This window comes from Lepus europaeus, chromosome 11, assembly GCF_033115175.1.
Source record: "Lepus europaeus isolate LE1 chromosome 11, mLepTim1.pri, whole genome shotgun sequence".
In the NCBI taxonomy this organism is placed as follows: Eukaryota; Metazoa; Chordata; class Mammalia; order Lagomorpha; family Leporidae; genus Lepus; species Lepus europaeus.
The window spans coordinates 72,524,807-72,668,411 of NC_084837.1; the positions used below are offsets into that span (position 1 = coordinate 72,524,807).

General features: G+C 42.0%; 1 protein-coding gene across 1 annotated transcript; it reads left to right on the forward strand.

The window, feature by feature from the left end:
- The first annotated feature begins 27,110 nt into the window (after nucleotides 1–27,110).
- AP4E1 (adaptor related protein complex 4 subunit epsilon 1) lies at nucleotides 27,111–108,270 on the forward strand. Its single transcript, XM_062205911.1, has 21 exons — nucleotides 27,111–27,293; nucleotides 30,171–30,242; nucleotides 34,085–34,208; nucleotides 45,554–45,627; nucleotides 46,665–46,786; nucleotides 52,853–53,012; nucleotides 55,190–55,356; nucleotides 60,128–60,201; nucleotides 68,160–68,282; nucleotides 68,384–68,493; nucleotides 68,761–68,900; nucleotides 70,549–70,661; nucleotides 70,770–70,888; nucleotides 77,178–77,480; nucleotides 79,477–79,591; nucleotides 90,359–90,482; nucleotides 95,311–95,566; nucleotides 98,817–99,371; nucleotides 101,660–101,850; nucleotides 104,112–104,269; nucleotides 105,195–108,270. Exons 1-21 carry the CDS (start codon nucleotides 27,144–27,146, stop codon nucleotides 105,353–105,355), a joined length of 3,411 nt encoding a protein of 1,136 aa, XP_062061895.1. The 5' UTR covers nucleotides 27,111–27,143; the 3' UTR covers nucleotides 105,356–108,270.
- The last annotated feature ends 35,335 nt before the right edge of the window (nucleotides 108,271–143,605 follow it).

Below are 143,605 nucleotides of genomic sequence, written 5' to 3' on the forward strand. Positions count from 1 at the left end.
AAGTTTCATTTTTCTGTTGGCCTGGATAATTGCAATAATTTATCTCCTGTAGTTATGTGGCTCCCCCACCCCCAGGATTTACTGAATATTATAACCCAGAGGAGGCCTTTAAGACAGAGGTCAGGTCCTACCAACCTTCTGCTCAGTATCACTGACCAGATTTTCATAGCACTCAAAATCCAAAGTCCTTCAAAGGGCTTCTAACGCCATATATCATCTGACCCCTCCCTCCCTTTAGAACTTTTTCCTACCTCTCTGTAGGTAATCTTACCCTAGTCACACTGGTCTTGTTTTCCTCAAACATACTCTGACTACTTCTGCCTCAGGACTTTGAACTTGCTGTTCATTCTGCTTGAGATCTCTTCTGGATACTCATAAAACTTACTCCTTCACTTCCCTTAGAACTCCGCTCAGATATGACTCTATCGGTGAGTCCATTCCATTAATAACTATGGTAGCTAGCATCCAAATATGGCTCCCTAATGAGCTGCATCTTCCAGTATTTACAGCCTTGTACACTCTTCTTCCTCTAAATCTAGTGTGTTCTATAACTTGTTTTGACCAAGAGAATGTGGTAGAGGCAACACTTAGATGACTTCCAAGGAGAGGTCATAAAAAGTGTTTGCAGTTTCCACCTGGATTTCTTGGAACACCTGCATCATAGGAAGCCACCAACTATTAGAAGCCTGTCTACCTATTCCCACTATCCTGTGAGAAAGCCTGGGACAGCCCATGGAAAGGCCATGTGGTCACAGCCCAGTTATTCCAATCTTCCCAGCTGAGGTGCCATGATGCGAATTAAGAAGCCAGCCTACTCAGTTCTTCAGGTAACTCCAGCCTCAGGCACAGGCAGTGTAAAGTCCCCCAAGAGAAAATCACTCAGTCAACGTACAAAATCATAATAAATTGTTTTATTTTTAGTTTTTCTTTTAAAGATTTATTTTATTTATTTGAAAAGCAGAGTGAGAGAGAGAGAGAGAGAAAGAGGATCTTCCATTAGCTGGTTCACTCTCCAGATGGCTGCAACAGGTCTGGGTCTCCCTGAATTTTGTTTTAAATCAACGGTGTTTAGGGTGTTTTATTGTGCAGCAATGGCTATCTGGAACATAAGTCAATGTTAGCTGCACCCCTATGTCCACACATAACATACTCCACACCCTCCTTAACTTGCTTTACTTATCTCCATTGCTCTCTGCCACCACATGGCTTATTGTGTATTCGCCTATTTGTTATTGTCTCTCAGTCCCCACAGAATGTCAAATCTGGGAAGCTGGAGACTGTCTCATTCATTACTGTATTTCTAGTATTTATTTTAAGACATGCCCTCAGGGGTCAGTGTTGTAGTGCAATGGATAAAGGTGCTGCCTTTGACACCCGCATCCCACATGGGTGCTGGTTTGGGTCCTGGCTGCTGCACTTCCAATCCATCTCCCTGCTAATGAATCTAGGACAGCAGCACAAGATGACCCAAATGTTTGCACCCCTACAAACACGTGGGAGACCAGGAAGAAACTACTAGCTCCTGGCTTTGGCCTGGCCTAGCCCCAGCTGTTGAGGCCATTTGGGGAGTAAACCAGTGGACAGAAGATCTCTCTCTTTCTCTCTGTAACTGCCTTTCAAATGAAATGAAATGAAATAAGTGAGTTTTAAAAAATAAGATGGACCTTTAATTAAATATTTCTTGAATGAAGGCACAAGTTTATTTTGCTAAGTTTTCTTTCTCTAAACATAATAAGCCTATAAAAAGAAAGGACTGAAATTATTTTAAATGGTCTACACCTATAGGCTTCCCTGTTATAAACATATCTGATGCTGTCTAAAATACTTCAGTCTTTGTCTTGCCATTGAAACATATCTTCTAAGGGGGAGGGAGTAAGCTTCTGTTCCTTTAATAAATATTGACCCTGGGAGAAGGGGACTAGAAGTATCATAGACTAAGTCTGTGACCCCTCAGCCCCCAACAATCTACATGTTGAAATTTTTATTTATTTATTTATTGACAGGCAGAGTGGACAGTAAGAGAGAGAGAGACAGAGAAAAAGGTCTTCCTTTTCCGTTGGTCCCCCCCACCCCCCCCAGTGGCTGCTGCGGCCGGTGCACCGCACTGATCTGAAGCCAGGAGCCAGGTGCCTCTCCTGGTCTCCACATGGGTGCAGGGCCCAAGGACTTGGGCCATCCTCCACTGCACTCCTGGGTCACAGCAGAGAGCTGGCCTGGAAGAGGAGCGACTGGGACAGAATCCGGCGCCCTGACCGGGACTGGAATCCGGGGTGCTGGCGCCAGCCAAAATTTTTATTTGTAAATATTAAAATATTTACTATTAAATAAAAATATTAATTAAAAATTGTTTCAAAGGCAGAGTGGCAGAAAAACGGGGACGGGGGAGAAATAGAAAAATACACCGAGAGAAATAGAAATCTTCCATCTACAGGTTCACTCCTGAAATGCCCAAATCAGCCAGGGCTGAGCCAGCCCGAACCCAAGTGTTAGAAATTCCATCCAGATCTCCCATGTGGGTGCCTGGAGTCCAAGCACTTGGGCAGTCTTCTGCTGCTTTCCCAAGTGCATTAGCAGAGAGCTGGACCAGAGGCAGAGCAGCTAGGTCTCCAACTGGCACTCCAATATGGGATGCCAGTGTTGCAAGTGTGTGCTACTGTGCCACACAACATTGGCCTTACATGTTGAAATCTTACTCCTCAATGAGGGCACTTCAAAGGTAAAATGGAATTGAAAGCTGTTTATTTTGGTACAAAAAGTCTTGAAACCCACGTGTAGTTTTTAATAATATATATATTTCCATGAGCTTTTTAAAGATTCCTTTATCAGGATGTGGGAGTCTTTTGATGTGATTAGGATATGAAGGCAGCATGCACGTGAATGGAACTGGTGCCCTTATGGAGGAGACTGGAGAATTCTGTAGCCCTCTCTGTCATGGAGGGAAATAGTGAGATGGGCATCTGCGTACCAGGAAACAGGTACTCACTGACGCTGAACCTGGGACTTCCCAGCTTCAGAACTGTGAGGAATCCGTGTCTGTTGTTTAAGCCTCCCAGTCTATGGCAAGCTGTTACAGCAGTCCAAACTGAGGCAAGAAGTAAAACAGGAGTCAGGCAGTGTCCACGAGAGCCTCCCCTAGACACAGCCCGCGTGCAGATGGCCATCCGAAGCAAGGCAGACGCAGCCGAGCCGTTCTTGTCGGTCCACTGCACTGCAAACACCACCCCTCCCTTCCCTCAGGTCCGCAAGGGCCTGAGGATTCTCTCTCGTTCCACATGCACTTGTTCGATGTCTCTTTCCTCTCTTACAGTGAAAATACTTATTCCCTACTTTCGCAGAGTTAGTGAGAATGAAGGAAGGTCACTGAGCAGAAAAGCTTAGACATAACATGTCTAAAACGATTCCAAGTTTTGGAAACAAGAATCTTCTTGTGGTGTTAAAATATAGTTCAAGATCTCATTTCAACCACTTTGTGGGAAAATTGTTAGCATTAAGATCTCTTGGCTATTGGCTTTGTTTATCTTTTTAGGCTCTGCTACTTCTGGAGGGAGAAGGGAAGGACTGAAGGTTGTATATTCCTAAAGAAATAAGTGCTGGTACAGCACACAGCACAGCCTAGGGGTGTGGGTTAGGGGTGGGCTGTCGTTCGGTGTCCACGGAGGATCGGGTTTGGACACTCTGCCGTCTTCTGAGCCTCAGATTTCTGGACAGCACCTTTTCAGGCAAAAACAAACCACAGGGCTGTCCAGTTTGTTTTGACGCCTAAGGAAAGAAGAGACACAGCAGGAGGTACGGACGGTCTCCGAGCCCACAGTCCTTGCTTCACCAGTGAGAAGTCCTGGCTAGCTTCTCCACTGAGATTATGCGCGTTGAGGTTTTTCTCAAAGTACTCTCCAGTTCCCAAATTGTACTTTCTGTATACAGTCCCGTTGGATCATTTCCCCAGAACAAACACGACTACCGTGAATTCTCTCTGGCTTTGAAACAATAGCTTTCCTAGATTCTTTTCAGTTCCCTGCCCCGTACCCTTCCCCTTTATTTTATAGGTTCAGTCTGGGCACTTTGTTGAAACAGCCCTATTTAAAAGATTAGAACACTGAGATTCAGGGGCTGGCATTGTGGCAGAGCAGGTAAAGCCGCTGCCTGCACCACTGTCTTCCCATATGGGTGCCGGTTCGTGTTCCAGCTGCTCCGTCTCCAATCCAGCTCCCTGCTAATCACCTGGGAAAAGCAGTGGAAGATGGCCCAAGGGCTTGGGGCCCTGCACCTTTGTGGGAGATCCGGAAAAAGCTCCTGGCTCCTGGCTTTGGATTGGCTCAGCTCTAGTGGTTGCGGCACCTGGGGAGTGAACCAGTGGGTGGAAGACCTCTCTCTCTCTCTGTCACTTTGCCTTTCAAATAAATAAAACAAATCTTTTTTTAAAGATTTATTTAAAATAAAAGTGTTTTTAGAAAAATAACATTTTTCACAAACACTTTTTAGAAATAAACCCATTAAGATAAATAATGTTAAAATAAGATTTCTTTGAGGCCACAGCTGGTCCTTTTTATGTAAAATTACAAGTTTAAAATACATGTTGGATGGGACCAGTGCTGTGGCACAGTGAGTTAAAGCTCCAGTCTGCAGCGCTGACATCCCACATGGGTGCCGGTTCAAGTCCCGGCTGCTCCACTTCAGATCCAGCTCTCTACTATGGCCTGGGAAAGCAGTAGAAGATGGCCCAAGCCCTTGGGCCCCTGCACTCATGTGGGAGACCCGGAAGAAGCTCCTGGCTCCTGGCTTCGGATCAGCTCAGCTCTGGCCATTGCGGTCATTTGGGGAGTGAACCAGCGGAATGGAAGATCTCTCTTTGGCTCTACCTCTCTCTGTAACTCTTTCAAATAAATAAAATAATTCTTTAAAATAAAATAAAATACATGTTGGGGTCAAGGTGAAAAAAGTCATTTTAAGAAGACCGTAAGGGGCCAATAACCCAGATTCCAAGGATCACGGAACATAAATTAAAACAAAGTCTTAGGGCCAGCACTGTGGCACAGAGGGTTAGGCTGACGTCTGCAGTGCCAGCATCCCATCTGAGTCCCGGCTGCTCTACTTCCAATCCAGCTCTCTGCTATGGCCTGGGAAAGCAGTGGAAGATGGCCCAGGTCCTTGGGCCCCTGCAGCCATGTGGGAGCCCTGGAAGAAGATCTGGCTTTGAATTGGCCCAGCTCCGGCTGTTGCAGCCATTTGGGAAGTAAATCAGTGAATGGAAAACCTTTCTCTCCCTTTCTCTCTTTCTGCCTCTGCCTCTCTGTAACTCTGCCTTTCAAATAAATAAATAAGTCATTTAAAAAAATGAACATGGGAGTGCAGGTATCTTTTTCAAAAACACTGATTAGAAAAAAAAAAAAAAAGACTGTAGAGTACAGTGGAGATTTTGGCTTCCATACAAGGTTTGATTTGGTTTCGTAGATTCTTCCCAGTAATTAGATTTAGGGTTTGGATTATCTCATGTGACTCTTATAAAAATGGAAGTTTTAGCCAAGCACTGACATGTAAAATAAAAACAAGAAACTTTTTCCTTCAGGGACTAGCTGAGCCATAGTTGAAAGTTCACTAATGCACCTACATATCCATGGTAATTAAACCTAGCTTCTAACAAACTTAAAGTTAAATTTTAATGGCTTTTTATGTCTGGGTAATAAATTACATGTAAATGACTCTTGGATGGAGAACCTTAGTTTACATAAAATGTCAAAAAAAAACTGTACTGATTGATAAACTCAGAAGAGGCCTTGGCGATCTGTGTTCTAGATGGCCCCGTAGCCAAATCAGTCAGCTTCCCTGAACCTTCGTTTCCCCTTCTATGAAATAGTTATGTTTGGAAGTGTAACTAATGCTTATGCAGTGTTTATTTCTTCAAAATTCTTTCCTATGTATGATCTGACTTAATTCTTCTGATTCTGTGAAGTAAGGACAGATCCTGTCGCCCTCACAACACAGGTGCAGAGACTGCAGCTCCTAAAGGCTGAACTATGTGTCTAAAGTCACAGTTTGAATACGGCAGAGCGAGGCATTCAGACTCGGCTGTTCAGACACAGTTCTGGGTAGGGAGACAGCAGCCTGCTACCTCTGAAAGTCTGACACGGTAAAGTTGTGTTTAGCCATTGTTTAATTACAAGCAGACTTTTAAAGTACCTTAAACACTGTGCAACAGGTACAATATGTTCCCTAGCCTGCAGGACTGAATGCGGTTATGGTTCCACTGCAGGAGGAAACAATTAGGTACTAAGTTAATAGCCAACTTTATAGCTAAGCTAATAGAAAAGCCACATCACACTGGCTCCGTCTTGTCAAACCAGCCGCTTTTTTTTTTTCTTTTAAAGATGTATTATTTATTTATTTGAAAAGCAGAGCAGCAGAAAGAGAGGGAGAGACAGCGAGAGAGATCTTCTGTTGGTTCACTCCTCAAATGGCTACAACAGCCAGGGCTAGGCCAGGCTGAGGGAGCCAGGAGCCAGGAGTTCCATCCTGGTCCCCCACATGGAGCCATTCTCTACTGCTTTCCCAGGCTCACTAGCAGGGAGCTGGATGTACGTGGAGCAGCCAGGACTCAGATGGGATGCTGGCACTGCAGATGTCGGCTTAACCCTCTGTGCCACAGTGCTGGCCCTACACTTTGTTTTAATTTATGTTCCCTGATCCTTGCAGTCTGGGTTACTGTAAAATGCATTCTCTCATTGCTCACCCACCAGGATGTGTTAAGAATCACAGTATTAGCCAGAACAGCTGTAAGTGCACAATGTAAATAGCATTCAACTAGTTTAAGGAATGATGCTAGTATGGGTCTCCCGTGCTCTTTCCTCAGATATTTAACCCCAGGTGTTTGGTAAATCCTAACTCATTTCTGCAGTTTTTGGTTTCGACCTGCAGTCAAACCAAATATTAACATTCATTTATATTTGCATGGCATGCTTTCAAATTTTTCAAAGTGATTCTGCATTTATTAATCACTTTATCAGTATATAATGCCAAGGAAGAGTTGAAATTGTTCTCTGTAGTTCCCAAGACAGCTATTTATTTATTTACTTACTTATATATTCTCTGATTTTATCCTATCAGGGTATTATAAATGCTAAACAGTGAACACAATGGGATATCACAGAACTACCATAATGATCCTGGAAACAAAAACAAGAAGGGACTGGTGGGTTAAGCCGCCACCTGTGAGGCCAGAGTCCCAAAGCAGAGTGCTGGTACAAGTCCTGACTGCTCTGCTTCCAATCCAGCTTCCTGCCAATGTGTCTGGGGAAGCAAGAAAGATGTCCCAGGTACCTGGGCCTGTGCCACCCACGTGGGAGACCCAGATGGAATTCCAGGCCCCTGGCTCAACCCTAGCCGTTGAGGACATTTGAGGAATGAATGAACGGAAGGAAGTTCTCTCTCTTTCTCCCTCTCTTTCTCTGTCACTTTGCCTTTCAAGCAGATAAAATCTTAAAAAAACAAAGTGGGGGAGAGCAGTGCAATGGTGTAGTGGGCTAAGCTTCCACCTGCAATCCCAAGCATCCGACATGGGTGCTGGTTCTAGTCCTGGCTGCTCCTCTTCCAATCCAGCTCTCTGCTATAGCCTGGGAAAGCAGTAAAAGATGGTCCCAGTGCTTTGGCCCTTGCACTCATGTAGGAGACCCAGAGGAAGCTTCTGGCTCCTGGCTTTGGATTGGCCCAGCTCCAGCTGTTGTGGCCATTTGGGGTGTGCACCAGAGGATAGAAGACCTTTCTCTCTGTCCCTCCTTCTCTGTCTGCAGCTCTATTTCTCAAATAAAGAAATAAAAATCTTTTTTAAAAAATGAAGACATGAAGATAATAGAATGAAGAACAGTAAAGTGTGCCAATCAGGTCTGAAGTTAGTAGGGTCTGAAATAACTACAAACACTGAAAATAAAATAAAGTAACATGTTCTAAAAGTAACAAATCAATCAAAAAAGATATAATCTAGGTTCAATCATCAAATGTACAATTCCAAAGCATAAGATTAAGTTAGTAGCAATTGGTGAGAATATCTTTCTCACAGAAGTACCAATATCACTTAAAGATTCAGAAGGAAGCCTAAGTAAATGAATACTCAGTTCTTTTTAAATATAAAATGAGAAATAAATGAACATAGCTCTACTAAAATTTATAAATATTCAAAGAAAGAGAAGATGTAGAGTGAGGTTAATAATTAGGTGTCAATCAATTGTCTTTTTATAATAAAATTTAAGGATTATTATTTTTTTTGACAGGCAGAGTGGACAGTGAGAGAGAGAGACAGAGAGAAAGGTCTTCCTTTTCTATTGGTTCACCCTTCAATGGCCGCCGTGGCCAGCGCACCGCGCTGATCCGAAGCCAGGAGCCAGGTGCTTCCTCCTGGTCTCCCATGCGGGTGCAGGGCCCAAGGACTTAGGCCATCCTCCACTGCACTCCTGGGCCATAGCAGAGAGCTGGACTGGAAGAAGGACAACCGGGACAGAATCTGGCACCCCGACCGGGACTAGAACCCGGTGTGCCGGCACCGCAGGCGAAGGATTAGCCTATTGAGCCGCGGTGCCGGCCATAAAGATTATTTTTTAAATGTTAATTTTTGTTTTTATTAAGTAATATGCTCATAGATATTTAGGAAAAACTCTCTGGAGGCAATATATACTGCTACGATGTAAGAGCAGTGAATTAGCAAGGACAGAATACATATTTGTACAGATTTTGAAGCAATCTGATACAGAAATTTCCAAGTGTTCTTGAAAAATATGTGAGTGTTCATCTCCATAAGGCATTAAGCTCAGTTTCCTTTAAAAATTCCAGCTGGAGGGGCTGGCGCTATGGCGTAGCGGATAAAGCCTCCACCTGCAATGCCAGCATCCCCTATGGGCACTGGTTAGAGTCCCAGCTGCTCCACTTCCAGTCCAGCTCTCTGCTATGGCCTGGGAGGGCAGCAGAAGATGGCCCAAGTCCTTGGGCCCCTGCACCTGTGTGGGAGACCCAGAAGAAGTTCCTGGCTCCTGGCTTGGGGAGTGAATCAGCAGATGGAAGACTTATCTCTCTGCTTCTCTGTAACTCTGCCTTTCAAATAAATGAATAAATCTTAAAAAAAAAAAAATTCCAGCTGGAAAGCCACTGATATGCCTGTACACTTAACTGTCCCTTGAGACATTTTAAGTCAGTGTGTTTCAATCGCGGGCCCATCAGAATTTTGGCTTGGAGCCTGATGGGTGACCGAGAAGCAAGAGAGGACAGGATATCAAGAAGTCACAGGATGGAAGACAAAATACTACAGAATGAGCAACAGTGTATTTTTAAGTCCAAGGCCAGTCACAGTGTGTTTCGGAATACTTAGGAGCTCCTTACTATTTGGCATCTGGAAAGCTACTAGAAAAAGCCCAATTTGGATTAGTGTCACTTAGGGACAATCCTGGTTCTGGGACCCAGTTGCTTTCCTCTTCCAGCTGCTCAGGATGCAGTTATGTTGCCATCTAGTGGCTGTATTGAGAATTGCAGTTTCCCTACACCCTAGGGGAAGCCTTGATTCATCATCTTGTGTCAATTCACAACCTAAGTCAATTCAGATCAGGAATGACATAAATTAGCTTGGCAAAACTCCCTCTAACAGAGATCACTCTAGCAACTCACTTAGCACATAAATGTGTCTTCTGTCTCCTTGTGCAAAGAGCTTTAATTTCTTGCACAGTCTTAAATTCTCATGGTTTCCAAAAGATTAAAGTGGACATATATAAACCAGAACACATACATGTGTTTTTAAAAAATTATCATTTTTTTTAGTTTGTCAAACAAATTCTTTATTTCAAGAAGGAAGAAACTGAAGCCTAGAGAGGTAACAAGGAGGTGCTTCAAGAGTTGATTTTTCATTCATTTATTAACGAGTATTGTTCATTGGGTTTCTTCTCAGAGCCATGTGCTGAGGAAGCAAAGATGGATAACACAGCAGGACCGCTCTGTCTAAAGGGGAGCCAGGGTCAGAATCAATTAAGAAAGAGTATGAGGGCCGGCACCGCGGCTCACTTGGCTAATCCTCCACCTTGCGGTGACAGCACCCCGGGTTCTAGTCCCGGTTGGGGCTCCGGATTCTGTCCCAGTTGCTCCTCTTCCAGTCCAGCTCTCTGCTGTGGCCCGGGAGGGCAGTGGAGGATGGCCCAAGTCCTTGGGCTCTGCACCCGCATGGGAGACCAGGAGAAGCACCTGGCTCCTGGATTCTTTGGATCGGCGCAGTGCACTGGCCGCAGCGGCCATTTTGGGGGTGAACCAAGGGAAGGAAGACCTTTCTCTCTGTCTCTCTCTCTCTCTCACTGTCCACTCTGCCTGTAAAAAAAAGAAAAGAAAAGGAAAGAAAGAGTATGAGAGAACAGTGGTGGGCTGTGCAAATGGCTTGCTGAGACCAGGCCTGGGAGTACTGAGTCATATTTACGGCAACCAACCCTAAAAAGGGCACGCAATAAACAAAATGTGGCAAATCTATACACCAGTCTATCTATTCAGCTCTGTAAAGGACGAGCAGCCTGACGTGTGCAATAACATGGGTGAATCTTGAGGACATTCTGCTAAGTGAAATAAGCCGGTACACTAAAGGGCAAATACCACAAGGTTCCACTAACATGAGGCATCTGCAACAAGTCAAATTCATAGAGACAGAAAGTAGAATGTGGCTTGCAGGTGCTGGGGGAAAGATAAATGAGAAGTTACCATCCAGAGCACTGACTTTCAGTTTGAGAAGATGAAGAATCCTGGAGAGGACGGTGGAGATGGTAACACAATATGATTATGCGTAACACCTCTGAATGGCACATTCAAAAATGGCTAAGACAGTGAACGTTTGCTATGTGTATTTTACCACAAGTTTTAAAAAGAAGTACACAGAAAGCAATGGGAACAGCCACACAACAATATACTTCTTGTAACGTTGAGCAAAAGAAGCTAGACAGAAAAGGGTGCATTCTGTGGGCTTCTATTTACGTAATCCACATGCTAAAAGAGAGGCAGGGCTGGCGCTGTGGCATAGCAGGTAAAGCCGCTGCCTGTGGTGCCGGCATCCCATATGGGCACTGGTTCGAGTCCCGGCTGCTCCTCTTCTGATCCAGTTCCCTGCTATGGCCTGGAAAAGCAGTGGAAGATGGCCCAAGTTCTTGGATCCCTACCTCCGTGTGGGAAACCCAGAAGCTCCTGGCTCCTGGCTTCAGATTGGTGCAGCTCCAGATGTTGTGGCCATCTAGGGAGTGAACCAGTGGATAGAAGACCTCTCTCTGCTCCTGCCATTGTATAACTCTGCCTTTCAAATAAAATAAATAAATCCTTAAAAAAAAAAAAGTCAGAGAGGCAGAGATGGAAAGGTAGCCTGGGCTTCTAGGGTTCTGGTAATGTCCCTTTCTTAATCAAAGAGCGCTCACTTTGTAAAAATTAATTTTGCTGTGATAATTTTTGCAGTCTTCTGTACGTATAGTAAGCTTCAAGGTTCTTTTTCTTTTCATGAGACACAGACAAGCTGAAGGGGAATCACCAGAATAGTCAAGGAACTTTAAGCCTTTGTAGATGGAAGGGTTGAAAACTTTCAGGATGGTCAAAGTAGTTAGAGTCTTCAAATATGTCGGAAGCAGTGGCATGTGGAAGGGGGAGCAGACTGCGCACTATGCCAAAGTAGATCTTGGAAATGGTGGCGGGTGGCAGTGAGAGGAAGACGGAATTCAGTTCCTTATAAAGGATGTTTCAGTTGTTGAGTGAGAATGGGATCGCTTATGCAGCATATGAACCAAGCACTGACTTTGGGGCAAATGTAACTGGGTGGGGAGGGGCATCCTGCCTCTGCCACTAATTTGGATGAATTATGTCAAATAGGGAGTCTCAGATCCCACACTTGTAAAATGGGGCTTGCACTATCTACTGGTTTACTTTCAGAATTAGTGATAATACATACAACATGCCCAGCCCAGGCTTGGCTCAGTAAGTAGCAGAGATTATTTTCAGTAGAAGATGAATCACCCGTAGGTGAGGTGTTAAATGTATTGCAGCATTTGTTTCTTTCAACAACAGTAACGTCCGCTGCTCTGCATCTGTCTAACCTTCCAGGGTCACACAGCGGGTAAGTGGCAAGGCCTTCCGTTCCTGAGATAGCTCCACTCCAGTGGGCCGCCTCACACAAGGACGTTCCCAGCAGCAGCCAGTGCCCATCAGGGCTGCCTGACAGTGATACAGCAGCGCGACAGGCAGAGTGGACAGTGAGAGAGAGAGACAGAGAGAAAGGTCTTCCTTTTTTGCCGTTGGTTCACCCTCCAATGGCCGCCACGGCTGGCGGGCTGCAGCTGGCGCACTGCCCTGATCCGAAGGCAGGAGCCAGGTGCTTCTCCTGGTCTCCCATGGGGTGCAGGGCCCAAGCACTTGGGCCATCCTCCACTGCACTCCTGGGCCATAGCAGAGAGACCTGGCCTGGAACAACCAGGACAGAATCCGGTGCCCCGACTGGGACTAGAACCCGGTGTGCCAGAGCCGCAAGGCGGAGGATTAGCCTGTTGAGCCACGGCACCAGCTCAGTCCTGATCCTTTCAATTCTGAGTGTGCTCTGGAGAAATCCAGACGGAAAAACCAAGTCATGGGCAATGGAGAAGCTTGAGGCTAACAGGTGTGTGTGGCGGGGAGGAGAGGAGAGTTTTTAAACAGAGGAGTAAGGGAGGGGTGGTGTTATGGCACGTCTGGTTAAACTGTCACCTGTCAGGCTGGTATCCTACAGGAGTGCCAGTTTGCATCCCAGCTGCTCTGCTCCCTGCTAATGTGCCTGGAAAAGCAGTGGAAGATGACCCAAGTGCTCGGGCCCCACTACCCATGGGGCAGACCCAGATGCAGCTCTGAGATCCAGGCTTTGGCCTAGCCCAATGCCCGCCAATGCAGCCATTTTGGGGGAGAGAAGCAGTGGATGAAAGATCTCTCTCTCCCTCTCTGCCTCTCTCTCTCTCTCTCTCTCTGTCTCTACCTTTCAAATATGATTTTTTTTTTTTTAAAAAAGAGCAGATTAAGGAAAAATTTGAAGACAAGGTTAGCCCACATCACCATTTTTTTTTTTTTTAGCACCCATCTCTTACTGGTTACATTAATAAGTAATAGGTCTAAACACAGGATGTTCCTTTGAAAATTCAGTTTCTTCATTTTAGGGAAACACAATGCACTTAATTCACAAAGGTGAGAGAAACCTGAATTAGTGCTTTGGCCTAAGCTTCCCCAAAGCTTCCTTCATATCCTGGCTGCAGACTTCTTAACTCTCGCAGTTCCAAAGGAACTGACTTCCTGGAGCAGAGCCTCTCCTTTCCACTCCAGGCTCCCTTCTCGCCTTCTGTTGCACATCTGCCTTGGACGGATGCAAGGAACAAGGAGCAAGAGGAGAGTCCCTAGGACAAGGGAGCGAGGAAACAAACTCCTGGAATGGTCTCCTTTAACTTGGGCATTACACACTCAGATCAGACTGACCCTCTGAACTTGCTTCTTCTCCAAGCTGCTCGAATGCTCGACAACTTTTATACTGGCTGAAAAATAAAGGGGTGGCAATTTAACTCGCTACAGCTTAGGCCTTAGCCAGAGGAGAAAAATATCAGCAGCTTCCTTTTATAACAGCTTATTTTAGTTGTTTCCTTCTTCACATGAAAGCCCTTGGTAGAAACCAACTAACAGTCCAAACCCACACGAAAACCTCAGCTTTTAGTCACAGGCCTCACAGGGATGTGACATCATTTCTCAGTTTACCAAATGGAGACATTTCCTGGAACACCCGCTCTGAGCTTTTGCCTAAAGGAGTTGGGGAGTTTGCAGCCCACGATGGTGTCTAACTATCTATCTCCTAGGTTGGTATCCCATAGGCAGGCTTCCTTCAGTGGGGCCTGTTTTTTCATAGGTAGAAGACAAAGTAGTGACTCGTCCTCCTTTTGGGATGGAGAGCAGCCCCAGTATACGCATCAGAGCCCTGCAGGAAGCGATGGCACATTCACAATGAGTAATTTGTGGAGTAGATAAAAAAAGACCACACACAGGTAGATGGAGTTTGGGAGGGAGTTTAGGGGAGCAACACTGGATTGGGTGGTACCCCAGGGTTAGTTACTGTGAGCAAGAGAAAGGGATTCTTGCTGAAGTGGTTCTCAAATTTCAGGAAGCATCTGCATCACCTAAATGACTTATTATTAAGCTGGCGCTACGGCTCACTAGGCTAATCCTCCGCCTTGCGGCGCTGGCACACCGGGTTCTAGTCCCGGTCAGGGCACTGGATTCTGTCCTGGTTGCCCCTCTTCCAGGCCAGCTCTCTGCTGTGACCAGGGAGTGCAGTGCAGGATGACCCAAGTCCTTGGGCCCTGCACCCCATGGGAGACCAGGATAAGCACCTGGCTCCTGGCTTCGGATCAGCGCGGTGCGCCGGCCGCAGCGGCCATTGGAGGGTGAACCAACGGCAAAAAGGAAGACCTTTCTCTCTGTCTCTCTCTCTCACTGTCCACTCTGCCTGTCAAAAACAACAACAACAACAACAAAACACACAGACTGCTGGGCCCTACCTCGGAATTTCTGCTTCAGCTGGTCTAGGGTAGGACTGGAGTGCTTGTATTTTCCACAAATTCCCTGATGATGACAATGATGTCGTTATGGGGAGATAACTGTGTGGAGAAGATGTGCAGACATGCAGCCAACACAGGGATACTCAGCAGGGAAGAGATCAGCGGAACCTAATCCAATCAGCCCAATCTCCCCTTAGCCAATTCCTTCTGTTGCTTCTCATTGATTAAAGTCAACCAGCAATCAAGAGGTAAGAGAGCCCCAAGACACAATTCAGACAGTCCAGTCTCTGACACACATCAAAGAGGAGAGTGGATTTGGGGAACCAAGTGGAAAATACTCAGCACATTCACCCCAAAATCTCTGCAAGTACTTTCTTCTCATTTTTTTTCCACGTTACCTTGTATTTCTATCATGGTTTCTAGTGTGCACAAACATTCACTTCCATTATACAATATCCTTGTCATTCTCACTGTATAAGGTAGGTGGGGGCCGGCGCTGTGGCTTAACAGGCTAATCCTCCGCCTTGCGGCGCCAGCACACCGGGTTCTAGTCCTGGTTGGGGCGCCGGATTCTATCCCGGTTGCCCCTCTTCCAGGCCAGCTCTCTGCTATGGCCCGGGAAGGCAGTGGAGGATGGCCCAAGTGCTTGGGCCCTGCACCCGCGTGGGAGACCAGGAGAAGCACCTGGCTCCTGCCTTCGGATCAGCGAGATGCACCGGCTGCAGCGGCTATTGGAGAGTGAACCAACGGCAAAAGGAAGACCTTTCTCTCTGTCTCTCTCTCTCACTATCCACTCTGCCTGTAAAAAAAAAAAAAAAAAAAAAAGGTAGGTGGGAATGATACATGCTCATATACAAGCAAGGAAATTGAGGTTCAAAATGGTAGAGGCTGTGCATCTGATAAGAGCTGGGACATTAACACAAGTTTTCATGGGTTCCAATGTGGGTCTCTCCCTGCCACTTCACACTTCAGACATCAGGGAATCTGGAAGTGATCCTGGTCCCCCTAGACCTGGCTTATGGTGAACTATCTCCCCCTCAGTGCCCCATACGCATTCTCTTCCTGGAATGAAAAGATCAACCCTTGCTCAAGGGCTTACAGTGAATTTAGCCTCTTGCTAGAATTGTTTCTTTGCATCGGTCACTGTTCGGTCACTGTTTTTTTAATTTTTTTTTTTTTTTTAAGATTTATTGGGCTATGGCGCAGAGGGTAAGCCACCATCTGTAGCGCTAGCATCCCATATGGGCACCAGTTCTAGTTCTGGCTGTTCCACTTCTGATCCAGCTCCCTGCTAACGTGCCTGGGAAAGCAGTGAAGAATGGTCCAAATGCTTGGGTCCCTGCATCCAAGAAGGAGACTTGGATGAAGCTCCTGGCTTCTGGCTTTGTCCTGCCCAGCCCTGGCCATTGTGGCCATTTGGGGAGTGAACCAGTAGATGAATGGAAGAGCTCTCTTTTTCTGTCTCTTCCCCTCTTTCTGTAATTCTGACTTTCAAATAATAAATAAATAAATAAATTAAAAAATATGTTTAATTGGATCTCCCAGGCTGGTATACCATAGACAGACATGAACCAGCACCCATATGGGAAGCCAATGACACAGGTGGTTGCTTTACCTGCTGCACCACAACACTGGCCCCTTGCTTTTAAACTTTTCAGTGGCAGGTGTACTTAAAGTCTTGATTGGGGGCTTCTAAGAGACCAATAAATCACAGATCTTATCCCTCTGAATTTAGGTACCTTTTGAGAAATATATACAAGAATCAGACAGATGGAAACAAAAGTGTCAGCTTTAATGAGGTTGAGACCAAAGTACAGAAGCCACAGCTATGAGCTCACAATCAGAGACTTCCACATACCCGCCTCCAGACTTCTGAGGAGGCAGGAGTGGGTGCCTGTGTGGGCACAGGTACATGTGTATCCTTGGGGTGGGTGGGTGGATGGGGTGCAACTGCTTAGTGTACAAGTTGGTCCCTGGAGAAGGACGTCAATGGGGGGAAGCAGGGCTGCCGGGCTAGTTCTTTCCTTAGCGGCCCAGTCAGGTGAGTCACTCCTTCCTCAGCAAGAATGGTGAAGGGAAATGGCAGGGAGGTAAATTATCTTTTCACGATTTGGCCGAAGTGGAAGTTTCTATTTTTGGACTTTGGAATGGGTGAAAATGGTATCCCCCAATACTTCTCAGCAGCATATCTTGCTTTCGGCAGCATAAAAAAATCTATTGATGTAATTAATCCTGTCATATGATCTAGCTACTATAGCTTTTGTGTGTCTGTGTGTGTGTGTGTGCTATCATTTGCTGAGTCACCTCCCAAATGTCTGTAACTGCTGGGGCTGGGCCAGGCTGAAGCAGAGCGCTGGGAATACAATATAATTGTCTCTCATGGGTGGCAGGAACCCAATTACTACAGCCACTGCTGTTGCTTCCCAGGGTCCGCATTAGCGGAAAGCTGGAGTCAGCAGGTGCAGCTGGGAATTGAACCCAGTGCTAGAACAAATGCTTGTTTCAGTACTAATGCTTTAAAGATTTGTATTCTCATTAGTACATTAACCCGTTAAGGCTCAAGTTTTCAATAAATGATATTTATTTCAAAGTTACCACAAGTGATGTATTTACTGTTCAGACTAAGGCTTTATAGGTGTCTTATATGTAGAGCAATGGGACAAAACTGATTAATACAGCCTCTGGCCTCACAGCACTATCATCTCTTTGGAACTTTTATTTCTCATAATTGGATCAATTTCTGATGCCTTGATTACTTCTTAAAATCCTCTGGGGGCCAGCACCGTGGCTCAACAGGCTAATTCTCCGCCTAGCGGCGCTGGCACCCCGGGTTCTAGTCCTGGTTGGGGTGCTGGATTCTGTCCCGGTTGCCCCTCTTCCAGGCCAGCTCTCTGCTGTGGCCAGGGAGTGCAGTGCAGGATGACCCAAGTGGTTGGGCCCTGCACCCCATGGGAGACCAGGAGAAGCACCTGGCTCCTGGCTTCGGATCAGCGCGGTGCGACAGCCACGGCGGCCATTGGAGGGTGAACCAACGGCAAAAAGGAAGACCTTTCTCTCTGTCTCTCTCTCTCTCACTGTCCACTCTGCCTGTCAAAAAAAAAAAAAAAAAATCCTCTGGGGCACAGCCTGCTTGAGTATTCAGTTCCCACCGTTTCCTTCTTACCCAAATCTGGAGTCCATCTCCTTTTCTTGTCCTGGACTTCTGGGAAAAGTACTTATAAAGATTTCCTGAGAAGTAGATTTTTAAAATGAGTGCATGTGGGAAAACACACTCCATGTATGGAGAGGGCTCTGTTTTTGCCTCTCCTTAGTTCTCAGGCTTCTTGGGGAAAAGAAAGGATTACTGGTCAGATCGCTTCTCAAGTAGCTCTACGGGGACTGTGTTCATGGTATGGGTTAGAATTCTGCTTTATGGACTATTGCTTGAACTAGGTTAGTCATAAGCTGGACCATGCAGGGCTTTTGGCTAAATACAGATAGTCATTGCAAAGGGATTTGTTATAGAGGAATTTACCCAGTAAACAGTTCTTTTCCGGCTAATGTTTTTACCAGGCTGATTCAGTCCGGGGAGCAGGAGTGGGAAAATACTGTGGATACAGTCTGCTGGCTAGTAGTCAAGGCAGAGGAAAGGAAACACAGGCAAAGGTCTATGTGAAATGCGAATCTGAGTCACAGAGGGACAGGAAGAAAATAGCATGTGTCATTCTGACAAAGTTCCTCTTTGGGACAGTTTCTTTTGGCTCTGTCTGTCTCTCCCCTGGAGAGAGCTACAGGACCTCACTTGGTTCTTCCTGCTGCATTTTCAGACTTAAAAGGAAGCCACCTACAGGCTAGTTTCCCTCCCCTCTTGAGAAAGAAAATAAAAGGAAATGGAGAGCCTTGGCTTCTAAAGAACCTGGGTCAGGTTTTGAATGAACCCAAGACAGTGCCCTCTGTCAGGGACTGGGAAAGTCTGCAACCACAGCCAGGGCTTGCTCCCTGGCGCCACTTTGGGGATGAGAGTGGAACTGCGCTCTTTAAAGTCGCCTGAATCCCCACCACGGCAGACCTCAGAAATCCCTCCAGAACGTCCCCTTTCCTGGGCCTTGCTTCTTTCTTTGCCTGGAGAGTGTTCCGATCACCTTCTTGCCATTCCTAAGGCTTTTTTTTCTGGCCATGCCCTTTCAGACCCTTCTATTTCTGCACACGTCTCTGATCGCTTAGTCCCAGAGAGGTCTGTGGCAAACTGGCCATCAATAATGCACAAGTATTTCTGCAAGTCATAAAGCATTTTTCACAGTTTCATTAAAAACTATTTCCCATAGCATAAAACTTCACTCATGGTTAAGTGTAAGGTGAATAATTGTCAGTAAATTCACAGCGCTGTGCAGCTACCATCACAATTCGGTTTCAGAACACTTCTCACACACTAGACAGTTTCCTCAGGAGTATCTGCACTCAGTCCTTACTGTGACCTTCAGTCTCAGACAAGTAAAGCAACCACGCACCCACAGATTTGCCTTTGCTGATCATGTTTCTACAAACAAAATCCTACACAGATGGCGTGGTGGTGCAGATTAGGCTGCCGCCTGTGACACCGGCATCCCATATGGGCTCTGGTTCGAGTCCCAGCTGCTCCACTGCCCACCCAGCTCCCTGCTAATGTGTCTGAGAAAAGTGCAGATGGTCCAAGTGCTTGGGTCCCTGCACCCATGTGGGAGACCTGGATGAAGTTCCAGGCCCCTGGCTTCACCATTGCCCAGCCCCAGCGGTTGCAGCCATTTGGGGAGTGAACCAGCAACTGGAAAATCTCTAACTCTGCCTTGCAAATAAACAAATAAATCTTAAAAGAAAAAAAAAAAAAACCTCAAATGGCATCATACAATATATGATCTTTTGTGTGTGTTTTCTTTCACTTGACGTGTTTTCAAGGTTAACCCATGTTGTAGCATTTATCACTACTTCATTTCTTTTTATGGCTGAATCCATTGTATGGATATACTACATTTCATTTATCCATTCTTCAATTGATGGGCATCCGGGTTGTATGTAGCTCTTGGCTATGATGAATAATCCTGCTCTGAACATTTGTGTGCCGTGTAAAGAATCTGAGTTCACTTTCTTTGCACATGGATATTACAACTGTCTCAACACTAATAGCTGAGAAGACTGTCTTTTCTCCACGGAATTCTCTTGGCTACTTCATCAAAAGTCAATTGGCCAGGAGAGATGTTTAGTCTAGTAGTTACGACACCTGTCTCCTGCATCAGAGTCCCTGGACTCAGTTTCTGGCTCTAACTTCGTGCCAACGCAGATCCTGGGAGACAGCAGTGATGTCTCAGTTTGGTTTCTTCTTCCCACACAGGGGGCGGGATTACATTCCCAGTTTCTGTCTCTGTCTCTGGCCTAGACCTGGTTGTTATGGGCACTTGCAGTATGAATCTATGTTTGGTTGTTTCTCTTTCTTTTTTTTTAAAAAAAATTAATTAGCCATAATTAATTTTAAGAGTTTTTTTTCTAGTTTTCAATGCTATTTCATTAATATACCAATATGCCTATCTTTATACCAATACCATATTGTTTTGGTTAGTGAGCTACTGCATTTTTGAAAATTAGCACTGCCATGATTTCTTTACTAATTTTTCATATAGCAGGCACTTGTCCAGGAAATGTACAAGGGATTATTAGCTTTTCAGCTATTGCATGTCCTTCTCCAGGTAAAGCAATATGGTACTTTAACTAACTTATAATATGCTTCAGTGGGTTTTTCATTTCTAACACTTTTCTGAAAAGTGTTAACAAAAAGCTTTGGCTTTAAAGAGATGATCAAGTTTATGTTTAAGATATTAAATTCTCTTTCCTTTAAACTTTGGTCTCAAAATGTGTAGAGGAAATGCGGTTACAACCAGAGACCAAGAAAGAAAAGCAGACCCCCTCCTCCCAAAACAGACCTTGAAAAGTGGCTGCTCACAATTAACCAGTGAAGCAACTGCCCATGGCTATCTTGTCCACAGAGGGAAGAAGTCCTAAGTTCTGCACCTGTAAACTCCAGTCATAAATCTGTCCTAATTAATCTGCCCCTGGTATCCTACAAACATACCAGGCCCGCCGACCATTGGAAGTGTGGTCCTAAGTCATGTAGGCTGCAATTTAAACCCACCAATGCTGTAACAGCATGTATGATGCTGATGAACCTATAAATATTGTAAGAAACTTGGGATTGTCGCTCAGTTCTCAGGAAATGATTCCAGCTGAGCACATTGGCATGATAAACTGCTTCGATCCTCCACTGTCTCTGGTGCCTGTTTGAACGAAGGGAGTCTTCCCACCTCAGATTTCTGTAACAAATGATGTCTCAATTTAACTGGCACTATAACGGTATTTGAAAATGTTCTGTTGAATAAGACACAATAAGGTAAGCGATTAACATCTCTAAAGCCAAGGGAAAGAAAGAAGCTTTTGTCACACTTCCTTTCTTGCTTACAGTTCCACACAGATTTCTCCTTTTCCCTGAGACAGCAAATTATCTGATCCTGATGTTACCATCTTTCTTAGCATTTTAAGATGTGAGATGTGGGAAGTTAGAAGGAAAAAAATTTTTTTTTGTTTTTATATTTAATTATTTGAGAGGTAGAATGACAGAGACAGAGTGATTGATCATTCATCCACAGGTTCACTCCTCAAATGCCTGCAACGACTAGGGCTGGGCCAGGCTGAAGCCTGGAGCCAGGAACTCCATCCAGGTCTCCAACTTGGGTAGCAGGCACCCAATTAGGTGGGTCATCGTCTGCTGCCTCTAAGGGGACACATTAGCAGGCAGCTGGATGCAAAGTGTGAAGTAGCCTGGACTCTGGCTCTCCAATACGAAATGGGGCCCCAAATGGCAGTTAAACCTGCTCTGCCATAACACCTGCCACTAGGAAGCAAATCTTTTATTCTCCCCCCTTTAAGCCAAGGAAAGATTCTAAAATTAAGAATGAATGAAATTTTAACATAAAACACTAGATTATTTTTATAAAAGATTTGTTTTGCTTATTTAAGAGGTGCAGTTACCAAGAGAGAGGCAGAGATCTTGTGTCTGCTGCTTCACTGCCCAAATGGTTGCAACAGCTGGGGCTGGGCCAGGCCAAAGCCAGGAGCCTAGAATTCCATCTCGGTCTCCCATGAGGGTGGCAGGGACCCAAGGACCTGGGCAGTCTTCTGCTTTCTCAGGCACATTAGCAGGAAGCTGGATGGGAAGTGGAGCAGCCAGAACTCCAACCTGTGCTCACATGGGATGCCAGCATCACAGGAGGAAGCTTAACCCACACCACAATGCAGGTCCCCTAACAATAGTTTTCAATAAAACTTAAATATTTGAAAAAGTCTTCAGTAAATTGAAAAAAATTCTCGAAAAACAACTCAACAAAGTGGACTTTTTTTCTTGTGTTCCTGCATAATTATGTGGACAACTCTGGGATTTAAAACAAACAAACAGGCCCGCGCTGTGGCTTAACAGGCTAATTCTCCGCCTTGCGGCACCAGCACACCGGGTTCTAGTCCCGGTTGGGGCGCCGGATTCTATCCCGGTTGCCCCTCTTCCAGGCCAGCTTTCTGCTATGGCCCGGGAAGGCAGTAGAGGATGGCCCAAGTCCTTGGGCCCTGCACCTGCATGGGAGATCAGGAGAAGCACCTGGCTCCTGGCTTCGGATCAGCGAGATGCGCTGGCCGCAGCGGCCATTGGAGGGTAAACCAACGGCAAAAGGAAGACCTTTCTCTCTGTCTCTCTCTCTCTCACTATCCACTCTGCCTGTCAAGAAAACAAACAAACAAACAAACAAACAAAGAACATTTACTGGGTAATAATGAGGTTACAGAGATTACAGCAATTTTAACTGAAGATTGTTTGTAGGAACACACTAGAAGTACAGAGGACAAACTGAGTGAATCTCTTAAAATGCAAATACTTATGCACTAAAGCTGACAAAATTTTAGAAAACACCTAGCCAAAGCAATTAGGCAAGAGAAAGAAATATGGGGTTGGAAAGAAACAAGTCAAATTATCACTGTAATGACATGATCTAATACATAAAAACCCCAACGATTCCACCAAAAACTGTCAAAACTAATATTTGAATTCAGCAAAGTTGCAGGATAGAAAGTCAACATATAAAAATCAGTTGCATTGTTATACATTAATTGTAAATTTTCTGAAAAAGTAAACAACCTCATTTCCAACAACTATAAAATTTGTCAAGATTAAATTTAATCATAAAGGTAAAAAGATCTCTACAATAAAAACTACAAAACATTGATGAAGAAATGGAACAACATCCATCAGGTAGGAAGTTAGAAATTAGCCTGTGTGTGAGAGAGGGGCCTAAGGAAAACAAGGCATCCATGGAAAGAGCATAGCAGCCTCTCGCAGCCCCAGAAGCATTCCATAGAAGCAGCCCAGTATTCTGCACGACAAAGTCCTGCCCATACCCCAACAACATTAGAAAGGGTCCCAGCCTTCCCCTGAAAGACACCTCTCTGCCCAGTGTGAAGTGGGCTACCCAGTCTGAGGACACCGGGAAATAAAACCTTGGGAGGGATTTTAGCTGTTTCACAACCAGCAAACCTTTAGTCCAGGAAAAGAGAGTGCAGGGAAGGACAAATGGTAGGAGGAGCTGAGTTCTTCTTTATAAGCCCCAGTCTGATACAGGTGGTGCCCTCAGCTCTTTCCTGAGTTCTCCGCATGGTCTATCAGGTGTATTTCAGCCCTCAGCGCTTAGCTCTCAGTCCTTTGCTGCTGTGCCTGCCTGGCCATTTAGTTATGTAATCTTGCTTACTCCAGTCTGAATGGAGATTCTGTCTGAAGATGTGCCAATCGTTCGGACAGAGGTTCTCCCCCAGGAAATCTTGCTGCTTTGCTTATTACCACTCTCTGTCTCACGCCTGGATTCCTTTTCTTTTCTTTTCTTCTTTCTTTTCTTTTCTTTTCTTTTCTTTCCTCTCTCTCTCAAAGATTTATTATTTGAGAGGTAGAGTTACAGACAGAGAGAGGGAGAGACAGAGAGAATGGTCTTCCTTCCAGCTGGTTCACTCCCCAAATGGCTGCAGTGGCTAGAGCTGGGCCGATCCGAAGTCAGGAGCCAGAAGCTTCTTCTGGGTCTCCCATGTGTGTAGAAGGCATCTTCTACTGCTTTTACAGGCCATAGAGAGCTGGATTGGAAGAGGAGGAGCCGGGACTCGAACCAGCGCCCCATGGGATGCCTGCACCTGAAAGTGGCGGCTTCTACTTGCTATACCACAGCGCTGGCCCTGCTCCTGCTCCTGAATTCTTCTTTGCTGTGCAGAGAAGCATCTCTACTCCACTCATCCCTGGCAACCTATTTGGCAAACCATCCGGGAGCCACTACCCTCTGTCTCATGCCTGAATTATTTCTTGCATAAAGACAACAGCATCTATCCTACCCATCTTTGGTAACAACCCCATGTTCATGGATTGGAAAAAATAACATCACTAAAATTCCCACACTATCCAAAATAATATGCAGATTCAATGCAGTATTTGTGACAAAATAATGATTTTTTTTTTCACAGAATTAGAAAAAAACACTACTAAAATCTGTACGGTACCAAGAAAGATTCTCAGTAGCTAAAGCAATCTTTTTTTAAAGTTTTTTTTTTTTTAAGATTTATTTATTTGAAAGGCAGAGAGAGAGAGAGAGAGAGAGAGAGGAGGGAGACCTGCCTCGCAGCAAGGAGTTGGATTGGAAGTGGGACAGCTTCCAGAGCTGGCACTGATAAGGGATGCTGGTGTTGGAGGCAGCAGCTTAACCTGCTGTGCCACAATGCCAGCCCTGCTAAAGCAATTTTGAGCAAAATGAGTATCTGACTTTAAAATATAGTACAAAGCTATAGCAATTTAAACAGCATGGTATTGGCAAAAATAGACACAATGACTAGTGGAGCAGAATAGAGAACTCAGAGGTAAGCCAATAGCCAACTGATCTTTGACAATGTTCTTTGGCAATGGAGAAAGGACAGTCTTTCAGTAAACGGGGCTGGAAAACAGGATATTCACATGGAGAAGAATGAAACTAGGCCCTTATCACTCACCTTGCAAAAAAAATCCACTCAAAATGGATAAAGACTTTAGTATAAAACATGAAACTGCTAGAAAAAAAAGATACAGTAAACGCTTCAGGACATTAGAATGGCAAGAGTGTTTTTGGATCAGACCCAAAAAGCACTAGAAACAAACCCAAAAAACAGACAAATGGGATTCTACCAAAATCAAATTTTTCTCCACAGCGAAGGAAACAACCATGAGAGTAAAGAGTTAGTCTATAGAACGGGAGAAAATATTTGCAAGTGATATATCTGACAGTGGGTCAGTAACCAAAATATATAAGAAAGTCAAACAACTCAATGGCAGAAATCTTCAAATAATCCACTTTTAATGTGGGCAATGGGTTTAAACAGCCATTTTTCAAAGGAAGATGTTAAAATGATCGACAGGTACCTGGAAAAATGCTCATCATCACTAATGATCTGCCAATGCAAATCAAAACCACAGTGAGACATCACCTCATTCCACTTGGCTTGGCTATCATCAAAGAAAGACAAGTGATGCCAAGTGCTGGCGAGGACGTGCAGAAAAGGGAACGCCTGCATACTCTGAGTGGAAATGTTAGTTCAACCACTGGAAAACAATACCGAGGTTCCTGGAGAAATTAAAAGCAGAACTACCATATGATCCAGCAATCCCACTACAGGGTATCTATCCAAAGGAAGCTAAATTAGTCTGTTGAGGAAACATCAGCACTCCCACGTTTACTGCAGCATTATTCACAATAGCCAAGAAACTGAAACAACCTAAATGTCCATCAATGGTTGGATAAAGAAAATGTGGTAGAAATACACAATGGCATGCTACTCATGAATGGAACTGGAGGTTATTATGTTAAATGAAATAATCCAGGCACCAAATGACAAGCACTACGTGATCTCACTCCTATGTGGAATCTAATAAAAGCAGATCTCATAGAAGTTGGGGTATAATGTTGATTCCTAGAAGCTGGGGAGAGCAGGCTGGAGGGAGGGACAGGGAAAGACTGGTTAACAGGTACTAAGTCATAAGTAGGAGAAAGAAGTTCTGGTGTCCTATTGCACAGTAGGGAGACTACAGATAATGATGATGTGCTGTTTACATATATATTTTTAAAAGGCCACAAGAAAGGATTTTGAAGTGTTTTCATCATACAGAAATGATAGATGTTTGAAGACATAGCTGTTTACTCTGATTTGAACATTATACATTATATCAAAACATGGCACTTCATAAATGCAATTTTTACATGCCAATGAAAAATAAAATAAGTTGATTGTTGATGCTTGAACTGATTATTGAAAGGCCCAAGGTCACAGGTGGCGGAAACAGTGAAGACCTGAGAACAAACAGCCAGGAAGCTTGTGAAGTTTGAAGAAGGAGAAGCTCAGCAAAACCTAACTCTTTCATTCTTTCTTCTATGCACCGTTTCTCTCCCCTCTTACATGTGTAGGGGAAGCTCTGTTAGGGAGGGCTTTCATTATTTTATCTATACTTCAAGCAGGCCTTCAAGTGACTTGATAGCACACCATCCATCCGTCTTAATTTTAATTAAAAAAGATTCTACAAGATACGAGACTCCTCAAGCACATATTTCACCGGCTAGCAGCGTAATCACATCTAGCCTCTTGAAAACGCTGCACACTACTGAGAAGATGAGAGCGGAAACAGCAAATACGATGCAAGTCATTTACGAACAGCATTTTAACTTGCTGGATCCCTGGGGTTTCAGGGAGCCCCCGAGGTCAGTACTACCTTCCGATCTAGGTAGGAGGGAAGAGGTAGCCTCTCTCCACATGGCCAAGTGGAAAAGAACCGAGTGCTGTGAGACACGCAGCGGGTGGCACACGCAGCTCGTTCCGTGCCTGCCCGGCCCGGCGACGCAACTCCAGGGGAGAGAACTTGAACCTGCACCAGCTGGACAGGGGTCGGAATGAGTGGCACTGTCCACTTCTCCCAGAGGAGCCGCGGGCTGGAAGCGATCACGGGTGGGGGCACTGACCGCGGCCGCTGGACTGGGCACCACGAGAGGGCCCGCAACAGGGCCCCGGGGGAAGCCGCAGCTCCGGTGCAGCAGCGGGAGGTGGGCGGGCCGGTCGCCCGGGGCCCGCGGCCAGGGGGGCTGAGTGCGGGGAGTCCCTGAGAAGACGAGGCCACGAAGGCGCGCTTCTCGACGCGTTCCCGGCGGCGCGGGAAAGGGAGACCTTGAGGGTACGAAGTAGAGGGACGAACCCGAGCGGTTTCCTCAGAACTCACAGTTGCTGGGGGAACCCGGTCCCCGGGTTGCTATGGAAACCGGCCGCGTGGACGCCGCCACCGGATGTGCGCCGCGGCGCGTTCTTACGAGCCAGCGGCTTCTAGCGCCTCCCGCGGCCACTCTGGAGAACGACACTGTGTCTGTTCGCGCCGGACGCGAATAAAGATTTCTCCTTCAAAAAGCAGGAAGTAACTACGGAGGCCGGGGCGGCGGCGGCAGCGGCGCCTGCGGAGGCCCTCGGGCATGAAGTCGGGCGGCGACGCGAACGCTGGCGGCGGCGGCGGCGATGAGCGACATTGTGGAGAAGACGCTGACGGCGCTGCCGGGTCTCTTTCTGCAGAACCAGGCGGGTGGCGGGCCCGCGGCTGCCAAGGCGCCCTTCTCCTCGCGGCTGGGCGGCCTGGTCCGCAGCATCACTGCCCTCACTTCCAAACACGTAGGTGCCGGCGGGCGGGGAGGTTGGGGGCGCGGGGATGAAGGCCCCTGCGCCGGGAGGCCCTGGCTGGACAGCGAGACTCCGGGACCCCGCGGGCAGGCCTTCTGGAGGGGCTTGGGGGCTGCCTGTGTGCGTGTCTGTCCGGAATCTTCATTTTCTTGCCCGGACTGACAGCTGGAAGTCTTGAGTTTCCACAGTTGGCTTCGACACTGACTCAGGGGGATCTGGGACGGATGTCTCTAACCTTTGACCCTCCGCGCGTTTTCCCAAGGATGAAGGGGGAAAGTACCGATGCGTCTTCCATAGTTGGCTTTCAGGATTGCAGGAGGTGTCCGGAGTGTGAGAATACCCAGTGCGGTGGGACTGCCGGCCACTGATTCACCTCCTACGAAGTTTCTTTCTCTACTCAAGTTCTTCCCCTTCCCCAGGCCTTTCAGCTGCTTCTGTCACTCATGTTCGTGGACAGATCCTGCCATCTGAGCCTGCTGTCGAGTATATTTGGGGAGCTCGAAGTTCTTAAGTCAGACCAAGGGGTTGGGCAAAGAAAAAACGTAATTCTTCCCCAAACGTAAAATTTGCTGAGTAAGTCTCTGCTTCAGATGGACTTTGGAAGTGAGCGGTGTATAGTAGAAGTTTGTGTGTGTGTGTGTGTGTGTGTTTAAAGATTTATTTCAAAGGCAGAGTTATAGAGAGAGGGGGAGAGACAGAGATCTTTCATCTGCTGGTTCACTCCCCAAATGGCTGTAACAGCCCGGGTTGGACCAGGCTGAAGCCAAGAGCCAAGAGCTTCATCTGGTCTCCCACTTAGGTGCAGGGGCCCAGGCACTTGGACCATCTTCCACTGCTTTCCCAGACCATTAGCAGGGAGCTGGATCGGAAGTGGAGCTACTGAAACTTACACTGGCACCCATATGGGATGCTGACATTGCAGGCCGCAGCCTACCCGTCCTTCCACAACTCTGGTCCCTATAGTTGTTGTGTGAGATACTGACCCAAAGTTTCAAGGAGTTGCAATCCTAAAAATGTATTTTATGTCATAAATTGCCTAACAGATGTTTATGGAGCAACTATTTAACTAGAAATTTTTGAAGAAAATAGAGTAAAAGACATTTTACTCTAAGGATTTGGTCATCCATTTTGGGCATAAGACTAGTGACAGCATAATTATGATGCAGTGTCAGGAGAGGAGAAATGAGAAGAGAAACAAAGTACCCTCAAAGTTACAAGAAGTTTTTTCTTTTGGAAGCTGAAATAAGATGATGTTATACTCCAAAGATCTGCTTCATATACCAGAATCATTATTTGTGGATTCAGTATTGTTTAATGTTTTTGTTCCTTACTAATTTTTATGAGATGTGGAATGAAATTTTTTTTTAATGATTTATTTACTTATTTGTAAGGTAGAGTGAGAGATGAGTACTTCCACCTGCTGATTCGCTCCCCAAATGGCTGCAGTGACCATGGCAAGGTCAGGCCGAAGCCAGGAACCTGAAATTCCATCTGGGTCTCTATGTGGGAGACCAGGGCCCATTGCTTTCCCTGGCCCGTTAGCAGGGAGCTGGATTGGAAGTGGAGCAACTGGGACTCAAATCAGTGCTTATATGGGATGCTGGTGTCAAAGGTGGCACCTTAACCTGCTATGCCACAATGCCGATCCTGAAATCTTAAAAAATAATTGATTTTGACTTTCAAATTGCAGTTTGAAACTGTACATGGGTGTCCAAATGTAGTACTTCGCTAGTAGTTCTTCCTTATCTACCTAGTGCACACTTACTAATTCAGTGTGTGATTTATTATTATTTTTTAAAGTTTCTAATTTTCATTTTTGTTTGAAAGGCAAGGAGACAGATGAAGAGAGATCTTCTGTCTGCTGGTTCAGTCCGCGAATGACTACAACAGCCAGGGCTGGGCCAGGCTGAAGCTGGGAGCCTAGAACTCAATCCAGGTCTGCCCCGTGGGTAGCTGGAACCCATTCATTACCTGCTGCCCTTCAGGGTGCACATTACAAGAATCTGTATGGAAGGCCAGGCTTTCTGAGAGGGCATACAGGCATCCCAAGCGGTGGCTTAACTGCTGTGCCACACACCTGTCCTCAGTGTGCAATTTAAAGATAGCTTGTATACTTATATAGCTTTATACTGACCAAAAATGAGGCCAATTTAAAGCGCTTAAGGAGGTAAAGTTACAAAGTGAATAGTGTCAATGCCCTCATAGTGGGAGGGTGTGAGAGACTGGGAAAAGCATAGGGGGAAATGAAGAAGAAACTGCAACAGTACGTGGAGAATTTCTCTCTACTCTTTCCCTCTCTCCAGTTTTAAAAATAAAGATTTGTTTATTTGATAGAGGTAGGAAGATAGAAATATCTTTCATCCCCTGGTTTACCCCCCAGACATTTGCAGCTGCCAGGGCTGAGCCAGGTGGAAGCCAAGAGCCAGGAGCTGCATCTCGGGTTCCCCCCTTGTGATAGCAGGGGCCCAAGCTCTTGGGCCATCTGCTGCTGCTGGATCAAAGTGGAGCAGCCAAGACAGCACCCATAAGGGACGCTGAAGTCTTAGACAGCGGCTTTACCCTCTATGCCACAACGCCAGCCCGTCTCTTCAATTTTTTAAAACCATTTTCTGTCAAGCGGTCCCTTAAAAGTTCAGTAACTGAGTGAAGAGGAATGGCAGGTTAGTTTGGAAATAATTATTCTCTCCAGGGATGATTCTGAGGGTGAAAAAAATGCCTTTGGGCATACTTCAAGCATGGAATATTTGTATCTCTTCTTTAATGTTTCTTTTTAGTTGAAAGTATTATAGATTTTAATTTTTCTCCTTAAAAATAGTTACTGTTGAAAATAGTAGTTATTCAAATATTTAAATATTTTTACTTTTTCAGGAAGAAGAGAAATTAATCCAGCAGGAATTAAGTAGTTTGAAAGCAACTGTTTCTGCTCCTACTACAACACTGGTAAGTTTGCATAGTTGTGTCTACACACATGAGTTTGAAATCTGATCCACTGTGGACTTGATAGTGACATCTGACTTCCCAGTTGTTAAAATTTAATTTATCGTAGGCGAAGTCAGTTGTGGATGCTAGCAAATCAAGTATTAAATTTTTTTTTTTTCTTGACTGATTGCACTGGAAAAAAACTTGCCTAACTGTGTCAAGTCAGGACCAGTATGATGATAATTATGTAACTGTGTGAAACTCCTAGGACCCCAGTGCTGATATCATTGTTTCAATATTGTACACTTGGAAAAGTTTGGGATAGGTAATTTCAAATAATATTTTCTGACCTTGGTTGATAGCTCTCTTAATTTTGCTATTATACATTTTGGAGTTGGCTGACAGGTTGGCTGACAAAGTAGTATAATTGTTTTCTTACTGTGAAACTGAGTATATTGCACAACAGCTAAATCAAGACCCAGTTTTTAGACTTGGTTCTATATTATTTGATTTTTTTGAACAGCATTCATTCAGCAACTTTTTTAAAAAGTTATTTTTTTTTGAGAGGGAGAAAGACAGTTCTCATTCTCTGATTCACTTCTTAAATGCCTTTAGTGGCTGATGCTGGACCAAGCAAAAGCTGGGAGCCAGGAATTCAATCCACTTCTCCTATGTGGATGGCAAGAACCCATCTACTTGAACCATCACTGCTGGCTCCCAGGGTTTGCATTAGCAGGAAGCTGGAGTCAGGAGTTGGAGCTGGGATACAAGTCCAATCCCTCTGATGTGGGCATGGGCCTACTAACCAGAGACTTCACTGTTTGGCCAAAAGCCTGCCCCCGGAAGTTTTAACGAGTGGTTTCAAGATACAGACCACTGTGGGACTGCCCCAATACAAATTAAGATCTAGTTTTCCTTTTTTTTTTTTTTTTAGATTTATTTATATATTTATTTATTTAAAAGTCAGAGAGAGAGAGGGAGAGACAGAAATATTTGAGAGAGATCTTACGTCTGCTGGTTCACTCGCCAGATGGCTGAAATGACTAGGGCTGGATCAGGCTGAAGCCAGGAGCCAAGAGCTTCTTCCACATCTCCCACATGGGTGGCAGAGAGCCAAACACTTGGGCCATCTTCCGCTGCTTTACCCAGGCTGTTAGCAGAGAGCTGGATTGGGAAGTGTAGAAGCTAGGACTTGAACCAGAGGGATGCTGGCATCTCAGGCGGCAGATTAATCTGATGTGCCATAGTGCCAGAGAGAGAAGGAGAGAGGGAGAGAGAGATATCTTCATTTGCCGTTTCACTCCTCAAATGGCTGCAGTGGCCAGGCTGGGCCAGACCAAAGCCTGGAGCCAGGAGCTTCTTCTGGGTCTCCCATGTGGGTGGGGCTAATTTTTAAGTTGATAATTTTGTATGGCCTGTGAATGATGTTATAAATATACAATGACCTTTGGCAGATAAAAGGCTCCCCACCCCTGATGTAGAGGTTGAATGATAATTTGACAGCGAAATTGTAAAGAATTCCTGCATTTAGGAAAGAGAATAATAGTATACACAATATAATTTTGCTTAAATGAAGTCCAAAATGATTTTTGAAAAACGCTGAGGTAAAATGCTACAAATCCAGAGGTGATACTAAATGGCTTAAATTAACATTTTCAGTTTTAATTGATGCAAGACTTCAGTATCTTTTATTTTCTCAGTATTTAGTCATCTTAATTAATGTTTAATGGGTTAATTTTATTGCTTTAAGCACAAGTGACTTGAATTAAATCTCATTCCCTAAAATTTTCTTATGATTTACTTTATGCCCTTCTTATTTATACAAACACACACACATACACACACACACTTCCACACATAAAGTAATAAGTTATTTTCTTTAAAGTATTTTATTTTACGGTTTCCTTTTTTTAAATTTCTTTATTTTTTTTTTTAATTTTTAGATTTATTTATTTATTTGAAAGGCAGAGTTAGAGGCAGAGACAGAGAGAGGTCTGGAGCTGGGCTGATTGGAAGCCAGGAGCCAGGAGCTTCTTCTGGATCTCCCACGTGGGTGGAGGGGCCCAAGGACTTGGGCAATCTTCTGCTGCTTTTCCAGGTTATAGCAGAGAGCCGGATCTGAAGTGGAGCAGCCATGACTTGAACCAGCGCCCATAGGGGATGCTGGGAGTGCACGCAGCAGCTTAACCAGCTACGCCACAGCTCCGATCCCTATTTTACTGTTTTCTAAGCATTTTATGGTTTAATAATCTTGTAATATGCTAGCCATAATTATATTTCATTTTTTTAAAAGATTTATTTATCTATTTGAAAGTCAGAGTTATACAGAGAGAGAGAGAGAGGTCTTCCAGCTGCTGGTTCACTCCCCAATTGGCCGCAACGGCCAGAGCTGCACCAATCTGAAGCCAGGAGCCAGGAGCTTCTTCCAGGTCTCCCACGTGGGTGCAGGGGCCCAAGGACTTGGGCCATCTTCTAATGCTTTCCCAGGACATAGCAGAGAGCTGGATCAGAAATACAGCAGCTGGGACTCGAACTGGCAACCATATGGGATGCCGGCACTGCAGGCAGTGGCTTTACCCACTATGCCACAACACCGGCCCCAGCCCTATTAGATTTCAAGGTTAAAATAGCTTATGAACTTTTTGGGAAACATTTATATTTTTATTTCTGATTAAAATTTGCTATAAATATTGATGCAAATATTATATTGAAAAATATATTATATTATATTATATATTATATTATATATAATATATATATTATATATATTATATATTATATTGAAAAGAAACTTCTAGGCTCTCTGAAAAATTTTTAACTGGCACTGCAAATATTGGAAGATCCCATTAAAAAACTGAATCTTTAAATGGCTATACTATTAATGGAGTCACACCCTTTAGTTAATAATAATTGTGAATTATTAAGAAAAATAGTACCTGTAAAGCAGACTATTACATTTAGTAGGGTATTCTACATTTGGTCTTAGCCAAAAGGCTGAGAAATGATTAGTAGAGTATTTTTTTTTTTTTTTTTTTTGACAGGCAGAGTAGACAGTAAAGGGAGATAGAGAGAAAGGTCTTCCTTTTTGCCACTGGTTCACCCTCCAATGGCCGCCGCGGTAGGCGCGCTGCGGCTGGCGCACCGCGCTGATCCGATGGCAGGAGCCAGGTGCTTCTCCTGGTCTCCCATGGGGTGCAGGGCCCAAGGACTTGGGCCATCCTCCACTGCACTCCCTGGCCACAGCAGAGAGCTGGCCTGGAAGAGGGGCAACCGGGACAGGATCGGTGCCCCGACCGGGACTAGAACCCGGTGTGCCGGCGCCTCAGGGCGGAGGATTAGCCTGTTAAGCCACGGCGCCGGCTCGATTAGTAGAGTATTTTAAAAAATGTCTAGGTACATTTTGATTTTTAGATGTGAAAAAATATTTTTTAAAGAAATTATTACCATCTGTGGGAATTTTACAAATGTTTTCATTTGACAAAGTGTGTTAAATTGATGTCCTGCATTTTGGAAGCCAAGTCAGATTACCATGCATGGAATTTTGTCTGAGCTCCACATGTATCATATTATAACCAAATTTTACACTAAGGGCCCATAGAATTAGAAGTCACTAGAATTGGCTTATTTTATAGCATGGCCATTAATAAAATATTTGAAATAATTTTACTAAAATTAGTACTTTTGGTAATTAACACTGGGACCACATTATATTCATACAGTATGATATCAGGTGATTAATTTATAATATGTATGTATGTTATCTTAATATCAGTGTCAGGATTGAGATATTCCCCTGTTAAATGATTATAACATAAGATATTCTATTTATTTATGTAGTTACTGGATTTTTTTTTTCTTTTCAGAAAATGATGAAGGAATGTATGGTGAGACTTATATATTGTGAAATGCTTGGATATGATGCTTCCTTTGGCTATATACACGCAATCAAGTTGGCCCAACAAGGAAACTTACTAGAAAAAAGAGTAGGTGTGTGTGTTTAAGTCTTTCATACTATAATATTGTCCTTAAAGTTCTAACTGCTGTATAGAATAAATGATGGCAGGTAAATGGTATGTTATATATGGCATTATAATTTCTGTTAAAAGATCAAGCACTTCAGAGGCTCAGAGCCTATACATGAATCAGTTTCATGACCCATAGCATTTTGGAGTTGTAAGAAAGAGTAAAATCTGCGTGGGATTGTGATGGTAGTTAGAAGACTATATAGGGGTTTTTTTTTTTTTTTTTTAAGATTTATTTATTTATCTGAAAGAGTTAAACAGAGAGAGAAGGAGAGGCAGAGAGAGAGAGAGGGAGGTCTTCCATATGCTGGTTCACTCTCCAAATGGCGGCAATGGTTAGAGCTGCGCCGATCTGAAACCGGGAGCCAGGAGCTTCTTCCTGGTCTCTCACGTGTGTGCAGGGCCCCAAGGACTTTGGTCATCTTCTAATGCTTTCCCTGGCCACAGCAGAGAGCCAGATTGGAAGTGGATTCAAACTGGAGCCTATATGGGATGCTGGCACTGGAGGCGGTGGCTTTACCCACTACGCCACACCGCCGGCCCTGACTATATAGTTTTGTTAAAACTCATTGAACTGTACTCATAAAATGGGAACATTTTCTTGCATGTGAATTGTACCTCAGTAAATCTTTTTTTTTTTTAATTTAATTTTATTTTTTTATATCATTCTTCTTTTTTTTTTTTTTCTTTTAAACTTGTATTTAATGAATATAAATTTCCAAAGTACAGCTTATGGGTTACAATGGCTTCCCCCTCCCAAAATTTCCCTCCCACCCACAATCCTCCCCTTTCCCGCTCCCTCTCCCCTTCCAATCACATCATGATTCATTTTCAATTCTCTTTATATACAGAAGATCAGTTTAGTATATATTAGGTAACGATTTCAACAGTTTGCCCCCATATAGTAACACAAAGTGAAAAAAAAATACTGTTGGAGTACTAGTTATAGCATTAAATAAGAGTGTATAGTACATTAAAGACAGAGATCTTACATAATATATTTTTTTTAAAAAAAATTAATTAATTTTCTATGCCATTTCCAATTTAACACCAGGTTTTTCCTTTTTTCATTTCCAATTATCTTTATATACAGAAGATCGATTCAGTATATAATTAATAAAGATCTCATCAGTTTGTACCCACGCAGAAACACAAAGTGTAAAAATACTGTTTCAGTACTAGTTATAGCATCACTGCACATTAGACAACACATTAAGGACAGATCCCACATGGGATGTAAGTACACAGTGACTCCTGTTGCTGACTTAACAATTTGACACTCCTGTTCATGGCGTCAGTAATCTACCTAGGCTCTAGTCATGAGTTGCCAGGGCTATGGAAGCCTTTAGAGTTCGCTGACTTTGCTCAAACTATTCAGAGCAATCGAAAAAGAGGGAATCCTCCCAAATTCTTTCTATGAAGCCACCATCACCTTAATTCCTAAGCCAGAAAAAGATGCAACATTGAAAGAGAATTACAGACCAATATCCCTGATGAACATAGATGCAAAAATACTCAATAAAATTCTGGCCAATAGAATGCAACAACACATCAGAAAGATCATCCACCCAGACCAAGTGGGATTTATCCCTGGTATGCAGGGATGGTTCAACATTCGCAAAACAATCAACGTAATACACCACATTAACAGACTGCAGAAGAAAAATCATATGATTCTCTCAATAGATGCAGAGAAAGCATTTGATAAAATACAACACCCTTTCATGATGAAAACTCTAAGCAAACTGGGTATGGAAGGAACATTCCTCAATACAATCAAAGCAATATATGAAAAACCCACGGCCAACATCCCATTGAATGGGGAAAAGTTGGAAGCATTTCTGCTGAGATCTGGTACCAGACAGGGATGCCCACTCTCACCACTGCTATTCAATATAGTTCTGGAAGTTTTGGCCAGAGGTATCAGGCAAGAAAAAGAAATTAAAGGGATACAAATCGGGAAGGAAGAACTCAAACTATCCCTCTTTGCAGATGATATGATTCTTTATTTAGGGGACCCAAAGAACTCTACTAAGAGACTGCTGGAACTCATCGAAGAGTTTTTTTTTTTTTTTTTAATATTTATTTTATTTATTGGAAGGGCAGAGTTACAGAGAGAGGTAGAACCAGAGAGAGAGAGGTCTTCCATCCTCTGGCTCACTCCCCAAGTGACCGCAACGGCTAGAGCTGAGCTGATCCGAAACCAGGAACCAGGAGCTTCTTCTGGGTCTCCCACATGGATACAGGGGCCCAAAGACTTGGGCCATCTTTCACTGCTTTCCTAGGCCATAGCAGAGAGCTGGAACGGAAGTGGAGCTGCTGGGATGTAAACCGGCGCCCACGTGAGATGCTGGCACTGCAAGCCGGAGCTTTAACCCACTGCACCACAGTGCCGGCCCCAGTAAAGCTGGTTTTAAGTAGTCTGTTTAACCTCATCGGTTTAAATGGTTAGAAATATTTTCTATAGGAAAAAGCAAATTGACTAGAATAAATTTGAACCTATTCTCACAAATTTTAGCTATGAAGATTAGAATTATTTTTAAAAATTATCATCTCTAGTTAACCTTTAGGGGCATTAGGCAAATTTCTTTCAAAGACTTAGTCTTCCTAAACATTCAGCTTTAAGTGAGGGTCCAAAAAGGAAGCACTTTAGAATAGTTCTTCATTCAGAGGGGTTGATGACATGATGTTGTCAAGGATTAGCATTCTAAGTGGATTTTTTTTTTTTTTTTTTTTTTTGACAGGCAGAGTGGATAGTGAGAGAGAGAGAGAGACAGAGAGAAAGGTCTTCCTTTTTGCCGTTGGTTCACCCTCCAGTGGCCACCACGGCCAGCGCACCGCGCTGATCCGAAGCCAGGAGCCAGGTGCTTCTCCTGGTCTCCCATGCGGGTTCAGGGCCCAAGGACTTGGGCCATCCTCCACTGCCTTCCTGGGCCATAGCAGAGAGCTGGCCTGGAAGAGGGGCAACCGGGATAGAATCCGGCGCCCCAACCGGGACTAGAACCCGGTGTGCTGGCGCCGCAAGGTGGAGGATTAGCCTGTTGAGCCGCGGCGCCGGCCCTAAGTAGATTTTATGGATCAGAACTGTCAGATGGTAGGGTAAGGGTGGGAGATGTCTTGGTAAAGATTTTGAAACAGTATGTATACAATATTCCACTTATTGGACACCCACTCTACTCAAAATGCTCTTCTATCATACAGATTTGTTGTGTTTTTTCCTCTAAGTTCAGTGTCTTCTGGCTTCTTTTTTTTTCCCTTTCCATATCGCAAATAAAGTCTTAATTCTGTGATCACTTAGGTGGCTCCTAACATCTGTTACTATATGGTATTATTTTTTTCATATCTTAATACTTTAGATCCTAAACTCATTCTAAAATCCCTTCAGGCAAGAAATATTTTTTTCTGAGTTATTAAAGTAGTCTGTTTTAATAATTTGCTTTTCTTAAAACTTTGATTTCTCTTAAATACTACCCCAAAGTACAGTTTTATTCTATTAATGTTTTCAGATCAGCTTGCAAAGCTCTTCCCATTGTAGTCACTGTTGTTAGTAGTCACCCCAAACTTTCTCATTGGAAAGATTATATTTTTCTAAGCAAGATCATGAATTTCAATAAAATGACTCTGAGGTCTTCTTTGAGATAAGCTCCCACAACTGTGAACTAAGACATGTACAAGGTTATTTATTGCAGTATTATTTATAGGAGTAAAATTCAAAAATAATCTGTATGTCCACTGGTAGGGAACTAGTTGAAAAAGTTATGGTGCATCTACTCAATGAAAACTATGTAACTGTGTAATAGTATCAAGATATCAAAACAAAGTGTAGAGTAATCTATGTAGTATTTTTTGTGTAAACATAAATGCCTTTTCTGTAAGACAGAGTGTGTGCACAGAGTTTGGTTTCTTTTTTCAAAAGGAAGCAATGGAAAGATGAATCAGAAACTAATGAAAATAGTAATAGCAGGGAGATGGGAGGGAGGTTATGGGGGGTAGAGAGGAACCCACTGTAATCCAAAAGCTGTACCTTGGAAATTTAAATTTATTAAATAAAAGTTAAAAAAGAAAATAGTAATAGTTACTTATGAGGGCAAAGGGCAAAATGAATATCAAGACAAGAGATGAGAGTGAACCTTTTCTGATTGTATTATTTAATAAAGTCTTAAACTTTTGAATTTTTTAATGTTTTACATATTTAAAAAATACAATTAAATTTAAAGTGAAAAATGTCAAAATGTAGGTCTAAGAAGCAAAAGGAAGCAACAGTTATAAAAAAAATTGTACTACACACTCTTCAATTTTGATTGACTATCATTTTTAAAATTTCCTGCCTACACTTATAAGGAAGTCAGTCAAGTAATAGGAGAGCAGGACGCAGGCCCTTCTTCATGCTCATGTGGCCGAAACGAAAATGACAGGCCCAAAGTTAAGACTAACTAAACTCTAGCCATGCCTTTTTTTTTTTTTCTTTTTTTTTTCTTTTTAAGATTTATTTATTTGAAAGGCAGAGGGAGAGACAGAGAGAGAAAGATCTTCCATCCACTGGTTCACTCCCCAGATGGCCAGGAGCCTAGAACCCCATCCAAGCACTTGGTCCATCTTCTGCTGCTTTCCCAGGTTGATTAGCAGGAAGCTAGATCAGAAGTGGAGCAGCTGGACTCAAACCTGTGCTCATCTGGCATGCCAGCATTGCAGGTGATGGCTTGACCCACCATGCCACAATGTGGACCCCTAGCCATGCAATTTTCAAACAAGTTCCAAAGTGGTTTTGCTTCAGAACTATCATATGAAATCTAATATGCATATTCTCTAAATCTCAGAGACAAGAGAAATAAGGTTTCTGTGTCTTATGTCTGACTGTATGAGCACAGCACATGATTCAAGCCTCCATGAAGCCCATTACAACATTATAACTACTATTTTCTGTGTTTGTGTCTGTCTCCTCCACTGTTATTGCAGCAGTTCTCAAACTGGGAGCATTGTAAATTCTCCACCTGTATATGTGCCTGCAGCACCTGGCATATAATAGGCTCCCACCATATCTGTCTCATGAATAATGAATACCTTTTATGTTTTTAAGATTTATTTATTTGGCCGGCGCCGCGGCTCACTAGGCTAATCCTCCGCCTTGCGGCGCCGGCACACCAGGTTCTAGTCCTGGTCGGGGCACCGATCCTGTCCCGGTTGCCCCTCTTCCAGGCCAGCTCTCTGCTGTGGCCAGGGAGTGCAGTGGAGGATGGCCCAAGTCCTTGGGCCCTGCACCCCATGGGAGACCAGGAGAAGCACCTGGCTCCTGCTATCGGATCGGTGCGGTGCGCCGGCCGCAGCGCGCCTACCGCGGCGGCCATTGGAGGGTGAACCAACGGCAAAGGAAGACCTTTCTCTCTCTCTCTCTCTCACTGTCCACTCTGCCTGTCAAAAATAAAAAATTAAAAAAAAAAAGATTTATTTATTTGAAAGGCAAAGTGACAGAAATAGGAGAGAGAAAGAAAGAGCGAGATACCCATTCATCTTTCAACTGCTGGTTCACTCTCCTGCAACAGTTGAGGCTGGGACAAGCCTAAATTGAGCGCCAAGAAATCCATTCCAGTCTCTAAGCACATTAGCAGGAAGCTGGATCAAAAGTAGAAGCGGGACTTGATTTCAGGTACTCTTAATAGGGGTTACAGGCGTTCCAAGTGGCAGCTAATTCACCATACCACAACACAGATACCCAGATAAATTTTATAGCTTCAACTCACAAATGTCTTTCCTACTTGAGCTGAAATTTCACTAAAGGAGGTTAGTTTCTTTGAGTATATCTTCCAGAGTTCTTAAATAGATACCTCTAAGAGGAATGCCACTGTTTTCTTGACTTATGAGCTAATATGTAAGAGAATAAAAAAGTGGCTCAAGATTGGAGGGAAATGGAAAGGAAGGAAATAGTGAAGGCATGGAAGTGGAGAAGTAAAAGAAATGAAAAAAAAAAAAAAAAAAAAAGTTGGGTAGGAGCAAAGAAATACCAGACTTTTGCCTTGTATCTGTCATCACTGTCTCTTCTTATGGCTAATTTTTGGATATTTCCAAATGGATTCATGTCTGTATTCTTTTTTTTTTTTTTTTTGACAGGAAGAGTTAGTGAGAGAGAGAGAGAGACAGAGAGAAAGGTCTTTCTTTTTCCGTTGGTTTACCCCCCAAGTGGGCACTACAGCCGGCGCGTAGTGGCCGGCGCACTGGACCGATCCGAAGCCAAGAGCCAGGTGGTTCCTCCTGGTCTCCCATGCGGGTGCAGGGCTCAAGGACCTGGGCCATCCTCCACTGCCCTCCCGGGCCACAGCAGAGAGCTGGACTGGAAGAGGAGCAACTAGGACAGAGTCTGGCACCCCAACTGGGACTAGAACCTGGTGTGCCTGCGCCGCAGGTGGAGGATTAGCCTAGTGAGCCACGGCGCCAGCCACCAAATGAATTCGTGTCTAGCATGCTTCTGTTTAAAACTGAAAAGGTTTTCACTGTTTCCAAAATGCTCAACAATGATTGAAAATTTCTTTTTGATCTTTTCGGAAAAAGAGAACAAAACAAAAGAGCATTCCAAATACAACCTTTCAGGCATCAGATATTCTTAATATGTGTTATTGACTGAAAGTCATTTTTTTTTTTTTTTAAGATTTATTTATTAGAAAGACAGTGTTAGAGCCAGAGAGAGGTCTTCTATTCCGTTGGTTCACTCCTCAAACGACTGCAACAGCCAGAGTTGAGCAGATCCGAAGCCAGGAGCATCTTCCGGGTCTCCCACGCAGATGCAGGGGCCCAAGAACCTGGGCCATCTACTGTTTTTCCAGGCCATAGCAGAGAGCTGGATTGGAAGTGGAGCAGCAGGGACTAGAACTGGTGCCCATATGGGATACTGGTGCCACAGGCTGGGACCTTAACCCGCTGAGCCACAGTGCTGGCCCTGAAAGTCATTTTTTTTTTTTTTAACAACTTATTTATTTTATTTGAGAGGTAGAGATACAGACAGAGAAAGGTCTTCCATCTGTCTGTTCACACCTCAGATGACTACAATGGCTGTAGCTGGACCAATTCGAAGCCAGGAGCTTCTTATGGGTCTCCATCCTAGGTGCAGGGGACCAAGCCACTTGTGCCATCTTCTACTGCTTTCCCAGGCCTTAGCAGGGAGCTGGATTGGAAGAGGGACACGAACTGGTGCCTATATGGGGATGCCAGCTCCGCAGGTGGAGCTATTGCCCACTGCACCATAACTCTGGCCCTGAAAGTCATTTCTTTTAATTTTTAAATTTTTTTCCATGTCTATAATTTTATTTATTTTTATTTTTCCCCCAAAGAAAAGTTTTATTTAAGGAATGCAAAATTCATACATTTCATAAGTACAGCTTTAACCCCTCCTCCTCCTCCCTTTCCCATCACCAGTCCCATTCTCCACTAAGATCCATTTTCAATTAACTTTATACACAGAAGACCAACTCTATACTAAGTAAAGAGTTCAACAATTTGCAGGAAAAAAAAACAAACAAAAAACCAGAAAAACTGTTCCTCAACAGTTGAGACAAGGGCTATTCAAAGTCATTGCATCTTGAAGTTAATTTCACTTTTTTTTTAGAAAATTAACTTTAAAGAAGTACCCAAGAATGATGCATCTTTTGCAAGCACTTAGACATAATTACAATACAACTTTTTGAAGACAGAGGTCCTGCATGGGCAATTAGTGCACATTGACTCTTGTTAATTTAACAACACTTTTTTTTTTTTTTTGACAGGCAGAGTGGACAGTGAGAGAGAGAGACAGAGAGAAAGATCTTCCTTTGCCGTTGGTTCACCCCCCAATGGCCGCTGTGGCTAGTGTGCTGCGGCCAGCACACCGCGCTGATCCAAAGACAGGAGCCAGGTGCTTCTCCTGGTCTCCCATGGGGTGCAGGGCCCAAGCACCTGGGCCATCCTCCACTGCACTCCTGGGCCACAGCAGAGAGCTGGCCTGGAAGAGGGGCAACTGGGACAGAACCCAGTGTGCCGGTGCTGCAGGCGGACCATTAGCCTATTGAGCCGCAGCACCGGCCAATTTAACAACACTCTTAACAACACTTTAATGATTACCCGAGGCTCTTGACATGAGCTGCCTAGGCTATGGAAGCCTTTTGGATCCACAAACTCTGTTAGTATTTAGAGAAGGCCATAAGCAATGTGGAAATTCTCTCCTCCCTTCAGAGAAAAGTACCTCCTTCTTTGATGACCTCTTCTTTCCACTGGGGTCTCACCCATTGGGGTCCTTCATGTAGGACACTTTTTGCCACAGTGTCTTGGCTTTCCATGCCTGAAATGCTCTTGTGGGCTTTTCAGCCAGACCAGAATGCCTTAAGGGCTGATTCTGAGATTAGAGTGCTATTTAAAGTGATTCTATGAGTCTGCTGTGTGCATTGCTTTCCATGTTTCAGCATTGATTCCTTTTTAAAATTATCTATTACCAGACACTCAGTCCTATCCATATAATCACTTTAACACTTAAGATGGTGTTTCAAAAAGTCGTTTTTTAAAGATAATGTTTAAACCTTCTCGTGTCTTTGATCTGCTCCCATTGCCACCTTCTCTGCTGTGGTTTCTAAGGCCAGTTTGGGTGCCTTCCCTGATGGAGAATGTCTTCTTATTTTTTTGTGTGACTATTGGTAATTAAGTTTCTTTTGTTTTTTTTTTTTTTTTTTTTTTGACAGGCAGATTAGACAGAGAGAGACAGAGAGAAAGGTCTTCCTTTTCTGTTGGTTCACCCCCTAAATGCCGCTATGGCCAGCGTGCTGTGCCAATCCAAAGCCAGGAGCCAGATGCTTCCTCCTGGTCTCCCATGCACTTGGGCCATCCTCCACTGCACTCCTGGGCCACAGCAGAGAGCTGGCCTGGAAGAGGAGCAACCCAGACAGAATCCAGAGCCCCAACTGGAACTAGAACCCGGGGTGCCGGTGCCGCAGGCGGAGGATTAGCCAAGTGAGCCACGGCGCCGGCCAATAAATAAATTTCAATGCCCAATGAGTGAAACATTTTAAGTGCCTTATTTTGTGAGGTTGTTTTGGCTTCACTTTAAAGGTGAGAAAACAGAAAGGTCTTGTCATTTGTCTGAGATCATAGAGCTAATAAATGATGGAGTTAGAATGTGAACTCAAATTTCTGTTAGTCTAAGCTTTTATCCTATGTTTCACTTAGTCATTTCAAATTCTATGATCATAGTTTTGTTTACCTGAGAAGATTTTTTTTTTAAGATTTTATTTATTTATTTGAGAGGTAGAATTATAGGGAGATAAGAGACAGAAAGATATTCCATCTGCTGGTTCACTCCCCAAATGGCTACAATGTCCGGAGCTGGGTTTATCAGAAACCCAGAGCCAGGAGCTTCTTTCAGGTCTCCCACGTGGGTGCAGGGGCCCAAGCACTTGGATCATCTTCCTCTGCTTTCCCAGGCCATATCAGAGAGCTGGATTGGAAGAGGAGCAGGTGGGACTAGAACCTCTTTCCATATGGGATACCTGCAATGCAGGTGGAGGCTTAGCCCACTACACCACTGCACTAGCCCCTGAGGAATTTTTTGAGTCACAGAATATCTTTTTCTCTATTGTCTGATTGTCAAAGTAGGTTAGCTTAATAGATAAAATTAAGATTTCACTGAGATGATCTTTGGATTAATTTGTTGGTGTAGATGTTGGTGACTTGGGTATAGGTATTATTGCTGAACAGTTGATTTGTCAGCAATCTGCTAAAACTGAATCACCACCTTAAATGTTCTCTGGGGTTTTCCTCATCCCTTTCTTGGTCCTGGTAATTTTTTTTTTTTTTTTTACCCCTTTCATGACTGTTGGAGTAGCAGCTCTGCTTCTCAGACTTTCAGTGAAAATGTTGCTGTCCGACATGGCTGCTACTTCTCAGTTGTGAGAACCAGGAGTTTCTGTTTTCTCTCATTGCATGATAAGCACACACAGAATGGATGCTAGGTAACAATGAAGACAGTTAATATTAGAATTGCTAGTGAAAGGGTTGGAAGAATTGAGAATTAAAAAAAAAAGAGCATGAAAATCAGGCAACTTCATTACTCATGGAAGACTATCTAGAGAAGCCATACCACATAGGGGTTTAAGATGTGGACTGACCGCAAATGCCTGGGTTTAGTTCTGGCTCCACCAAGTCATAGCTGTAGCCCTCGGACCTCAGTATTATATTACGAAAATAATAGTATCTACTTCATAGGGTTGTTGTGAGTTTTAAATGAAGTAAGGCTTGTAAAGTACTTGACCTATAGTAACTGGCTAATAAATATTAGTTGAATAGTATGAGAGGTCTCAGAAATTGACATGGAACATCTAGATTCCAAGTACATGGCAGTCGTATATTAATGTATTTCTTCAATCCTATGTACTTTTCAAATGTGTAAATATTATTGAAACAAAAATGCTTATTCAAACCAATGAGTACATTTAATGTGGTAGAGTGCTTTATTTCCTCAGTAGCTGTTACTCATTCAGTAGTGCCTTCAGATTGAGAAGATAAGATTGTGGATGACTTACTATAGGATCTGAATCTTATGGGTTGGTGTACGGTAGCTTACGCAATAATACAAACAGCCATAACCGACTATGAACTCTAATAACAGTTTTTGAATAATTTTGTTTGGCTATTAGAAAATATAGGCCTAATTATGTAGAGATTTGCACAAGAGGTAGAAGGCATATCTTAATGTTATTTATAGGACTGTCAGTTGGTACACATAGCTAGCCCCTTTTCCTTTACAAGTGTATCCTTGAGAAATCTGTAATTCCCAAACATTTCAGGATGAAGAAGACTTGAAATCTTCCTTACCTAAGTTTTTATCTGTTTTTTTATTTGAGAGGTAGAGAGAGAGAGAGAGAGGCAGAGGCATATAGGTAGACACACAGAATGGGAGAGAGAGAGAGAGAGAGAGCTCTCCAATATGATTTAGTCCCTGCATGCCTGCAGTGGCTGGCTGGGAATGGCAGGGGCTGGGCTGGTCTAGACCAAGGCTAGGAACAGGGAATATAATTCAAGTCTTCCTACATGAGTGCCAGGGAGCCAATTACTTGAGCTGTCACCATTGCCTCTTAGGGTCTGGAGTTGGACCCAGGTATTCTCATATGGGATGTGTGCACCTTAACTGCTAGGCTAAGCTTTTTTAACCTCATATTTTAATAGCAATGTGTTTTTATTTTGGTCTGTAACTGGTATCTTTGAATTTAAAATTATGAATATATTATTGCTTTATTAAATCTATTGGGAAAGATTTGTTTTTGGTGGGTAGTAATCAGACTTTATGCCCTCAATGTTTAGGTTACTTGGCTGTTTCTTTATTTCTGCATGAAAGTCATGAACTGTTGCTGCTTCTTGTGAATACAGTTGTAAAGGTATGGTCGGTCTTTCAATTAATATAAAGTCTTGAATTATTCATGTTGGCATCTGCCATTCTCCTCAATCATATTGTTAGGTAATCTTGGAAGGAGCTGGATTTATAGCATGGGCTTAGAAAGATCTTTTAGATCAGTTTCTGCAGTTGTAAAATGGGGATATGTAATAGAGCTTAGAGTTTTGAGGGCTAACTGAAATAGTGTGAAGTAGTGGCTGCTACTGCTGTTACTATTTCATTTTGAAATTAATAATTAGATTATAATCCAGATCTCCAAACTCTTCATCAGGGATACTTTTCATGCTGTGTCTTTCTCTTTAGAATCTATTCTAAAGGGATATAGATATAAACCAAATAATTGAAATCTTAAAAAGTCTAAAATGACATTTTAAAGGAAAATATAATACAGTTGGGTAACTGAAGTTAATAAAACCACAGTCCACATTCATGAAATTTTTAAAATTAAGAATGAGATACAATAATTGGATTGTTGAGCTTTTCCATTTATCATGTATGAATCTTTTTGATAGGTGAAAGTGTATGTGTATAATAGTTTGTAAATTTTAAGTCATTAACTGTATTAAAGTTACTGGTAACTTAAATGTTTTCCAGACTTTCAAAAACATGTTTTAAAATTCTGTTAGAATAATTTATATGCATTTGTAAATGTATATAAAGTATGCATTTTATTGTATACAACTATTTTCTTTTAAACTTCTGTTATTGTTAATTAATAAGCAAAAATCCTTAGATTGTTTTGTTATTTGTTTAGAAAATAAAGGAGACTACTTTGGCCAGTAGCAGGATAGAAATACAATTTGCTTCTATATTTGTTGCTTTGTGGCTGTATTGTTTATTGACTCTGTTAAGGCTAATGAAACAAATAGTGATATTCCTTTAAAATTAAGTCTGGATGTACAAGTTAACTATAAGGTTAAGAGAAAATTACTAGTATATTGGGCCAATACAGTGTTGGGTTTGCTGTTCCTCCTGTCACATTTTACACTATATGTTTTCTTTGCTTAATGATTATGCCAGGACTTGCAGAGCACTAACCTGATAGAAGTATGTATGGCGCTTACTATTGTCAGCCAGATTTTCCCTCGAGAAATGATTCCAGCTGTTCTTCCATTAATCGAAGATAAACTCCAACATTCAAAGTAAGTAAATTATTTTGGGATAGGTATCTATATGGTATATTTCAAAACAAAGTTTTAGGGGCCGGCACCGTGGCTCACTAGGTTAATCCTCCTGCTGCGCTGGCATCCCGTATGGATGCTGGTTCTAGTCCCGGCTGCTCCTCTTCCAATCCAGCTCTCTGCTGTGGCCCGGGAGGGCAGTGGAGGATGGCCTAAGTGCTTGGGCCCCTGCATCCGCATGGGAGACCAGGAAGAAGCACCTGGATCCTGGCTTTGGATCGGCGTAGCTCTGGAGGTTGTGGCCATTTGGGGGGTGAACCAACGGAAGGAAGACCTTTCTCTGTCTCTCTCTCACTGTCTGTAACTCTACCTGTCAAATAAATAAATAAAAATCTAAAAAAACAAAATTTAAATTTGTCATAACTTTAACTTAATGCTGCTAGGTCTGAGAATATTCTTTGACTGTCAGATATAATGTAAAAATCCCCAATATGATCATCCTATTTTTATGTGGGTTTAGGAGAATTTTAGGCAACTTTCTAATGTTATAGTGAGAGACAGTGAAGCTTAGAATCAGGAATCCTTGGCTTTCTTCCCAATTCCACCACTAATGAGCAATGGTTCTGTTTTTCCCTTGGATACGTGGGCTTGGTTGAAGATTCTTAGTTCTCACAAAGTTATTTTGAGGGTAAAGTGAAATAATGGAAAACATATGGAAATAGTTAAAGTGCTCTGAATGCAAAGCTTCTGTGTATTGGAAAGATTCTTCTTTTTATATTAAAGTCATAGCATTCAAATTCTAATTTACAGCAGAATATAGTCAAATAAACAATAACTTGTAGTATTTTACAAACTTTCTTTTCTAAGATTCCTTAACATTGTCTTACTAGCTTGATTTACTTTTTCACCCTGCTGGAAATAATTTTGTTTTGGCTAAACTCCTTAGCTTCAGAATCTTTAAAGTTAGGAAAAAGTTTGCATCATTTTCTTTTCTTTGTGATTTCAATATTTTTGAATATACAGATAATCTTGGTAAAGATTTTTTTGTTACTCATATAACACTTTATGTCATGCTTCCCTAGTCAATACATTTTTTTAAATATTTATTTTGTTTATTTGAAAGGCTGATTTAGAGAGACAGGGAAAGAAAGAGAGTGAGAGATCTTCCATCTGCTGTTTCACTCTCCAGATAGATACAATAACCGGCTCTGGACCATGCTGAACCTAGGAGCTGCGAACTTCATCCTGGTCTCCCACATGGGTGTGGGGCCCAAGGACTCGGGCCATCTTCCACTGCTTTTCCTAGCCACATTAGCAGGGAGCTGGATGGGAAGTGGAGCAGCCAGGACTTGAACCAATGTCCGTATAGGATCCTGGCATTGCGAGTGGTGGCTTAACCTGCTACACCACAGTGCTAGCCCCACAGTCAGTATTTTTAATGGGCTGAGATTGTACTATTGTTAACATTTGGAGAGTGAATGAGCAGATGAGAGATCCCTGTCTGTTTCTCTGCCTTTTTTATAAATTAATTACTTTTACAAAAGATTGTAAAATGTTATCTTATGGTTTGTATTCTTTAACAAATCTTGGGCCGTGAATCTTCCAGCAAAAATAATAGCTTTTACTGAGAATTCTAGAATAGCTTCATAGGCTTTTCAGAGTTTTTATGTTTTATATGTCAAATCTGTGTTTAGAACAAAGAGTGATTGTAAATAATTATTAGAAAATACTAGCTTTTCTTAGGTATTTATATTTTGATCTGATTATATCAGCAGCATATTTTTACACATTTTCCTAGCCATACTCTTTTGTAGTGACTATACTTACTAACCCTCGAAAGGACCCCTTTCCCTTTTTTTTTTTTTTTTTAGGTTTCCACAGAGTCTAATTTCAAATCCTGGCTAGAGTTTAGACTTTTTGCAACTCTGCTAGTGTAGTTAATGTCCATCCACAATTCCAGCCTATGGAGTGAAGAACTAAGTAAAATGGAATGGAGCTCCAGATATGCCTGTAGTTGTCATTCAGAAGATATTAGATGAAGTTTAGACTCATCTTTTGAATCCCTGGCTGTATTTCTGCATACTAACTCCCGAGCCTGAATCCAGGTCCTTTGATGTCCTGTGTTAGTATTACTGCTTATGAATAGGCCTAGAGATTCCTTTGATTGTTCAGAGCTTATTTTTCCTCACTTCATTTACCTACTCTCCCTCAGAATTACCATTGGTTAACACCCAGTGGCAATATATTGGGATGTAGTTTGCAGTTACTATGTTATTTTTCCTGATAACAAATATGTTATTAATCAGCTTTTCTCTTTTTAAATGCTTATTTTATACATGTTTTTAAAGGTTTATTTTTATGTATTTGAAATTCAGAGTTACACACACACACACACACACAGAGATCGATCGCTTCCATCCACTGGTTCACTCCCCAAATGGCACAATGGCTGGGGCCAGACCAGGGTGAAGTCAGGAGCCTTGAGCTTCTTCTGGGTCTCCCACATGGGTGCAGGGACCCAAGGACTTGAGTCATTTTTCCATTGCTTTTCCCAGATGCCTTAGCAGGGAGTTGGATCAGAAGTGAAACATCTGAGTCTAGAACTCGTGCCCCTATGGGATGCTGGCATCTCAGGCGGCAGCTTAACCCACTACATCACAATGCCGGCCCCACTCCTTTTTTGGGTGAGAATAGTTTTCTGTCATGCCATAGTTTGCTTAGAAAGATATTGAACTGTTAACTAATGGAATTAGCAGGAGCTGGATGATCATTTGTTGGGAGTATTAAAAAAGAATTCTTGAATAGAACACAGAGGACTACATTAAACCTCAGTTTTGAGATTCTATGACGTTGGGTGACAGAAATACATTTTTTTATGTTATCAGTTATTTAGATCCTTCCTATGAAATTTAAAACACTAGTTTGTTAGGATAAATTCTGTTTGTTAGAGCAAAAATAGATTGTAGGTAGCCCTGGGGCTGAGGAAGAGCTTGTTTTTTGGTAATGTTTGCAAATCTACAGCTTTCTGATCAACCTTGCACTGCTCTGTTATCTTGTATTTGACAGAAATAAATATTACAGAGCTTAAAATATTTCATTTTTGAATAGAAGTAGCACATATTTTTCCTAATCATCATTCTTTTGTAGTGCAAGTAAATATTTCACTTATAGTCTACAAATTTGAGATACATGGAACTGTGAATTACAGAGAGTAACAAGAAATATACTTCTTGGAAACTACATTATAAACATAAGATAGCGTCTCCTTTTTTGCTTCAGTTATCTGCTACAAATGAAGTGCAAGACGAACATATGTATTTCTCTTTGTTATTATGAGTCCTTTGAAACAGATGAACTAGGTAGGGAGAGGAATAGCATCTTTTTATTATGTGTATTTCCCTGATCTCAAGTATTTGGAGTATGTTTGCCCATGATATAAAAATATATATATATATATATATATATATATATATGGCACTACTGAAACTGTTAAAGAGATTTTTTAAAAATGTTAATAGAGACTTTTTTTTAAAGATTTTTTATTTATTTATTTGAGTGGTAGAGTTACAGAGAGACAGATCTTCCATCCATTGGTTCAGTCCCCAAATGGCCACAACAGCCAGAACTGCATCGATCTGAGCCAGGAGCCAGGAGTTTCCTCCAGGTCTCCCATGTGGGTGCAGGGGCCCAAGGACTTGAGCCATCTCCTACTGCTTTGCCAGAGCAAAGAGCTGGATTGGAAGAGAAGCAGCCAGGACTAGAACCGACACCCATATGAGATGCCAACACTGCAGGCAGAGGATTAGCCTGCTGTGTCACTGTGCTGGCCCCAAGCATTCTGTCCCCCCCCCTTTTTTTTTTTTTTTTGGACAGGCAGAGTGGACAGTGAGAGAGAGAGAGAGAGGAGAGCGAAAGGTCTTCCTTTGCCGTTGGTTCAACCTCCAACGGCTGCCGCGGCCGGCGCGCTGCAGCCGGCACACCGCGCTGATCCGAAGGCAGGAGCCAGGTGCTTCTCCTGGTCTCCCATGCGGGTGCAGGGCCCAAGCACTTGGGCCATCCTCCACTGCCTTCCCGGGCCATAGCAGAGAGCTGGCCTGGAAGAGGGGCAACTGGGATAGAATCCGGCACCCCGACTGGGACTAGAACCTGGTGTGCCGGCGCCGCAAGGTGGAGGATTAGCCTGTTGAGCCACGGCGCCGGCCGTAATAGAGACTTTTATATTACTAGCTAAAATTGTATATTAATGATTTAACCTCTGTTGACATCCTAACTTCTAGAGATAGCTTTTAAAAGTAGAATTAGGGGTGCCTGCATTGTTACATCCGATAATGGAGTGCCGGTTCAAGTCCCAGCTGCTGTGCTTCTAATCAGCTCCCTGTTAATGTGCCTGTGAAAGCAGTGGAAGGTGGCCCAAGTGTTTGGGCCCCTGTCATCCATGTGGGAGACCCAGAGTCTACTGGCTTCTGCCTGGCCCAGTCCTGGCTGTTGTGTCCATTTAGGGAGTGAGCCAGCAAACGGAAGATCTTTCTCTCCCTCTGTTTTTCCCTCTTCTCTTTCATTCTGCCTTTTAAAAAAAATATTTATTTATTTATTTGAAAGGTAGAGTTACAGAGTTAATGGCAGAGAGAGAGAGAGAGGTCTTCCAACCACTGGTTCACTCCCCAAATGGCTGCAGTGACCGGAGCTGGGCCGATCTGAAGCCAGGAGCCAGGAGCTTCTTCCAGGTTTCCCATGTGCGTTCAGGGGCCCAACTTGAACCATTTTCCTCTGCTTTTCCAGACCATAGCAGAAAGCTGGATTGGAAGTAGAGCAGCCAGGACTTGAACTGGCGCACATATGGGATGCTGGCACGCAGGCAGTGGCTTTACCTGCTATGCCACAGTGCTGATCCCAATTAAGTTTTTTAAAAGAATTATTTATTTATTTGAAAGGCAGAGTTACACAGAGAGAGAATCTTCCATCTAGCTAGTTCATTCCCAATGACCGCAATGGCTGGAGCTGGTCTGAAACCAGGAGCCACGGAATTTGGGCCATCTTCCACTGCTTTTCCAGGCACATTAGCAGGGAGCTGGATCAGAAGTGGAGCAGCCAGGATTTGAACTGGTACCCATCTGGAATTCTGCCACTGCAGGTGGTGGCTTTACCTGCTATGCCACAATGCTGGCCCCATAAGTTTTAAAAAAGTGGAATTAGGGAATTAATAATTTATCTCTTTTTTCTGATTTCAAAAGTAGTATATTCTCATTATAAACATTTTAGTAGCTAGAGAATTATATAACATGGGCAGTTAAAGTCTGTGGAGGGGCCGGCGCTGTGGTGTAGTGGGTTAAGCTGCTGCCTGCAGTGCCAGCATTCTATATGGACGCCAGTTCGAGTCCTGGCTGCTCCACATCCGATCCAGCTCTCTGTTATGGCTTGGGAAAGCAGTAGAAGATGACCGAAGTCCTTGGGCCCCTGCACCATGTGGGAGACCCGCAAGAAGCTCCTGGCTCCTGGTTTCGGATTAGAGCAGCTCTGGCTGTTGCGACCAACTGGGGAGTGAACCAGTGGATGGAAGACCTCTCTCTCTCTCTCTCTCTTTTCCTCTCCTTCTCTCTCTGTGTAACTCTGACTTTCAAATAAATAAATATTTTTAAAAAAAAGTTTGTGGATGTTTATCTTCTAGAGATAACCACTTCTTATAGTTTGGTGTATTATAATAAAATTAATAATAAGTATATAAATCTTTAGATTATGGAAAGAGCTGATATTTTGAAGTCATCTGGCCCATAATCATTTCAAATTAAATGCCTGGTAATTCACATTTTCTTGTTTAGATTTTTAAAAAAATTTTTTTAAAGATTTATTTATTTATTTGAAAGTCAGAGTTACACACACAGAGAGAGAGAGAGAGAGAGAGAGAGAGAGGTCTTCCATCCATTGGTTCACTCCCCCATTGGCCACAATGGCTGGAGCTGCGCCGATCTGAAGCCAGGAGCTTCTTCCATGTCTCCCACGCAGGTGCAGGGGCCCAAGGACTTGGGCCATCTTCCACTGCTTTCCCAGACCATAGCAGAGAGCTAGTAGATTTTATTTTTTTATCCTCAGGGAGATTATACGAAGAAAAGCTGTCCTGGCATTATACAAATTCCATCTCATCGCTCCTAATCAAGTACAACATATCCATGTTAAATTTCGGAAAGCACTTTGTGACAGAGATGTTGGGGTCATGGCTGCATCCTTGCACATATACTTTAGGATGATTAAGGTAAGTTGGAAATTTTAGGAGGTACTGAGTGAGTTCCATTAGAAAAATATAATTATGAAATTAAAAAATTGGATGTTTCATTAAAATGCTTAATTAACATTTTATGCACCTGTTGCTGACTTTAATTATGGGTTGTAGGTACATTACAGAATAGGTCTTTTTTTTTTTTTTTATGCCTAAAATCTTTTTGTGTTACTAAGAAGTATGGAAAATAGTAGCTATGGAAGGTGATTACGATGTGCATCTTCGTAGTTTTTCAAACAGTGATTCGCTGTTTAGAGCTTCGTCGGATGCCACGCAGCTTGTAGAAACAAGCAGGGTGGGGATTATGCGGTATAGACTGCACTGTTGACTTCATATGGTAATACTGTGTCTGATGAGGAAAAAGGGTTGAATGATATGGTGAAACTTCTTTCTAAATAGGAATGATAAGATTTATACTAATTCAGCCTGAGTGTATTTCCTGGTTTGTGTCTGCAAGTTGTGTGTGTGTGTGTGTGTGTTTCCATTTTATTTGAAAGGCAGAGAAACAGAGGTCTCCCATCCATTGATTGACTCTTCTGGCTCAGGTGGGCCAGGCTGAATCTAGGAGCCTGGAACTCACTTTTGGTCTCCCATGTGGATGGGAACCATCACCACTGTCTCTCAGGTTACACACTAGCAGGAAGTAGGTTAGAAGTGGAGTAGCTAATACCTGAACCAGCAATCTGGTATAGGATGCATGATTTCCAAACAGTGACTTGACCGCTGAGCCATCCTTCCACTCCCAGAAGTATGTATTGGTGAGATTTCCTCAGCACCTACTATAAAAATAAAATAGGCTGTTAACTCATTTAAAGTTTAGAACCAAAGCTTGCTTTCCCTTTAATGCATTCTGTTCCAATGTATGGTATAGATAGATATTTGATATTAAATCTTATTTTCCTTCTAATATATACTAAAATTTAAAAGATCTGTAATTTTCCTCCCAGAAATTTGGCCTTGTTACATAATAAAAATTGCATTGAAGAAGCTGATATTCATTTTAAGGAAGCCAGGAGCAAGGAGCTTCTTCTGGGTCTCCCATGTGTGTTCAAGGGCCCAAGCACTTGGGCCATCTTCGGCTCCTTTCCCAGGCACATTAACAGGGAGCTGGATTGAAAGGGAACAGCTGAGATGTGGACTGGTGCCCATATGAGATGCCTGCATCACAGCACAGCTTTGCCCTCTATACCACAGCACCAGCCCCATGAAATATGTTTAAATTCTTTATGATAATTAATGTTTTTAAATATTTGCTTATTTATTTATTTGAAAGGCAGAGTTACAGAGAGGCAGAGGCAGAGAGAGAGAGAAGTCTTCCAGCCGCAACTGCCAGAGCTGGGTCGATCTGAAGCCAGGAGCCTGGAGCTTCTTCTGGGTCTTCCACATGGGTGCAGGGGTCCAAGCACTTGGGCCATCTTCTAATGCTTTCCCAGGCCATAAGCAGAGAGCTGGATTGGAAGTAGAACAGCCAGGACTCGAACCAGCACCCATATGGGATGCCGGCACTGCTGGTGGCAGCTTTATCTGCTGTGCCACATTGCTGGCCCTGATAATTAATTTTTAATGGACAGGCTCACTAAATTTTGGGAGTTTTGTATATTTAAGTAGACTTGGTTGTGCTTTTCCACCTACAACAAATTTAACATGCTTATGAGAAGTCTTTTGCATACGGTTCAGAGATTGCAAACAGGTCTTTGATTTTCGTTCAGAGTAATGGTTTTTAATGCCAGTATGCTAATTCTCACGTTTTGCTTTAATTGCTAGTATTGGCTATTAAGGATTCTAAGATGTAGTTATAAAAACTTAGGAAGTGTGATTTAACTGTGTGTAGAGAAAAGTAGCCAGTGGTGGAAGCTTTTCTGGGGATGATTCAAATTAGGATTAGGTAGACAGAGGAGTTTTATTATGGAAGATGTATGTATTAGAGTGTGTTTGATTCTGTGTGAATGTAAGCTTTATTATTATTTATTTATTTTTTGCTGTTTTTTAAAATGCCTAGATTAAGAGAAAAACAAGGATTTGAAAAGCAAAATGTAAACTTTTAAGTGAGCATGTTTAAGTCAGGTTCTCTATGGCATTTCAGCGAGGTCTGTTTTTCATTTGAAAGAAATTACTAACAAAAATGTTGTTGTTTTTCTTTGGGGGGAATGTAGGAGAATTCATCTGGATATAAAGACTTAACTGGGAGTTTTGTAACAATTTTGAAGCAAGTAGTGGGAGGAAAGCTCCCAGTAGATTTCAATTACCACAGTGTGCCAGCACCATGGCTGCAAATTCAGCTGCTGAGAATTCTAGGACTTCTAGGAAAAGACGATCAAAGGTAAACTATGCTAAGTAAGTTTACTTAATAACTTAATGCCATATGATACAGCTTTTAGGCTTTTGTCACCCAGAGCTTTCCTGATAAGAGATTATCCCAGTGTCTAATTGGCTTAATTGTGATAAACCAATGAAAGGAGTGCATACATCTTGTCAGTTTGCTGGGGTAGTCCTGGCTCTCTGGTCATCCGAATCCTGGCCCTTGTGAAAGATACTCCTCAAGTACCATCTCCTCTGTTTCTCAATGGTTCTAGCTATGTGTGTCTGTGTGATGAGGTGGTGGTGGGGGGAGGGTGAACAGAGAGCTTAGGAAACTTTTTCTTCAAAGAGCCAGGTGAATGTTTTCAGCTTTGTAGGCTGTAAGTTGTCTCTTGCAGCTGTGCAGCTCTGCTGTGGTATGTGAAAGCAGCCACAGACAGTACAGAAACAAAGGAGCATCAATGTGTTCTAAAGAAACTTTATGAGCAATCAAACTTGAATCTCATATAATCTCCACTTCATGAAATTCAGGTTTTTAAAATTATTTTTCTAAACATTTAAAAAATATAGAAACTATTCTTCTTTTATAGCCATACCAAAACAGGTCCTGGCCAGACTAGGCCTATGGGCTGTAGTTTGCCAGCTTTTAAGTCTGGTTGGCTGTTAAATGCTTCACCTTCTTCATTAATTTTTCTGGATTTTTCTTTTAGCCAATGGCTTATGTTAAACTATTAATATTTTAATGTTTGTTATAAACTCTTCATGTTTTTCCAACTGTATGCATTTTTTAACTTTTTATTTTGTCATACTTTTTAAACTAGAAACTTCCAAAGTTCTAAGATAGTACTCTTATAGCTTATGTAAAGGGATTCCCTTGCAGTTTATAATTAGAGTCATCAATTGCATTGGTATTCTCTGTGTGTGTACATGGACATACTTCCTAATATTTTAAAGATTTATTTGTTTATTTGAAAGTCAGAGTTGCAGAGCTAGAGATCTTCAATCTGCTGGTGCATAACCAGAGAGCCACAATGGCCAGGGCTGGGCTAGGCGGAATCCAGGAGCCTTACCTACCATGCCATAGCTCTGGCCCCCCATATATATTTGTTTTTAAAAATATTTCTGAAGTGTCCAAGAGCAGCTCTGACTAGATTATAGTTTCTTTAACAGCAGGGGACCCTGGCTTGAGTCCCTAATTTTTTTTCTTAAGGATTTATTTATTTGAAAATCAGAGTTACAGAGAGGGAGGGGGAGACAGAGAGATATCTTCCATCTGCTGGTTCACAACCCAGATTGCCCCAGTCGCCAGGGCTGAGCCAGGGGGAAGCCAGGAGTTCTTCTGGGTCTCCCACATGGGTAGCAGGGGCATAAGCACTTGGGCCATCTTCCTATGCTTTTCCCAGGCCATTAGCAGGAAGCTGGTTTGGAAGTAGAGCTGCTGGGACATGAACCAGCACCCGTAAGGGATGCTGGCATCACAAGTGGTGGGCATACCTGCTGTGCCACAGCACCTGCCCCCATACATATTAAACCCTTTTATCTATTTTATTTATTTGAATGTCAGAGAGAGAGAAATAAAGAAAGAGAAAAAGATATCTCCTATCTACTGGTTCACTCTCCAAATACCTGCAACAGCCAAGAACTCAGTTCATGTCTTCCAGGTGGGTGGCAGGGACCCATCTACTTGAGCTGTCACCTGCTGCCTCCAGAGTCCTCACACCAGCACTTCAGTGTGGGAGCAGGCATCCCAAGTGACATCTTTTCTTTTTTTCTTCCCCTCCCCTCCCCTCCTCTCCTTTCCCCCCTCTCCCCTCCCCACCTCTCCCTCCCCTCTGCTCTCCTCTCCTCTCCTCTGCTTCCTTTTCTTCCTTTCTTAGATTTATTTATTTATTTGAAAGACAGAGTGATGAGAAAGAGATCCTCCATCTGCTGGTTTACTTTCCAAAATGGCTGCAGTGGCTGGGGCTATGCCAGGCCAAAGACAGGAGCCCAGAATTCGATCTGGATCTCCCATGTGGCGGTAGGGACCCAAGTACCTGGGCTGTATTCCACTGCTTTCCCAGGTACATTAGCAGGGAGCTGGATCAGAAGTGGAGTAGCAGGACTCAAACTGGTACTACAAGATGGGATACTGGCTTTGCAAATGGTGGCTTAACACATTGCACAACAAAGCTGGTACCCCAAGTAACATCTTAAAATTGCTAGACTACCTACCTCTGAAACTTTTTTATAAAAATTTGGGATAATAGAACATTTTCTCTTTGTTGTCTCAATTATAATGAGATTCAGTGTTCATATAAATTTTATGTTTCTGTGGCCCACATTGTGGCATAGCAGGCTAAGCTGCTGCCTGCAATGCTGGCATCCCATATGGGTACCAGTTCGAGTACTGGTTGGGCCACTTCTTTTTTTTTTTTTTTTTTAAGATTTATTTATTTATTTGAAAGTCAGAGTTACACACAGAGAGAAGCAGAGGCAGAGAGAGGTCAGTCTTCCATCCTCTGGCTCACCCCCCAGTTGGCCACAACAGGAGGAGCTGTGCTGATCTGAAGCCAGGAGCCAGGAGCTTATTCCGGGTCTTCCACGTGGGTGCAGGAGCCTGAGGACTTGGGCCATCTTCTACTGCCTTCCAAGGCCACAGCAGAGAGCTGGATGGGAAGTGGAGCAGCTGGGACTTGAACTGGCGCTCATATGGGATGCTGGCACTGTTGGCGACGGCTTTATCCACTACACCACAGCGCTGGTCCCTGATTCACTTCTGATCCAGCACCCTGTTAATACTCCTGGGAAGTCAGTGTATGATGGCCCACGTAGTTGGGCTCTTGCACCTACATGGGAGACCTGGATGATACTCTTGGCTTCTGGCTTCTACTTGGCCCAACTCTGGCTATTTCGGCATTTTGGGGAATGAACCAGCAGATGGAAGATCTCTCTCTCTCTGCAACTGCTTTTCAAGTAAATAGATAAATCTTTTTTAAAAGGTTGTTTTTTATACTTCTTAGGAAATGATTAGCTCAATGCAGAAAAATAAAAATCTTATGTTAGGGTTCTGAAGTATTTAATTGAAAAAAACCTATTTCTAGAAAAGTCTTATGTATTGTTTGAATATTTTCTTGTGTTTTATATTATTGTAATTCTTAGGTTACCATTTAGCTCAATCATGTGCACAGATATTTACACATTTCATGTGTAAATTAATCTTTTGCCAGACATTGTCTTTTAAAATTGAGAAACTAGACTATAATCAAGGTATACTATTACTAAAATTTTTTGAGAGGATTGGCAATGTCTGCTATTGTGGAAGAAATGCTTACACAATGAAATGAGGGATTTTAGAATATGGTTCTGGATTCTCATCACTGGATATTTACATGTCAGTCAAGATAGAATGAAAGTACATTCACTTTACACTGAATTTTCTGGCTGTTTATTTGGTAAAAAACAAATCATTTATGATCTAAATTTATACAGTTCCAGATTATTTTGATGTTTTTGTTTTATATTATATGTTCTTTAAGAACACTGTATATGTCCTGGTTTTTTTTTTTTTTTTTAATTAGTGTTTTTTTAACTTGTCAAACTTATAAAAAATACCAGCTGAAGTTTTCACATTGGCCTCTTGGAGAGAACTTTTCTTTTGTAGGCTCAGAGGCAGACTCCCGGAGCTCCATAAACAGGGAATTTTTAAAAAAATGTCTGCCCCTACACAGTTATGTTACTGTAACCAGTGACCAGAAGGACATATTAGTGGAACAAATCTGTTAATTTCACAAAATATACTTATTTATTTTTAGTATTTTAAAATTTTATTATCAGCCAGCGCCACGGCTCAATAGGCTAATCCTCCACCTGCGGCGCCGGCACACCAGGTTCTAGTCCTGGTCGGGGCACCAGATTCTGTCCCGGTGGCTCCTCTTCCTGTCCAGCTCTCTGCTGTGGCCCGGGAAGGCGGTGGAAGATGGTCCAAGTGCTTGGGCCCTGCACCTGCATGGGAGACCAGGAGAAGCACTTGGTTCCTGGCTTTGGATCAGCTCGGTGCGCCGGCCGCAGAGGCCACTGAGGGGTGAACCAATGGAAAAAGGAAGACCTTACTCTCTCTCTCTCACTGTCTACTCTGCCTGTCAAAAAAAAATTATTATCAAGGAGTGTATTTGTTATTCAGAAAAAGATTAGTATTTGAATTAAAAACCAAAACAAAACTCCATGGTGGTGCCAGTGCTGTGGTGTAGTGAGTAAAGCTGCCACCTGCAGTGCCAACATCCCCTATGGGTGCTGGTTCATGTCCTAGTTGCTCTGATTCTGATTCAGCTTTCTGCAATGGCCTGGGAAAAGCAGCGGAAGATGGCCTAAGTACTTGGGCCGCTGCCACCCATGTGGGAGGCCCTGAAGAAGCTCCTGGCTTTGGCCTGGCTCAGCCTGGGCTGTTGTGGCCATCTGGAGAGTGAACCAGTGGATGGAAGACCTCTCTATTTTTTTTTGCAAAGAAAATTGTAAGATAGTGGGTTCAACCAAACATCCTCATTTGTAAACGGGGAATAGATGAGACAAATGATGGATTTGTGCATATCTCCTCATTGACTGACTAGTCAACTTTGATAAAGCAAGAAGTTAAGCTCATGAAAAGAGCAAATGAAATCTTTTAGATGTGAAATTAAAATAATGTCACTATAAAATGGATTTCTTTCACTTCTCTTCTGTAGATCCTCAGTTTTAAAGAGAGACAAATTTGAAAAACTATGTTTTATGGGTTAGAATACTGTAATTCTTCTGCAAATAAAATATCTTTTAAACAGGACAAGTGAATTAATGTATGATGTTCTTGATGAATCCTTACGAAGAGCGGAGTTAAATCACAATGTCACATATGGTAAGTAGCGTGTTAATGCTAGTGACTAATGTCTTTTTTTTAGTGTTGTAGCTAGATCTTTGTTAGAATACTATAAATCCCAACTGGGTTTTATACATTGATTTAAAAGTGTTTCTTTGGGTTATTATTTTTCAATGTGAGCATTGAATAATCAATAGCAGTAATCTTAAATAATATCACCTTCTAAATGTTGAAAAATTTCTAATTATAATTGCCTTTCTGTTGAAGACATTTATCAAGTATGTAATTGTGAAGATAACTTAAAAACTGCATATTTTCTAAAAGTTTATATTTATATTTGAAAACAATTCTTAACTAAGTCAGTTAATTGTATTTATCAGATTTCTTTCAGGCCCTGTGCAGGGTGCTTGGAATACAGCTGTGAATAAAACAGTATTTTTATGGTGCTTAGACTAGATAAATGGAAAGGGACAGATGTTGCCAATTTTACAAAATGTGGTAGAATGTAGCAGCTAGTTTTAGGTGAGAAGGAGACCAAGGAGGGTTTTCTTGATAGTATCTTGTAAGAAGACATCTGTAGGATGAGTAGGTTATAGATAAATACTTATTAATATTTATAAAATATTAGCACTATTTTGTTAAAGGTAATAAGCTATGTTATGTATAAACTTAAAAAGTGGGGCCAGTGCTGTGGCACAGCGGGTTAACACCCTGGCCTGAAGCGCCAGCATCCCATATGGGCGCCAGTTCTAGTCCCGGCTGCTCCTCTTCTGATACAGCTCTTTGCTATGGCCTGGGAAAGCAGCAGAAGATGGCCCAAATCCTTGGGCTCCGGTACCCAAGTGGGAGACCTGGAAGAAGCTCCTGGCTCCTGGCTTCGGATCGGCGCAGCTCTGGCCGTTGCAACCATCTGGGGACTGAACCAGCAGATGGAAGACCTCTCTCTCTGTCTCTCCCTCTGTCTTTCAAATAAATAAATAAATCTTAAAAAAAAAAAAAAAGAAAGAAAAGTTGGTGATAGACAAGAGCTAGTTTGAGGAGGGGTAGACAGTTGAGAAAGGAACCAAAACACTTGGAGCCAGAGGGAAGGACTATTGTTACTTGACTAGTCATGGAAAATCCAGTGAAGAAATGGAGATTTTGGGAGCCTTTTTTTTGAGGTGTATTTATTTGAGAAGCACAGGTATAGACAGAGGGAGAAACATCTTCTATCTACTGGTTTGCTTCCCAAATGGCTGTAAAGGCTGGGGCTGGGCAGATTTGAATCCAGCATCCAGGAGCTTCTTCCAGGTCTCCCACGTGGTTGCAGGGGCCCAAGTATTTGGGCCATCTTCTGCTGGTTTCCCAGGCCATAGCAGAGAGATGGATCAAAGTGAAACAGCAGGACTCAAACGGGCTCTCATATGAGATGCCGGTGCCTCAGGCAGAGGCTTAGCCTACTACACCATAGTGCCAGTCCTTGTAAGCTATTTAAAAGTGAGAAGTAGGGCAGTTTGCATTTTGCATGCTTTGGAGAAAAGTAGTGGAAGAGGTACTGAGAGGTATAATTAAATGAGAAGTGACTTCATAATATGGTAAGATACAATGATGCAGGGGGGCGAAGAGTATTATTTGTACTTTTAAACTGTGACAAACTGTACATCCTTAAGGACAGTGCCTGTAGAAGCATAGGGTAGATCAGGGGGCAGAAATTGAATGTATTTAACTTAAATACAAAGTGCTTGGCAAAGAAATAGTAGGAATAAAGAGAATGGATTACTTACATGTGATCAGCAGAGGGAACATAATATGCGTGGTAGTGAATTGGGATAGTAAGCTTTGAAGGATAGATTGGTTTTTCATGTGTAAGTGGTAATAGGCAATAATGAGATAAGCATTTTTAATCATTTGTTCAACTAGTGTTTGTTGGATGTCTGTGAAACAATAACTTGATATTTGTTTTAAACTAGGTAGATTGAGGAAAGAATTGACAGACTTACATATTGCTCTGTGCTTAGTATCAGAGCTGAATAAAGAATAAGGTAGACAGCCCAGCGCCACGGCTCACTAGGCTAATCCCCCACCTGTGGTGCCAGCACCCCGGGTTCTAGTCTCGGTTGGGGTGCCGGATTCTGTCCTGTTTGCTCTTCTTCCAGTCCAGCTCTCTGCTGTGGCCTGGGAAGGCAGTGGAGGATGGCCCAAGTGCTTGGGCCCTGCACCCGCATGGGAGACCAGGAGGAAGCACCTGGCTCCTGGCTTCGTGATCGGCGCAGCGTGCCGGCCGTAGTGGCCATTTGGGGGGTGAACCAATGGAAAGGAAGACTTTTCTCTCTTTCTCTCATTGTCTATAACTCTCTTTCTGTCTCTCTCTCTCTCTCTCACTGTCTAACTCTGCCTGGCAAAAAAAAAAAAAAAAAGGTAGACAGAAGCCCTGCCCTTATGAGTACATGGTGTAACAAAGAGTTGATACTATCTAGGTCTTCTATATAGTGAGAATAAAGACCCACAAAGGAGGATGATCCGTCTTGAGGCATGTGGTTTAGCTTGGAGCTGTCAAAAAGATCCAGAAGAGTATCAGATCTTCCTAGTGTCAGAATCTGCTAGCATAAATTAGAACATTTTGTTTATGTTATAATTTGGTATATATGATAAGGGTTTCAAAGGTTCTTAAGGCATTCTGTTTCAAAACCAGTTAAGAATCTGCTTTTTTTTCTGACAGAAAAATTTTTTAATATAATTGACATTTCAGCTTTAATTTTTTTTTATTTTTTTGAATAGGACATATATGCACATGGTTCAAAATTCAAAAGGTACAAAAGGGTATACAATAAACTGTAAGTCTGCCTTCCACCCTTATCACCCACCACCTAGTTCCCCTTCCTGGAGATAACTACTGTTATCTTTTCCTTTTGATCTAGAGAATACTGTATACCTGAAAAAATATTTTTTAATATTCTTAGCTAGGACTCTTTTATGAAGGATTGTTGAACCAACACCAGTGGTTTGTTTGTTTAAAATTGTTGGTCCAGTGTTTTACCTTGCTATAGAGAACCTTATAGTTTCTTTTGTTTTATTTCCTCTATTTAACTTTTAATTGTTATGCTCCCCTTCCCATATTTGTATTGATACGATTTATGGCTACATTGATTATATCAATGGTATTCTTTGGCAGTCCTAATAAAAATATTTTATTGCCTAAGAATGTAAATTTTAAAATGCAAGCTTCATAAGGGTAGGGACTATGTCTGATTGACCTGCATATCCCAATAGCTGACACTGGGTTAATCAGTGAGTATTATACTTTAGTTGAATGAAAGGAAGAGAAATTATTTTACTTTTATCAGTTCAATTTAGTTTTAATCTTAATACTTTCTAAACCATATTTTAATGGAAGTTCCATTTTGTCACTTATCTAAGTGGCAAATCAATAAGTAAATTATATCAAAGACATTTATTGAGTATCTGCTGTGTGCCAGGCATTGTATAAAGTGGTACAGAGGATATGAAGAATTATAAGATGTAGTATTTGTTTTAAAGGAATTTACAGTGTAATGGGAAAGATGACTTATTTATGGAAGCACAATACCAGTGTAAGGTAGAATGTGAAGGGATGGGGATGGTGTAGGGGATAAATATTTATAGGCTTTTGAGATGGTAGAAATTACTGTGGAACTGAGGGCACAGCTAAAGATTTATTGTTGTGATAGGACATTGAAGGTTAGGTAGGATTTAGATAGGCAAAAGGGTGATTGAAGGAGCTTCTAGATGAAGGGAGCATGAGAGAAACTGCAGAAGTGGGCATGTTTGAAATGGTTTCTGACAACAGTGTCTTGCTGATCTGAACAGACGATTCTTTCAGTTGAAATCAGTTGAAAGGCCATAATGTGAAGGTCCTCTGATGGAAGCGAAGTGAGTTTGTACTTCTGTGTACACCTTGAGATGTGGAAGGTTTTGGATGGGGTACTGATGATAACATTTTTAGTATCCTAGCAAATTGAGAAAATTAATTATATAGAGTCCAAGGGATAAAAGTAGATAAAGTGCTTTTCCTTATTCTTCCCACTCACTTTACCTGAAAACCTGGTGTATTAGATTTTCATTACTGTTGGTTGATTAGTCAGTTTTTCATTACTACAACTAAAATCCCTGACAGGAACTACTTTTATAAAGAAGGAAGGTTTATTTCAGCTTGCAATTTTGGAGGTTCATAGTTTTAATATCAAGTGGCCCCATTGTGCTGGTATCTGATGAAAGGAATGGATGGTAGAATTCATGCAGAGGAAGCATTACATGGCAAACCAGGGAACAGGGAGCATTCTGTTTCTTTCTTTCTTTCTTTCTTTCTTTCTTTCTTTCTTTCTTTCTTTCTTTCTTTCTTTCTTTCTTTCTTTCTTTCTTTTCTTGTCAGAGTTACACAGAGAGAGGAGAGGCAGAGAGAGAGGTCTTCCATCTGATGGTTCACTCCCCAATTGACTGCAATGGCAGGAGCTGCACCAATCCGCAGCTAGGAGCCAGGAACCTCCCCTGGGTCTCGGGGGTGCAGGGACCCAAGGACTTGGGCCATCTTCTACTGCTTTCCCAGGCCATAGCAGAGAGCTGGATTGGAAGAGGGGCAGCCAGATCTCGAACTGGTACCCATATGGGATGCCGGCACTGCAGGCCAGGGTGTTAACCTACTGCGCCACAGCACCAGCCCCAACATGCTGTTTTTTGTTTTTGTTTTTTTTTAAAGTCTCCATAATTTTGTCAGGGAAGCTTCACCCCAGCAACCTAATCACTTTCCAAAGCTCCCATCTTCAGATAACACAATTGGGTTAAGTCTGTGCCCTGTTAGTGCTGTCAGTTGATGACTTTGGGACTTAACTGTCTGCATGAGTTGGGAGTGAAATCTTGTTCACACTGTAGCACCTGGATATCGTCTGTAAGAAACATAAGACTTGAGAAGGTGGAGAAAAGAAGACAGTCTGAGTCTGGTTAGCAACCTAAGGACACAAGGAAAGACATGATGGTAAATACCTGTTTACGTTTTGTTTCATATACCGCAGACTGAGTACTGGAGAGCTAGCCAGTGGCATTGAATGAAGTGCCGCCAAACAACCCTGCTCTCTTTAGCCAAAGGACCAAGAAGAAAAAGGATAAACTAGCAAGACAGTAGAAAATAGCCCCTCTGTCCTAGCCAAGTACCACACAAAAAACTACTGGACTCATCTTTCAGCAAAAGTTGAATGGAGAGCCAAGTTTAACATCCTCATCAGGTATCACCAGTGCTCCATCCTATTTGAGTGGTGGCAGAGAAACCTGAGAGGGAAGCTGAAATTTTCGTCCCTCTCTGGCCATAAGGAAACTCCCTCTCCTGCAACATCAGTGGTGGTGATATGGGAAGCCTGGTTAAAGGGTCAGGTCTTTCACCACTGATCAGTGGGATAATCAGGCCACCCCCTCAGGGTCAGTGGAGGCCACATAGTGAGCAGTAATGAGTTAGCGCTGTCTCAGACAGGATGGTGTATCAGACAGTCCTGCTCTCCACCTAGCAATAACCAGGACACCCACTCAAGGGCAGAGTTGTGCTTCACCTCCATTGGGCAGTATCTCACTTCCTGAAGCCAATTTTGTCAGTAGACAGAGACTTATTAGCTTATTTAAAGTGAAAGTCAAGTCCAATTTAAAGGTTACAGTGTTTAGAAGAACTTTAAATTCTGTTTGAGCACAATCCAACCAAAATATGTATCATAAAGTACAGTGTCACAAATGTTAGAACGTAATGAAGGTATTTCAGAAAGTTCATAGGAAAATGGAATTAAAAGATATATTTATTTTGGTGCAAAAAATTTTGAAATCCTTGCATAATTTTTTCATAACGTGCATTTTCCATGAACTTTGAACACCCCTTGTGTTTTTATTTTAAAGAGTTTATTTATTGGGGCCAGCTCTGTCTGCAGTGCCAGCATCCCATATGGGCACCGGTTCAAGTCTGGTCTTTCAATTATTGACTCAGACTGAGATTTTTGTAGAGTTGGAGAACAGAGGGACTTAGCTCTAGTTGGGAAGAGATTTAAAAATCCATTAAATTCATTTCTAGTGTGATTATTACAAGGAGATTAATAAATGTAATTTTGGAACTATTAATTTTCCTATGCTGGTGTCCCATAAATTGTATGAGCAACTAAATAGTAAAGGTTTAGGTTTTAGATGGGTAAAGACAAGCTTTTGTTAATAAAACAATTTTATAGCAGAATTGTGCATGTCAGGAAACCAGAAAGAAAAATATGTCCACTGTGATGGAAAACAGACCATCTTTTAATCTTAAAGTTCGCAAACTTTGTCTGAACAGGGGGCCAGATAGTAAATATTTTAGGCTTTGTAGGTTTGTGTTTTGCTTTTTTAATTACCTTTTAAAAATGTAAAATATTCTTAGTTAATGAAAACAGACTGAAGGCTATACTTAGTGGTAGTTTGCCTTAGTCAATTGACCAAGGTCCTCTTTGTTTAGTTTGTTTAGTTCAGGAAATCGAAAAGTCAGTGTTTTTACCCAGCACACAATTAAGACATTTTATTGCAGAATGTATGAACATACAAAGTATCTTTGGGTGCAATTAGCTTACTCTGTAGTTTTTCTTTTAAAAGTTAGTTCTCTTTTTTAACAGAAATTCCTGTTTCTGAGTTCTTTGTTTTCCTGTAAAAGACTCAGTTAAAGCTTTTTCCACAAAATTTATGTGTTTTAATTGCTAGGCAACATAGTATAAAATATAGCTCATTAAATATTCAGGATATGGCTTGTAGTATGTAATGAAAGAGGCTACTTGTTAGGTTTTAAGTGTGTGGAAGTAGAGAAGGAGTAGTTCTATAGACAGTTGATGTACTTCAGCTTGAGGTAGAACTGCTTTCAGCCTGCTGATCTGTCCCTTGGCTTTTCTTTCCTCTGATAATTGGGATTCCGGAGCCCACACAGGTCTTAGTGGACTCTCAGGCATTCCTCTTCACCATGGCAAAGCCCTAGCTCCTCAATTCATGCTTTTTTTTTTTTGACAGGCAGAGTGGACAGTGAGAGAGAGAGACAGAGACAAAGGTCTTCCTTTGCCGTTGGTTCACCCTCCAATGGCCGCCGCGGCTGGCGCACTGCGGCCGGCGAACTGCGGCCGGCGAACCACTCTGATCCGAAGGCAGGAGCCAGGTGCTTCTGGTCTCCCATGGGGTGCAGGGCCCAAGTACTTGGGCCATCCTCCACTGCCTTCCCAGGATACAGCAGAGAGCTGGCCTGGAAGAGGGGCAACCGGGACAGAATCCGGCGCCCTGACTGGGACTAGAACCCGGTGTGTCGGCGCCGCAAGGTGGAGGATTAGCCTATTGAGCTGCGGCGCCAGCCTCAATTCATGCTTTTTAAGATAATTTGAAAAAAATGTTAATGTCTACCTTGGTCATCTTGTTATCAAGGCTTTTGACTATATCAGAAAATGAAATTTTAATTCAAAAGTAATTTTAAAGAAGCAGCTTGAAGATTTTTGAATATTGACCGTGTCTTTGAAATAAATGCTAGAGCATTCTAAAATGACTATTTAAACTGTATACCATACCTATGTATAAGTGGTAGGAACTCCTTGAGAATGAACTATTAATGTATTCAAGGAACTGTACCAATAGGAACAATGAATGTATTCTTTATGTGTCCCTTAGAGTGCGAGCTCCATAAGGGCAAGGTTTTTTGGTCTGTTTTATTCACTGCTGTATCCATAGTACTAACATCATGCCTGGCACATAGGAGGTGTTCAGTAAATACTTGTTGCATGAATGGGTGTGTCGTTTTTATCTGTAACTAAATCTGATTCTCTTTAAATGGTGCTCTAGTAACCAAATCTAGTAACTGTATAAGCTTGAAAACAGTTAAGTTTTTTTCTGTGAAAAATTTACATAAGATTCTTGAATAAAACCTTCCATTTAGTTTTATTATAAGCTCTACATAAATATGTTCTTTTATCATGCCTTAACTGATAACCTACCATTTTGATATTTTCTCTCCCTAGCTATTCTGTTTGAATGTGTACATACAATCTATTCTATTTATCCTAAGTCGGAATTACTTGAGAAGGCTGCCAAGTGCATTGGAAAATTTGTTCTGTCACCTAAAATAAATCTCAAATATTTAGGTAAGGTGATTGGTTCTTTTGATAGAAATTATAGAGAGAACTTTTGAAATTGCTAGATACTTGTTTCAAGTCACTTTGCATAATGCAATCTTTGTTTCTAGGACTGAAGGCTCTTACCTATGTTATCCAACAGGATCCTACTCTGGCTCTTCAACACCAGATGACAATAATTGAATGTTTAGACCATCCTGACCCCATTATTAAAAGAGAGGTAAATTGATAGTCTGAACAATGTGCGAAATGTTAAAATTTTTAAACAACTTAGTGATCATAGTTCACTTCTTGACAGTAAGCCCTTCTTAAGCTTTATTTTAATTAAAATTTGCATTTTGTAATTACCTATTAACTGATTGCCCAGTAGATCTACAGTAAAAGTAAGAGAATCAACTGTATTATAAACCTATGTTATTCCATTTATTGGTGGTTATTAATGGTTATTCCATTTATAACACTGTTTTTATTTCTATTCCTCAAATAGACGCTGGAACTTCTTTACAGAATTACAAATGCACAGAATGTAACAGTTATTGTTCAGAAAATGCTTGAATATTTACACCAGAGTAAAGAAGAATATATCATTGTCAATTTGGTTGGCAAAATAGCTGAGTTGGCTGAGAAATATCCTTTATTTGGACCATGAATAATAAATTGCATTTAGTTACATAATTACTTTAAAATGATTGGTGTATTGTGTTGGTATGTATAGTGACATGGTCACTAGAAGTTTGGTTTCAGAAGACCAGCAATAATTTGCATTCCTGGTTTTGAAGTCTCTTGTTTTTTAAAACAGGAATTTATATAGACTTCTTAGGGGATAACGTTTTCTTTTCTTTAATATCGTTGGTCAGTATTTTGAGCTGGATAATACAGGAGCCTCCACCTGATTCCTCTCAGTTCTTTCTCATCTTTGACTTTACTTGCTACCCCATTTATTTTCTGAGTTCAAGGTCTTGTTTCTTTAGGTTGAGGTAGTGGTAGGGAGTCATACCCTTTATTCTATTGTTTATACTAGAAATAGTCACAGTAAAGTGGTTGAGAACTCCACTCACATGGTAGCTTTCTTCACTTTTTATTTGTAGTTTATTTTTATTATTTATTTAAGAATGAGAGAGAAAAACACACAGGGAGACAGAGCGCTCCTACCAGCTGTTTCACTATCCAAATGCCCACAAAAGCTGGGACTGAGCTAGGCTGAACTCCAAGCTGGGAACTCATTCTGGGTTTCCCAGATGGTAGCAAGGACTCAAGCACTTGAATCATCATTTGCTGCCACTAGGGTGTGCATTAGAAGGAAGCTGGAATCAGGAGTGAAACCAGGACTCCAACCCAGGGATGCAGACATCCCAGATGGAGTCCTAACCATTAGGCCAAACACTCACTCTGTATTTATTTTTTAAAAGTCAGAGAATCTTTACAGGTCATGGGATTGTCTGCTCTTGTTTTTTCTTAAATATTTATTTAAAAGAGTTACACACACACATATATATAAAGAGAGAGAGATCCATCTTTCATTCGATGAATCACTCTCCAGATGGCTGTAACAGCTGTGGCTGGGCCAGGTTGAAGCCAGGAGCTTTATCCTATTCTCCTGCATGGGTGGTAGGGGCCCAAGTACTTGGGCCATCTTCTGCTGCTTTCCCCAGGTAGGCTATTAGCAGGGAACTGGATAACGAAGCGGAGCAGGTAGGACATAAACTGGTGCCCATATGGGATAGTAGCATGGCTTTACCTGCTACGCCACAACACTGGCCCCATCTCTTCTTTTTAAAATGATACTTTTTGATTAATTCTAAAAAAGAGTGAGTGAATAATAATGATTAAATTATTTTGGAAATTGTCTTTAGTTTTGTCCCATACAGTGCCATATCTCTAGCTAGGAGAATGACAGAATTTTAGAACTGCTGCAGGACAAGTAAGAAAAGAGGTTAAAACAACTTGTTCAAGTGAGCACAAGCAATGCCTAGCCTCTCTGAAGTGTATATAATTTTTCATTATTGTCCATAGTTTGATGGTTTACTTCTTCTAATTATATTGCAGTTTTTTATTGGTTGACTATTATGTACAGGCCTGGTGCTTGATAAAGTGGCAAAAGCTCAGTTTATTAACTTATTAGGTAAGTGTTGAGCATCTATTTTAGATAACTTGGGGTATAGGACTCTTTATGGCAGAGGTTAAAGGTGAATGGATGAATCGAGGTTATTTTTAAGAAGGTTGCTGCAGAAGGGATAGTTTTTGGAAGTGTACTTATTCTTAACACTGTGGACACATATGCCCCTGATAATGCATGGTTTATTCAGACGATGAATGCTGTGTTTTCTGTGGGAGGAGATGTAATACATCCTGATATTCCCAATAACTTTCTGAGACTGTTAGCAGAAGGTTGGTATACTATTAACATTCTCTAAAGATCTTAAAATTAAATGTTTTTATTTTAGAGACCTTAGAGAATTTAGTGGAAATTCACAGGATATATCAATTTCTTTGTAGGTTTTGATGATGAAACAGAAGATCAACAATTGAGACTCTATGCAGTTCAGTCTTATCTCACCTTGCTAGATGTAGAAAACGTGTTCTATCCACAGAGATTTCTTCAAGTTATGAGTTGGGTGAGCAAAGTACATTATATCATAAATTTTTACAGCATTCTTTTTTATAAAAACTAAATGTTAACATGTTTCCTTCAGAAGTCATTCAGTTGTACTTGGCTGTCTCCTTCAGCTGCCACTTTTCTACCCCAGTGGCTCCCTTCTGAAACTTAACTATTTTCTCTGTCTCTGCCATCTAACTTGTTTTTTAAACATGGAAATTTGTCTGGTTATCAGTTGGTATTTACGAAGTATGTTTTTTTTTTAATTTAACTTTTTAATATTTCATTTATTTATTTTTAAAATAGACTGACAGGGAGAGACATAAATCTTCCATCTGCTGGTTCATTTCCCAGATATCTACCACAGCAGGGGTTGTGCCAGGCCAAAACCAGCAGAAGTGGAGAAGCTAGGATTCAAACCTCTACTCCAAAATGGGGTACAGGTGTCTTACGGCTGCTAAGCAGTGACTTGACCTGTTATTGTTGCATTTTTTATGTGAGTCCATATTTGAATATGTGAATACTCATGTATAAGGGGGCTTCAAAAAGTTAATGACTCCATTTTCCATGTGTGTTTTGAAGCACCTTTGTATCTGTGAAGTCTTATTTTTCTGTGGCTGAGTAACAGTGTCTCCACAAACTTAGGAACTTACAGAAACACAAATTTAGTCTGACAGTCAAAGTCCAGGCATGGCTTAGCTGGGTTCTCTGCTTAGTATCTTACAGAATTACAGTAGGTATCATCTGGGGCTACTGTTTATGGGAAGGTTAAGTAGTGAAGGATCCACTTCCAAGCTCTTGTGTATAGTGTATATTGGCACAACCGGGTTTTCTTGTGTTAATTCTTATGACTGAGGGCTTCACTTTCATACTGTCAGCTGTCCTTAGCTCTTATAGCCACTCTCCATTGTTGCCACTAGCTTCATCAAAGCCAGTGAGGGAGATCAGTTCTTTACAGGACAAAGGTCATAATTTTATGCAATATAATCACATGTAATCCTTATATCCAATCACCTTTGGGTATACACATAGGTGAGTGTTTACTTAGGGGAGATTTAGACTAGTCTAACTAGTCATAGAGTCATAGGATATGCACATTTTAATATTTTATAGTATTGTCAAATATTAGCATGTTAACTTAAAATTTTCCAGGCTTTTATTAAAAATTTTTTCTCATGTACAAGAAAGTTAAAAGCCTTGTATAATAATAAATACTCCTATACTTTTCATTTAGCTGCCAATCTACATCTATTTCTAGGTTTATAGACAGTTGTTTTAATGATGCACTTAAAACTGAGTTGTAAATACCATCATACTTGTCTGCTAAAAATTCACTGTGAATCTCCTACGAATGACATTGTTCTACATAACCATATCACACCTAGTATATAACATTAATTCATTTAAATCACTTCATATATAGTTGCTCTTCAGATTTATCTAGTCCCAAAAATGTCTCTGATAGCTGTTTTTTTCTTTCTTTCTTTTTTTTTTTTGTTTTGTTTGACAGGCAGAGTTAGAGAGAGAGAGACAGAAAGGTCTTCCTTTTCTGTTGGTTCACCCCCTAAATGGCTGCTATGGCTGGTGTGCTGCGCTGATCCGAAGCCAGGAGCCAGGAGCTTCCTCCTGGTCTCCCATGCAGGTGCAGGGCCCAAGCACTTGGGCCATCCTCCACTGCACTCCCAGGCCACAACAGAGAGCTGGCCTGGAAGTGGAGCAACTGGGACAGAATCCGGTGCCCCGACCGGGACTAGAACCCAGTGTGCTGGCGCCGCAGGCGGAGGTTTAGCCTAGTGAGCCATGGCACCGGCCTCTGATAGTTGTTTTTCTCCTCTTCCTAATCCCAGATGTTCACAAATTGATTCTGGGATTTCTCCTTGGTCTCTTCTAATTTTTAATGATCTCCAGTTTCTTTTTGTTTTTAAGGCATTGATTTTTTTGGATGAATACTGTTGACTTGCAGGAAGTCCTCATTTTCTATCTATCTGTTTAATAATTTCTATTCAAAGTAAACATTTTTGCAAGACTCCTACATAGGCAATGGTGTATCTGTCCCATTTTATCATATCAAGATGCATATAATGAGTGTCAGTTTGTTCGCTCATAAGTTTGTTTGGCTGTGATGGTGACCTCCAGATCTTTACAATGTAAAGGTACCCATTCCAGTGTAATTTGTTTTGAGGTGAATCTTTGAGACTGTGTGAATGTCTTTTTTTCCTCCCCAGTTATCTTTTTCTAATGGTTTTAGCATTGATTATCCTTCTTTAATTATTATATTTAGTGCTTATTCTTTTTAAAAATTTATTTTATTTATTTGAAAGGCAGAAAAAGAGAGACAGAAAAAGAGATCTGTCATATGCAGGTTCACTCCCCAGTGCCAGCACCACCAGGGCTATGCCACGCTGAAGCTAGGAGCCAGGAGTTCCATTATTATCTTCCATGTGGGTGGTTGGGAGCCAAGTATGTGAGCCATCACCTGTGGGCTCCCAGGGTGCACAGTAGCAGGAAGCTATCAGAAGTGGAACCAGGACTTGAACCCAGGCACTCCAATATGGGATGCAGGTGTCCCAAGTGGCATAATTTTTTTTTTTTTTTTAAGATTTTATTTATTTATGTCAGAGGTAGTTTCAGAGAGAAAGGTCTTCCACTGCTGGTCCACACAATAACTGGAGCTGGGCTGATCCAAAGCTAGGAGCCAGGAGCTTTGTCAGAGTCTTCTGTGGGGATACTGGGGACCAAACACTTGGGCCATCCTCTGCTACTTTCCCAGGCCATAGTAGAGAGCTGAATTGGAAGAGGAACAGCCGGGACTAGAACCTGCTATGCCACAGTGGCAGCTCCTTTAAGCATGTTTCTATAAAAGTCAAGGAGTTTTATGTGTACTTCATGGAAAGATTCAGAAAAAAAAAAAAATACCTTTACTATACCTTGCCTGAAGCACAAATCCATAAATGTTGGATTTTTTTAACAGGAATATAGATTACCTCCTGTTCTGGAGCTACTTTCCATCTATATTAAAGCACTCCTAAGAATTATCTTACTGTGTCAGGATTGAATTTAGTTAGTCCTCTTTCTCCTTCCTACTTTTCTTGTTACTAGCCATAAATTTTCCTTTTCCTATCACTTTACCTCTCTTTCCTTGCTTGTGCCAGTATTACATCAAAGACTTGAAAATATCCCCTAAATCCCACTTAGGAAAGATCTCACACTCTCTGAATTATCAGTTTATTAATGCCTCTTTGATCAACAAGATCAATGTCACTTGAGTAAGAAAATAATATGAAGGATATCAGTGTTCCTAAGAGTTATTCTGTGGGCCAGCTATGTTAGGCACAGCTGATGCTTGTTCAAAATATATATCAAAGATACACTACCACACAAATAGTAAATCAGAATATCTGGGGATCAAGCCTAGAAATCTATATTTTTATGAAATGCCTCTGGTGACTTAATCACAGGAGCATGGGACAATGATTTAAATGCTTTTTGAAAAATAACAATGTGAAAGTGCTTAGAAAAACTAACAACTATGACACCATAGAACCCCTGTAAACCCCTAGCATATTATTCAGTGTAGTGCTAGAAATTTTTGACAATAAAAAGAAAGGAGGAAATCAAATGATCCCTGTTTACAGATGATATTTATATATACAAAGATGCCTAAAGACTCCACCAAGAGACTGTTAGAACTAATAAGTGAATTAATTAAAGTTTCAGGATATAAAATAAATGCCCAAAAGTCAATAGTGTTCTTATATGCCAATAATGAAGTTGCTAAAAAAGAATTATAGGGATAATCCTATTCACAATAGCTATGAAATATGTAAAATACCATAAATTTAACAATGGATATGAAAGACCTCTATAACAAAAATTGTAAAACACTGATGAGATAAGTTGAAGAAGATGGAAAATGGAAAGAACTCTCATGTTTATGGATTAGAAGAATTAATATTATTAAAGTGTCCATGCTACCCAAAGTGATTTATAGATTCAATTTAGTCCCCATCAAAATACCAGAATTACATTCTTCCAGAACTAGAAAAAATAATCCTAGAATTTATAAGATGGCACAAAGCCAAAGCAGTCTTGAACAGAAGGAACAAAGCTGGAGGTATCATAATAACAGATATGAAGACGTCCTGCAGAGTTACTGTAACCAAAATACTATGGTGCATGGTACTGACTTAAAAACAAATAGACCAATGGAACAGAATAGAATTCTCTGTTCCATATGCAGAAGATTGAAACACTACACAAACCTGCTGACCAAAATCAACTCAAAATGGATTAAAAACCTAATTGTAATTTCTCAAAATACTAGAGGAAACATAGGAGCAGTACCTCCATTGCAGCACAGTGTGCTATGCTGCCACTTGCAATGCCAGCATCCCATATCGGAGCATTGGTTTAAGTCCCAGCTACTCCACTTTGAGTCCATCTCCCTGCTAATGTGGCTGGTAAGGCAAAGAAGGTGGCTCAAGTGCTTGGGTCCCTGCCACCCATATGAGAGACCCAGATGGACTTCTTGGCTTCTGGCTTCACCCTGGCCTATCCCTGGCTATTATGGGCATTTGGGAATGAACCAGTGGATGTAAGATACTCTCTGTCTCCCTCCTCTTGCTATGTGTTCTCCCCTTTCTCTCCTCCTTCCTTCCTCTTAGAAATAAATAAATATTAAAATAAAAAAAGAAAACATAGTCGTAACACTTTTTAAGACATGTATATGTGGCCGGCACCGTGGCTCACTAGGCTAATCCTCCGCCTGCGGCGCCGGCACACCGGGTTCCAGTACCGGTTGGGGCGCTGGATTCTGTCCCGGTTGCTCCTCTTCCAGGCCAACTCTCTGCTGTGGCCCAGGAGTGCAGTGGAGGATGGCCCAAGTGCTTGGGCCCTGCACCCGCATGGGAGACCAGGAGAGGTACCTGGCTCCTGGCTTCGGATCAGCGCGGTGCGCCAGCCGCAGCGGCAATTGTGGGGTAAACCAACAGAAAAGGAAGACCTTTCTTTCTCTCCGTCTCTCTCTCACTGTCCACTCTGCCTGTCAAAAAAAAAAAAAAAAAAAAAAGAAGTAATAGGTTCTGGTGTTCCATAGTATGGTAGGGTGACTGTATCATATAGCTCTACAGAATTGCAAGAGAGATGTATGCTCCAAGCAGAAAAGATTAAGAATTGCGAAGTTGGTCAGCACCACGGCTCACTAGGCTAATCCTCCGCCTGCGGCGCTGGCACACCAGGTTCTAGTCCCGGTCAGGGCGCCAGATTCTGTCCCGGTTGCTCCACTTCCAGGCCAGCTCTCTGCTGTGGCCCGGGAGTGCAGTGGAGGATGGCCCAGGTCCTTGGGCCCTGCACCCGCATGGGAGGCCAGGAGGAAGCACCTGGCTCCTGGCGGCCATTGGAGGGTGAATCAACGGCAAAAGGAAAACCTTTCTCTCTGTCTCTCTCTCACTGTCCACTCTGTCAAAAAAAAAAAAAAAAAGAATTGCAAAGTTACCTCTCTCTCTTTCTCTCTCCACCTCTCTCTACCTCTCTCTGTAACTCTTTCAAATAAATAAAAATAAATCAAATAAATCTTACAAAAAAAAAAAAAAAGAGGCTGGCACTGGCACAAGCCCTGGCCTGAAGCTCCGGCATCCCATGTGGGCACTGGTGCTAGTCCCGGCTGCTCCTCTTCTGATCCAGCTCCCTGCTATGGCCTGGGGAAGCAGCAGAAGATGGCCCAAGTCCTTGGCCCCCTGCACCTGTGTGGGAGACCTTGAAGAAGCTCCTGGCTCCTGACTTCAGATTGACTCACCTTCAGCCATTGCGGCCGTCTGGGGAATGAACCAGTATATGGAAGACTTCTTTCTCTCTTTGTCTGTAGCTTTCCCTGTAACTCTGTCTTTCAAATAAATAAATAAAAGTAAATATTAAAAAAAAATTGCTAAGCTGCCTCGCTTATGCTTTATGATTTATGCTATGTATGTGTTGAGATACTGTACATAAAATGTACAAATAGAACATGTTAATAAAAATTATAAAGATTTTAAAAAACAACATAACCAACTTTAGAAGTTCAGAAGAAAACTAACTTGTTTTATATGTTGTTAATGACAAGATTTAGAAAACCTTTTAGTATTCAGTTTTGATTCTTTTGTATTTAATATTCTTGGTATAATTTTGATGCTTAAATATATGTGTATATTTGATACTTTCTCTGAGAGAGTATGTTTAATATAGATTAAATTCACTCTTGAAGTAGGTATTTTTGAGTGTATTTTACTATATAACTTGATATTTATGTATAAACATCTCTGTTTTTCTAATAGGTGTTAGGGGAATATTCCTACCTCTTAGATAAGGAAATGACAGAAGAAGTTATAACCAAACTCTACAAATTACTTATGAATGACTCCATTTCTTCAGAAACAAAAGCCTGGTTAATTGCTGCTGTAACTAAATTGACTCCCCAAGCACATTCTTCTACTATAGTTGAGAAATTAATACAAGAATTTACCGTATCTTTGGATACCTGTATGAGACAGCATGCATTTGAATTAAAACATTTGCATGAGAACATGGAACTCATGAAGAGTCTGCTTCCAGTTGATAAGAGTTGTGAAGATATGATGGTGAGACATCTGTGCTCCATCTTTTTAAAGTTGCATTGTCTTTAATCATAGAGTAATTCTTGCATTTGTGATGTGTCAGGAATATATCAAAATACATGTAGCGCTTACGATGAGGGTTGGAGTTTCTCTCACATTACTTACTGTGAGAAAGAATTTGAGAACTTCCATTGAGTACTGATTCTAAATAGAGAGGAACAGAAGAATCTCTTCTGGAGAACTACAGTGAAGGGATTTATATCCTGTGACTGTCTCTTTCGGTATGTAACAGTTCGGGAATTTCTTTTAATCTAACATTCTGTGTCATTTATTGTTACTCTGTGTTCTTTGAGAATATATTAAAAAAATGGCTTTCCATTTCATTTTGTCCATCTCCCATATAAATTCTATATCGCTTTGAGGTCTGATCACCCATCTTTTTTTTCTGACCTGTATTCAACCACCACACCTTTTAAGCTAGTGTTCTGTTAATTCATACCAACCTGTCATTTAGATTGGTGTAAATTAGCGAACTTCCAAAGGGAAGCCAGGAATTATTCTAATTTTTGTGTGTTAGATGTCATATAATTGAGAAAGAGAAGAGCATGGCAGTGTTAATATTCATTTTCACTCAAGTTTTCATGTGCTGTATTCATTTTGAACATTTGTTCATTAGTTCTTTTTAATAGTTCCTGAAAGACAGAGGTCTTTTTTTTTTTTTTTTTTTAACATATGGCAGGTATTTTAGAGATGTTCACTGAAGGAGTGAATAAATACGCTGTGCCAGTATTTCACTAGGGAATAGCTACGCTTCCCTTCCTTGTGCCTCCAGTAAAACAGAATTATGACACAACACCATCTTAAGAATCTTATTGAAACAAAACCTTTCCAAATTCAGAGTGTGTTTGACAATTACCGGCTGTTCTAAGTATCTGAACAGTTTGCACATACGTGGCTGCATCAGGAGAATGAGCCTGCGGTTTCTGAAGTCTTCACTGCTGTATCTTCTTGTATATATCTCATTTTTATCTGCTCCTTTTCCCTTCACTTTTTCTTACAATTTCTTTTTTTCCACTTAATCATCCTCTTACACCTTTCTGTTTCTGCTAAAATTAAGCAATTGTTCATTGATCTGTAAAAAAAAGCATTTTTAGGTAGAAGGGAATAAGATAATTAAAATCATAATGGGAGCCTTCATGAATGTCCACATCCTAAGCCCTGGAATCTGTGCATATGTTTTCTTTGAAAAGGGACTTTGCAGATGCGATGAGATTAAATATTTCATGATGGGAAGGTTATCCTGGCTATCTTGATAATCATGATATAATCACAGATTATAAAAGTGGGGTAAGAGGTCAGAGAAGAGAAGGCATTAGAATGATGTGGCCACAAGCCAAGGAATGCTAGCAGTCTAGAATAGCTGAAAGAGACAAGGAATGATTTCTCCACTGGAGCACCAAGGGGAAACCGGCCCTACTAATACCTTGATTTTAGCCCTTAGCAGAAAACCAGGGCAGTCACTACCTTACAGCACAAGTCTGTCTGCTGATGGGTTCTAGATCTCCTGAGGGTAGGAACTGTGTCTTCCATTGTCTCCATCATAGACCCTAATAATGAAACCCTGATATTAGATGTTCAAATATGTGTTCTCAGTACAGTGAAAACTTATATTCAGTACTGATTCTGAATAGGCAGGAACAGAAGAGTCCCTTCTGGGAAACTGCAGTGAAGAGATTTATATCTGGTGACAGTCTCTATTGGTATGTAATAGTTCAGGAATTTATATTTATATATATTTATATTTATATTTATTTATATTGTTGTTATATTCTTAACTGGGTGATCTGATTGTAGATGTTTCAAAAAGCTAGAGAGTTGCATAATTTTTTTAGCATTGTAGCTTCTGTTTTTCCCTAAAAATATTTTAGGGTATATGTGCTGAAATTATTTGTGTGAATGTACTGTCTGCTGTTGAGGATAAATAGTGTTAATAAGTGACTACTGCTTCATTTTCATATAGGTGGATGCTTCTTTATCTTTTCTGGATGGTTTTGTGGCTGAAGGACTCAGTCAAGGAGCAGCACCTTACAAACCTCATCACCAACGCCAGGAGGAAAAGCTTTCTCAAGAGAAAGGTAATAGTAGCCTAGAGGTGCTGCCAGAGCCATGTACGTAAGCGCTTAAGATGTGATAATCATCCTGGATTTTTTTTTTTTTAATTAATCTATTTATTTGAGAGAGTTACAGAGAGAGAGAAAGAGACAGAAAGAAATCTTCCATCTGCTAGTTCACTTCCTGATGACTGCAAAGGCCAGGACTGGGCGAGGCTGAAACCAAGAGATTCATTTCTGTCTCCTGTGTAGGTGGTAGGGTCCCAAACACTTGGGCCATCTTCTGCTTTTCCTAGGCCATTAGCGGGGAGCTGGGTTGGAAGTGGAGCAACCAGGACATGAGCTGTTGCTTATATGGGATGCTGGCATCGGTGTCATAGGCTGTGGCTTTACCTACTGTATTGAAAGAGTTACAAAAAGAGGCAGAGGCAGAGAGAGAGGTCTTCTATCCACTGGTTTACTCCCAGAGCTGGGCTGATCCGAAGCCAGGAGCCAGGTGCTTCTTCTGGGTCTCCCATGTGGGTGCAGGTGCCCAAGGACTTGGGCCATTTTCTACTGCTTTCCTAGGCACATTAGCAGGGAACTGGATGGGAAGTGGAGCAGCTGGGACTCAAATTGGCACCCATATGGGATGCTGGCACTGCAGGCAGCAGCTTTACCTGCTACATGGCAGCTTTGCCTGCCATGCCACAGCGCCAACCCCCATTATGGAGTTTTGAAAGAACTTGAAGGTGGAATTGTCATTCTGCTCACTGTTGGAGGGCTGACACATACCACTGTGAACGTATCTGGGACATTTTCTGGAAAAAACCCTGGTGACTCTGAACTTAGTGAGTTTCATTTTCATTCTGAGCAGTCTGGTATTTTTTAAAGTATTTTAGAGTGCTTCTTTCATATCTGATCAGTGAAGTTAGGAAAGAATAGCTTAAAAAAATGCACCCTGTCAGGGAAAGACATCTTTTGATCTTCGCAAAGGTAAAAATCACTGAGTTATTTGTATGGTGTAAGGGAAATTTGCATGTGAATGGTTCAGAATGTCAGTACTGACTGGTAAGATGCTCAAGATCTTTTTAAGATTGTCATGTAGTGATTTCGTTGAGTGAATGGTTCCTTTTTTTTTGGAGAGGCAAAGATATGAATAAGAGCAGTAGTCCCATCTACTGTACACAGGTTTAGTTTCCAAACGCCTGCAATGGCTCCTCAATCCAGCTTTCCCACATGGGTGGCAATTACTTGAGCCATCCCAACTGCTTGAGCCATCACCACTGCTTCAGGGTCCTTATTAGCAGGAAACTGGAATCAGGAGCTGGAGACAGGTCTTAAACCCAGGCACTGTGATATGTGATGCAGGCATCCCAGCCAGTGTCTAAACTACAAGCCTAACACCTGCCCCATGTACTTACTATTTTCTAGGCTCTGTGCTAGACAAATTTAGTTATGAGTATAACTCAACAGTTGTCCCTAAAATGAGACCAAAAAGTTAAAAACTCTAATAATAAGCTTTATGTTATCATTTTGTGGAAGCAAATAGTTATTTTTACTTTTCTTATTTTTCCATCTACGTAGATACAGTGTTGTACAGCAGATCTTCAGTGCTTATTCATGTTGCTTGGTTGAAATTCCATGCCTGCTGATTATTTACTCATTTTCCTCTCACTTTAGCCCTTGCAACCACCATTCTACTCTTTGATTCTATTAGTTTGACTATTTTTAGATAACCCCATGTAAATGGAATCATGAAGTATTTGTCTTTCTCTGATTGGCTTATTTAATTTAGCATGTTATCCTCAGGTTCATCCATGTTGTCGTGTATTGAGGAATTTCTTTTTAAGGCTCAGTGGTATTCCATTCATCAGTTGATGGACTGATAGTTGTTTGCTCTTCTTGATGATTGTGAGCAGTACTGCAAAGAGCAATGAAAGGCTGATAAATCTTTGTGATCCTGATTTCAGTTCTTTTGGATAAATACCCAGAAGTGGGATTGCTGGATCATGTGGTCTTTCTTTCTTTCTTTTTTTTTTTTTTCCAGATTTATTTATTTATTTGAAAGTCAGAGTTAGAGATAGAAAGATAGAGAGATCTTCCTTACACTGATTTGCTCTCCAGATGCCAAGGTTGGGCCAGGCCAAAGCCAGGATCCAGGAGCTTCATCCGGGTCTTGTACATGGGTGCAGGATCCCAAGGACTTTGGCCGTTTTCCTCTGCTTTCCCAGGTGCAATAACAAGGAGCTGAATTAGAAGTGGAGTAACTAGAACTGGAACTGGTGCCCATATGGGATGCTGTCATCATAGGCGATGACTTAACTTGCTATGCCAGAATGCCCGCCCCCCCTATGATATTTCTGTATTTAATTTTCTAAGGAACTTCCATACTGCTTTCCATAGTGGCTTTGCCATTTTGCATTTCCACCAGTAGTGTACAAGAGTTCTAGGTTCTCCACATCTTTGTCAACACTTACTGTCCTTTGCTTTTTTGATAGTAACTATCCTGCGGTTGGGAGTTGGTAATCTTATTGTGGTTTAGATTAGCATTTCCTTCATGATTAATGATATTGAGCATTTTTTCATAGATTTGTTGGCCATTTGTGTGTCATTGGAGAAAAGTTTATTTTTAAGTTCTTAGCATTGGTTTAATCAAGTTATTAGTTCCTTATACTGAGGAATCATAGGTATGTCTTACTTAGTTTGGAGATTAACCCCTTATCAAATAATGGTTTACAGATACTTTTTCCTATTCTGTAGATTGCCTTTTTACTTTGTTCATTGTTTACTGTGCAGAAGCGTTTTAGTTTGATGTATTTCCACTTGTTTATCTTTGCTTTTGTTGTATATTTAGTGTCATATCTGTGAAATCATTATGAAGACCAATATTATGAAGCTTTTCTTTTATGTTTTCTTCAAGTAGTTTTATAGCTTCAGGTCTTACATTTCAGACTTTAATCCATTTTGAGTTGATTTTTCTTTGTGGTAAAAGAAAAGGTCCAATTTTATTCTTTTGCCTGTGGACAGCCAGTTTTCCCCACACCATTTATTGAGCATACTATCCTTTCCCTGTTGTGTACAGTAGTCCTCCCTTAACCATGGGGCCTGCATTCCAAGACCTGAAACTGGATAATACTGAACCTAATACATGTTTTTATATGTGTTTTATATGTCCTGTAGCATTGCCACATAGTATCAGAGTTAGTCTTTCCTCCATGTTTTGTGTTCTGGTGTCTCATTTACATCACTGCTCTTGTGCTTTGGGACCATCATTAAGTAAAATAATGGTGACTTGAACATAAACACTGTGATATTTCAACAGTCAGTCTGATAACTGGGATAGTGATTAAGTGACTGATGAGTGGGTAACATACACAGCATGGATACTCTGAACAAAGGGATGGTTTCATGCCTGGGAGGTGCAGAGCAGGGTAGCATAAAATTTCGTTGTGTTATTCAAAATGGTGTATAGTTCAAAACTTTAGAATTGTGTGTTTCTGGAATTCCCCATTTAATGTGAGTATTTTCAGACAGAAGTTGACCATAGATAACAGACTGCAGAAAGCAAAACTGTGGATAAGAGAGGAAAGTACTGTATACTGGGCATCCTTGTCAAAGATCAGTTGACCACATGTTCATGGATTTATTTCTTAGTTTCTGTTTCACTGGACTTTATGTTTCTCTTTTTGATAGTACCACAGTGTTTTGATTATTGTAGTTTTGTAATATATTTTGAAATAAGGAAGTGTGATACCTCCAGCTTCATTCTTACTTCTCAAGATTGATTTGGCTATTTTTGGTCTTTTGTAGTTTTTCACTGTGGATAAATTCTACCAAACATTTTTCAAGTACTGTTTTGTATGTATTTGAGATGCATAGACATACACACACACACACAGGGCTAGGGGGAGAGATAGAGAAAGCATGAATAAAGAGGGCAGCCCTGAGGTGTAGTAGGTTAAGCCTCTGCCTGTGGCACTGGCATCCCATTGTTCGCCAGTTCGAGTCCCGGCTGTTCCACTTCCCATCCAACTCCCTGCTAATGGCCTGGGAAAGCAGTGAAAGAGGACCCAAGCACTTGGACCCCTACAACCATGGGGGAGACCTGAAAGAAGCTCCAAGCTCCTGTCTTCAGATTGGTCCAGTTCCAGCCATTGTGTCCATCTGGAGAATGAATCAGTGGACAGAAGACCTTTCTTTCTGTCTTTCCCTTTCTCTGTAACTCTGCCTCTCAAATAAATAAATCTTTTAAAAGAAAAAAAAAAGGTGAACTCCCAACTCCCGATTAACTCACCAGATGCTTACCATGCCTGAGATGGGGCTGGGGCTGGAACCAGGAACTGAGAACACAATCCAGGTATCCCAGATGGGTGGCAGGAACCCAATTACTTGAGCTATCACCATTGCTTACTGGAGTTTACATTAGTTGGAAGCTGGAGTCGGGAGCTGGAGCTGAGAATCAAACTCCATCACTCTGATGTGGAGCATGGACATCTTGAAAAACACCTACTTCTACCAAGCATTTAAAGAAGAATTAATGTCAATCTTTTTATTTTTTAAGATTTATTTATTTATTTGAAAGACAGTTACAGAGAGGCAGAGAGAGAGGGAGAGAGGGAGTGGTCTTTTTCCATCGTTGGTTCACTCCCCAGATGGCTGCGACACCTGGAGCTGCACGGATCCAAAGCCAGGAGCCAGGAGCTTCTTCCGGGTCTCCCACGTGGATGCAGGGGTCCAAGGACTTGGGCCATCTTCTACTGATTTCCCAGGCCATAGCAGAGAGCTGGATCCGAAATGGAGCAGCTAGCACTTGAACTGGTGCCCATATGGGAAGGCGGCACTGTAGGCAGTGGCTTTACCTGCTATGCCACAGTACTGGCCCCAGTATCAATCTTTCTTACAAACTCATTTTGTGAGACCAACATTGGTGTTGTCTGATACAAAAGCTAGACAAAGACTCTACCAAATAAGAAAACTCCAGGTTAATATCCCCAACCATATAGGTATGGCAACCCTCAGCAAAATACTAGCAAACTAATTCCAGCAGTACATTGAAAGAATCATATAGATCATATACCATGATTTAGTAGTATTTATCCTTAGTATGTAATAATTCAACATATGAAAAATAATTAATGTTTGCATCTACTTTGGCAGAATAAAGTATAAAAACCATAATGAGTTTCTAAATAGAGGCACAAAAATCATTTGACAAAATTCAACACCCTTCCATGACAAAAACTAAATAAAATAGGAATAAAATGAAAGCTCTCAAAATAGTAAAGGTCATACATGAAAAGCCCACAGTGAAGAACTGAAAGCTTTTCCTCTAAAGTCAGGAATAAGACAACAATGCCCGTTCTTCCCATTTCTGGTCAGTGTAGTGCTGGGAGTCCTAGCCAGAGCAATTCAGCAAGAAAAAGAAAGAATAGGCATCCTAACTGGAAAAAAGTACGTTAGCCCTCTTTGCAGATGGCGTGATATTCCATGTAGAAAACTCTGTTGAGTCTATTAAGAAACTCTTAGAACTAATAACAAATTCAGTAGTTTGTGGATACAAAAAATCAACATATAGAAATTAGTTGTGTTTCTGTACACCAACACTGAACTATTAGAAAAGGAAATTAGGGGCCGATGCCGCGGCTCAATAGGCTAATCCTCCGCCTTGCGGAGCCAGCACACCGGGTTCTAGTCCCAGTCGGGGCGCCGGATTCTGTCCCGGTTGCTCCTCTTCCAGGCCTGCTCTCTGCTATGGCCCAGGAGTGCAGTGGAGGATGGCCCAAGTGCTTGGGTCCTGCACCCTATGGGAGACCAGGAGGAAGCACATGGCTCCTGGCTTCGGATCAGCGCAGTGCGCCGGCCGCAGTGCACCGGCCGCGGCAGCCATTGGAGGGTGAACCAATGGCAAAAGGAAGACCTTTCAAAAAAAAAAAAAAAAAAAAGGAAATTAGGAAAAGAAACTCAATTACAATAGCATCAAAAAAAAAAAAAAAAAGCCATCTAGGAATAAACTTAGCTGAGAAGTTACATGACTTATGTACTGAAAACAACAAAACATTGAAGAAAGAAATCAAGACACAAATAAATGGAAAGCTACCCTTTGTTCTTTAATTGGAAGGCTCATATTGTTAAAATGTCTGTACTGCCCAAAGTAATCTACAGATTCATTGCAATTTCCATCTTTTAAGGCTTCTGTTAAATTGTTTAGCAAAGTCATAACTGATGGCCTAGAAAATTCAGTTCTCTTTCAAAGAGTAATCAGTTTTCTCTCCATTAACTCTTTTTTTTTTTTTTTTTTTTTTGACAGGCAGAGTGGACAGTGAGAGACAGAGACAGAGAGAAAGGTCTTCCTTTTGCCGTTGGTTCACCCTCCAATGGCCGCCGCGGTAGCGCGCTGCGGCCGGCGCACCGCGCTGATCCGATGGCAGGAGCCAGGTGTTTATCCTGGTCTCCCATGGGGTGCAGGGCCCAAGCACTTGGGCCATCCTCCACTGCACTCCCTGGCCACAGCAGAGAGCTGGCCTGGAAGAGGGGCAACCGGGACAGGATCGGTGCCCTGACCGGGACTAGAACCCGGTGTGCCGGCGCCGCTAGGCGGAGGATTAGCCTATTGAGCCGCGGCACCGGCCTCCATTAACTCTTTATACATTGATAGAATATGTGGAGGGAAAAAAGTAAAGTTTTGAATTACAACTTCCAACCTGTGTCTGTGCTTCATATAAAAGTCTTAGGACGTCCAGGGTATGGAATGACAGTCTATAGAATTCCACAGTGAGAGACTTGGTCCAGCTTCCATATTTCCTTATTTTCAAATGTCTAGGGCCTATCAGTTGGCGATTAATAAAGTCAGGAGTGGGGAAAGGAGGGAGTAGGTAGGAGAGTGTGCCTGATTCCTGACATTGCCTGTTTTCCTTTTTAATATAAGTTACGTGGCTGAACCAAATATAATAGCCTAAATTCCCTATGCTGATGCAGTCTTTGCCAAGTACATTTTTTCCCTCATAGAACCATCATTATAAATGGGTTAAATTCTCAAATTAGGCTCTTCCTCTCTTCTCCCAAATCTATTTTTCAAAATTTCTTTAAAGCAAAATTGAAATTTCATGTGTTTAGACTGTCATAGAAAAGGAAATTTACTATGAGATAGGAAATAGCAAGTATTTAATAAATACTTGTGGAATAAAGAATAAAATTACGTGTAAGACTAGAACTAGCTATAAGACAGAAAATAAAGAGTGGGGGAGCATAGGCATTTTATCCATAAAGAGTTGTTAATTCTGGAATCCTTCAAGTATCAGTCAGTCTGGTACTGATATTACAGAAGATTTTTCATTTTCAGAGATTAGTGGTTAAATGTCACTTTAATAACTGATACTTAGTTCTTTTGGGTAGAAAAATGTTTAGTTTATAAAAAATAAATTTGAGGAAAATATTCTAAGATACTAACAATTACAGTGATTGATGGAGTGATGGGAATGAACTTGATTACCAGTCCCCACCCAAGAAAAGCATTTAGGAATCAGTGTGGATTATGTATTAAATCATTATCCAGGCCAGCACCATGGCTCACTTGACTAATCCTCTGCCTGTGGCGCCAGTACTCCGGGTTCTAGTCCTGGTTGGGGAACCAGATTCTGTCCCAGTTGCTCCACTTCCAGTCCAGCTCTCTGCTGTGGCCCGGGAAGGCAGTGGAGGATGGCCCAAGTCCTTGGGCCCTGCACCTGCATGGGAGGCCAGGAGGAAGCACCTGGCTCCTGGCTTTGGATTGGTGTGGCGCGCCGGCCATAGTGGCCATTTGGGGTGTGAACCAACAGAAGGAAGACCTTTCTCTCTGTCTCTCTCTCACTGTCTAACTCTGCCTGTCCAAAAAAAAAAAAAAAAAAAATCATTATCCAAATATGTTGTAGCCCTCTTTCTCTCTGCCTCTGCTTCTATACCTCTGCCTTTCAAATAAATGAATAAATTTTTTTTAAAAGGAATTAAGTAGTATTAGGGTTAAAACCTGAGTGGACCACCAACACAGGGTGCTTGCTTGCTAGGCTTTTGTTGGTGGCACATCCTTCTGTGGAAGTAAATTTTACTTTGCTGGACTGCTCCTGAGACAAGTATCTGTTCTTATCTGGCTGTGTCATTTCCTGTGTTCACAGTCTGTAAATTTGTGGCAAACTTTCCTTTTCTTTCTTTCTTTCTTTTTTTTAGATTTATTTATTTAAAAGAGTTAGAGACAAACAGAGAGAAGTCAGTTGGTTCACTCCCCAACTGGTCATAAAGGCCCTGGCTGAACCAGGCCACAGCCGGGTGCAGGAGCTTCATCGGGGTCTCACACATGGGTGGCAGGAGCGCAGAACTTTGGCTGTCTCCACAGCTTTCCTATGCCATTGGCAGGAAGCTAGATGGGAAGTGGAGTAGCCTGTACATGAACTGGCACCCACATGGGATGTCAGCATTGCAGGCAATGGCTTTATACGCTACACCACAATGCTGTCCCCTGTGTCAGACTCTTTGCTATGACTTCTCATTTGTAAAATGTGGATAATTGGGGCCGGTACTGTGACATAGTAGGTTAAGCATCTGTCTGTGGTTCCGGCATCCCATATGGGCACCCGTTTGTGTCCTGGCTGCTCTTCTTTTGATCCAGCTCTCTGCTATGGCCTGGGATAGCAGTGCAAGATGGCCTAAGTGATTTGGCCCTGTACCCATGTAGGGGACCCAGAAGAAGCTCCTGGCTCCTGGATTTGGATCAGCCCAGCTCTGGCCATTGCGACCATTTGGGGAGCAAACCAGTGGGTGGAAGACCTTTCTCTCTGTCTCCCCTTCTCTCTGTCTATAATGCTTCCTCTCAAATAAAAATAAATAAAATTCTTTTAAAAATGTGGATAATTATAGAAAGCATTTATATTTTATTTTTTTTTCTTTAAAGATTTATTTATTTACTTGAAAGAGTCACAGAGTGATGGCCAGGGCTGGGCCAGGCCCAAGCCAGGAGTCAGAAGTTTTATCTTCTGCTCTCCCACAAGGATATAGGGGTACAAGCACTTGGGCAATCTTCTGCAGCAGGGAGCTGGATTGGAAGTGGTGCAGCTGGGCTGGAACCAGTGCCTATATGTGATGCTGGCACTGCAGATGGTTAACCCACTGCACCACAGTGCCAGCCCTAGCATTTATATTTTCTAAGGTACTTTTTTTTTTTTTTTTTTTTTTTTGACAGGCAGAGTGGACAGTGAGAGAGAGAGAGAGACAGAGAGAAAGGTCTTCCTTTGCAGTTGGTTCACCCTCTAATGGCCGCCGCGGTAGCGCGCTGCGGCCGGCGCACCGCGCTGTTCCGATGGCAGGAGCCAGGTGCTTCTCCTGGTCTCCCATGGGGTGCAGAGCCCAAGCACTTGGGCCATCCTCCACTGCACTCCCTGGCCACAGCAGAGAGCTGGCCTGGAAGAGGGGCAACCGGGACAGGATCGGTGCCCCGACCGGGACTAGAACCTGGTGTGCCGGCGCCGCAAGGTGGAGGATTAGCCTGTTGAGCCACGGCGCCGGCCTAAGGTACTTTTTTTGATTTAAGAAGGTCAGAGTTAGAGAGAGAGACACAGAGAAAGGTCTTCCTTCCATTGGTTCACCCCACAAATGGCTGCCATGGCCGGCGCGTTGTGCCGATCTGAAGCCAGGAGCCAGGTGCTTCCCCCTGGTGTCCCATCAGGTGCAGGGCCCAAGGACTTGAGCCATTCTCCACTGCCTTCCCGGGCCACAGCAGAGAGCTGGACTGGAAGAGGAGCAACTGGGACAGAATCCCGCTCCCCGACTGGGACTAGAACCCGGGGTGCCGGCACCGCAGGTGGAGGATTAGCCAAGTGAGCCATGGCGCTGGCCTAAGAAAGTCCTTTTTGTTATAATCTTGACAGTCCAAAAAGATAAATCTGCCAGTTAGGGTTAGGTTTAGCTAATTAGCATATTAAAAAACAAAAGTAGGGCCTTATACAAAGTAGGTGGGGTTATTGTTGTCTCCCATCAGAAATAATAGGCAGCCTAAGAAGGTGATAGATTCCTAATTATAAAAAACCCAGACTTTACCTCTCTGCCATCTGTGATGTTCCACTTCACCTATATGGCTGCCTACACTTCATCAAGTTGTCAACTAGCCAACAGAAAAAAAAAAAAAAAATGATTGCTTACCCTTGCAGGAGTGCCCCTCCTAAAAGTTACATAATGGCAAAAGAGTATAGAAATGTCTCTTCTGGCTGGCTTGGACCTAGCTAAGAACTGAAGGTTCTGTTACTTAGAAGGAAAGTTGGGTGTGAAAGGAGCATTGTGGTGTAGCATGTGCATCTCATGTGGGCGCAGGTACTTGGGCCCCTGCCACCCACATGGGAGACCCAGCAGAAGATCCAGCATCCTGACTTTGGCCTAGCCCAACCCTGGCTGTTGGGGCCATTTCGGGTATGAACCAGTAAATGGAAGACCTCTCTCCCTCTCTGTAACTCTGACTTTCAAATAAATAAATAAATCTTTAAAGCAAACAAACAAAAATGTTTTTGCATAAGAATAGTAACTTTTCAGTAGCATCTAAGGGAAGTCAAAGATAAAGATGAAAGTTTGCCTTTGATAACCTAGTAGTATAAAGACTTAAACTGTAGGTATTCAATAAATGAGAGCTTCTTTCTTATTTTATAAATATTTGATTAGATCTTCACTAAAAGCACCTTACAGCTTAAAAACCATCACTGGATTCCAGTTTTTAGTTATTTCAGCAGGGAAAGGTAACTCTGATAATTTTTACTTGTTTGAGAATATGAACCTCTGATTGTTTTAAAATTCTAGGTCTCAATTTTGAACCATATGGACTGTCATTTTCATCATCTGGCTTCACTGGACGGCAGTCTCCTGCTGGCATTTCACTTGGTTCAGATGTGTCTGGGAATAGTGCTGACACAGGGCTGAAAGAGTAAGTTTCTTTCTTACTAATATTGAGAAAGCAGGAGTGTTCAAATATCTTTAAGCATTCCATTTGCCTTCTGCCTCTGCTCTTTTATCACCATCATGATTATTTGTTTGTTTTAGGATGACTTCCAAGAAATTTATTGTTCATTGTGCTTCATATAATTCAAAGGCTGAGACACATTTGTGACAGTATTTTTTATTGTAATAACTTAGAAGGATTCCTAAAAGCTAAATTTTATATGCATTGTTTTTTAGTTTGTATTTATTGCTTTCCATTGATATTGTACAGTATTTCCTTATTCTTTAAGAGCTTGCTTACCTTCCAAGACATCATAAGATGTATACAAGTCTTGGCTTATATTAATGTGTGTGTTCATTGCTGCTTGTACATTTTAAAAAAACATCAATTTATATTCTTGGACCTGGTGTTGTGGCATAGCAAGTTAAGCTGCCACCTGTGACATTGGCATCACATTTTGGAGTACGAATTCAAGTACTGACTGCTCTGCTTCCAATCCAACTCCCTGCTCATGTGTCTGGGAAGGCAGCAGAAGATTGTCCAGATATGTGGGTCCCTGCCACCCATGTGGGAGACACGGATGGAATTCTAGGCTCTTGGCTTCGACTTAGCCCAGACCTGGCTGTTGCAGCCATTTGGAGAGTGAACCAGCAGATGGAAGATTTATTTCTCTCTGTCCTTCCTCTTTCTGTCACTCCAACTTTCCAATAAATAAATAAATACTTAGAAAATTTTATTCAGTATATCAACCTACATTCCTCATAATATATTTGTGTCATTCTTCTGATTAATTCTTATCATTATTTCATTGGAAGAATTGGCAGATATAGAGATGAGCATAAAATAAGGCGATTGACTTCACCTGAGAAAGCTGAAGAAGGGATACAGTTTGCTCAAAACGTTTTCAAAGCTTTTTTCCAGCCACCTTGAAAATTGATAATCCGTTTAAGTGTCTTACTTCGAGCCACATTTCATCTTGTTAAGGTAGAATTTATTTTAGAAATATGGTTAAATTACTTTTGGATGCACGATTAAGTTTTTTTTTCCCAGAGGTTTATTTATTTATTTGAAAGACAGAGTTATAGAGAGGTAGAGGCAGAGAGAGGGAGAGAGGTCTTCCATCTGCTGGTTCACTCTCCACATGGCTGCAACAGCCGGAGCTCCTTCTGGTCTCCCATGCAGGTGCAGGGGCCCAAGGACCTGGGCCATCTTCTACCAAAGCCATAACAGAGAGCTGGATGGGAAGTGTAGCAGCTGGGACTCAACTGGCGCCCACATGGGATGCTGGCACTGCTGGCGGCCAGCTTTACCTGCTACACCCTAGCGCCAGCCCCTTGATTAAATTTTAAAGGTGGGATAATGTGTGGAAAGTGCATATTACAACTCAGTGCATAGTAAATGATTGTAAAATAGTAGCTGGCATTATTAATAACTGTCCTTAGCATCATTATTATCTTTATCCAAAACAGGGATTGGGAATGTCTGGCCTATGGGCCATATATGGGCCATATAATCATTTGCTCTGGCCCTGCCAAGGCCATTGCAGTTGCGATTGAAAATTCAATACATCTTTAGCAGGCTAATTTTTAAGTTGATAATTTTGTATGGCCTGTGAATGATGTTATAAATATCCAATGGCCCTTGGCAGAAAAAAAGGTTCCCACCTGTCATCCAAAAGCTGTGTTTAACAAGTAAAATTAGTGATCAGTCTGAATAATTTTGGCCAATGTACTAATCTGACAGTAAAGTAATAAAAATGGCTTTCTTGTTAGTGAAGGAACTTCACTTAAAAGAGTTAAAAAATGTTTTAAGTGATGGCAGCATTGTTGGAGTAAGTGTAATAAAATCTCAAAGATAACAACTTTGAAGAGTGACATTTGGATTTGGAGTTCATTTGGAGTTCTTTTTTTTATAATCAGAAGTTCCTAATTTTTTTATTTAAGATTTTTAAATTAATTTATTTGAAAATCAGAGTTACAGAGAGAGAAGGAGATATATAGAGAGACAGATCTTCCATCCACTGGTGCAGTCCCCAAATGGCTGCAATGGCCGGGGCTGGACCAAGCGTTCTGCTGCTTTCCCAGGCACATTAGCAAGAAGCTGGATTGGACGTGGAACATCCAGGACTCGAACCAGTGCCCACATGGGATGCCATCGTTGCATGGCATTAATCTGCTACACCACAATGCTGGCCCTTTGAATTCTTATACATTAAGAAGTCAGCCACTTTATTTTATGTTCATCCTTACATTTGTCTTTCTTCTAATGAGATGGTTATAAAATGTATTGCAAGAATGACACATATAGATGGTGAGGAATGTAGAATGATACGCTGAATGAAAAAGCCTAAGTTTAGATTCTTTTATCCTTTTTGTTTTCTGCTCTATTAACACCCTTGTTCTATTACCCTTACTTTTAATTTTGGTGCTGCAAGCATCAGAGGCAGATATGGGCTTTCGGATCTGTGATAGCAGAAGTCACAGCAGTTAAGTGCCCCAAACAGAGAATAAGGGACAAGGGAAGGAGAGACAGGAATCCTTCAAACCTAGAATGGAACTTGCGCTGCGCCTTTTAAAACAGCATCTGCTGTTTTAGTACTGAATTAGGAGGATGTGACAGGGCTGAGGGAATCCTGTACTGCGTGGGCCACCCTCAGGAAAATGGCATTGGCAACACTGGAAGAATTACATATGCTGTACCGTGAAATGGAACTTCTTTCCAAAAAGGACCACAGCTCAGACAGTATTTCACATTAGGAATCTATGTGGCAGTTGGCAGTGTGAACCAACTTTAGAATGGAAACATTTGCTCCTGTTCTGGTACACTGAGAAGTAGTAGCACGTCCAGTTTAGAATTTCTTACCTGTAAGCTCTGTTACTGGGCAGCATCCCACTTCAATGGGCATTCTTGGAGCTAAGTTAAAGAACACTCCTAATCTTTTAAAGGTTACTAGGTCAGAATTTCTATGTGTTTGAATGATCTGTTTAAAATAATATAAAGGCATATCATATAAAACTATGTATTATATAATAGTGTCAAAACCCAGAGGTGACTCATGTTTTAAAAATTACAGTATATTTTATTATCAATAAGAGGCATATTTTGTGTATGAAGTGCCTTTATGTTGTTCTTTTATGTGTTCTCCCACTTTTTGGACTGTATATGGTATATGATAGAAAATACAGTTGATGATAGGCAGAGCCAGAGCCTATGTAGGATTCCGGTGCCACAGGCATAGGCTTAGCCCACTACGTCACAGCGCCAGCCTTGGACACAAGTTTTTAAATGAGAAAAATTGAGACTATCTCTGGCTGTTTGAGCCTGTGCTTAGTTTTATTAGTCACTCTAGATTCATAGCTGTGTAACTTGTGGGACAATAGTGAGTCCCTATTTTTAATTTGGCCCTGACCTTTTTGCCTGGATGCCTTCTCTATAGCCTTTTTGTTCTGGACACCTGACTTCTGATCACTACTTTAATTCTTCAACTTAGGTATAAAAAAATTTCTAAACCCCATGCTTTATCCTAAAATCTTACTGTTTATTTTTATGGACCAAACCTCATTTCATTTTTATAAAAGTGTGTTTATGGGGCCGGTGCTATGGCTTAGCAGGTAAAGCTGCCACCTGCATTGCCAGCATCCCATACAAGCACCAGTTAGAGTCCTGGCTGCTCCGCTCCGCTTCGCTTCCAGCTCTCTGCTATGGCCTGGGAAAACAGTAGAAGATGGCCCAAGTCCTTGGGCCCCTGTATCCACGTGGGAGACCTGGAAGAAGCTCCTGGCTCCTCTTGGCTTTGGATTGGCGCAGCTCCAGCTGTTGTGGTCAATTAGGGAGTGAACCAGCAGATGGAAGACCTCTCTCTCTCTGTGTGCCTTTCTTTCTCTCTCTGTGTAACTCTGACTTTCAAATAAATAAATAAATCTTTTTTTAAAAAAGTGTATTCATAATAGTCGAAAATGTGGTGGCTGCTTTGCACTTTAAGAGTGCTTCTTGGATTAAAAGTGAATTTACACATAGGAGTGCATTTGAATGATGTTTTGCTTTCAGCAGTATTTTATTTGGTGAATTTATGTAGGTTTTTTTAAAAAAGAGATTTATTTATTTATTTGAAAGGCAGAGTAACAGAGAGGGAGAGTCAGAGAGTGAGAAATCTTCTGTCTGCTGGTTCAACCCCCAAATGGCTGCAATAGCCAGAGTTAGCCCCATCTGAAGCCAGAAATCAGGCACTTCTTCTGGGTTTCCCATGTGGGTGCAGGAGCCCAAGGACTTGGGCCATCTTCTGCTGCTTTCCCAGACACATTAGCAGGAAGCTGGATTGGAAGTGGAGCAGTTGGTACTCAAACTGGTACCCATATGGGATGCTGGCACTGCAGACAGCAGCTTTACCTGCTACACCACAGCACTGGCCCCATTTATGTAAAAGGTTTATAATTTCTTCAGGTAGCTAAGAAACTTAAGAATCATTTCTGATCTTCATCCCATCAGAATTAAAGGTGTTTTTTTAAAAAAGTGAATGAGTAAAGAACTGATTTATTTTTGTCCAACTTATTTAAGTGAAAATTAGTGACCTGAAAATTTTACCTTAGTCTAGAGAACTGCTGCCTCTAAATCATTTGGCTAGAGTGTAGGGGGAGGTTGACTGTGACGAAAATGAAGTCTAGAGATTTAGGCTTTACTTCTGACCATTTAGAGTTTAATGTGAAAGCTGTTCCTAAAAGGTCATGAACAGTGATGTATTTTTCAGTACCTCAACGTAGTGACTAATTAGCAGTTATTATTTAAATTGACTTGTATTCATTATTAATCTCCTTAGAACAAGCAGTTTGAAGCTGGAAGGTGTAAAGAAATTGTGGGGAAAAGAGGGCTACCTGCCCAAGAAGGAGAATAAAATTGGTGAAGAAACTGAAGCTCCTATTCCTCAGGAGACCACAATAATGGAGAGTGTGGATCAAGCTGTAACAAAAAAGGATCAATCTCAAGTCCTTACCCAGTCTAAAGAGGAGAAAGAAAAGCAGCTGTTGGCATCGTCATTGTTTGTTGGACTAGGATCGGAAAGTACAGTCAACTTGGTAAGTGATCAGTTATATCCCTTTAAGAATCTGTGTTCTCTGTTTATAAACAAAACTGACCCTAGAAAAGCTCCTGGCTCTCATCTGTCTACTTGGTGAGAGTTGGCTTCCCCAGCTTTCATTCCTCATTGTCTCTTAGCTCCAGTACTACTAGTGAGTGACACACCTTTTCTCTCCCTGAAACATAAAGTCCATTGAACTTGAAACAAAGATGTTCTCTTTGTTCCAGTTGACTAGTGCAAGGGTCAGGGTTCAAATGAAGTTACCAGTGTAACTGCGGGACTTCCACCTCTGTGGGTAGATGGGAGAGTTCTCGGAGGGGGGCTTAATTGAAGTGTTGTCAATAATAGTCAACAATATTGCTGTATTTTTGAAAAAATATGCTTCAAAATGGTATTTTTAATAATAAAAACTGAGAGTCATTTTAGAGGTATAACAATAAAATAGTTATATAAATTATGGTTTCAGAATACCATTCAGGCACTAAAAATGATAAATATTGCGGCCGGCGCCGTGGCTTAACAGGCTAATCCTCCGCCTTGCGGCACCGGCTAAAACTGAATGAAAAAAAATCTGTTTCCCTGTTTTTGGGGACCCTGAGTTCTGTGAGGAACTGTGTTGTAACTCAGATGACTTCATGCAGAATGTGGGGAAGCTAATGATGATGTCAAACAAACATGTGTGCTGTTACCCCCAGCTTCAGCTTTCCCTCTGTCCCTGGGCCAAAGCAAATGGGACTGGGACTAACCAGTGTGCTCCTTCTGTGTCGTGCCCTTCGTTAGAGCACTGCTCTTCTCCGGCAGTCCAGGGCCTTATTGATTTTTCTAGTGTTTGAGGTTCTCAGTCACATAGATCAAGGCTAAGTTGAAGTGTTTCATTTAAGCTGGCTTTTACTTTTAGGTCTCTGATCTGTTTTGAGTTAATCTTTTATGTACTGTAGTTCACTGTAAGGGTCAAGATTTATTTCAAAATTTATTATTTTTTTTTTACTTTTACTTTTATTTTTAAATACTTATTTGAAAGACAGAGCAACAGAAAGAGAAGGCGAGACAAAGTGAGATTTTTCATGTGCTAGTTTACTCCCCAATAGCCACAATCGTCAGGTCTGGGCCAGAATAGAGCCCATCCTGGCCATCCAGGTGAGTGGCAGGGGCCCAAGTTCTTGGGCCAGCTTCTGCTTTCTTCCTAGTTGAGTTAATAAAAAGCTGAATCAGAAGCAGAGCAGCTGGGACTCAAACTGGCACTGTGATTTGGGATGCTAACGTCATAAGTGGCGGCTTAACCTGCTGTGCCACAATGCTGGCCCCACCTTCTACCTTTTTATTTTGTCTTCATTTTCTAAAGATACTTTCTCTGGGTATGAAATGCTTTTCTTAAATACTTCTTTTTAGTTATTTAGTTTTAATTTTGTTTTTGAGAGGAAGAGAGATGGGGTGTGGTGGGGATGGGGTGGAGAGAGAGAGAGAGAAGGAGGGAGAAAGCAAGGAGAGGAGTGTAAGCACCCCCATCCAGTGGTTCACTCCTCAAATGCCTGCAATGGCTGGGACTGGGTCAGAGCTGGAGCCAGGAGCTGGGAATGCAGTCCAGGTCTGCCACACTTGTGTCATCACCACTGCCTCCCAGGGTCTGCATGAGCAGGAAACTGAAGTCAGGTACTGGAGCCAGAACTTGAACCCAGGAATTCTGATGGCAGGATATGGGTATATTAGCCACTAGGCTAAATGTTCCCCTTTACTTGAAGTATTTTAACAAAGATGTTACTACAGTGTCTTCTAGCCTGTCTAGCTCCTGATTAACAGCATATTGACTGGTGCAGAAGAACAGATCACTGGGGCTGGTACTGTGGTGCAGTGGCTTAAGCCACCACCTGCAGTGCCAGCATCCCATATGGGCATTGGTTTGAGTCCTCACTGTTCCACATCTGATCCAGCTTCCTGCTAATGCACCTTGGAAAGCAGTGGATGATGGCTCAAGTGCCTGGGCTACTGCCACCCATGTGGAAGACCTGGATGGAGTTCCTGCCTCATATCTGCAACCTTGCACAGCCGCAGCTGTTGCAGACATTTGGGGAGTGAACCAGCAGATGGAAGATCTTGTTATCTTTTTGGGTCTCCCCCTCTCTGTAACTCTGCCTTTCATATAAATAAATAAATCTTAAAAAAAAAAAAAAAGAATCATTAACCTTGAAGACACAGTAATGGAAACTATCCAAAATGAAAGAGAGAAGAAAGAACAGAGCAGTAGTGAGCCGAGGAACAGTACCAAGTAGTCTAATACACATCTTTGAGTCCTCTAACTACTGGGGAAAAAAATAAACGGAAATCCTTTATCCATCCCTGCCTGCCTTTCTCTTGTTTTTGTTCATCGGTTAATGGCATGTTAGTTCTTGTTAGATGGCTTCTGACTTGGGAGGTAAGAAACAAACTCAAATTTGGAACAAGTTGCTGGGGCTTGAGGGAATGGAGAGGGTACGAGAAGGGAACTAGAATTCTGGTTAACCAGTCATGAGAAGGCTGGCCCGGCAGTGTTGCCTACAGAGATTGGAGATGTGGACCGAGTAGTGCTGTTTGCTGCAGCGATTCTAGACAGAACTTCGGCAGGCAAGGGATCACTTTTACCACTGCTCTTACGTAGATTCACAGATCGTTCCTTAGAAGTTTAGATCAAGGATGGCAAATTTGTCTTCCTGTCTCCTGAGTCTGTGACACGCATTACCAGTCATGGAATTCTTTCCTGCTGAGTGTTCTATCGGCCCATGCCCATTGATTCTTGAAGTAAAACCCGTTTTTTTTTTTTTTTTTCCCCTGCTTATTAACTCATAGGCCATGAAATAAAATTATTATAGATTACTAAAACAGAATTGGGGACATTCTTATATTTATGGATAACTTCGATTTCTACAAGACACAGCTGGAAACTCAAAAAATGGCTAGATTTCTCACTGTTTCTAATGTCTCTCATAGTCTGAAATATAACAAGTTTTTAGAATTGTTCACAACTGACTTTTTGACCTTATTTCTTTCTCTGATTTTATGGGGTTTTAATGAGGAATAAGAATTAGCTAATAGCTCATAGTTCTATAGCTGTCAGAATTTTAGGGCTTAACATTTTGTTCAACTCTGATTTTTTGTTAATATGTGCTTGATAGAACATTAACAAGCAAGTTGCTCATTTGAAATTATAGAAGAATGTTTAACACGAATAGTAGAATTGTTTCTTTTTATGCTATCATTATGCTTTATTTTTATAGTTGGGAAAAGCAGATACTGTCTCTCACAAGTTCAGAAGGAAATCAAAAGTCAAGGAATCCAAAAGTGAAGAAACAGCCAGTGCTTACAATGTGACTTGTTCCTCCTTTGGTTCTTTGCCAAATGTGGCATATGAAGAAGATTATTTGAATACTTTGCAGGATAGAGGAGACAAAGAATTGAAGAAGTTTTCTCTCAGCTCAGAACTTTTGGATCCTGAGTCGTTGACAGAACTGCCCTTGGTTGAGAAACTCTCGAATTGCAACCTGTCTACACCGTCTTTGTTTGCTGATAACAACATGGAAATTTTTCACCCTTCTCAATGTACTACCGTCTTATTTGCCAAGGAAATCTCTTTAGCATCATCTTTGTTGGATGAAACTGCTGAATCCTTAAATTCAGATCGTATGGAGATCTGTGATAATGAAACCATATCAGTGTCTTCTCACAAAATTTGCAAAGATGACTGTTTATTGGTGGTCTGGTTAGTCACTAATAAGAGTAGTGCAGAATTGAAAAGTGCTAATTTAGAAATTTTTCCTACAGAAAATTTCAAGGTAAGAGAATGAATGGTTTGCCATTGCTACCTTAAATGGACTTACTTAGTGTTTCTGCTATTGATTCTTCTGATTTTTTAAAAAGAATTCTTTTTTTAAATTTTTTAAGATTTATTTATTTATTCAAAAGGCAAAGTTAGAGGCAGAGGCAGAGAGAGAGGAGAGAGAGTTCTTCCATCCATTGGTTCACTCCCCAAATGGCCACAATGGCTGGAGCTGGGCCAATCCAAAACCAGGAGCTTCTTCCAGGTCTCCCACGCAGGTGCAGGGGCCCAAGGACTTGGGCCATCTTCTATTGCTTTCCTAGGCCATAGCAGAGAGCTGGATTGGAAGTGGAGCAGCCGAGACTGACGCCCATATGGGATGGCCAGCACAAAGGTGACAGCTTTACCCACTGTGTACCATAGCGTCGGCCCCTTGATGTTTTATAAATTGCTTCCATATCCTTCTTATTTCCTCAATAGAAACAAGGAAAAAGTGGAAAGGATTTTTTTTTTTTAATTTTCATTTAGTGACAAATTATTCAAAAGAGATAAAGAAAGGAAGATAATACAGATTGTATTGGAGAAGGCCAGATATAAAGTGAATTTTTATAAAGCACAGTAAAGAATGATGGCTTTAAAAAAAAAAAAAAACTTATTTATTTGAAAGGCAGAGTTAGAGAGAGGCAGAGATAGAGTGAGGTCTTCCACCCACCAGTTCACTCCCTAAATAGCCACCACAGCCAGACCGGACTTGGGCCGATCCAAAGCCAGGAGCCAGGAGCTTCTTCCAGGTCTCCCACGAGAGTGTAGGGGCCCAAGGACTTAAGCCATTTTCTACTGCTTTCCCAGGCCATAGCAGAGAGCTGGATTGGAAGTGGAGCAGCTGGGACTCGAACCGGCGCCCATATGGGATGCCGGCATTGCAGGCGGTAGCTTTACCTGCTACGCCACTGCGCTGGCCCTCCTCCAAGGGACTGCTGTTGTGGTTTTTGGAAGTATGTTAATTTTTTTTGTCATGTGTATGTCGTTGGTGGATATAATGAGATTTGACCAGTATATCCATTTTTCACAAAACTGACCCAGTTTCTTCTGTGAGTTAGAATGTATTGAATAAGGCGTTGTATGAGTCACTGGCCAGGACAGAAGCTCCTGACTGGATGTACATTAGAATCACCTGTGGAACTTAAAAAACAAAATGAACCCAAACCCAGTCACATTGCTTGAACTCGAGCCCTATACCTTGAGTAAAGCTTGGAGAATGCAAGGGGAAGGCATCATCTGTCTTGTTTTTTTAAACTCCTCTAGCTTCAGAAATCTGGTGCCATCCAGGCTTGAGAACCACTGGCTAATATTTTGTAATCTTTTTAAAAAAATTATACAGAGATTTTAAATGTAATGCCAGGAGCCTGTGCTGTGGCTGCAGTGCTAGCATCCCACATGGGTGCCCATCTGAGTCCTGGCTGCACTGCTTCTGATCCAGCTCCCTACAAGTGTGCCTGGGAGGGCAGCAGAGGATGGCCCAGGTGCTTGGACCCCTTCCCCCACGTAGGAGACCTGGGGGAAGCTCTTGATTCCTGGCTTTAGCCTAGCTCCATCCTGATTATTGCATCATTTGGGAAGTGAACTGGAGGATGGAGGATCTCTCCCTCTCTCTCTGTTTCTCCTGCAAAATCATATTATATCTCTTTAAGAAAAAATAAATAATTGTAATGCCAGTTGTTACATAATTTTGACCTGTGTACTTTGTTAATTATCTATGCTGATGAATCTTTGTTTGTTTGTTTGAAGGTTTTTATTTAATGAATACAAATTTTCATATGTACAGCTTTTGGGATATAGTGTTTCTTCCCCCTATACCCGCACTCCCACCTGCACTCCCATACCACCTCCTACTCCCTCTCCCATTCCATTTTCCATTAAGATTCATTTTTAATTTACTTTATGTACAGAAGACCAACTGTTTACTAAGGAGAGATTTCAACTATTTGCACCCACACAGGCACACAAAGTATAAAGTACAGTTTGAAGACAAGTTTTACCATTAATTTTCATAGTACAACTCATTAAGGACAGAGGTCCAGCATAGGGAGCAAGTGCACAGTGACGCCTGTTGTTGGTTTAACAGTTGACACTCTTATTTATGATGTCATTGATCACCCAAGTGAGTGAAGTGGTAGTCACCTTATAATACAGTTTGCCATTAACTTATATTACATTAAATTAATAAATTAATAAAGTTAAATATAAAATTGGTATTTATATAGGAGCCTGTCTTGATCCCTTCTTCAATATTTTTGTTTACAGATCACTGAGCAACCTGAATGCTGTTTGCCTATCACGGAAGCAGAAAATACCAAAATCTTTCAATACAGTGTGCAGATGGAGAAACCTTTTATGCAAGGGAACCTTTGTGGTTTTGTAAATTATCAAATGGTGGACACTATTTCTGCTCAGTTGGAATTTTCTATGAACTTATCACTATTAGATTTCATTAGGTAAGTACTTTCTGGAATAGTAATTCAAGTTGTTCATTCATTAAGTCTTTTTTCTGGACAGAGGCACTGTTGTAGGTGCCAAGGAGAACAGCAATTAACCCAAGACTCATTGTTGACCTTCAGGGAGCTTCTAGTCTAGGGCAGAGACATTGAACAACCACATAAATACATATGGAGTTGCAAATTATGCCATAAGATAAAATTAAATGATATATTCAGAGATTATAATGTGAGACCCAACTTAGGTCTAGGTTGGTTGATGATCTGGAAGAGCTGAGAGAAAGTGATTTTTAAGCTGAAATAACTTCACAGATCCTGCTTGACTCTCTTTTTAAGCTTTTAAATTTCTCTCATTTGTATTTTATTCATTTGACTAATTCTTTAATAAAATCTGTTATACTTTAGAGAACTGTAATAAAGTTACTCACCATAGTTATTAAACATACGGTAAGTTTTACATTATTCTAGGTGTTACCAAAGTAATTAAAAGTGGCGTCTTCACACTTCAGCTCTCATTTAGTTTTTTTTTTTAAGAGTTATTTATTTATTTGAAAGAAGAAGGGGGATGAAATGTGCTGAACCAAAATCCAGAGTCACATCTTGTGGATGGTTGATTACAAAAGCCTTTTGGAGGCCAGCGCCGCGGCTCACATGGCTAATCCTCCGCCTGTGGCGCCTACACCCCGGGTTCTAGTCCCGGTTGGGGCGCCGGATTCTGTCCCGGTTGCTCCTCTTCCAGTCCAGCTCTCTGCTGTGGCCCGGGAATGCAGTGGAAGATGACCCAAGTGCTTGGGCCCTGCACCCGCATGGGAGACCAGGAGGAAGCACCTGGCTTCTGGCTTCAGATCGACGCAGCGTGCCGGCCGTGGCGGCCATTTGGGGGGTGAACCAATGGAAGGAAGACCTTTCTCTCTGTCTCTCTCTCTCACTGTCTAACTCTGCCTGTCCAAAAAAAAAAAAAAAAAAAAAAAAGCACAATATATACAACACAGTTATATATATAGTATAATATATATATATAATATATATACACACAGTTCTGTGCATATTAATTAAATTCTCTATACCTATAAAAAATCTCTGCCTTGATTATGCATAACCAATATGTTATGTAAACCAATACATACGCTAAAAATCAAATACTATGGAAAAATATAAATATGAAGGCTTTCTGTATTTCGACCCCCTGAGTCACCAGATGTTAACTGTTTGATCTTTATAGTCTTGTGAACCAATTTTTAAAAAAGTTATCTATTAGAGAAACAGAGCTCCCATCTCCTGCTTCACTCTCCAAATGTCTGCAGCAGCTGGGGCTGGGCAGAGGCTGAAGCTGAGAATTGGGAGTGCAAGGTCTCCCACATGTGTGGCAAAAACTCAATTATCTGAGCCATCAGCTTTGCCTCCCTTGGGCTGCAGTGGCAGGACACTGGAATCAGGAACTGGGAATTGCCCATTGGATGTGGGTATCTTAACCTGCTAGATGAAATGCCTACTCCTCTTGAACTGCCTAAAAACTGTATTTGTTAAAATACTTTCTCTTGGTTTAATTTGCTAATAAAGCTACATTATTTTAAAATTTATTTGAAAAAGTGATACAGAGAGAGGTCTTACGCTTGCTGGTTCACCCCCCTAATGGCTGCAACAGCTGGGGTTGGGCCAGGCTGAAGCCAGGAATCAGGAACTCCATCCAGGTCTTCTGTGTAGGTGGCAGGGACTCAGGTACTTGAACCATCATTCGCTGCTTTTCAGGCACATTAGCAGGAAGCTGGATAAGAAGCAGAGTAGCTAGGACTCAAACCTGATCTCCAGTGTGGTATGCAGACATCTGAGGTGGTAGTTTGACTCGCCTGCCCCAGATGTATATTTTCATATGTATAGAATTTTAAGTGATTTTAATAGAGTGTGTCAATCATCCCCAAATCCAAAGTATACATGAAAGAAAAGTTTTATATTATCTTTGAATGATTCATGAAATTACTTGATAAAAATTGTCCTGGGATGACTAATACTCAGAAAAGAAAGAACTGAGTGATTTATTGAAAAGGCATTTGCAATTTAGTAATATCTCCTACTTTCAGTATTTTTATCAGGTTGGAGGATGATATTAAGTATTTCCAATTATATTTGGCTTAAAATCATAAATTTTGTGGGACTTGGATTTACAATGACTATGTTTTGTTCCCGTGAGTCATTTGAAATGTATTTGTTTATAATCATTTCATTCTTTTGGACATAAATCTAATTTTTAAAATTATTTTCAGACCATTAAAAATCTCAACTGAAGACTTTGGCAAACTCTGGTTATCCTTTGCAAATGATGTGAAGCAAAATGTGAAAATGTCAGACTCTCAAGCTGCTCTGCCTTCTACCCTAGAAACCCTGGAACAGAAACTAAGACTTCATGTTGTTGACATTATAGGTTTGTAGAGTTATGAAAAGGCAACCCTGTGTTTGTGGGAGCTGTCTCAGAATCAGAACACAAATCAACTCTTAGAAGTGTCATATTTCTTAGATTGTGTTTCCTTTTATCACAGATGAATGTGATTTTCAGAATATATTCTAAAGGTTTTAACTGTGTACTTCAGTGGCGTTAAGTACACGCACATTGTTGTGCAGCCATCACTGCATGTATCTCTAGAACGTTTTCATCCTCCCTATCTGAAACTCTGTTACCTGTTGAACACTAACTCTCCAATTGCCCTTTCTCCCCAGCCCGGGTAACTATCATACCCCTTTTTATCTCTGACTTTGACTCTTTTAGATTCCTTATAAAAGTGGAATTCTTTACTGTTTGTCCTCTTGTGTCTGGCTTATTCCTGGCTTGTGTCTGGCTTATTTCACTTATCATAGCATCTTTAAGGTTGGTTCATGTTAAAGCATGTGTTAGAATTTTCCTCCTCCTTCAGCCTGAATACTTTATGAACATACTACGTTTTGATTATCCATTCGTCATTGGACAATTAAGTTACTTCCACTTTTTGACTGTTGTTTATGATGGTCCTTTGAACGTGGGCCTACTTTCAGTTCTTTTGGTTATATACCTGAAGTGGAATTGTCAGATCATATGTCAATTTCATATCTAATTTTTTGAGAAACTTTTGCTGTATCATTTTCACAGCAACTGTACCATTTTATATTCCTATGAGAAATCCACAAAAGGGTTCTAGTTTTTCTACATCTCTATCACACTGGTTATTTTCTGATTTTTTTATTTGCATGACCCTAGTGATTAGTGATGTTGAGCATCTTTTCATGTCTTTAGTGGCCAGATGTGTATCTTCTTGGAGGAATGTTTATTAAAGTCCATTCATATTGAATATTTTTTCATTTTTGTTTGATTGCAGGCAATGAAGGGCTATTGGCCTGTCAGCTGCTCCCATCCACCCCCTGCCTCGTGCATTGCCGAGTGTATGCTGATATATTAGCCCTGTGGTTCAGATCTTCCTGCTCTACTCTTCCGGACTACTTACTCTATCAGTGTCAGAAGGTGATAGAGGGATCCTAGCAGAAGCTCTGCTTAATTTTACTTTATCAAGATAAATGGTTTACATAGATAAACTTATTTACCAAAGTAAAAATAACTCATGGTACTTCTAATGAAAGTGGGGATTATTGCAAGTTATGGTTTGTGGTTTTCTTTTTGATTCTTGGTCAAGAAAGATCCCCAAGAAACTGTATCCCTAACCTTTTACTCAGGATTGTACAGTATGTTTAGGTCCCAAAAAAGTGACCTAAGCTTCTGTTATAAACTGCTAATGATTTATGTATCATTTAGTGTAGAGGGACTAAAAATATTTATTTTGTTATAAATAATTTTATAGCAAGTTTGCTCTAGCACTAGCTAATTTGTAGTAAAGCCAAGTTTCAGTTCTCAGCATTAAAAGAGGGGAAACATGAAATTGATACTTGTAAACCTAATTTGTATTTGACTTTGGGAATACAGCGTGATTTTTGTAGGCAGGTCAGTAGTTCCAGTTGTTTCCCTTAGATCAATGTTGAATTGAGTTATCATAGTAAATGCTGACAGTTGTAGGAGATCTGTGAGCATGCTGGATATTGGGAAGATCTAATCTGTGATGTATTTCTTCTTAGAGGTAATTTGTTATATATAATTCCAGAAAATTTGGCTATAAAATTGGTCTGTTTTCCACTTGCTTTATTTTTAAATTTAAAGTATACTTATTTTAAAAATTCTGAAAAATTTATAAAACATTATTGTATAGAGACAAACCCATAAGAGCACACTAAATGAAAGCAAACAGATAAAGAACTTTTTAGTTATGACAAACAAATATCTTAACTCCATTACAATATAGGTCCTTTTGGCAAATTAAAATTTGTGACTAGAATCTGAATGGTAAAACAATCTTTCCTGGCTTTTGAATCCTCACTTAACAGATACAGCTGAAACAGTGAGTAGGTATACTGATTGCACAGGTTCTTGAGCAAAATAAAATCATTTTCTTGTATGGTTCTACCTATATGGCCTCTGCCAGAACTGTTCTCAGTAAAAGAAGAGGATGTGCCTGATATGAATGATGGACCAAAATCTTGAGATTGTAGATTAACTGAAATAGTGTTTTATAAAACCTTATGGTGCTGTGGAAAATATTTGTTATTTCACTTTTTCTGATGCTTCACCATGGAGATTATTCAGGTAATACAATTTTAAGTCATTGCAGTTAGTACTCTGGCTAGTTAGTACTGTTTATCACCCAGGTTAGGAATTCTGGCTTGATGTTGTCACATCAATCATAGATGATGAATATGCTAAGGGGATTCCCCAGAGCTGATAGATGTCATTTCATTAATATTTTGTGTCTAGAGTATTCATCTCTAAAAACAAAAGCAGTATTTTTTCTTGGTTAATTTTTAAGTTATTCATTTTTTAAAAAGTAACATCTTGTTAGTTGCATTCTTTTAAGAACATACAGTGAAACTTTGCTGCCAGAGCAATAAATGATGGGAATTACCTGCATGATAGGTTCCTCCTTTTGGACAGAAATTCAGACTTACCCTCAAACTCCCACAGTGGTGAAGGGACTGTGCTGACTTGGGGGACATGGTGGACACTGGTATCTAGCCTCATCAGCTTCCTCTCTATTCCTACCTCTGTCAGCAGCACACCCCGCCCCTCACCTGATTGTTGTTACTCTGACAAAAAGAAAGGAATTACCCTTTCACTTTGCACAGGAATGCAGCGTTTGGCAAAGGAGGTGCTCTAGTTTTTTTGTGGCCTTATTTCCATGTGTTTGCCTGGTCACTCAGGCTAGTTTGAGTGTGGCGTGATGGGGGTAGATGCCTCGCAAGCACATGGACAGAGATTACAGTGAGCTTTCTGCTGCTTTGTTGTCAGGGTGTATTCACCAGTGGCAGCAGCAGTTGTCATGAGAGACACACTTGGCCTACGGAGATGGAGATATATAATGGTGGGAAATGTGTATTGTTAGGTTAAGGCTGGGAGCATGATTTTGGGTCTGCCAAAGGGAACATGGTGTCACTTTTGTTCTTTATGAACCTGCTAAATAAAAATTTACACAACAAGATTTCTACTGAACTGTTTAGTAGAATGTTTACAATTTTTATATTTTTATGATTTTAAAAGTAATAGATAAGCATAGCTTTTAAAGAACTTCAGAGCAGTATATATTCTGCCTAAATTCGTTGAATGTTTTAAGTTCTAAATCAGGCATCACCACCTTTTTTTTTTTTTTTTCTTTTGCATCGTGGGAGATGTGGCTATAAACTGGAGACTGTTGTGGTTAGACTCATTCTCTTCACCTTGAGTCATAATTTAGTAGTGAAGGGGCGACTTCTGGGAAATGGGATCTGTGAAAAGGGTGCTCAACTGTGAGTTTTGTGCCAGGCATCTTTGCTGAGAATTGAGTTGGCAACAACTGTCAACGTAGGGGAATATAAGGGCAGACAGGAGAGCCTTCCTGGGGAGGCAGGCAGGTCCGAGGTGAGAGCTGGCAAGTCAGCCGTGAGTTAGGGTCCTGCCGGAGGAAATCCGGTAGCAGCTGAGCAGTTTGAGTGCTCATGTGCCAAGCGTACCAAGCACAGCATACGCTCTGCAGAGGAGCATTATTTTAAACAATAATCTGCTATTGTCCACCGAAAGTTTATTTGTGGTAAAAGTGCAGTTTTTTTCTTTATTTCATGTCACTAATATTTTAAACTATTGAGCTATTTGTCTTATATTTTTATGGATATATGTGGTCTTTGTCTCATGATGGTGAGCCACTGAAAGTGCACTGAAACTGTTCATGTGTCTTTAATATATTTTGCGGTGTTGAAGTTCTAGGAGAAAAATGAAGTGAATAACAATTGAATAGGCATTTATTACCTACTTTGGGGGTTGAATTCTGTAACTTGAAAAAGTTCAGTTGAATGTGTAATAAATTCAAAGTGATCTATACTTGTCTTTTGTCTCTGTCATTTATTATCTAAATTTTTCAATAACACCACTTAATCAACAGTCTAATTTAATCAAGCATTAGCTAAGACAAAAGCAGTTGGAATGGGATGAGAAGTATGTACTCATACAGCCCCAAAAGTCTGATGTCATTGGTTAAAAGTAAAGATACTGCTGTTTCTGTGTGATTGTCTAAACTCTGGGAGCTTCTGACAGAGTGTGGATTGATTTTCACTATGCCTGTTCTTATCCTCCACTTTCATCCTAGTCTGACCAGAGCATTCAAAGTGGAGTGTTCTGGGCCGGTGCCGTGGCCCACTTGGTTAATCCTCTGCCTGTGGCGCTGGCATCCCATATGAGCACCGGGTTCTAGTCCCAATTGCTCCTCTTCCAGTAGGGCAGTGGAGGATGGCCCAAGTGCTTGGGCCCCTGCACCCGCATGGGAGACAGGGAGGAAGCACCTGGCTCCTGGCTTTAGATGGGTGCAGCGCCGGGTATAGCAGCCATTTGAGGGGTGAACCAAGGGAAGGAAGACCTTTCTCTCTGTCTCTCTCTCTCTCTCACTGTCTAACTCTGTCAAATAAAAACAATAAAAATAAAAAATAAAAAGTAAATGGAGTGTTCTGCATCTATAATGTCCTTTCTTTACAGATGCCCCAAGGTGCAAGAAACACAGTAAGTCCATTATAAACTTAGTGAGCAAATAGAGCAGAAACGGAGACTAAGTCCCACTGACTAGGCGTTTTGTTGGATACAGCTTATAGCAGGGAAGATGTTCTGACACTTGAGGCACTGACAGAAGAGGAGGTTTAAATGACCACTCCCACTGTCATAATGGAAATGAAGGGAGGGAGGCCTACCTCTAGATAAACTGCTTAAGGGTTATAGTTACTTTTGTAAGTATAATGACAGATTATGAGCTTTTTAAGTTAGGAACCATGTAAAGACTTAAATTTTTTTTAGAATGGCTTTATGTTCACAGCAAAGTTGAGAGGAAGGTACAGAGATTTCCTTTTACTGTCTGCTTCCACTCGTGGTGTACATTCTGTGGGTGTGAACAAATGTATAATGACATGTATTCACCAGTGTAGTATTTTACAGAATGAGTATATTCACTGCCTTGAAAATTCTTTGTGCTGAGCCTGTTCTCCACCTCCAACCGTCACTGCACACCTCTGGCAACCATTGATCTTTTTACTGTCTCCATAATTGTGCCTTTTCCTGCATGTCGTATCATTGGAATCATCTACTATATAGCCTTTTCTGGTTTTCTTCTTTGACTTAGTAACAGGCATTCACATTTCTTCTGTGTCTTTTCATGGTTTGGAAGCCCATTTCTTTTTAGCACTGAAAAATCCATTATCTGGGTGTAGCACAGCTTGTTTTAATCTGTTCACCTACTGAAAGACATTTTGTTTGCTTCCGGGTTTTAGCAATTGTAAATAAAGCTGCTGTAGGAAATAGGCATTTGGCCTCGCAGTTAAGCTGCCAGTGTTGTGTATTGCAGTATCTGGGTTTCATTTATAGCACCAGCTCCTGACTCCAGCTTCCTGCTAATGCAGACCCTGGCCTCAGGCAGTGGTTATGGTACAGGTAATTGGGTTCCTGCCACTGAATTACGTTTCCACCGTCTAGCTTCTAGCCTTGGCCTGGGCAGCCCTCACCATTGCAGGCATTTGGGGAGTGAACCAGTGAAAGAGAGTCTGTTTCTATCTGCCTCTAAATAAAATTTGGAATAAAACTGCTATAAACATATGTGTGCAGGATTTCTGAATAAGTCTAAGGTTAACTCCATGGGTAAATACCAAAGAGCATAGTTGGTAGATCCTATGGTTCTCTTCCAAAGTGGCTGGACCATTTTTCATTCCCATTGACAATGAATGAAGAAGAGTTCTTGTTGCTCCACATGCTTGTCAGCATTTAGTGGTATCAGTGGTCCAGATTTGGGCCATTCTAATAGATGTGTAGTGATATGTCATTTTAATTTACACTTCCCTGATGACATATGATTGTTTGCTAGATGTGTATCTTGTTTGGTGAGATGTTTGCCATCTGTATCTCTTTTTCGGTGAGGTGCCTATTAAGATCTGTGGTCATTTTTTATTTTTTAATTTTTAAAAATGTTTTAAAGATTTATTTATTTGAAAGGCAGAATTATAGAGAGGCGGGGTAGGGGGAAGTCTTCCATCCTCTGGTTCACTCCCCAAATGGCTACAATGGCTGGAACTGGGCCGATCCAAAGCCAGGAGCTTCTTCCAGGTTTCCTATGCAGGTGTAGGGGCCCAAGGACTTGGACCATCTTCTACTGCTTTCCCAGACCATAGCAGGGAGCTGGATTGGAATTGGAGCAGCCAGGACATGAACTGTTGCCCATGCGGGATGCTGGCACTGCAAGCAGCGGCTTTACCCTCCATGCCACAGTGCCAGCTCCTTTAAAAAAATTTTTTTTAAAGATCTATTGATTTACTTGAGAGGCTGAGTTACAGAGAGAGGGAGAGACAGAGGGGTATTCCATCTGCTGGTTCACTCCCCAAATGGCTGCAATGGCCAGACCTAGGCTGATCTAAAGCTAGGAGCTAGGAGCTTTTTCTGGGTCTCCCACATAGGTGCAGGGGTCCAACCACTTGAGCCATTTTGTGCTTTCCCAGGCCATCAGCAGGGAGCTGGATCAGAAGAGGAGCAGCCAGGACTTGAACCAGTACTATATGGAATGCCAGTGCTACGGATGCTTAACCTACTGCGTCACAACCCTGGCCTTTGATCATTTTGTAATCAGAGTGTCTTTTTATTGTTGTGTTTGAAACAGTTCTTGATCAGATATGTCTTTTACAAATATTTTCTCCCAGTTTGTAATTAATGTTTTCATTCTCATGATAATGTTTTATGCAGGACAGAAATTTTTAACTTTAATGAAGTCTAGTTGATTATTTCTTTCATGAATCATGTCTTTGGTGTCTATCTGGAAAGTCACTGCCAAACCCAATATTACATAGATTTTCTCCTGTGTTGCCTTCCACGAGTTTTATAATCTTGTATTTATACTTTGTAAAAAATATGTATTTGAAAGGCAGAATTACAGAAAGAGAGAGGGAGAGGCAGAGAGAGAGGTCTTCCATCTGCTGGATCACTGCCCAAATGGCTGCAATGGTCTGGGCTGGGCCAGCTTGAAGCCAGGAACCAGGAGCTTCTTCTGGGTCTCCCATGTGAGTGCAGGGGCCCAGGAACTTGGGCTGCCCTCTGTTACTTTCCCAGGCACGTTAGCTGGGAGCTGGATAGGAAGTGGAGCAGCCAACACTTGAACTGGCTCCCAGATAGGATGTAGGTGCTGCTTAAGGTGATAGATCACAATGCCAGGCCCTGTATTTACACTTTTTGAGTTACTTTTTGTGAAGGATGTAAGATCTGTGTCTAGACTGTCTTTTGGTTTTGTTTATAGTATGTTTTAATATGCAGTTGTTCAGTACTATGTCCCCAGGGCTGTGTTTTTTCCATTATACTTAGTTTATTTGTCAAAATCAGCTGACTGCATTTATATGGATCTATTTTCTGGGCTTTCCGTTCCGTCCAGCTCATCTGTTTTTGTGTGGTCTTTTGCTGATATTGTACTGCCTTGATTACGTAGATTTATAGGAAGTCTTGAAGTGAGACAGTGCTAGTCCTCAAGCACTATTAATCTGGTGTTGGCTTTTGCATCTTTTCCCCTTCCTTATGCTCTTTAGAATCAGTTTGTTGATATCCATGGAATTTTTGGGATTTTGATTAGGATTGCATTGATTCTAAAGATCAAGTTGGGAAGAAGAGACCCCGTGACAATATTGAATCATTCTATCTAGTATCATGGAATATCTCTCTATTTACTTAGTTCTTTTACTTTTCCATCAGCGTTAGTTTTTCTGATATAGAGCTTATACATATTTTGTTAGATTTATACTTACGTGTTTTCGTTTTTTGAGTGCTAGTATAAATGCTCTTGTTTTCAATTTTGAATTTCACTTGTTCATTGCTGGTATGAAGGAAAGAAGATGACTTTGCAATGTTACCCATATCCTGCAGCTTTGCTATAATTACTTATTAGTTCCAGAAGATTTTTGTTCACCCTTTTAGATTTTCTACATAGATGATTAAGTTTTCTCCAAAGGTTTATTTATCCTTTTCAGTAATATACATTTTATTGCTCCTCCTCTCCCACTTGGGCTTCTGCTACTTTCCCAGGTTCATTATTAGCAGGGAGCTCGATTGGAAAGGGAGCTGCCAGGACACAAACAGGCACCCATGTGGGATGCTAGTTTCACAGGTGGCAGTTTAACCTGCTACATCACAAATCTGGCCCTATCACTTATTTTAAAAACTGAGCACTAAGATAATGGGGTGGAAGGGAGGCAACTATACATTAATAAGGTCTTAGCGGGGCCGGTGCTGTGGCGCAGCAGGTTAAAGCCCTAACCTGAAGCACTGGCATCCCATATGGGCGCTGGTTCTAGTCCCGGCTGCTCCTCTTCTGATCCGGCTCTCTGCTATGGCCTGGGAAAGCAGTGGAATATGGCCCAAGTCCTTGGGTCCCTGCATCCTCGTGGGAGACCTGGAAGAAGCTCCTGACTCCTGGTTCCTGGCTCCTGGCTTCAGATCGGCGCAGCTCCGGCCATTGTGGTCGTCTGGGGAGTGAACCAGTGGATGGAAGACCTTTCTCTCTCTGTCTCTACTTCTCTCTATAACACTGTCTTTCAAATAAATAAAATAGATCTTTTTAAAAAAAAAAAAAAAAAAAAAGGCCTTAGCACCAGAAAAGTTGGAAAAGCATAAGCTCTGGGAAAAAAGCAGCAGGAAGGAGGTAACTTAAAAGGAAATGTGTTTCATGTCTATTGCACAGGCAGCCTTTTATGTAGGTGTTGTGATCTTAGGTAGGAAAGCACACAAAAGGTGAATCTGAGGAACCATGAACATGGCCTGGATACAGAAAAGATGGGCCTGGGTGTAGGGAAAGTACAGCTGACAGGAAACACCAGGAGTTTCCTGGAGCACCTTTAATTCTAAAAAGATAATGAATGTTTGTAAGCAGTATTAGCTAGATCGTGGGCTTTTTTCCAAGGGAGGAATCTATTTCCCTTAGTTATTTAAAATGTTTTCCGAAGTGGATGAGTGGTGGTCCTTCCCACACATTAAACTGCCAATGCCACTAGATGGCTGACCTCAGGAAGTTTTTCCCTGATGAGGTCTCAGGATGTGTTCCAGATGGACTGACCATATCCCAGAGATTATTTGTGTTTCAGTGCTTAGAATGTGTTCAACTGCACATCTTCCACAGGCCTTACATTAGGTGACAAGTAGAAGGAGTAGGGGCAATGCCTATATTCTTAGGGAGAGGCATTTGATCTCAGTTACTATCACATAATTTAATGAAGACACAGACAAAATCAGTGATTGAAACAAGGTGGTCCCTATTGGTGATAGATACCAAGATATGAGAATTTATTTTCATCTGATTGATTGATAGGGTTCAGTAGAAGAAATGTGGATTATGAGAAAGATGAAATGATTTAACCTGAGCATTAGATGAGTCTTCATCTATAGACATGGGATATATATGTATACATATATATACATATATAGATCTTAGAATCCAGAAATAACTAAATTTTTATAGTTAAAGCATCATTTATAATGAGTTCCTCAGGCATTGCTTTTTTATTAGACTTTGTTAAAGATGATTAGAACATTGAATATCACTTGTTTGACTACTTCCTATGATAACTGCCACTATGAATAAAAGTGGGCTAATTAGAAATACCTAAATTACAATAATTTTAAAACCTTTTATTAAAGAAATCCCAGGTACATATAAAATAAGCAGTAACATAATGAACCCCCATGTACCATTTCTACCTTCTACAGCTATCAGCATTCTACCATTCTTGCTTATTGAATGATTTTAAAGACCTCTCGCTCCTGCTCCCTCCCACTCCCTGCTGATCTTAATCACTTCACTTTGTCAAGTGAATGTACCCAGATAACCCACATGCTTATCAAGCTGTGAACCATTTCCAGCACTTCAGGAAATCCTCCTGTCCCTTCTCAGTCAGTTGCTGTATTCATCATCACCCTGCTTCAAGCCAGCTTCTGTTCTGGATTTTTTCATTACACATTAGTTTTGTTTGTTCTAAACTTAATATAAATGGGATAATTCAGAATGTATTTTATTACTTTTTTAAAAAAATTTACTTGAAAGGCAGAGAGAGAGAGAGAGAGAGAGAGACTGACAGACAAACAAATTGAGATCTCATCCAGTGATTCACTCCCCAAGTGCCTGAAACAGCCAGGGCTGGGTCAGGGCAAAGCCAGGAGTCAGGAACTTAATCTGGGTCTCCCACATAGGGACCCAATCACTTGAGCCAACACCTGCTGCCACTCAGGGTCTGCTTTAGCAGGGATCTGGGATTGACCATGGAGCTGGGACTCTAACTCAGGCACTCTGATATGGGATGCCAGTGTGACAGGTGTCACCTTAAGCGTTATGCCAAACCTTTCTCTCTCTCTGCCTCTCCTCCTCTCTCTGTGTAGCTCTGACTTTCAGATAAATAAATATTTTTAAAAAATCCTTTGAGGAGCTCATGTTGTGGCACAGCAGATTAAGCCACTGCTCATGATGGTAGTATCCCATATATCAGAGTGCTGATTCAAGTCTGGCTGCTCCACTTCTGATCTAACTCCCTGCTAATGAGCCTGGGAGGCAGCAGAAGGTGACCCAAGTACTTGGTCCCTGCAACCCATATGGGAGACCTGGCTGGAGTTCCTGGTTCTTGGCTTCAGCTTCACCCAACTCTGGCTGTTACGGACCTTTGAGGAGTAAATCAGCGGATGGAAGATCTCTCTCTGTCTCCCATTCTTTCTCTGTCACTCTTCCTTTCAAATAAATCCCCCCCCCCCCTGCAAAGAATCCCTTGAAATAACTGTAGTAGGTTCAACCATCAAAGTCTTTGATAATTTTATAGTACACATTTGGGATATTCAGCCTGACCAATGTCAAAGACTTTCAGACTTTTTGACTGTATCTCACACTAAGAAATATACTGTACATTATGACCCAGTCCACAATTATGTATATAATGAACTGAAAGTCACATAAAACTATCCTTAGTCAATACTCAATGCCATGCATTTTGATATTTTCTATTCTACTAAAAAGAAAAAAGGGGAAAAAAATTAGTTGCAACCCAGTGGTGAGTTGTGATTTGCAGTTTGAAAAACATGACTAGCATGATAATCCTCTAAGTGAACCTCAAGTTAGAAATATACTCCTATTATTTTCTTCAAAAACAATCCAAATTCTACATTTTAACTCATTGTATCTGGTATCTCTATGGGACACAATATGGAAAATAACAATATTTATGGAATTAATTAGTGTAGGTTAAGTGAACCATTATACTTTTTGGTAGGTGTCTTGGAAAGGGTCTAATTCTCCATACCTTGCACTGCTGGTGCTCTACTATTGATATATAGGCTATATACTAGTGGTATATAGGTACATAGGAGTAAAGGAAGTGGACTAAGATACACATAGATGCCTTTACCCCAACCAGTAGGCCTGTCGCTTTTTGTTTTTTCCATTTCTAAACTTAATTTTTAAAGCTCTGCTCATCTTTCTGTGTTTTAAAAGAGATAGTTTGTTTTTCCCGTTGGTAATTGTAATAATAGTTCAAAGGGGAATATGTCCTTAGTTATGAATACTTTCTTTCGCTTGAGCTCTTTGGTTCCTCATGCAGCCATGTTGGTCTATCTTGGTCAACGATTCTAAGCATTTTTGCCACATTAGAATTACCTGGAGACCTTTGAAAGATCCCTTTGCTCATACCACTAAATTGGAAGTGTCGAGGTTTGCGACCCAGGCTTCAGTCACTTTTAAAGCTCCACAGGTAATTAACAGTGTCCTGCCAAGTGTGAGAACCACTGCTTCAGATGCTCTCATCCTGCATCCTCCTCAAATGAGATTATTTGTGTGTTTCCCCCACGTTAACTTTCTGTGATTACAGCTGACTAAAAGTTATCAACTGTTGAATATTTGGGAGGTGAATTATGGCATTATTTGGGAAGACTGTGTAAGTATAGAGGAGGATACAGAAAGTTGTAGGTCCTGGGGAGATGGTGGCAATAACAGCTCAGTGCTTGGATTTCCCTGAATTGTCACATAAAAGTGAGCAGAGAAACTGAATAGCAAAACCAAAAACCAACTTAAGATTTTTTACAACAAAACTAGGTAACAGGGTAATCCCATGAGCCCCAGAATACGAGCAGATGTGAACAAATCATGACAGCCAAGTGTATGTATGTTTTCTGCGTCTCTGAAGGAGATAGAAGAGGTAAGCAACAGTTGTATTAATAGAACAGGTCGACTCCAGAATAGCTAACAGGTCCTGAAAAGCACAGTGGATCAATTTGAGATTAGTAGTATTTGAATCAGGAAAGGGCTTTGCAGAATTCACAGGGAGTGAGTGCAAGGCATGGTAATATCTGAAGTGGTCTAGCTCCTGTGATCTCTTGAAACAGTAGATCATGGCTGCTTTGAGAGGAATCAACACTGAGCAGAGTACATAGGCTGTGGTACCAGATTGTCAAATTTTGATTCCTGGATCCACAAATTATTAATTTGCACCTTTAGGCCAATCACTTAACCTCTGTGTACCTCAGTTTCTCACCTGTATAATGAGAATACCTGCCTCATAGGATTATTGTGAAATAATCAGTCAGTTCTTTTATCAGATCATTAATGTCACTAGGAGAAAAAAAATGAAAAAAAAAAAAAAAGAACAATAAAGAGGAAGGAAAGAGAAGGTCCAGATAGTGGGAAAGTTTAATAAAGAACATCAAAGAGTAAATTGACATATTTTTGAATATTATTTTAAAAAAACAGAAAACAGGGCCGGCGCCATGGCTCAATAGGCTAATCCTCCGCCTTGCAGCACTGGCACACCGGGTTCTAGTCCCGGTCGGGGCACCAGATTCTGTCCTGGTTGCCCCTCTTCCAGGCCAGCTCTCTGCTGTGGCCCAGGAGTGCAGTGGAGGATGGCCCAAGTGCTTGGGCCCTGCACCCCATGGGAGACCAGGAGAAGCACCTGGCTCCTGGCTTCGGATCAGCGCGGTGCGCTGACCGCGGTGGCCATTGGAGGGTGAACCAACGGCAAAGGAAGACCTTTCTCTCTGTCTCTCTCTCTCACTGTCCACTCTGCCTGTCAAAAAATAAAAAAATTAAAAAAAAAATTAAACAAACAACAACAAAAAAAAACCCAAGAAAACAGAACTTTATGAAATTAGAAAATCTGTGGCATAGTGGGTAAAGCCGTGGCCTGAAGCGCTGGCATCTCATATGGGTGCTGGTTCGAGTTCCGGCTGCTCCACTTCCGATCCAGCTCTCTGCTATGGCCTGGGATAGCAGTAGAAGATGGCCAAAGTCCTTGGGCTCCTGCACCCACGTGGGAGACTCAGAAGAAGCTCCTGGCTCCTGGCTTCAGATTGGCACAGCTCTGGCCATTGCGGCCAATTGGAGAGTAAACCAGTGGATGGAAGACTCACTCTCTCTCTCTCTCCCTCTCTCTCTCTGTCTTTCTGTTTCTCCTCTCTCTAACTCTATCAAATAAATAAATCTTTTTAAAAAATTAGAAAAGCTGAACCTTGCTTCTTTGTAAATCATTGGGAAAACTAATTTTTATAAATATAAACAACAGAAAAATACCATGGTCAAATCCCATATAATCTTATTAAATGGGGATGGGTCAGAGAGAGAGGCAGAATAATAATCCTGTAGAAAATAAAAAGCACACTAATAGAACATGCCATAAAATAGATCAAAACCAGTAACCAGATTTTCAAAACAAGCCAAAGTTAAGAAGATGATTCAAGATGTGAAATAATGACATAAAACTATATAAATTCAAATAATATGAGAGACCATGAAGAAGGAATAGAAATTGTCAAAGAATTTTGTAATTAGAGATTAAACTGGAAGAAACAAGCAAAAATAAATGCAAAAAATAAAAAAATGCTGCAAGAGAAATGGAGAGTCAAAGAGAACATCTTGAAAAAGGTGATAAAAATTCAATAGAACGCAACAAATACTGAAGATAGATGAGGAAGGTCCAGCCATGGATTATAGGAACTCCTAAGGAAGTAAAACATAGAACTGAAAAAATCCTAAAAATGATAACTCAAGGAAACATTCGTGAAAGTACAAAAAAATTGAAAGTAGAAGGAGTATGCTATGTACCCATTTATCAACTGATAGACACCAGACATTATAGTAACATTACTAAACTTTTTTCAAAATAGTAAGAAAAAAAATCCTTGGCTATCTAAGAACATGTGACTTATAAGGAACAGAAATTAGATTATCATAAGATTTTTTTTTTAGATTATTTATTTTGAAAGAGTTACAGAGGGAGAGAGATCTTCCATCTGCTGGGTCACTCCCCAGATGACCACAATGCTTGGGCCTGCCCAGGCCAAAGCCAGGATCCGGAGTTTATACTAGGTCTTCCACATGGGTAGCAGAGTTCCAGACACTTGGGCCATCCTCTGCTGCTTTTCCTCAGGCCATTAGTAGGGAGCTGGATTGGAAGTAGAGGAGCTGGGACACGAACCAGTGCCCAGGTGGGATGCTGGCATTGCAGGTAGTGGCTTTACCTGCTAAGCCACAATGCTGGCCCCGATCATAGGATTTTTTTTTTTTTTTTGGACACAATGCTTTATGGTGGAAGAAAATGGAATAATATGTGTGGAGTACAAAAAAATTAATGGAAAAATGGAATAAAAAGATGTTTGTAAAAAATTTTTATTAGAGATTTATTTATTTAAAAGAGTTAGAGAGAGGTCTTCCATCCGCTGGTTCATTCCCCAAATGGCTGCAACATCTGGACATCTGGAGCTTGGCTGATCTGAAGCCAAGAGCCAGGAGTTTCTTCTGGGTCTCCCATGTGGGTGACTTGGGCCTTCTTCTGCTGCTTTCCCAGCCCATAGCAGGGAGATGGATCAGAAGTAGAGCAGCCAGGACTTAAACCCATAAGGGATGGCAGCACTGCAGGTGGCGGCTTTACTCACTATGCCACAGTGCCACCTCCTCACCCCCCCTTTCAAAGATTTATTTATTTATTTATTTATTTATTTGAAAAGCAGAATTATATAGAGAGGGAGTGGCACACAGAGAGATCTCCTACCCGCTGGTTCACTCCCCAGATGACCACAATGGTTGGGCCTGGACTGGGCTGAAGCCAGGAGCCTGGAACTCTATCTAGGTCTCCTTTGTAGATAGCAGGAACCCAAGTAAATGGGCTATCTTCTGCTGCTTTTCCAGGCGCATTATCAGGGAGCTGGATGGTAAGTGGAGCAACTGGGACTGGAACTGGCACTCCAGTATGGGATGCTGAAGTCAAAAGTGGTGCCTTAATCCACTGAGCCACTGGCCCCTCTGGTTCTTTGTCAAGGTCTCTATCTCTGAAGACTTTCTCAATATACATTGTTTTCCTGATTTTCTTCCACTGTCTGTATTCTGTTTTATCTCTTTGAGAATCCTTATAATAATAATTCTTTAAATTCTTTAATTGTTGGCTTTAAAAGACTTATTTACTTTATTTGAAAAGCAGAGTTCCAGAAATAGGAAATATAAATCCATAGCCAACATCATATCAGGTGGAGAATAGCTGAGAAAGAGATCTTTCATCTACTGTTTCACTCCTCAAATGGCCGCAATGACCAGGGCTGGGCAAGACCAAAGCCAGGAACCTGGAACTCCATCCGGGTTTCCCATGTGGGTTGCAGAGATCCAAGCACTTGGACCATCTTCCACTGCTTTCCCAGATGCAATAGCAGGAGGTGGATCAGAAATGGAGCAGCCATTATGGAAACCCCATTCTTTGAATTCTTTGTCAGGCATTTCATCAATCTCCTTTTCTTTGGACTTTGTTACTAAACCATTACTGTGTTTGTTTGGGTCATTCTCTTGCCTTAGTTTTTTTAATACTTCCTGTGTCCTTATATTGATATTTGTATATCTGGTGGATTAGTTGTTTCTATCACTTTAAATGAGCAGCTTTCATGGTAAAAGGCTTTTTTTCTGAAGATGTGTCTTAAGGTATCAGTTTAGTAGGCTGTTTTGGCTTTATTTCCAGTTGGATGCTGTAGTCTCATCTCCATGTATCTTCTTCCACAGAAATTGATGGCTGTGGGGGCATTCCTCTCAGTTCCAGCATAGGTGCATGGTTCTTAGTCCAGTCCATGGGGCTGGCCCCAAGGTTATAGGGGCTCCAGCTTTCAGTCCACAGTGGCTGGTATTATGGGAGCAGCATCCTGGAGCCATGGAGGGTCACTTGTTGTACCCATGTTGGCAGAGGTGTACCCATGTTGGTGGGGGCATGGGCAAGATCTCAAAAGTACTGGCCAAAGACCAACAGGGGCACAGCAGTCTCTGTGGTGCCAGTCCCAAGTTTCTACACAATGTATACCCATTTACCTCTTTTTCTCCCAAGCAGATAATTACTCTTTCCATGTTATGCTGCCTTGAGTTGGGGGAGAAATAAAGTGAGCAGTCCTGTGGTTGCCTTTGCTACAATACTAGATTACACCCAGAGCCCATATCTCACCAACACCAGAAGCACTGTAAGACAAGACCCACTTTGCTATGGGTTGCCTGATACTGAGGTGAACTTGCAACCCATGACTGCTGCAACCAAACACAGGTGATTCTGGCTGGGTGGTATCAGCCCAGCTGACTTGGAATCAAGCTGGATTCACGGACTCTGTCCATAAGAACTAGTCTGGGGACAGGAGCCATTAGAATCTACCCATTGATAGTTTTACCACATCCAAAAAGCAGTCCTATGCTCACTTTTGTGCCCTGCTCCCCAGTTGCTCACTTTGGCTTCTTGGTGTCTACCCATGATTGGAGGAAGGGTGGTTAAAGCTATCACTTGGCTGTGCAGTCTGACGCTAAGTGAGATTCTACCTGAGTCTCATAGCCACAGGACCCTGCATTGTCTCGTAGATGTGTGTCAAGCCTGCAAGAGGCTGAGGGTGCTTCAGACTGAAACACTTGTCTGTTGTACGAGGATACAGGTCTGTACCCGGTGCTAGGGCAGGTCTAGGAGCTCTGACTGTGGGTATGGGTCTGGGGGTGGGGACCTCTGTTCTCCATCTGGTACTGGGTCTAGCACTGAGCTTCAAGACAAAGCCTGAGCTCACTTTCCTGGTTGAAGTCTTATTCCTTCTTGTCTGAAATTGGGGAAAGGTAGTGTAGGCATTCCTTGGCTTTCCAGACTGATACAGCTGCTTAAACCTGAGTCACATCGAGTCCTGCGCAGTGTTAAGTTGTGTGCTGGACCTGTGTGAAGCTGATAGTGATACAAGCCAAAATAAATCTCTCCCGCTAGGGCACAGGTCTCTGCCTAAGCCCAGGGTAGATCTAAAGGCTGCATATATGATCTCTGGCCTGGGAAGAGAGACCTTGGGATTTTATCAAGTGCTGGGTCTCACAGTGGCAGCCTGGCACTGAACTTCATGGTAAAGTCCTAAGTTCACTTTCCCACTCTACTCTCCAGTTGCTGGATATGTGCTCTGCTGTCTGCCAGATGTTTGGGGAGGGATGGTGGACGTGGTCCATTGGCCACCTGGTTAAGGAGGGTCCAAAGGCTCAGTATGCAAATACTGACCTGGAAGCAGAGGCCAAGAAGCCCTGTCCAACTCTAGCAGGCCTGCCACTGGGTGTCAAGGCTAAGGTCTAGCCTCTATTCCCCCTCCCACCCCGAAGTGGGAGGTGTCTCTCCACGCTGTGCTAATTGGAGCGACGGGAAAGATGATGTGACAGCTCTTTCCTTCCTGCCTTCTTCACTGCAGCTTTTCTCACTATAATAAACCCAGGGGCTTTGATCTCTCACCTGACTCCTTAGGCTCTTGCGAAGGTGAATTGGTTTGTGAGCAGCTCTTCGAACTGTGATCTCAATGAGGAAATGTTTGCAGGAGCATCTTATTCAGCTGCCATCTTGCTCTGCTTCAACATCCAAGTTTTAAACAGCAGTCCAGACTAAACTGTAGGGTTTTTAAGCTACATTTTGTAAAACTGCAGGGAAGTTATTGCATTAAATGCCAGGATAGTGTTGAGGGCAAGCAGGAGACTATGATTGCAATTTGGGTCACTGTGGAGCTTTTTGGGTGGCTGACAAAGTATTATTTCTTGACCAATATAGTGTTACAACAGTTTTTCTTGTAATAATTTATTAAGAAATTATTTATTTTTATTTTTTAGTTTTTTTGACAGGCAGAGTGGACAGTGAGAGAGAGAGAGAGAGACAGAGAGAAAGGTCTTCTTTTACCATTGGTTCACTCTCCAATGGCTGCTACGACCAGCGTGCCGCGCTAATCCGAAGCCAGGAGCCAGGTGCTTCTCCTGGTCTCCCATGGGGTGCAGGGCCCAAGCACTTGGGCCATCCTCCACTGTACTCCCGGGCCATAGCAGAGAGCTGGCCTGGAAGAGGAGCAACCGGGACAGAATCCGGCGCCCCGACCAGGACTAGAACCTGGGGTGCCGGCGCCGCAGGTGGAGGATTAGCCTATTGAGCTGTGGCGCCGGCCAGAAATTATTTTTTTAAAAGATCTTATTTTTCATTTGAGAGGTAGAGTTACAGACAGAGAGCGGGAGAGACAGAGAAAGAAAGGTCTTCTGTCTGCTGGCTCACTCCCCAAATGGCTACAATGGACAGAGCTGGGCTGATCCAAAACCATGAGGCAGTAGCTTCTTCCAGGTCCCCAATGTGTGGTGGCCCCACGCACTTGGGCTATCTTCCATTGCTTTCCTAGTCCAAAGCAGAGACCTGGATCAGAAGAGGCCCAGCCGGGACACGAACTGGCACCCAAATGGGAAGCTGGAACTGCAGGTGCAGGCCCAGCCTATTACGCCACAGTACTGGCCCCAAGGAATTCATTCTATTATTATGAATTTTGTGTATCTGTGTTTTACTTTTTTTGCAAAAGGGTTTCAAAAACAAAAGCTGCAGGGTTTTTTTTTAAGGATTTATTTTATTTATTTGAAAGACAGAGTTATAGAGAGAGGAGAAGCAGAGAGAGAGAGGTGTATTCCAACCTCTGGTTCACTCCCCAGCTGGCCGCAACGGCCGAAGCTGTGCCGATCCGAAGCCAAGAGCCAGGAGCTTCTTCTGGGTCTCCCACGCGGGTGCAGGGGCCCAAGGACTTGGGCCATCCTCCATGCTTTCCCAGGCCATAGCAGAGAACTGGATCGGAAGAGGAGCAGCTGGGACTAGAACCGGTGCCCATATGGGACGCCAGCCTTCAGGCCAGGGCTTTAACCTGCTGCGCCACAGCGCTGGCCCCAAAAGTTATGTTAGTAAGAGGCCCCTAATGATGAAGTGTGAGCCGTTTCCTGAAACGTTAGACAACACTGTTTTCAGCCCAGATTAGTGCTTATTGTTATTCTGTGTCCCACCTTCCTTGGAGCAGATGGTGGCAGCAGAACTGCTACTCTTTGTGGAGAAGGAAACATTTCACTCACTCCACCTTAACTTCTCCCTGTTCCAAAAAACTTTTTTTTTTTTTTTGACAGGCAGAGTTAGACAGTGAGAGAGAGAAACAGAGAGAAAGGTCTTCCTTCTGTTGGTTCACCCTCAAAATGGCCGCTATAGCTGGTGCACTGTGCCAATCTGAAGCCAGGAGCCAGGTGCTTCTCCTGGTCTCCCCATGGGGTGCAAGTGCCATCCTCCACTGCCTTCTCGGGCCACAGCAGAGAGCTGGACTGGAAGAGGGGCAACCGGGACAGAATCTGGCGCCCCGACCGGGACTAGAACCCGGGGTGTAGGCGCCGCAGGCGGAGGATTAGCCAAGTGAGCCGCGGCGCTGGCCTCCAAAAGGCTTTTGTAATCAACCATCCACAAGATGTGACTCTGGATTTTGGTTCAGCACATTTCATCCCCCTTCTTCTTTCTCCTTCCGTTGTTGTTGCTACAGCCAGCAGAATGTTGGCAAATAAAATGTGAGCAGAGGTCTTGAGTGTATGTATGAGTTGGCTTTGCTCTTATGTAATTGTAGTTTACATGAACATAGGGTGTGCTGGTAGCTACTGGTCCCTCAGTGGCATGATATGCATAGCTCAACCCAACCTACAGCTTGAAGGTGGGAGCTCAGCTCTGGAGTCAGAACCTATTGCCTTGCAGGCACCACAGTCCTAAAGCCAGAAGCAGAATTGCCCACTACGCCCAGCTTGTGTCAGCTAAACTTAGTTGACCTGCAGACTCAGGAACGTAGGAAAAAATGCTTGTGCCTGGTAGCTATTGGGTTTCTGTTGTTCTTTTTTATTTTTTAATTTTTTTTTAGAAAGAAAGCATTTTGTTTTGTAAGATTTATTTATTTATTTATTTATTTGAAAGGCAGAGTAACAGAGAAAGGGAAAGAAAGAATCTTCCATCTGCTGGTTCACTCCCCAAATGGCTGCAATGGCTAGAGCTGGACCAGTCTGAAGCCAGGAGCCTAGAACTCCATCCAGGTCTCCCACATAGGTGCCGTGGTCTAAGGACTAGCGCCATCTCCCACTACTTTCCCAGGTGCCTTAGTAGGGAGCTAGATCAGAAGTGGGGCAGCTGGTCTCCCATATGGAATGCTGGTGCTGCAGGCAGAGGCTTTACCCACTATGCCACAGCACCAGCACCAGTCACTGAGTTTTTTTAAAAGAAGATTTATTTATTTATTTGAAAGGCATAGTTATGAGAAAGAGGGAGAAGTAGAGAGAGACAGAGAGAGAGAGAGAGAGAGAGAGATCTTTCATTGCTGGTACATTTCCCCAAATGGCCACAACATCTAGGCTGGACTAGGCTGAAGCCGGGAGCCAGGAGCTCCTTCTGCGTCTCCCATGTGGTTGCAAGGGCCCAAGCAATTAGCTATCTTCTGCTGCTTTTCCAGGCACATCATCAAGGAGCTGAGTCAGAAATGGAGCAGTTGGGACTTGAACCAGCACCAATATAGGATGCCAATGTAGGCAGGGGCTTAACCTGCTGTGTCACAATGCTGGCCTAAACCACTGAGTTTTTAAATTTTTATTTACTTGAGAGGCATAAAGACAAATAGAGAAAGAGAGCTCCCATCTGCTGGTTCACTTCCCAAATACCTGGAATGGCTAGAGCTTGGACAGGCAAAAGCCAGGAGCTGGAAACTCAATCCAGGTCTCTCACATGGGTGGCTGGAATCCAATTACGTGAACCATCACTGCTACCCGCCAGTAATTAGTAAGAAATTAGAGTCAGGACCCAGAGTCAGGCATCAAACCCAGGTACTCTGATATGAGACATGGGAATCTAAACCACTAGGCTAAATGCCCACCCCTAGTTGCTGCATTTTTGAGGTTTCTTAGACAGCTTTGTTGTACCAATAGCTGAGATATACCTAAGAATGTCTTTTGATGTGATGTGACTCTCCTATATGAACTCGGAAAGCCAAAGCCTACCTATTATAGTTAGATGTACACTGGACCAGCAATCAATAGCTGTGACTTGTAATTCTGATTTAGTTAGTTCTAAACTTGGACAGAACTGCAATAGCTCTCTCTTAAATCCTTGTTAGTTTGGAAGTTCAGTCTCAGGTTTGCTCTGAATACGTCTGATTTTGCTGTCAAAATTATATTATTTCCTCTTTCTTCCAACCTTCTTATCTCCAGAAGATCACACTTCTCACTATTATGGTTATTATATAGTTCCCCAAACAATATTTAAGGCCTTTACTCCATGGAAGTGCATTAACTTACCGAACAGTTCAGCATAATCCATTGGATCTTAGTATTCAACAGAATCACTCTTCATGGCCAGTTTCTTCTGTGTGGGGCCACTGACCTTCTGTCTGTTTATTCTCTAATCAGACAGGAAAGAACTGGCTGTGTTGGCAGCTGATCTGCAGGAGAGCCTCCCACTTTTTCACTGTTAGGACAACAGACCACTATATCCACCTTCCTCTGCATTCCCCAGCTCCATTGCAGTTGGATCTTCTGTGTGTGACTGTTCTAGCTGATTCTATTCCAATGGAATGTTGGTGTAAACAACGCACACAGTTTCTAGGCACGGCTCCTAGAGTGTTATGCACACCCTTGCTCTGTCCATTGGGTAGCTGGATAGTGAGAACCCAGGGTAAGTCTCCAAAATGGAGAAAATGGGGCGACAGATTAGAAGCCCGAGTCTGTGAATGATGCAGAGTTCTTTTACCTGTTGACTTCCCTGTACAATGACCTGAATTAAAAATAAGTCTTGCTTGTGTTAAGCCAATGAGAATTTTGGTTTGTTACAAGCAATAGGTTGTTCCCTGACTAATGCAACTACTTAGACCCATGCTGTTCAATAGGTTAGTCACTAGCCACATGTAATAATACAGCAAGTCAGAAGTGAGATGTGCTCTAAGTATAAAATCAGCATTGGATGTCAAAGACTTAGAATACGACAGAGTATAAAATAATAACTATATATTGTCATTGAAACTATAGTAATTTGGATATATTAGATTGAATAAACATATTATTAAAATTATTTTCACCTGTTTCTTTTTATTTTAAATGTGACCAGTAGAAAACTTAAAGTTTTGCACTGTATTTTATTTGGATAATGCTGTTTCTGACATAACTTTCAACCAAGATCTCAACTTATAGTTCTGCAAAGATCAAATCCAGAAAAAGCAATCAGTGATTTTTCTTTCTTTTATTTTTTAAGATTTTATTTATTTGAGAGGTAGCGTTACAGAAAGTGAGAAGGAGAGACAGAGAGAAAGGTCTTCCTTCTGTTGGTTCACTCTCAGATTGGCTGGAGCTGCGCCAATCTGAAGCCAGGAGCCAGGAGTTTCTTCTGGGTCTCCCATGTGGGTGCAGGGGCCCAAGGACTTGGGCCATCTTCTACTGCTTTCCCAGGCCACAGCAGAAGCTGCATTGGAAGAGGGGCAGCCGGGACTAGAACTGGTGCCCATATGGGATGCCTGCACCACAGGCGGAAGATTAACCTACTGCACCACGGAGCCGGCCCCAGTGATGATTTTTTTTCTTTCTATCTCTTCCTTGTTACTAGTCCTAACCATAAACATGTACTTCTCTAAGCTTTAATAGCAGTTCAGGGAGAATTATGTATTCACAGGAGGATTTTCCCTCCACTTTTGGAAGTTAGTGTTTGATTTCTTCTTTGCTTTCTCTCTATGCTTAATTTACCATTCTCTAATCTGCTGTTACTCTGATCTAGCTTGTTATTCCTTTCACATATTTTTGAGCCTTTTTATATCTTCAGTTTTTCTCTTCATCATGCTTATGTTTCCTACTTTCTTAAACACATGGGATATATTTTTGACAGCTGGTTTAACGTGCTTCTTTGATAATTTCATCATCTCTGTCATTTCTGTTTCTTTTGACTGCATTTTCTCCTGGTTATTGGCCACATTGTCCAGCTATTTTGCATGCCTGGTAATTTTTTACAAGATAGAAGACATTGTGAATTTTATGATATTGGATGTTGAATTTTATTATATTCTTTTATGTAGTATTGGATTTTGTCCTGGTGCACAGTTGAGTTACTAGAGATCAGTTGGATCATTTCAAGAACTGCTTGAAGCTTTGTGAGGCAGAACAGTCTTTCATCTAGGATTAATTTATCCCCACTAAGGCCACACTCTTCTGAGGATGCTATGAGATGTCCTCTGTAACATGAGGGCACTCTAGCTGGTGGAATCATAAACTATTTCCACCTGAAATTCTAGCACTCTGGCCTCCCTGAACTTGCAGGATTTCTCTTCTCTGTGCTGTGTCCGAGCTGGGACAATCAGAGTTTGCCTTGTTTTTGTTTCCCTTCTCTCAGGGAGATCAGATTCCTGTGCTGGTGGTTTTTCAATGTCTGAAAATCATGATTTCATATCATCTTTCCAGTGTCCTAGTTGTTCAAGGCAAGGGATAACTCCAGTTTCTGTTACTTTGGGTCATTAGGAGCTAGTGCTCTAGTTATGTTTTAATTTCTTGAAGGGGACATTTTTGCCCTGTTGTAAGAATTCCTGAGGAACTTGCTCCAATTCAATGTAGAATTTGGAACTGGAAGGAAGAGGTATGTTTCACTCTGTGTAGACACAGCCCTCCCCTTTGGATTTGGCCAGGTTCTTAAAGCTGATGAAACTAACAATTAGGAGGTACATTTATTATCAAAAGGAGAAGCCCCTTATTGTGACAGCTGAGTGCTGGGTTCAGAACACTGGTTGGAGGAGAGGAAGAATTCTTCAGTCTTCCCGTGAACACTTGCCTCTGTAGATACTGTAGGACAGGACAGGTGGGCACAGAGGAGGCCTTTCCTGCAACAGCTCAAAGCTGAGTACTGGTGGTAGATCAGTCTGAGCTGAACTCTCCTCAGAATTGTGAGTAGTATGTAAAAATGTTCTGTGGGAGAATGCTGTGGACTTTGGACTACTGATTTGTCCATTTACATAATAGGTGGGTTGGGGGGACATGGGAGTGAGGGGAGTTGTAACATTGCTGTTGCTTAAATAAAAATTCCTTCTGTAGACTCGCACTTCTCAGGGTTGGAAATCAGCCCCTAGGCTGTCCATCAGCATCTCCCTTCTCCCCTTCCTTAGATTTCAAGGGTGTAATTCAGTAAAGGATATCCCTAAAGACTTGTCCCTGTAAGACTGTGGATATTATCAGTACTGGCAATTTTCTTTGTTAGACAATTTTTTTAAATGAAGTTACTCTCAACTAAATTGTTCTTGGTTTAAGAAGTGTTACTATTTGTCTAAGTTTCTCTTGCGTAGTTGGCTACAAAACTCACTGCATGGAAGCAATGCATAGAAGATCCAGAATGGCACATGCCATCACGTCCTCTTGCGCAATCATGGCAGACATTGCAATCTATCACATCTCTTTTCCTCCTGGTTTCAAGACTCAGCTTCAGAATCCTTTCTGCCACAGCACTTCAGCCACCCACTACTAGTTAATCTGATTTGTCACTTAAAATGAAATCTGGTTGTCCTCTGTCCTAAGTAGTAAATGATTGGCTTAAACATTTATTTTATTTATTTGAAAGACAAAGTTACACAGAGGGAGCTAGAGAGAGAGAGAGAGAGAGAGAGAGAGAGAGAGATATTTTTTATCCACTGATTGACCCTCCAAGTGGCCACATTGCCAGCACTGGGCCAGGCTGAAGCCACGAGCCTGGAACTCCATGTAGATCTCCCAAATAGGTGGCAGGGGCCCAAGCACTTGAGCCGTCTTCTGCTTTCCTAGTGCATTAGCAGGGAGCTGGATTGGAATCAAAGCAGCCAGGACTTGAACCAGCACTCATGGGATGCCAATGTCTCAGGCGGTAACTTAACCTACTGCACCAGAATGCCTACCCCCATAATTGGATAAAAGCAGCAGCCTCCCTCACATTAAGGGGTTCCCGACTTGTAGAGTACAAGTACATTTCAGATTCACCTTTCCATATGATTTTTCTTCTGTCTACAATGACTCTTCTTAACTGTAGTTAAACCTAAAAGGCTCCCAAGGAAAAGTAATTTGTTATTACATCAGGAATCGTTGAGTGCAACTGGCTGGGTCAGACGTCGTTCTAAACATTATCATGTATTTAATCCTAAAAAAGTTTATTTATTTATTTTATTTGAGAAGCAGAGAAAGAACTCCCTTCTGCTGGTTCACTCTCCAAATACCTGCAATGGCCAGGGCTGGGCCAGGCCAAAGCCAGTAGCCAGGAGCTCAGTCCAGAACTCCCATGTGGGTGGCAAGGACCCAAATTACTCAAGCCATCATTGTTGCCTCTGAGTGTCTGCATTAGCAGGAATCTGGAATCAGGAGCCAGAAGTGGGTGTCAAACCCAGGTACTCGGCCGGAGCCACGGCTCACTTGGCTAATTCTCTGCCTGCGGTGCTGGCACCCTGGGTTCTAGTCCCGGTTGGGGCACTGGATTCTGTCCCGGTTGCTCCTCTTCCAGTCCAGCTCTCTGCTGTGGCCTGGGAAAGCAGTGGAGGATGGCCCAAGTGCTTGGGCCCTTCACCCGCATGGGAGACCAGGAGGAAGCACTTGGCTCCTGGCTTTGGTTCGGCACAGTGCGCCGGCCATAGCAGCCATTTGGGTGTGAACCAATGGAAAAGAAAGGCCTTTCTCTCTGTCTCTCTCTCTCTCTCACTGTCTAACTCTGCCTGTCAAAAACAAACAAACAAAACAAAACAAAACCAGGTACTCAGATCTGGGATGCTGCCTCTTAACTGCTAGGCCAAACACCACCCCTAGTGTGTGTTTAATCTTGATCTTCCCAAGCCCTTGTAACGTGATGTTATTTTCCAGATTTATTGATGAAGAAGCTGGCACTCAGCTTAGGTGCATTGTCTAAGGTCACACAGATATCTAGCAGTCTAATAGAGTCAGCTTGCCCTGGGATTTTATAATCTTCCTTGCACAGCTCTGCCTTTTTTCTTGTTTCGCTTTTTTTTTCTTCCACACCTCTTGACTTTGGTGAAGAGCAGCTGGCTCTTTGGGAGCCCTGCCAGTAGGAGGGTGTCATAACGTCTGAGCAGACTGACAAGTCCCAGCCTGTCGCTGGGAGGATTCTTGTGTAGAGAGATACATTTTGCTTTTTATTTATTTATTTTTTGCTTTGTTACAGCTCTGAAGCCATTTTGACTGATAAAAGTCCAGCCAGTCTAAAGAAAATTGAGAGATTTCAGAAATTTGTTTTATTTTAGATTAATTTGGTAGTTTGATCAGGAAATTTAAAATGTTATGATTATTTTGTTTTATTGAAGTAGATAATTATGAAGCCAGTGGAAAACTCTTCTCAGTAAGCTAATTATTGATGATATATTATTCACTGATGTTTTTATGGTATATTAGAAGAAAAATCATCCCCCCAAATAAACAAATGAGCATATAAATCCAGCATGTACACCCAGTACACACACACATATAGACCCACATATGCACATGCTGTTGTTATTTAATGAAATTAATATGTTTGAAATTATTAACTAACTTATATATGTGAAATATCTTTTTCGAATCAATGACTTATTTCAACCACATCAACTTGAGACCCTCTGAATATCATGTTTTGCAGCCTAGGTGCCATATTTGGTTCCCCACAGCGTAGAGTGGGGGTCAGGCCCCCACTCTGTCCAGGAGCAAGCCCAGGGCAGTGAGACTATTTCTTTCACTGTCACTCTGGACTATTTCTTTCCAAACAGGGTAGCCATGCCGTTTATAGTAGAAATTAAGGCACTTCTGGAAGTGAGTGAAGGCTTCTAATGTAATTTAAATTATTTAACTTTTAAAATAATTGATCAACAGTTTCATTACATGAGCATTGGTGGATTAATAGGTAAATAAAAAGCTGTTTTCAATAAATTTTTGAAAAAACAAATCCATGTACATCAAAACAAAATTTAACATCTTTGTATTTCTGATCATTTAAAAATAAGAAAATTTTATTGGAACATATTCACATTTCTTTGTAATTTCTGTACCTAAGCCATGTAATAGGTGCTTTTCTGAAAAATGTGTTTTTAAACAATATTTAGTATTGCTAACAGTTTGTTTGAGGGGCAAGCAGTTGGTGCGGTGGTTATGCTGCCACTTGGAGTGCCTCATCCTTTATGGGAGTTGCTGGGTGCAAGTCCTTGACTCCACTCCCCATTCCAGCTTCCTGCTGATGCACACCCTGGGAGGCAGGGGTGATGGCACAAGTCCTTGAGACCCTGGCACCCACATAGGAGACCCAGATCGAATTCCCAGCTACCAGCTTCATCCTGGCCCAGCATTGGCTGTTGTAGGCATTCGGGGAGTGAACTAGCAGAATGGAGAGCTCTCTCTGTCTTTTTCTCTGCTTTTCAAATAAATAAATAAATGCCTGTAATACCTGGAGCTGGGCCAGGCAGAAGTTGGGAGCCTCAGTTCAGGTCTCCCATGTGAGTGGCAGGTATCCATTACTTCAACAATCATTGCTGCTTTTCAGGGCCTGCATTAGCTGGGGCCAGAGCTGGGAATTGAACCAACTACTCCAATATGGGATACAGATATCTTAACTGGCATCTTAACTGGCAGGCTAAATGCCTGCTATTACTTTGGTTATTCTTGTCCCTTGCAATTTCTTATGAATTTTTAGGTTAGGCTTGTGCATTTCTGGGGAGGAAAAGGCAATTGGGATTTCTTTTTTATTTTTTATTTTTTTTATTTGACAGGTAGAGTTATAGACAGTGAGAGAGACAGAGACACAGAGAGAAAGGTCTTCCCTCTGCTGGTTCACTTCCCAAATGGCCGACACGGCTGGTGCTGCGCTGATCTGAAGCCAGGAACCAGGTGCTTCCTCCCTGTCTCCCCTGCAGGTGCAGGGAGGGGCCTAAGCACTTGGGCCATCCTCCACTGCCCTCCTGGGCCACAGCAGAGAGCTGGACTGGAAGAGGAGCAACAGGGACTAGAACCCGGCGCCCATATGGGATGCCAGTGCCACAGGTGGAGGATTAACCAAGTGAGCCACGGCGCCAGCCCCGCAATTGGGATTTTTAAAATTTGATTTATTTGAATGGCAGACATACAGACAGAGATCTCCAACGTGCTGATCTGCTTCCCAAATGCCCATAAGAGCTTAGACTGGGAAAGACTGGGAACTCAATCTAAGTCTCCCACAAGAGTGGCAGGGAGCCAAGTACTTGAGCCATTACTTGCTGGCTCCTAGAGTGCTCATTATATTATGGGAAACTGGGATCAGATGCACAGCTCAGATTTGAGGCGAGGCACTCCAATATAGAACGCGGGCATCCGAAGTAGACACCTAACTACCATGACTGTTGGAATTTTGACAAGGATTCCTTTGCATCTGTTGATCAGTTTGGGGAGTACTGCCATTTTAACAACATTAAGGCTTTAAATCTGTGAACACAAAAGATCTCTGCAATTTTTAGGTTTTCTATAATTTAATAATATTTTGTAAGTTCTTCATGTAGAGGCCTTACACTTCTCTTGTTAAATTTATTTCTAAGTATTTTATTTTTCTTCAGTGTTATTATAAATGAAATTGTTTTCTTAATTTTTTTTCAAATTGTTCATTTCTAGAAATGCAACTGATTTATATTTCATTCATTTTATATCCTGGAATTTTGCTGAAATAATTTCCTAGCTCTAGTTTTTTTTTTTTTTTTTTTTTTTTTTTAGTAGATTCTTCAGAGCTTTCCATTTGTGGGAGCATGTCATCTGCAAATAGGGATAATTTTATTTCTTTCTTTCCAAGCTGGGTGCCTTTTTTTCTTTTTCTTACCTAAATTGTCCTGACTGAAACCCCCACTACAGCATTGAGTAGAAGCAGTGAGAGCGGACATGTGAAAGCCTTGTCATGTCTTTGTCTTGTGAGGATAGCTTTCAGTCTTTCACCATTAATTAGAATTTCAGTTGTGGAAATTTTAGAGTTTTTTTGTTTATCAGATTGAGTAAATTTTTCTATTCTTAGTGTGTTGGTGTGTTTACCATGAAATAGTGTTGGGTTTTGACCAATCCTTTTTTCTGTTTCTATTGATAACCATGCTTGGATAAAGGCTTTAGAAACAGAAGTTTTTGAAACTTCATTTGAGAATTCTAAGATTAAAGTTCTCCAACAGATTTTGAACAATGTGCAACCAAAATTTAGAGGGCTTACTTATGTAAAAGGGTTTTTTTAAAAAGATTTATTTATTTATTTGAAAGTCAGAGTTCCAGAGAGGCAGAGACAGAGAGAGAGGTCATTGCAGGGGCCCAAGGACTTGGGCCATCTTCTGCTGCTTTCCAAGGCCATAGCAGAGAGCTGGATCGGAAGTGCAGCAGCTGAGACTTACCGGGTGCCCATCTGGAATGCCGGTACTGCAGGCCATGGCTTTACCCACTACGCCACAGCACCGGCCCCAACTTATGTAAAAGTTTTAATGCTACTTAGGATATGTAAGCTGACTTAAAAGCAATTCTTCAAAGACTGAGGCATTTCCGAAATCAAATTCATGAAAGATAGTAAAGAGAAAACATACGAACTATAACACTGAATCTTTTTTAAAAAATCCAACATCTTTATCACAAAAAATTTCTAATCTGCATATATAAAATATATGTAAACTTAAAAAAAGTACAACTGCTATTTGAGTTGGTAGAATATAATAATTTATGATATTGAAGTATGAATTATGTATACACATAGTCCATTCCAAGTATATGTTTTCTCAGTCAAGCCTTAATTTAGTAAGAACATTGGCTTTGGGGCTGGTGCTGTAATGCAGTAGGTTAATCCTCTGCTTGTGGTACCAGTATCTCATATGGATGCTGGTTCTAGTCCCAGCTATTCCACTTCCAATCTAGCTCTCTGCTATGGCCTGGGTAAGCAGAAGATGGCCCAGGAACTTGGGCCCCTGCACCTGGGTGGGAGACCTAGAAGAAGCTCCTGGCTCCCGGCTTCAGATCAGTACAGCTCCTGCCCTAGTGGCCATTTGGGGAGTGAGCCAGTGGATGGAAGACCTTTCTCTCTGTCTCTGTCACTGTCTGTAACTCTACCTGTCAAATAAATAAATAAATTTTTTTAAGAAAGAAAGAGAGAGAGAAATAAAGAGAAAGAGAAAAAGAAAGGGAAGAAAGAAAGAGTTCTACACCTTACCAAATTTGCATATGTATTACCATTGCAAAAATAGAGAAGCCCATCTTCAATGTCAATTTTTAATTGAATTAATAGTACCATTTGTGATAGCATTAAGTGTACATTTCTGGCAGAATAAACATTTTAAAGCTCTTAATTAGATGGAAAAATTGAGATCACCCAAATTAACTGATTCTCTGAAGCATCTGATAGCAGCACTACTATTAGACGACCGTCATTGAATTATTCCAGTGTTGTCCTGCTATTAATTTATGTTTTGTGCATGAAATAACTTGGAATAAAAAATGAGCAGGGGACTCAACTGATCTAAATGAGAAATTGTGCTCTACAGAGTGATTTGTAAACACACCATCTTCAGCTGCACATGATAAATCAGTGTATTTGGTGCAGTCCTCTGAAAAATCATTGCTGAATTCTGAGACAGATGCTGACACTGCTTCTGAATCTCATTTCAGTAATAATGACAGTGGTAGATAGTTAACACAGAGAAACATTTGTGCAAGTTACACAGCCATCATCAAGTTTCTTATGAAATGGAAAGTTGCTACTTCAGTTCTCCTTAAACACTCTTTCATTTTTGTTTGAGTGCATTGCTGCTGAAAGAATTCGCTACAAAATATAAGTATTATAAACAGTAAAATAAATAGTTATAGATTAGCATCATGTAGTAAATGACAAAAACCACAATAGCAAGAGCATTCAGAGGGGCAGAATTGTGGCACACTAGGTTAAGCTGGTGCTTGGGACCATTTTCGAGTGCCTGGGATCAAGTCCCACCTCTGCCTCCAGTGTGTACCTTAGTAGGCAGCAGATGATGGCGGAAGTACTTTGGTCCCTGCCCCCACCGTGTGGGGGACTCAGATGGGAGTTCCTGGCTCCTGTCTTCATCCTGGCCTAGCCCCAGCTATTGGGGACATTTGAGGAGTAAACCAGTGGATAGAATATTTCTCTCTCTACCTCTCTCTTTACCTCTCTCTCTTCCTCTCTCACTCTTTCTTTCTGCCTTTCAAATAAAGAAACATTTTAAAAAACAACATTCAGAAAACCTCACATGTTCCGCCTCTGTTTTTCCTCATATTCATGTACATCTAGTCTAACAACTTCTCACTGACCCTTTTTCCAATTAGTGGCCTGGATGCTTTGTGTATTGAAAAGACTGTGGGATTGGCCATGACATAATGGGCTGGCAAGAGTGACAAATCCTTCCACACCAATCAAGCCTACAAGTGAGCTGGCCCTAATCACTAGCTTGGTAGTCCATTTAGTTTTGTCAGTGAACTCCATGCAAACATCTCTGTGTTGTGCTTTATCAGAAAAGGGTTGGGAAAAGAGATATGAATTAAGGATGGTCATCTTTTTTAAAAAAGATTTATTTGTTTATTTGTTTGAAGTCAGAGCTAGAGAGAGAGAGAGAGAGAGAGAGAGAGAGAGAGAGAATAGGATAGGTATATTCCATTCACTGGTTTACTGCCCAGATGGTTCCAATGGCCCAGGCTGAGCCAAACTGAAGCCAGGAGGCAGGAACATCATCTGAGTCTCCCATGTGGGTGCAGGGGCCCAAATACTTGGCTCAATTTCTGCTGCTTTTCCCAGACCATCAGCAGGGAGCTGGATCAGAAGTGGAACAGCTAGGACACAAGCTGGTGCCTGTATGGGATGCCAACGTTGCAGGCTGTGGTTTTACCCGCTATGCCACAACACCAGCCCGGGATGATCATCTTTCAGATGTGAAAAGTGAGAAAGCTATTCACTGCACATGAGTCTCAGACACCATTAACTGAAACTATAGCAGAGGGTAAACATCTGTCTAAAGCTATCCCAGCTTATTTTAATGTATTTGATAATCAGAAGAAGTCATTACAAGATGAAAATTCCAAGACATGTGCTTATCAAGATGGGATGCTAGGAAAACAGGTGTATATTAGGATTGTCCTTGGCAAATCAGGGTATATGGTCTCCTGGTGTCTAATGGTCTTGGGGAGAGAGCCAGCTGGGGTAGGACAGGACAGGGCAAGAATTGGTGAGATTCATGCATCTCCTTTATGTTTAGTCAGAGTCCTCATGGGATCTAGACTGGATCCTATGGGATACGGTGATTTTTTTTTTTTTTTGGTAATCTTTTAAATGACCCATGAAAAAAGCTTTACCCCCACTCTGATTCCTAAAAGGGGAGTCACACAGAAGCAGAGGTGGGGACCTGCCGAAAGTCTTCATATTTTTGTTCAATCTGGACAGCCCCAGCTCCAGAGAACAAGTAACATTGTCTCCTGTGTGTCCCTTCGGTCCTCAGGGTTGGAAGCAGTAACCACTTTTGCTAATCTCTGAGAGTGCATCCCTGTATCCTGTTAGGCTTCTCAGCTCTTTCATCAGCTCAGTAACCAATTCCCTGTATTACATTCTCACCTGGGAACTTATAGTGTGCTTTCTGTTTTCCTGATTGAACCTTGATAGATTCAGATTGTTCCCTCGATTTCCTTTGTGTCATGATCCTTGGGTCCTTAGTGTTGACCATCTCACTTCATTAAAATAATCTATTTGGCGAGATTGAACCATCCCTTCCTGGGTGTTCTGCATTCATACACTTCATCCTCCATCTCCTACCAAAACTTCCTACAGCGGTAGGCTTTTCGACACAGAGGTTAAAACACCACTTTGGAGGGCCAGCATTGCTGTGCAATGGGTTAAGTGCTTCTTGTAGCACTGGAATCCAATACTGGAGTGCAGATTCTAGCCCAGCCCTTGCTACTGTGGCCAGCTGGGTAGTGAACCAGTGGATGGAAAATCTTTCTGTCTCCCCCTCTCTGCCTTTCTAATAAATATGAAATAAATTTCAAAACAAAACTAGACAAGCAAGCAAACAATAAACGCTGCTTGGAATGCCTGCATCCCATATCAAAGTGCTCTGCTTTCAATCCGCCTTCCTAATGCAAACCCTAGGAGGAAGCAGGTGATGGCTCAGGTACTTGGGTCCCTGCCACTCCATGGGAAACTTGGATGGAGTTCCAGGCTCCTGCCTTCAGCCTGTCCTAACCCTTACTGTTGTGGGCATTTGTGGAGTGAACCCGTGAATGGAAGCACTCTTGTTTTCTCTCTCTCTCAAATAAATAAATCTTAAAAAACCAAACAGAACAACTTACCACTTCAGTGTCCCATCCATGTTTTTCCAAGAAAACAAGTAGCTATCTGATGTTCCTTTGTGCCGACACATTCGGGCACAATAATGGATTATTGTGCATCTTTCTTAAGAGTGTTTGAACTTTGCACAGAAATGTATGACCACATGATGCTTTACTTAAAACAAGCTCCCAATATTTGAATTTCAGGATTTTCCTGGGAACTCCTAAAACTCCACCAAGCATGTAGTGCTAACATAAAGTTTTATCTTTTCTGCAGAGAGAACTCCATTTTCTCAAACTGAGCAGAATTTGAAAGGCTGAAAATACAACAAGATAGACTCATAGAGAAGCCATAGATTGAAAATAACTGAAGATTTCTTGGCTTTTGTTTCTCTAGAATGGTCTTCCAAGCAAGGCATGGTGATCAACAGAACAGAATAGTCCTATTCTCCAGGGTTATAAACGCAGGATGGAGAGGACTTGGGCTTCCAGCTGGGGCATACTATTTGGATGAGCAGATGGAGGAGAGATCAGGTAGGTAACTAGGTTTGTGCTCCAAAGCATTCGGTCTGTAGGGAGTATGGCATCAAGGGTAGAAGCAGAGGAAGGAGAAGGGCAGGCACTCCTCCCCTGGGCAGGCGACTCTGGCCTTCTGGGCAGCTTCCTTTTACTATCAACCTCCTCTTAAATAGCCATCCAGAATTTCCCCAGGGGAAGGGGCATTGTCACACAGAGCAACCCATAGTGAGATTCTTTCAAAAGCCTATTAGCAGCAGTTACCCAAAACAGGCATCCAGTGTGTCCATGTATGACTTGCCATAAGTATCAGCACTAGCAATATTGGTATGAGATGTTGACTTCATAGTGCCTTAAGAAGTTACAGCATCATCGATATCCAGCAACCTGTTATTTCACCTGCTCTCATAATTTGCCTGCTCCAAATGGTCCTGGAAATTTTTTGACATTTTCATGTAAATATGTGAATATAGGGGCAGGAAAAATGAAAACAGAATAAAATAAGGTCAAATATCCACAAATATGATGGAATATGAAATCACTTTATAGTTGGTTAAAGTAAACCTTTCTCTGGGGAAGTGGTGGTCAGGGAGATGATGTTATGTGAGGTCTTATCTACATAGGGATTGGAACAGGCATCTATAGACCCTCCTTAAATTTTTTCTCTAGTTAACAGTGTCCATCTCTGTAAAGGATTTGATATTCTCCTAAAACACTAGACCCAGCACATTTATGTACATATAAATTTATACTGGCACTTTAAAAGTAACAAAAAAATATTATTTACAGCACTCAATACCCCATGACACGTTTGGAAGTGTGCCAGAGCAGAAAATTAATTCTGAAACAGAGCTGGTGTTCCCATCCATTGTCACTAAAAGTCATTCAGGTGAAAATGAACTGTTTGGATTCCATGAAGATGTTAATTAGGGGATCAGTTATGGAAAGGGGATGACAATTTATTGCTCACTCCAGTGTTCTAAAAAATATGCCTGGGTATAGCCTATGATTCTCTCTCTTTCTGTGAGTCGGGAATACTCCCCTACCCCCAGGTTACCTCTCTGGTGACTTGGGGCTCTCTGGGGTTCTTTCCCAGTGCCTTTGGTTTCTGCATGTGTCACAGGCTGAGGGCAGAGGGATTGCAGGCGAGGAAATTAAAGTGTCTGTGGCCAGGAGACACACCAGAGAAGGTTCTGAAGGTGCGCGTTGTCTAGGGAGATTGAGGATGGGGTAGATTACAAAGGGGAACTGCTCTGACTCCCTCCAGACTTCCTCTCAAAGACTCACGGCGGCCTCAGCATGAGTTATGTCCAGGAAGGTGTGGAAGTGGAGGAGAAGAGAGGCGAAGGGGAATGCCCAAGTCTGCAAAACCTGGTTCTCGCTCTTCCTGAGAGCTGGTTAGGAAGGTGGGAGAGGAGGCTTGGGAGAGCAGGTGTCGGCCTTGTAATCTGCTTTGGAAGTAAGCAGCCACAGAGCCAGAATGAACAAAAGGAATCTAGTGTATTTAGTTTAGGAGAAAAAAGACTACACCTTGTATCTCACCAGTTCCTTGGACATTTTATTATTTTTTTAAAATGGTGGTAGCTCCAGGACCATATAATAGAGTGCCTTTTAAAAAGCCTCCGGCCAGAGAGCTTATTCTCTCATCCTGGTTTCAGTGTAAACCCAGAGACCTCTGGGTTCTTTTATAGGACACAATGAGGGGCTTACAAAGAAAGAAGGAGGATTAGGAACTTTCACACATAAATATATCCAAGAACCGCTGCAAGGGGCGAGGGAGAGTCAGGAAGGTCAGGAGGCTGAAGGTGAGGGAAGTGAGCTTACAGAACATGGCACAACCATCTCTGACATAACCACCCTTATTCAGATGCACAAACACACTGTTCCTCTAAACAGAGAGACTTGCCGTTTTTATGCTAGAGCAAAAGATTTGGGTCAGAACCAAAGTTTTAAAGACTTTTTATTGAAGAAGTTCAAAGATTCATTGGCCAGCAGCCAAGTGTGGCCTGATTTGTTTGCATTTCCTCTGGGAACTCACAGGCAAGTGAGGAATTGGCCAGCCACCCCTGTGAGGGTTACCCACTCCCCTGTGAGCCTTTTCTCCCTGGGCAGTTACAAAACGGGGGGAGGAAAAACAGAGAGAACCTGGTGCTACAACGGCCAAGTGCAGCAGCCAGCTGAGCTGTAGTTGTCTCCTGGATAAAGAAATATTTCCCCCAATATCTGCGGTGTCTCTTCTGGTAGGCTCACCTGGCATTGACTGGCCCACAAACGAGATTGATGTGATCCAGAGGGTGAGTGAGGAGCAGCAAGGGGAGAGGTAACTGGTTAAATATCATCACTTTCTCCCTCTGCCAGTGATGTCTGGAGGACCTACTCCAGGCTCCCACGCATCAAGCATGTGTATTAAGGGACCAGTTGTCCATATTCAAGTTCTTGCAGATGTTAAGTTTAGCCAAGAATCTTGCAAACAATTACATTGCTTGCAGTTAATGCAAAGTTTGGGGAAGGTTGTCAAATTGAATTTAACTTTGAAAAAGGAGAAGTATTTTGTTGTGGTGCTGGCAGCTGGAAAAGAAGGTGCTTGTGTATCCAGACATGGGTGCACATACAGGCAAGCATGAAAGTCCCTGTCCTTTTTTAGGGATTTTCATCATGTTGGTTGAAAATTAGGCAAAAAATGTACAAGGATTTGCAGTTGCAAAAGGGTGAGGAAGAGGAGTTAGAGAGATTGAAAGAAATGTGACCGATCCCCATAGCTGAGCAGATTTCATGAGCTCGTCTTCAGTGGACATCTTCAACGCCAAGAGCAGGTGAAGCAGCAAGGCTGGAGGTCAGACATCCTCAGCCCTGTGAGGGCCAGAGGAGGCTGGAGATCAAGGGTGAAGGGGCCTGTCAGTACTGAGCAGCAGGAGGGGGCACTGTCAATTCCCTGCCCTTCCCAAATGAATGATGTAGGAGAGGCTTCTATCCACACAGAATGGAGAGGAGGCCTCTGCTGAGTGCTGGGCACAGGAGCTGGGGGAATGGCCTGGGCCCTGGTAAGCTGAGCCAGCAACTGGTCAGCCTTCCCAGAGCTGCCTGTTGTCAGGTCGGAGGCAGGGGGCCTGGGGCAAGGCCTCATTTTTGAAGGGCCTTCCTCAGCTGTGGCCAAGGACGGCCTTGTATGTCAGCAGGACCTGCCTTGTGATAGGGGATCTGTAATGAGGGCAACCTGGCCCCTGGGGAGGCCTGTGAGCAACCACCCCCACAACACAGTTGGAGCCTTCTTTGTTCCTGCTTCTATTCATTTCTTTTTTCTTTTCTTCCTCTCTCTTTCTCTCTTTCTCTCCCCCTCTTCTTTCCTGTTTTGCTACATTGGCCATATAGAAAGTCCTTTCTGAGAGGACACTTGCTTCCCCTTGCTCTAATACTGTGGGTCAGAAACACTACAAGTGCCGGGTAGCCCTAATCCATTTGCAGCTGTAGGAAACCAAATATCTACGTATGGCTAGGAACCTCTCCTGGAACTCTGCATGTCCCTGGTTCTACTTTCCCCTGTAGTCTGGGAGTCCTGTGGCTGGCTGATCCGAGTTCAGATTCAATGGAGCTGAAAGTCCTATCACCCAAGTGGCTCTTTCTATGCCCCTTTTCCTCCAGGTTCCAGGAGTAATCCTGGAAATCGCTGAGTTTTCCAGTTCATCCTACATGGCTGGGGAGGAAACATTGGCAATAAAAGGGTCAAAGAGAGGAGCAGATTACATTGACTCCTAGAGGTAGGGACTCTGTTTAACATTCTCCCTGGGGAAATTGGGCCATATACAGTACTGAAAGTTGTATTTCCAGATCTGCAACCAAGGTCATTGAACTTAGATGAAAAACTTCACACCATTACTTTAGAAGGTAATTAAGGAATTGAGGAATGGGGGCGCGCGGGGAGGGGGGGGTGAGCAACAAGTCTGAAACTCACAGCATCACCATGGCAATGCAGGCTACTTCCTGCCTTTATTCCTGTGGCTCTCACACCTTGCTGGGTTGGCATAACAGACAAGCCTGCTGCAGTGAAGGCAGCTGTCCTCCAGGCTGAAAATAGAGTAGGGCAGTGTGGGAGCGGTATGCAAATGTCCTGGGGTATCTCTGGTCACAAAGGGAGAAGGGGGTGTACTCACTTCCAAAGCTAGAAAAGGCAGGAGGCAAAAACAATTCAGGGGGAATCACCTTCTCTAAGAACCACAGGATCTGAAATGCAAAGGATTTCAAGTTGAGCCCTGGGATCAGCAAATTGTAGTACATCTAAAATTCACCAGGGGGCTTTTTTTTTCTTTTTAAATTATTTTTATTTGTTTGAAAGTCAGAATGATGGAGTTGGGGGTGGTGGGGATGGGAGATCCTTTATCCACTGGTTCACTCCCCAAATGGCTGCAACAGCCAGGGCTGGCCAGACTGAAGCCAGAAGCCTGGACCTTCATTTGGGTCTCCCCAAGATGGGTGGCAGGGACCCAACTACCTCTGCTGCATTCCCAGGCACATTAGCAGGAAAGCAGGATTGGCTGTGGAGCAGCCAGGACTTGAACTGACACTCTGATGTGGGATGTGGATGTTGAAATCAGTGGCTTAACTCACTGTACCACAACATCAGCCCCCTACTTGAGAGGCGGAGGGGGAGGGAGGGAGGGAAGGAGGGAGAGAGAGAGAGAGAGTGAGCGAGCGCACTTGTCCACTGGTTCATTCCAGAATGGCCTGCACACCTGGGCAGCTGGGCTGAGAACAAAATCCAGGCCTCCCACATGGGTGACAGGAACTCGATTACTTGAGACATCACAGCTGCCTCCCAGGGTCTGCATTAACAGAAAGCTCGAGTCAGGAGCCAGAGCTGGGTATTGAACCCAGACACCTCGTAAGATAAAATGTCTCATTTGTTGGGGAATTGAAACCTGAATTTGGGGTGCCATACGATATCACCTTGTGCTTATTAATAAATTCCCAATATTAATAAGCCAGTGTGGTTCCTTGCCTAATATTCAGAGAAGAATTCTGAATACCGAATAAATGAAGGAGGCAGCATGGTACATTTTTAAGCTTTTATTCAG

Excerpts from the sequence above, each read along its gene's own strand:
- AP4E1 (XM_062205911.1), top strand. The coding sequence starts at position 27,144 with ATGAGCGACATTGTGGAGAAGACGCTGACGGCGCTGCCGGGTCTCTTT. Across the intron at positions 53,013-55,189 it reads TATACTTTAGGATGATTAAG|GAGAATTCATCTGGATATAA; the intron begins GTAAGTTGGAAA and ends GGGGGAATGTAG. Across the intron at positions 68,283-68,383 it reads AATAAATCTCAAATATTTAG|GACTGAAGGCTCTTACCTAT; the intron begins GTAAGGTGATTG and ends CTTTGTTTCTAG.